We start from the raw sequence: 144,179 nt of genomic DNA on the forward strand, positions 1-144,179 counted from the left end.
AAATCATGAATGAAAGAGGAGAGATCACAACTAACACTAAAGAAATACAGACAATTATAAGAACATATTATGAGCAACTCTACGCCAACAAATTTGACAATCTGGAAAAAATAGATGCATTCCTAGAGACATATAAACTACCACAACTGAATCAGGAAGAAATAGAAAACCTGAACAGACCCATAACCAGTAAGGAGATTGAAACAGTCATCAAAAATCTCCAAACAAACAAAAGCCCAGCACCTGACGGCTTCCCAGGGGAATTCTACCAAACATTTAAAGAAGAAATAATTCCTATTCTCCTGAAACTGTTCCAAAAAATAGAAACGGAAGGAAAACTTCCAAACTCATTTTATGAGGCCAGCATCACCTTGATCCCAAAACCAGACAAGGATCCCATCAAAAAAGAGAACTACAGACCAATATCCTTGATGAACACAGATGCGAAAATTCTCACCAAAATACTAGCCAATAGGATTCAACAGTACATTAAAAGGATTATTCACCACGACCAAGTGGGATTTATTCCAGGGTTGCAAGGTTGGTTCAACATCCGCAAATCAGTCAATGTGATACAACACATCAATAAAAGAAAGGACAAAAACCATATGATACTCTCAATAGATGCTGAAAAAGCATTTGACAAAGTACAGCATCCCTTCCTGATTAAAACTTCAAAGCGTAGGGACAGAGGACACATACCTCAATATTATCAAGGCCATCTATGAAAAACCCACTGCAAATATCATTCTCAATGGAGAAAAACTGAAAGCTTTTCCACTAAGGTCAGGAACACGGCAGGGATGTCCATTATCATCATTGCTATTCAACATAGTACTAGAAGTCCTAGCCTCAGCAATCAGACAACAAAAGGAAATTAAAGGCATCCAAATCGGCAAAGAAGAAGTCAAACTATCACTCTTCACAGATGATATGATACCATATGTGGAAAACACAAAAGACTCCACTCCAAAAGTGCTAGAACTTGACAGGAATTCAGTAAAGTGTCAGGATATAAAATCAATGCACAGAAATCAGTTGCACTTCTCTACACCAACAACAAGACAGAAGAAAGAGAAATTAAGGAGTCAATCCCATTTACAATTGCACCCAAAACTATAAGATACCTAGGAATAAACCTAACCAAGAGGCTAAGAATCTATACCCAGAAAACTATAAAGTATTCATGAAAGAAACTGAGGAAGATAGAAAGAAATGGAAAAATGTTCCATGCTCCTGGATTGGAAGAATAAATATTGTGAAAATGTCTATGCTACCTAAAGCAATCTACACATTCAATGCAATTCCTATCAAAATACCATCCATTTTTTTCAAAGAAATGGAACAAATCATCCTAAAATTTATACGGAACCAGAAAAGACCTCGAATAACCAAGGGAATATTGAAAAAGAAAGCCAAAGTTGGTGGCATCACAATTCCAGACTTCAAGGTCTATTATAAAGCTGTCATCATCAAGACAGCATGATACTGGCACAAAAACGGACACATAGATTAATGGAACAGAATAGAGAGCCCAGAAATACACCCTCAACTCTATGGTCAACTAATCTTCGACAAAGCAGGAAAGGATGTCCAATGGAAAAAAAGACAGCCTCTTCAACAAGTGGTGTTGGGAAAATTGGACAGCCACATGCAGAAAAATGAAATTGGACCATTTCCTTACTCCACACACGAAAATAGACTCAAAATGGATGAAGGACCTCAATGTGAGAAAGGAGTCCAACAAAATCCTTGAGAAAAACACAGGCAGCAACCTCTTCGACCTCAACTGCAGCAACATCTTCCTAGGAACATCACCAAAGGCAAGGGAAGCAAGGGCAAAAAGGAACTATTGGGATTTCATCAAGATCAAAAGCTTTTGCACAGCAAAGAAAACAGTTAACAAAACCAAAAGACAACTGACAGAATGGGAGAAGATATTTGCAAACGGCATATCAGATAAAGGGCTAGTGTCCAAAATCTATAAAGAACTTAGCAAACTCAACACCTAAAGAACAAATAATCCAATCAAGAAATGGGCAGAAGACATGAACAGACATTTCTGCAAAGAAGACATCCAGATGGCCAACAGACACATGAAAAAGTGCTTCATATCACTCGGCATCAGGGAAATACAAATCAAAACCACAATGAGATATCACCTCACACCAGTCAGAATGGCTAAAATCAACAAGTCAGGAAATGACAGATGCTGGCATGGATGTGGAGAAAGGGGAACACTCCTACACTGTTGGTGGGAATGCAAGCTGGTGCAACCACTCTGGAAAACAGCTTGGAGGTTCCTCAAAATGTTGAAAATAGAACTGCTCTATGACCCAGCAATTGCACTACTTGGTATTTAGCCTAAAGACACAAACGTAGTGATTCAAAGGGGCACGTGCACCCGAATATTTATAGCAGCAATGTCCACAATAGCCAAACTATGGAAAGAACCTAGATGTCCATCAACAGATGAATGGATGAAGAATATGTGGTTTATATACACAATGGAATACTATGTAGCCATCAAAAGAAATAAAATCTTACCATTTGCGACGACATGGATGGAACTAGAGGGTATCATGCTGAGCAAAATAAGTCAATCAGAGAAAGACAACTATCATATGATCTCCCTGATATGAGGAAATGGAGATGCAACAGGAGTTTAAGGGGGTAGGAGAAGAATAAATGAAACAAGATGGGATTGGGAGGGAGACAAACCATAAATGACTCTTAATCTCACAAAATACTTAGGGTTGCGGGGTGGGGGGAGGGAGGTTAGGAAAAGGGGGGTGGGGTTATGGACATTGGGGAGGGTATGTGCTTTGGTGAGTGCTGTGAAGTGTGTAAACCTGGCGATTCACAGTGAAGTGTGTAAACCTGGCTATTCCCTGTACCCCTGGGAATAGAAATATATTATATGTTTATAAACAATAATTTGTTTATTATATATTTATAAACAATTATATGTTTATAAACAATAAAAAAGAAAAAAGAAAAAAGTAAAAAAAAAAAAGAAAAGACAAGAAATTTTCAAAGTCATTGCCATTAATAGCCAAATTCTTCATAGTATTATTAACTACTACCTAAAACTAACAATCAGATTCAGTTAGGCTCACGGAGAAGCCACTGTATTCTTGGTAAGTGGTCTACTTCTAATGCCGACAGAACAGATTCACATCCCTGCTTCACCATTTACCAACTGCATAGGCATAAGAATATTACTTAAACTCTCACAGCTTCAGTTGTATCAATTATAAGATGGGGATATTCTTAGTATCTACATTCGTGAAGGTATTAGACAGATAAAATTACATATGTAGCACAGTATCATGAGAAAAAAAGGTCCAAAAGGAGTATTAGCATTCTTATTTTAAAATGATTTTCTTAATTTTATCTAAAACAATTAAGTATACCCTTCATTAACTTTTAGTAACTCATGAATCATGTATAAAGTAGAATTATTTATAACTTTTTAAATTTTGTGTTTTTTATAATTAGAATAACTATGATGTATCATTCAATATTAAGTATATAATTTATTCAAATCAGGACCTCCTGAGAGTAAAGAGGAAAGTTATTAATAATTATACCAGAACTATCATGGAATAACTTGCACTTTCCAAAGAAAGCAAGTTGTGTGATCACTTTACCCACAATAAAACTGGTTTTCAATCATGAATTTTGCATAGCTAAATTGAATCCTGTAATCACATAGAAATTGGTACCTCTGAATTAGATGAGCATACCCCATCGGTACCATATCTAAAGCTGCCACTATAATGAATTCATTGAAGAGATAACAATTTATACTCTGTTCACATTCCAAAAATATAATGCTATGTCTGCCTAATTCCAGTCCTGCTAAAATTGTAGAATTCTTTAACTCAATGGGAACACTTTTCACAAATTCATATCGTATTCTTAATACCTTAAGAACCATTCTATTATCTTAGACTCATTCTTTGTTTAGTGCTAATCTAGAAGCAATATCAAATGTAACAGAGAGTGAATTGAAAACTTCTTGAAGAAAGTAACCATACAATTAGAAACCACATAAAATCGTTTTTACTAATCATTGAGAATGTGCTTCTTAATGTTCTCTAACTCTTCAAGTTTGAAATGCTAAATAAAACTGATATTTCAACCTGATAGATTTTTAAAGTAATTTTGGACAGTAAATTAACTTCGTATGAATTGTATTTCCCCAGAATAGAGATACATCGTTTATTTTTTTTAAAGTCTAAATGAAATAAAATTGAACAATGTATTTTTCTCATTTAAAAAATGCAAATAAAGATTTGTAAATTTTGGCAGAAATAAATCAACCAAGATAATTTAATTACCTATGCTAAAATATAACTGGTCCTAGGTCATTTTTGACTTTTACAGTAATCAAGTTAATTAGATTAGCCTACTGTTTTTTTCCTTTCCTTGTAATTAGCAAAGCACAGTGTTAGTGGATCCATTTTATAAAAATTATCTCTGCTTCAATAACTCATGGGTGTTTAAATAATCAAAAATTTAAATAAGAAATTTATTCAATAAATATGTATCTACAGTCTTCTAAAACTGAAAGGAACTACATACAATATGATGCATGCATCTGTCCTACAATAAAGCACAAACTTTATAATGAACATGATAAAAAGAATCACCTACCCATAGAAGAATGGCTCAGAATGGACCCATACCACAATAAAACTTTTTAAATATTTGTATTGAAAAGATAACTGTGGGAATGTATAGGTGGCTCAGTCAGTCAAGCATCTGCCTTCATCTCAGGTCATGACCCCAGTTGTCCTAGGATAGAGGCGGGTATTGGGATCCTTGCTTGGCAGGGAGACTGCTTCTCTCTCTCCCTCTGCCTGCCACTAGCCCTGCTTATGCTTTCTCTCTCTGTCAAATAAATAAACAAAAATCTTTAAAAAAAAAAAAAAAAAAAGAGAAAAGAAAAGAAAAAAGGAAAGACAAGTGTGTCTTCTCTGGCTATTAGAATTCAGTAACGCTAGAATGTATTAAATGGATATTAATCTCTAAGCATGTCAACCATAGAAATTTATATATGTGAACTGAGAATAGTTGATTTGTCTTTATTGTTAGAATAAGGACAGCTTGAAAGCATTTATAGACCATGAAAATGAACAAATATAGAGGAAAAAAGTTATGTTCTATGAGAAGGAAGGATAAAATTGATAAAGCAAGTTGTTGGATAATGCAAAATTGTTAGATCTCATATGGTGGAAGAAATGTTAGATGTAGAAAAGCACTAAAGATGAGCAAAAATACATACACATATTTATATATAAATATACATACATATATACACGTATAACATAGGAAGTGAAGATATGGTTGAGAGTTAGATTCTTGGAGTTTTATGAGGCTTGAGGAGTACACATACACAAAAAAAGAATAGAGAAGGGGTGTCTTGATAGTTCAATTTACCTTTGGCTCAAGTTATGATCCCAGGGTCCTGGGATCAAGCTCAGCAGGGAGTCTGATTCTCCTTCTGCCCCACCATGCTTTCTCTCTCATCCTCTCTGTCTCAAATAAATAAATAAAATCTTAAAAAAAAAAAGGAGTAGAATATGAAAAGTTCAACTCTTCAATGCACTAAACAAAATTGCAAACATAGCTTTGCAATGCAATGGACATTTTTGAGTTAAAAAATGTAAATAATAAACTATCATGGTTTCCTTTTTAAAATAAATGTATATTCTAGTGTATATTAGTCTTCTGCCAAATGCCATACACATTATATCATCAGAGAAGCAAAATAGCACTAAAAAAAGGCAGATTATATTATCATAGATTTTTATGTCAAATATATTTCACTGCATTTGAATTCTTTGAAAATTCATAATATATGTATAGATTATACTATAGCTCTCAGTTAACCAAACTAATTCCAATTTACTATTCTGTGCTAACAAGAGTTTACTGCGCATGAAAATGCATAACTAATCTGATTCAATGGTCTATGAAAATGTCAATTATTTTCATAACAAGCTTGAGGAATGTAGAAGTGCCTCAAGGACTTTATAATTGTAGACATATTCTGGGAAATGTACTTGTAAATTCCTAGTTCAAAATTGCTCATGTTTTTAAGATTCATACTGATTCACCTAGGAGTAAGAATGAGTGGATAGTTTTCAAGAGTTATCAAATACCTTAATACTTACAATATACCCTAAAGGCAAATATTTTCATCATAATGTTCATCAACATATTTTTTTTAATTTCCTGTCTATCATTTCCTTTCCCGTAGAACTGTTTTGGAAATAGAATTTTTCTTATACATAATCTCTGTAATGATAACATTAGTCATTGTATATGCCCTTAATAAAATATCTTAAAATTATCCAATGAATCTTTTCCCGAATGTGTTACTGATTTCCTAAATCTCTCAAAATAATCTAGAAAATCAATTACTTAATAATTTAAAATACATATATAGAACAGTATATAGAATTTGTCAAGTAGATTACTTCTTATTGCACATATTCTTATTTTAGAACTATAAAACTGTGATTTCTTTCTAGTTAATTTTGTAAAACTTTTAGAAAAATTGCAAATTCCTCTTTGGTTATCTCTGAGGAATTTAACCTACTCTTCTAAAAATGAAGTTGTAAAGATATTGAATTAGAGTGCCAATTCTTTAAATATGGGTAAGGTTTTTGGATATAGGGATATTTCTCTAGCCATGGCTACATATTGGAAAATGTTTTAAATGGGAACGTGTTTTGAAAATATATGAATTTGAGCAGCAGTACCTCCAACAGAATGTGTTCCCCTAGAGAAATATGTCAAGAACATGCTTCTTCCAAACTATTCTCTTTGATTATATGGAATAGAGTTTTCCTCCCACCAAAATATTGCCTTTCTCTAATCTAAACAATTAGAGTGATCTGCCTTTCCCCTCAAATGAATAACACAAATGCTTGAAAATAGCTTGTGTGAATTTGAATCAGGTGACTCAAGAAAATGTCTCAGCAGCTGTCCTAAACAAACTTTCCAAAAAAGTTCCATAACACTATTAATTGCATAAAAATAGTTGTCTTCTCAGGGTTCCGGTGTGGCTCAGTCCGTTAAGCCTCTGCTTCCTACCTGGGTTATGATCTCGAGATCTTGGGATGGAGCACCCATGTAGGGCTCCCTGCTCAGCGGGGAGCCTGCTTCTCCCTCTCCCTCCGCACTGACCCACCTGCCTCTCTTCCTCACTTGTCTGCTCTTTCTCTCTCTCTCTCTCTAATAAATAAATTAAATCTTAAAAAAAAATTAGTTGTCTCTTCATCTTAAACAGTCAGCAGATAATTGGTGTGGAGCCATTTAAATAGAAAACCTTTGAAACTAATATGACAGAGGTTAGGACACTAGGGATTTTTTTTTTTTAGATTTTTATTTATTTATTTGACAGAGATCACAAGTGGGCAGAGAGGAAGGCAGAGAGAGAGAGAGGGAGAAACAGGCCTCCCGCTGAGCAGAAAGCTTGATGCGAGGCTTGATCAGCACCCCAAGATCATGACCCACTAAGCCACCCAGCAGCCCCAAGATACTAGGGATTTTTAATGGTAAACACAGAACCCTGCTTCAATATAGCTACAACATCCTCCTGTCTAGCATAGGCAAGACAGATGGGTCAACTTCCTTACAGAATCGTACATCACTGTGTGCACACCTTACATTCATTTAAAAAATTGCATAAATCTAACCTGAAAATCCCTACATGTTATCATAAAATAAAGTATCATATTATGAACAGTTATTAGGTTTTAGAATCAGCAGATTTAAATCCTTTTCTGATTTTTGATAATTATGTAACTTATCTTCAGTTTCCTATTAGTAAATTTTAGTACTCATACAAAATAAGACATAAATGAATGTTTAACTTCATACATTATGTTAGTTGAAGATATTACAACAGGGTTTACATATTAGCCAATTTACATATTCCAGTTGCTTCATTTGATGAAAATTAAACAGGAAATATTTATGACAATATGCAAGTGCATTTATTTGAGTGACCAGGCCTTTAAAAATGTAACGATCTCCTCCTGTACTGTAACTTAATTTTCTCTAAATATAATTTGGTATCTTAGGAAAACTAATCAGATGGCTAGGAAATGTGTGTGTCTATGTATATTAAAACATCTTCCTTTACCAAAGTCCCTTACTTATTTTTACTTAATGGTTACCAGGCAAAATTTTTAAAATAGACTATAAAACTTCTACATACTTCAAACATTTTCTAACATTATATTTTTTTCATTTGCTCAATTGGATATCAAGTATACTTAAATCAAGTTCTAAAAGTCTATTCCTAAAAGATGACAGAAACATAAAGCATTTATCTGGAAAATTTAATCCCAGAAGAATTTGACTACACTATTCAGTAATGTATTCAATTTTTTTCATCATCTCTGTCTTCCTCTATCCTCTTAGCAATGTCCACATGTAACACGCCCCTGTGGATACACCAATATCCAGTCTTAAGACAATTCTGTTTAAGCCAAATGCAAAAGAAACCCTCATACATACCAATCCTATGCTTTTTAATTTAAGTACACTCTCTAAATCTAGAAGTTGGTAAGTTAGCTTTGACTCCCAGGCTCTTAAGTAGCTATCACAACTGACCTCACACTGCCCTGTAGGTCTAGCTCCAGCCATATCCAGTCTGGGCTTCATTCAGTGAGTTCTAGTCCCTAATTCAGCTCCCAGTTGCAGCACTCCACTCTCCTTTTATCACCTCATTCCTTCTGTGCATTACAATTTTATACCAATTTCCCACCCTGTTGACAATCTGGTAGCTCTGCCCAGTATACCAATCACTCTCCAGATACAAGGCTAATGTACCTCAATTCTTTCCCTCTAGGCTTTCTCTCTCAATGCTTTAGTTTTGTCTTGACATCCCACTTTTGCCACTGGATCTGTTTTTAACAAATGGATTCATCAGAAATTACTTTCTCTCCACATTTTACTCCCAGTGATGATAAACTAGACTTGCTTTAGCTGTGCCCTGCTTTATTTCAGATTGTCCATCCCAGTTCCAGTGATGGCTCTTTCCTCTGTGCCTTAGACTGCATGTTCCATTTCCTTTTGCCTGTCTGAAAGCTGCTGGTTTTTCTCCTTTTTATTATCTAGTGTGGCTGATGACCCGTCTGTGCCACCTTCCTTGGCTCTAGCTTCGAGAGAATTTCTATCTGATCTGCAATTTATATTTGCATTTATTTTGATTCAGGTAGATATTGTAATTGAGTCTTTCCTTAATATTTTAATTACTTTTCTAAAGAATGTATATTAAATTAAATACTCTAAAATTAATTTAATCCAATCTCATTAACTTGTGTAAAGGCAATACTGTCTTCAACACAACTAGTTTCATGGACATGCAACTGGGCAGTAGCACAGACCCCCATGAAGAAGATTCCATGTTTGTTATATATTTATTTGAGAGAGAGAGAAACCACAAGCAGGGGCAGGGGCAGAGGGAGAAGCAGACTCCTCACTGGGCAGGGAACCTGACATGAGGTTTGATCCCACGCCCCTGGGATCGTGATGCAAGCTGAAGGCACTTAACCAGCTGAGCCACACAGGCACTCCACTATCTTGAAATTCCTAATAATTTCATCTTTAAACGTGAGTTTTGGAGAAAATTCCAATGGAAAAATAGACAAAGCACATAAGCTGAGAAGTTACCTGTAATATGCATGTCCACTGTTGTCTCCCTATTCCTGCGTATTTGTGGTCCCCATAGCACAGAATTCCACTGAAATCATGTCACACGGGACTTCAGTGAGATTCAGAGTGACTGTTTTGTCTATAACCCAAAGAGACCACACTTTCATCTGAACCAGAATTTGCTTCAAATACAAGAAAAGCAAAGGCATGCTAAGGAATACAAAGGACAAAGGAATCCTTTCTTGCTTGTATTGTTATTTCTCTGTTTTAGCCAACCTCTTACACCAACAATGATCACATAGAAGGAAAGGGAAAGGTAGGGCAACCCATAGTTCCTTTTCTTTTCAGTTCTTCCTTACTTGCCAGTAAGCTGCAGGTAGATATTTTAAGTAAAATCTGCATATATCAAGAAGTAAAATGAAAACAGTTTAGTGCAGCCTTTTCACTAGTATGGCAAAATGAAATGAAAATAAAATGAAATACATAAGCAAGTACAAGGTATGATATATAAATTGTGTAATTTTAGGAATTCTGCATATGAATTCAATGTTCTAAAATTTTCATTTAAAACTAGACAACTGGACTTGCACACTCTAGAGATCAGTGGTAAAATCTATGCTAATGATTTTTGTTAACTTAGAAATTAAGTAAAAGCACCAAGATAGGTCAAGAGAAAGGCTATGGAAGAAATTGTGAAGTTTCAAATTGCATCTTTAATGAAATTTTTTCCTTCTTTTTTAGCAAATGACCATGTTTTCATTTTGCACTCGATCTTTCAAATAATGCTGCCAGCCCTGATCTTTAATAACATATTTGAATGTGCTACTCAGTCTGCAGCTGATTAATCTTATATTTTTAGTGGTCACAATATATTGATTACAAGAGTAAGTTTATTTTATTTCTTCTCTGGGGATGCCCACAGTTGACAAAAATATACTTGTTGGTTTCTATCCTCACTTTTATTTTTATCTTCCTCCCCCCTCCTCCAGTAGACTACTATATAAAGCTTAGCAGTGTTTCTCCTTGATCAATGAGATGTTTCCCTTTTCCAACAACATTTTCTATAGCAGACTCTGTCCCCCAGGGACTTAAATACATTGATGCTTCTATTCTGCTATTTTTCTTCATTTAGTATCTCATCCTTAGAGAGCACAAGAGGATAAATAGATTGTTTATCCAGGTGTGGTATGACTGTTGTTACACATACAACATGCTGACTTTCTGTACCTTTCCTATACTCACTGGGATAAAGTAAAAAATATCCCAATATTTATTTCTCTGCTGTTGCTTCCCAAGTGTTTATTGCTGTCTTTTCCTCTAGCTATATAAATAATCTCACAGACACCTATAGGTTTATAGTAAAAACTAGGTTCCAGAATGGACTCTTCTTATCTGTGGTCTCGACTTCACCTTTCTGATCCCAGGAAGACTCAGTTTAAGTTGTGTCCTTGGGATATGATTTTTAAAATGAAATTAATTTTCCCCACTATTGTCCAACTTATATTTCAGCATTTCATATGGCAATTGCTAGATGTTTTGAAAAGATTTTTTTAACATGCATTATCTGGTATCTGCAGGTTATCTGTTATTGTATTTATATTAGAAAGGCATTTGAAACATTTATTTAAAACTTAGCTTAACATGTTGTACCTTATGGATACATAAAAATAAAATTAAGAAAGGAAAGAATATTAAATAAAAAATAAAATATTCTTTGGGCGTCTGGGTGGCTCAGTTGTTAAGCATCTGCCTTTGGCTTGGGTCATGATCCTGGGGTCCTGGAATGGAGCCCCCACATCAGGCTCTCTGCTTCTCCCTCTTCTACTCTCCCTGCTTGTGTTCCCTCTCTTGCTGTGTCTCTCTGTCAAATAGATAAAATCTTTAAAAAAAAAAAGGAAAAGAAAATATTCCGAAAACATAAAAATTCTTGGCTTATTACCCAAAAGATACAATTAGTTTATGAAGTGTGTGTATTTCTCATTATATTAAATTTTTAGAGTGACCTCTACAGTAGCTAGTAGATAATGCAGTTAACCCTAAAGAGGCAGTGAAATAAATTTACATAATGTTTTAAAATTATTAATTTTAAATTTACACTTTTTTTTTAATTAGAATTTAAAATTTTAATTTTAAAATTACACTTTTGAATAAGCAAAATAGTATAACTGGTATTTCCTCAGAGTGTATGATTTTTCTCCCAAGATTTTAATAGTTGAATTTTCTATCACAGCATAAAAGACAGAGTGATGTGGCACGTTCTAAGAGCAGATTACACATAGTCAGCCTAGCTAAACTGCAATCCAACCTCTACCACTTCGAGTGCTTTAAGAATTAAGCAGAGTATTGAATTCTCTTTGCCTCAGCTTCCTCATCAGAAAACAGGATACTAGAACTGATCTCATTGGTAGCTTACAATAATTACCTGGGTTAACATTTCTGAAGTGCTTAGAACAAGTACAGGAATATAGTAATTGTTAGATATGTTTGGGTATGTAAAATTTAAGATTAATATAATTTATGATATTAATACTACTTTTTATGCCTAAATATATCATCAGAAACGGGTAAATAGAAGTAACTCCAAAAACTGGTGAGCCTACGAGTAAATGGCATTCAGATACTGTTTCTGGTTATGTTAAGATTTTATATTTGTGAAATTTTCTATAGAATTTTAGCCTAAATACACAATGGAGGTGCAATAATTGTAAATTTCATGTTCTGCAAGACCACAAAAAAGTTGAAGCCTTTAGAAAAGGTAGCTAAACCATGAGTCATAAGGCTGATACATGTTGCACATAATAATATTAAAATATAACCCAGTCCAGGCTTGACTTATTGCTGAATTGTTTGCCTAATTATGCTAATTTCTAAATAGTTTGAGATATCAAAACCAATGACTGACCCAACTGATCAATGACTATTCTGAAGCTGATTACCAAATCCACACAAAATCATATACCATATAATTGCTTTAGTTTGTTTGTTTGTTTTTAAGATTTATTTATTTATTTATTTATTTGTCAGAAAGAGAGAGAGAGAAAACAAGCAAGGGGAGTGGCAGGCAGAGGGAGAAGCAGACTCCCTGCTGAGCAAAGAGCCCAATGCTGAAAGTGATCCCCAGACCCTGGGATCATGACCTTAGCTGAAGGCAGAAGCTTAATCTATTGAGCTACCCAGGCATTCCTGGTTTTGTTTTCGTTTTTATGCACAAGTAAACCCTCCAACTAACCTTAACTACTATAGTGTAAATAAATGGGTCCATTTTTAATTAATAATTTTGCGTATTGCTAAATAGTATTACTAAGATAAATTGAATACATATATAGTTTTTGAATTTAATAGAGAAATCAGATGGGGAATTGGAAAACTTTCCTTCACTACTGAAGTCCTAACATGTAGACTCTTACTATACATTTTGAAGTCTAGCCACTCCGAATAATTTTTCAAACCTGACTATAATTTTATGTCCTAATTCTCCCCACTTTTTAAATGGGATTATTTGTAGTTTTTTTTTAATAATTGAGTTATGAGTTCCTTATATATTTTAGATATTAACACTTTATCTGATACATGGTCTGCAAATATTTTCTCCCATTTCAAAGCTGTTTCGTTTTGTTTTTGTTTTTCCATTTTACTTGGGCAAATGTTGCACATAATAATATTAAAATATTAGTGTACTAATTTTGCTGCCTGTGCCAGAATGTTAATAAGGAAACTCAAGGTCTGTGTTGGTATTATAACCAGGTGGGCCCTCCAGATAAAGCTATTTGGGAAAATATTCATGAGTCCTAAAATGTGGAACACACAAGTGTCAATAATGCTATGCAATGACACAGAAATCAGCAACAAAGAAAAGAAAGAATATTCAGAAAAGGTAAATCTTGCTTATAATATTAAAAAAAAGGTGATCTTCCACACACAAATTCCCCTTGGAAAATATTTTACTTCTTTCTTTTTTAAAACCACTTCTATAAACCTACAGAAATGTCTTAAATGCATTAACATGATACATACAACTCCTTAAAATACAGTCTCCCAAGATTATGATTTCCTTCAGCTGATTTTCCCTACTTCCTTCTACTTCACTATGGCAAATTGTTTGCATAACTGTCACCATAACTTAGTCCCTCATCCTCATTTTTGAATAGTCATCTATACGGACTCAAGGTCGGTCATGTGAGACTTTAGCAGTAACATAAACAGAAATATGAAAATTCTTATACATTGGAGATTGCCCTGTCTTGTATTTGAAACTAGCCACCACACAAAGTGTAGTTACACCAGAAAAGATCACTGAGGAACTACTTTCAAGAATTTTCATTTGCATCTGGGCTTGATTTAGATGATGAATTCATAAGATTCGATTTTTAAAGGAGGGTGAGTATATTTCCACATGAAAGAGATAGAAATTAGTGCATCCAGAGAGTATATGAGACATTTTGCTCACAAGATGGCCATCATAATTCCTCCTCTTGCTATATGCCATTGAGCATTTACTCACACTGATTCTGAGATTGGCTGTGTGACTTGCTTTGGTAAAATGGACTAGATCAAATGTGACACAAGGAGAAACAAGGAATGTTTCCTCATTGGCCCTGCCTCTCTTGTAGCATGGAAATGCAATCACCTTGTGAAATATTCAAGACATCCATAAGTCACATAAGTGAGGTCACCTAAGACTATAAACAAGCCCTTAGGAACCCAATAGCTAATTACAGCTGCTTGAGTGAGCTAGGCAAGGTCAATAGAAGAATGCCCCAGCTTAACTCAGACCAAATTGCCAAATCTAAGAATCATGAGTTAATAAATGATGCCTGTTTTAAGCCATAAAATTTGGGGTACTTTGTTAAATAGCAAAAACTAAGTTATATAATCCAAATTCTATACTTCATTTTGGCTAGTCTATAGTATAACCCAGACAACAACTGCAATTAGAGAACAGCTTTGCATCTTTATGAAAAACAATTATATATAGCATTTCTATTATTTTGAATTTATTCCTGCAAAATAATTTTAACAATAAATATTTTACAGATAACGGGAAAATACAATACTCTAAAATTACTCTTATGGGCACAATTTTTAATGCTTTGCATTTTCTTTTAATTAATGCTAATTGAAAATGCTTCATACTGAGAGAATGTACGACAATTTACAGTGAGGTCAATGAATAAAAAGACCTATAAAAAAATAAAATGCAGTGATATCTCCAATAGCTGATAAACAATCACTACAGGTTTCCACACATCTATTGGATTTTCTAAGAAAACAAGTTACCATAGCAACTCTAAAAATAATATATATTTTAGACTATTACTAGTCACTAATATTTCTTCAAATACAAATATGTGTATAAATATATCAACTCATGATTAAACCCACTGATTCATAATAACTTATGTTTTAACATCTGTAACTTTGCTGCTTTTTAAAATAAACACAATATACTAAACCTGATAGTTTTAATCCTGTCAACTGCAAAAACAAGTATCTAGAAATCCAGCTATATGATTGATCTCAGAACCCTAATATTATATAAAAACTCTACTGATTCTACTATCTCCATATGAAATATTGAAAGAAGTTCTGAAATGCAAAAATAAATAAATAAATAAATAAAAATAAAAAATTGGGATCCTTAATAAATATGTGAGAACTCTGGACCCCACTTCCCACTTCTCAACCATTAGTTAATGAAAAAGAGGCAGAAACAAGTATCAATGTGGGCAAAGAAGCAAACCCAGTACTGCAATTCCAATTTTCCTATTCTTTAATACAAAGGAGTTGAAATAATGGTGTCTCACAATCTTCAAATCTGGACTTAGTGACTGAGAAGTGCCTTCAAAATTGTTCTAAGGGAATCTTCTTGGTTAGACAAAGGGTTTTCCTACTGTTTAAAAGATGGGCTTTAACTATTAAGATGGTCTCCTAAGTATACTTCTTGTCTATAGCACTTCCCAAACAGTCCATTCTCAAATTGCCATCAGGTTTGTTTTCCAGAGACTTTTATTGTATCAGGCAAATCTCAGGCTTCAAAATTGTTCCTACTTTCCTACTTTTTATGTCTTAATATATACATGCCCTTACGACAGTGAGGAACCCAGCACCTGGTTACAAATCTATGTGATTTTTCAGGCCCAAATTTAAGCAATTACAAAAGCTTTACCTGGCAGGCATCACAGAAGAAAGCTACTTCACCTTAACCCAACCACCACCACTAACACATGCCAAATTTGGAGCACAGCCAAAGCACTGCCGTCCCAGAAGAAGTTATAGTTAAAGATTCGGCCTAAACCCTACCCTCCCCTTACTGTTCACACTCTTTGCAGTGCTGCATTCCTAGCTCAAGTGTCTCTATCCTAGATCTCTTTCAGTAAGGCCTTGAGCCAACAGCCTTTTCAGGCTTCCCCTTATGGGGAAGAGTAGAGAGAAAACTTGCAGATATTTTCCCCTACTCTGACCTAATACCCAATACTTTTCCACTTCAAACCCTTCCGTCTCATCCTTCCCCTGTGTTTAGGAGTCTTGTTGGGTCTCTGTTGACCGTGAGATGAACCCCACCCACGTCTGCACTGATCTACCTGACCTTCACCTGTGTACCATTCCATGGGAGGAAATAGAACAGAGGGAGTCCACACTTTCTCTAGTTATAGCTTCTTGCTTATATCAGCACAATAAGTGACTAAAAGCTTAATGATTTCACTTTATGCTTGTAGCTTTAGTCCTTTAACCGGCTACTCAGACACCTGACAGTTCAACTCTCTTGCGTTCAGGTCCTCTGAGCACCAGACACAGGGAGCTCAGCCTTTCAAAATTTGTTCCGATACATCTTCAGAGTAACTTTTCCATCCACAACTCTTGCCATACCTGGGATTCAGCCACACTGTACTTGCACCCGTCTCCATTTTTACCCTTTTTTTTTCTTTTTTTTAGGATTTTACTTATTTATTTGAGAGGGAAAAAGAGTACAAGCTGGGGGGAGAGGCATAGGGAGAAGCAGACTCCTCCCTGAGCAGGGACCCAACTCAAGGCTCCCTCCCCTGAGATCATAACCTTACCAGAAGGCAGATGCTTAACTGACTGAGCCACCCAGGCACACCCACTTTTATCCTTTCTTACCCAATTGTTTTAAACAATTCTTTGTCTAGAACCCTCCCTTTCTCCCTGCTACTAAATAGGGATTACATTTATACTTTCTCAGATCTTATAAGAGCTTAACCACGGGTTTATAGATACCAGGCTATATTGCTCTTTATATGTCTACATATTTCTTCGTTTAATAATGATTGAGCTCTTGGCAGTCAAAGGCTGAAACATGTTTTTGTTTATATTCCTGGTTCCTATCCCAGGTTTTTGCACATCAGAGGTGCTTGCTAAAAGCACTGAATCCCTAGTGAAGATTCCTAAATTTCATCATAAACGTAAATTAACAGTTGTGTTTAGTAATGTGTTGAATGGAAAGATGACTGAGTAGGGAGGAACACTTGATTTTTATTATTTAAAACATCTGTGTAAAGCATATGTGAATTCGAATTTACTTTTGCTCAAAGATTGTTATATAGAATTATAGTTCTGACATTCCTATGAATTAACATAATTGAAAAGCTACACAGTGAAAAATTCTTCTTCTGTTAAAGAACTTCTATAATGCAGGTAATACCCACTGGAAAATGAGCTGAGGACTGAGTTTTGCACGTTAATGCTATGAATATTGCTGAAATAAAGCATGTTCTTAAAGCTTAGTCTTTGTTTAAAAAATAACACTTTTCTTATTTTTGTAGATAAAATAATTAAAATTATCACCTTTATTCTCAACAATATAAAGCAGTTTTGACAAACTTTTGGTGTTATATAAAGCCAGGACTTATGCTAAAATAAAATGCAATCAGCTGTACTTTACTTTTTATCTTTAAATTAAAGAAACATAGACAGGGATTTTTTTTTTTTTAAGTTCCTGCACAGATGAAATACTGTTCCATTTCTCTTATCCCAAACCCTATGCATTTGGTTCTTAGTCTCAAACCTAATTTTTTTCTCTTACTTTAAGATTTTGATGTATTTTAATGTTTTTAATGTTTTCTCTCCTTACCACTCTGTTTAGTTCTATCTATTCCACTTTTCTTTTCCTCTTTTGTGCTCAATATATAGATAATCAGTTACATTTTGGAAAATGACACATGCTTATATAAGGTGGTATTTTTATGTAAAACATATTATTGGAATGGCTTTTTTTTTATGCAGCCTGATAATAAATTTCTTGTCACAATCTTAAACAGTTTTAAAGTTCTATCATATAGAGAAATATATTCTCTTCCACATTTGCCATTTCTGGTTTTTGCATGTGATTCTAACATTCTTTCACTTAGCTAATATTTACTGATCACAAAGTATAAAGCCAGGAATGTTGTTTAAAAAAAAATTAATATTCTCAAAAGTTTCAAGTTCAGGAAGTTAAAATCCATGTAGTGAATATTTGCCACACTATGATAAGTACAATTAAAAAAAGAAGGTCCTTGGCCTCCGAGTCCTCCTGAGGCCTGAAGGATGCGTTGAACTTTGTCAGTCACCAAATATGAATCCCTTAACACCTTCCAGACCCCAGATTAGTTGATAAGATAGCTAATGGCAAACAAAACCAACATGTTTCCTATAGGTTGAGAGGGAATATTTACCTGGTAAGATGGTAGATAAAAGAAGAAGAAAATCAAGACCAAGTAAAGGACAAATTCAGAGTTGTGGAGCCATGGCCAAGTATGTTATATATGGAAAATAGAAAGATCTGTTTTATTTCTGTCTGTTTTGTCTTTGTTTCTTTCTGGGATGGGGAGCTTGGAGCATGACAGGACCCCTAGGTAGAAGTAAGGGGGAAAAAATTGGAGAAGTATTTAGTAGAATGTGTTTTGTTGTTTGTTGTTGTTGTTTAATGTCTGAGTAAACTGTTTTTAAGAGTTTTTTTTTAAAGATCTTATTTATTTTTTTGAGAGAGACAATGAGAGTGAGAGAGAGAGCACAAGAAGGGGGATCAGAAGGAGAAGCAGATTCCCTGCCAAGCAGGGAGCCCATGGGGGACTCCATCTTGGGACTCCAGGATCATGACCTGAGCTGAAGGCAATCACCCAACCAACTGAGCCACCCAAGCGCCCTTAAAAGTGTTTCTATTGGGTGAAGGACATAGTTGTTTTTCCCTTACAGGCAGTCAGCGATTTGGACTACTGGTGCAAACTTGATAAGCAAAGTGAAAGAGAGATGAGCTCAAAGATGGGGCCATCTAGTCCAGGATGGGACAATTCAGGGGCTGTACAAGCACCTTGTAGTTCCTACGTGCTCCTCTGGACCAATCAACCTCAGCAGTACTATAACAGCCAAAACACTACCAAAAATAATAATAAAAAAGCTAAATAAGAGTTGAACAAATTAGTATGACTTTTGTTTTCATCTGAATGGATAAAACTGACTTTTTTCAACCGGAGTTGAAATATATTGCCTTGGAGTGAGTGAGCTCATTTCGTTTTGTGTCTATCTAATAGCTGATCCTTAATTCACTCAGAAAATATGTTTTAAGCTCTTACTGTATCATGTTCTTTGTCTTTCATGCTGAAGCTCCAGCTAAGGCTAAAATGGACATCATACATGAGGAACTAGGATAACTAAACAAAATATACAGTGTATCAGGTACTGGAAAAAAAAAAATCCGGAAAGGAAAGAGAAATTGCAGTGATGAGGGCATAAAGTTTTAGACAGAAATGGAGAGGGAAGGCATTGCTAAGGAGATAACTTTAAAACCTGACGGCAAAGAAGGAGTGAAATATGTGGATGTTGGGGAGAACTGCATTCTAGGCAGATGAAAGAGCAAAGAGCAAATGCCCTGACCCCCGAGCTGGCCTGGCAAGCACAAAGAAACCATAATAAGGACAGCATGAGAGAAACAGGATGGAGGACAAGGGGCAGATTTTCTTCTAATTTACAGTAGTCTTCTCTTATATTCAGTTTCAGTTACCTAAAACAACTGTGATCCACAAGCAGATGATCCTCCCTCCGACAAGGCATCAGAATAGTAGCCTAATGCTAGGTCACATCGTTTATCTCACTTCATCTCATCACATGAGGATTTTCTTTTCAAAGATTTATTATTTATTTATTTGTTTATTTGTGAGAGACAAAAAGAGCATGAATGGGATGGGATCAGGCAGAGGGAGAAGCAGACTCCTGGCTGATCAGGGATCCCGATGTAGGGCTGGATCCCAGGACCCTGAGATCATGACCTGAGCTGAAGGCAGCCACTTAACCAACTGAACCACCCAGGTGCCCCATCATCACATGAGCATTTTTTTTTTCAATTTATTTATTTTCAGAAAAACATTATTCATTATTTTTTCACCACACCCAGTGCTCCATGCAAGCCGTGCCCTCTATAATACCCACCACCTGGTACCCCAACCTCCCACCCCCCCGCCACTTCAAACCCCTCAGATTGTCTTCCAATTTGTACATAGCTACAATAAAGTTTAATTTATAAATCAGGCACAATAAAAGATTAACATTAATGATGAATATGAAAGTAGAGGAATTATAACAATATACTATAATAAAAGGTGTGTGAATGTGGTCTCTCTTAAAATATCTTACTGTAGTATAGTCACCTTGTGATGATTAAAAATGCTCATGTGATTGACTATGGACTCTGAAAAACAATCACATAAGCATTTTTAATCATCACAAGGTGACTATACTACAGTAAGATATTTTAAGAGAGACCACATTCACACACCTTTTATTATAGTATATTGTTATAATTCCTCTACTTTCATATTCATTATTAATGTTAATCTTTTATTGTGCCTGATTTATAAATTAAACTTTATCGTAGCTATGTACATATTGGAAGAAACATAGTATACATAGAGTTTTGGTATTATCCATTGTTTCAGGCATCCTCTGGGGATGTTGGGCCTCATTCTCATGGATGGGGATGTATTATATATGCAAATTCACTGTGGAGTTTGATGGCACCTGCCCTGACAGATAAAACTAGTAAGGATGTTGCATGCAAACTAACAAGAAACTAGGTTGGATGTAGGAAGAAGTAGGACACTATTATAATATGAATATAAGTAAAAGATGCAGGTGACTTAGACCAAAGTTAAAGCAAAGCAAGGATGCAGAAAAGGATATTTTAATCATCAAATGTAGCCAGCTTGAATAACAAAGTCCAACAATCCAATTAAGTGGCTCTATTGACAAAATTCAGAGAATTAATTATGAGTCCTATGTCACTTTCCATGAGAATGCTCTAAAAACATTTACTCTCCCTCTTCACTTAGAAACTATATAGGAGAAGTTAGGCTAAGCTGTTGGTAAAGTTAGGCTTTGCAATTGATAAAATGAGAGAAACTCTTCTCCCTTTTTAATTTAAAATAAATACCAAATACAAAATGGAAAGCTGAGTCATGAAAAGATGACTCCCAGAATGATGAGAAATGAAGGCATCCAGAACCACAGAGATTGGGTCACAGATCATAGGCTATACAGTATAGAAGGACTATGACTCTCTGCTGTATGATTCTGGCAAAGGGACGTAGCATCTCCTTTTAAATGGAAGTAATTATGACCCACTGTGTAGGGCTGGCTAGACTCACTAAACATGTTAATATATGAAAGCAGTCTGGAACATGGAAAAGGTCATTTGACTGTTAGCTAGTATTTTATCTTTCCTGAAACTAAAGAGAAAAGCCTTATTGTTTAATTCATTATTTTCTTCTGGAATTCAGTTTATATCAGACCCTAGAAGAACACTATCCTTAAAGCACAGGTCAATGTAGCAAAGGAGGAATTTAGGATTAAATTTCTTGAATTCAGAGATCTCACTGGAGCAAACTACAGTATGGAATTGCATAAATATTTCCAAAATATATAGAAATGAGAGTAACAATGAGTAAAGATAAGTATTTAGACCAGTGCCAGTAGTAAATACTCAATAAGTACTTATTTATTGTATTATGTTCCATAATTTTTGTTATTTTATATATATCTCTATTAGACACTGATTTGATATTAAAAACTCATTCTGCTCTTTCTTAGGTTCTCAAATAAATGATTTGCTATAGTTTCTTAAAAAATATTTTATTTATCTATTTGACACAGAGAGAGAGAGAGAGAAAACATGAGCAGGAGGAGAGGCAGAGGGAGAAGAAGTGGGATATCCATTGAGCAGGGAGCCCTATGCAGGACTTGATCCTAGAACCCCAGGATCATGACCCGAGCCCAGGGCAGATGCTTAACCAACTGAGCCATCCAGTAATCTCATTATACTTTTTTTTTTTCCTTAAAATTTATAACTATGGGAGTTGGCTCTATCAAATAAACGAAACTACTAATTTAATGTAGTCTTAAGACAAACCATGAGAGACTGTGGACTCTGAGAAACAAACTGAGGGTTTTGGAGGCGAAAAGGGGATAGGTTGGGTGAGCCTGGTGGTGGGTATTATGGAGGGTATATATTGCAAGGAGCACTGGGTGTGGTGCATTAACAATGAATTTTGGAACACTGAAAAAAAATTAAATAAAATAAAATAAAAAAAAAAAGAAGAAAGAAAGTGTTTTATTTGACCCATGGGAGAAAAAAAGAAAAGGTATGACTGATAAATTATTTATACTGGATTTAAAATGGAATAATGTTTTAATGTGTCTATTGATTCTGATTTAAGAAAGTAGAACTTTAATATTAGAGAAGTTGGAAGTACAGTTCTTTATTAGATGTCACAAGTTTTTGGTTCATGCTGATTTATCTTTGGCTCTATAATGACAAGGAGTTTAGAACCGAAGTAGGGAAACATCTGTTTAAATTCTATGTAGTTTCAACATGCTATGTTCCCACAAGCAGACTAAATGTACTTTTTTCTAAACATTATTTATTTTTCCCATTATCTGAGCAAGAAAGCAACATGTTGGGTACCTTTAGAAGATAGAATGTTGGATAGTTAGAAAACTACATGATACCTGTATCACTCATTATTTACTTTTATAATTAACTTTCTACGCAATATTTTCAGTTGGCTTTCAAATAAGAAGTTAACTAGAAAAAACTAACTAATAGAAAAATTATTTCTATACTTCACTCATGTGATGGAATCACTTAGGATGTGTTTATGTTAGCAATCTAAAGTATGGCTGAGCTACTGATTTATAAAAATAAATTTGCAACTAAAAAACTGCAAGAAAATCGGACACTGTTGTTCTCTGGAATAACTTTTAAGAATTTACTCTATGTTTGTTGTTTTTTATGCAAAAGAGAAGGTCCCTTTGGGCATTCAACAAAATAGATTTGATATTTATACAAACATTTATATTTCCCAAAACCTTAATCTCACTTTAAAATAATTATTCTGGTGATTACACTTTAGTATCCCTAGTTATCATAGTTAAAGATAAAAAATAGGCAAATGTTTAGAAAAAAGAAAACTACCAAATTTATACATAAAACACTTGATTTTTACATCTATTATCATTTAGAATAATTTTTTTTATTTAAACTGGTTTGTCTTACCTGAGTCATCTTCTGCCAAAAAAATTGCAGGATGTTTAAATTCCCACAAATTATTTGAAATTTGCATATTTATATTTATAATTAGAGATTCTAACTATATATATATATATTTTTTTTAAAGATTTTATTTATTTATTTGACAGATCACAAGTAGGCAAAGAGGCAGGCAGAGGGGGCGAGGGGGAAGCAAGCTCCCTCCTGATCAGAGAGCCCAATGGATGTGGGGTTTCAGTCCCAGGACCCTGGGATCATGACCTGAGACAAAGGCACAGGTTTTAACCCGCTGAACCACCCAGGCATCCCATCAAACTCTATTTATATTTTCACATATCTTCAGTTGCACTGAAAGTGTAGAAGCATATCTACATATCTACATATCTAATTAACAAATTACATCATTCACACCAGAAGTATACGCAGAACTCTCTTACAGTATGTCTTTTTTTTTTTTCTTTTTTGCTTCTAATGAAATTAGTAATTCTTGCTGTGGAGAGCAAAGGCAAAAGAAATACAGAAAAAATTAACTTTCCTTTGCAGTCCACTGATGTGTAGTCAAGATAGGGAGGGTAACCTTCCTCCAGGAACTCAACTGCTTCAATTTTTATATTTTGCTAGAGAGAAAAGAAAACTGTAGTTGACATTAGCAGGACTCTAGGATCATGTCTAAGTCTTCTTTTATGTATAAAAATACCTTTGGAAGCTTCCTTTGTCTATACCCCTCTCCCCCAAGATGTATGTTAGCAATCATCCTCCAAGCATATGACCCACTGATATATATCTGAAAGGTCTCATGACTAAGGTTTTACTAAACAATAGTAAAATGACCCCTCAAAGTCCTGGAAACAATGCTTCCAAATTCCCTAGGGACTTAAAACTTAATCCTCTCCCAACTTGAAAGTATATAGTCCATCACTCCTCGCAATCCCAGGACAGTTCTTTCTGGCCATGGGTCCAGTCCCCATGCTTTAACAAAGCCATCCTTTTTTGCACCAGAGATATCTCAAGAACTCTTTCTTGACCATTTGTTACAAAACCCCAACATTTCACATCAATTCTCTCTTCATTTTAGCCCTATCTAAATAAACATCAAAATAATTGTAGAGTGGATCAATTTATGACATGACAGTGTGAAGAAGTACTATTGACCCAGTTATCAGTGAAACTGACAAAAGTTTGAAAAAAATGCAAACACTTAAAGTCTCTGACAGTGGTTCTAAGGGTGATCAGCAAGTGAAGAAATATTGGTTCATCAGTATCTTTCTTTTCCTGTTTTTTAAAATTTAAACTCAATTAATTAACAAACAATGTATTATTGGTGTCAGAAGTATAGATAGATATATATAGATAGATAGATATACAAAAATAAAATTATATACAATGGAGAGAAAGAATGTAATTGTAAAAATGAAAATTAAAAAAGATTTTTTTTTTTTTAAGATTTTATTTATTTATTTGAGAGAGAGAGACAGTGAGAGAGAGCATGAGCGAGGAGAAGGTCAGAGAGCGAAGCAGACTCCCCATGGAGCTGGGAGCCTGATGTGGGACTCGATCCCGGGACTCCAGGATCACGCCCTGAGCCGAAGGCAGTCGTCCAACCAACTGAGCCACCCAGGCGTCCCGAAAATTAAAAAAGATTTTAAAAGAGTTGATAAAAGAAGAAACTGGTTGAAAAAGGAAAGAGAAAAAATAAAAAATAAATTAAAATTGAAAGACTAAAGAATCATGGGGGGAGAAAACATGAATTCTATGTGCTATATTCCCCTAGGATTGGAGTTTTGCAGTTTTCATTGTTTGGTAAACTTGATCTTCAGTGGGGTTCTTGCTGATCTTCTTGGGAAGGGGTCTGTTTCTTTGATTCTCAAGTGTCTTTGCCCCAGGCACAATTGTACCATCCTTGCCAGAGGGCCAGGCTAAGTAATCTGCTCAGGTTTGCTCTATGTAGCTTCTGTTCCCTGAGGGCTTTCTGTTCCTCTTTAGAGGATGCCAATGAAAATGGGCGGCCTCTGAATCTCCAGCCACAAATCTGAAAGCTTGGGCCCCATGTCCTCAGTGTGCTCTAAGGGAAAAGCAGTCAATCACTCCTATCTCCCTGGTCTCAGTCCACACTCTGCTCACCCAGCCTGTGATGGAGGGTTTCTATCTCGGGCACACAACCCTCACTTCACTTCTCCAAATCCTGCAGATTCCTCAGAATCCTGTGACGTGCTCCCATGCCACTCCTCCCAGAGGAGGAAGGGGGATCTCACCAGTTCCAACACTTGTTAGGCCCTTTTTCAGAGAGCAGTCACCCAAACATGCCATGGCTCACAGTTTATGGCAACCTTGAGCTGAGAACCCACTCATGGTATCACAGTTTGCAGCCAGCTTCCCCACACTGATGCCCAGGAGCTCTGCTGCACTCAGGCACGCCTGGTCTTTCTGTGACACTGAGGATCCTGAGATCTTACTTTCCCAGCTGGGGCTCCACCTTACTCTTAGGCGCCTGAGTGATGTCCCTCACAAAAGCAGTCTTTTAAAAGTTCCAATTTTGTGCTCCACTGCCCCATCACTTGCTGGTAGTCAGTTTAAGGAAGCTCCCTTCCTCCCCACTCCCACAGTTTATCTTCCTATATATCACTTTGGAGTCACTTCTCTGTACCTCCTACCTCACAGAAAGTGGTCAGTTTTGTATTTGTAGAGTTGCAGCTATTCTTTTCTTAGATCTTCAGTTGAGTTCACAGGCATTCAGAGTGATTTCATAGCTATCTAGCTAAATTCCTGGGACCAGACAAAACTAAGGTCTCCTACTCCTCTGTCATCCTGGACTCCCCCTGCTCCTCATTCACGAACATGTAAGACAGTGTGTGAAAAGAAAGGCATAACTCTGTGGTATTTGAACCAAGAGCTGCCCCTCTCACCAAACTCCCAAGCAGTGAGGTGAAAGAGACACTATCATAGATGGTTGCGCTCAAAATCATAGGGCTCCCTCTATCCTTGGCACCCAAATGGAGGACTTTCTTACTGGGAGGAATAAGACATCAGCATTTCTCATCCTGCTCCCAGCTTTCTGTTCCTAAAGCTAAATCCTAGGGGAGTGCAGCTGAGAAGTGGGACACTTATGGAACATAGGTTCGACTTTGTATGGATGATGGTAAGAACACAGGGTAATCATCATTACCCTGACTCCTGATAGTTGTTTCATGTCAAGAGAAACAAGTGAGAGAACTCAGGGTCCTGCTTCCCACAGCTCTATCTCTTGGCTTGTAGAGCAGGGGTGTCACTTAGGAGAGAAACCTGCCATTATTCCCATCCTTAGTTACAGATATCTGTTGCAGAGACTTTCCCTGGCGGTAAAAACAGAGCATAAAATATACAAGTGTTTAATCTCTTCCCAAGGAACTGACTTCATTTACAATAAAGAGTGAAAAACTTCAAGACTAAAAATGTTTTTAGTACCAAGGGAGGTTATGGTGAAAGACAGTTGTGGAGAGGTTCACAATATAAGCTAAATGCTTGTATTGTGAATTTTTAGATTTTTAGAATCTAAAATTGTGATTTTTAGAATATGTCTCAAGGAATAAAGCAGATAAGAGGAAGCTTCCTGGGGTCAGAGCAAAATCAAACATTGACCTCAGAAACTATTCCTTCAAGAAACCCTAGTTTGGTTGAATTAGTATGTAAGCAATTTATGCCCTAAGTCATGTTTAAAACAGTATAGCAATCAGTTGGCAATTAGTGGGTTTTAAGGCCTGGTGTGGTAAGCGAAAGAAAGAGAATTCTATTAATGCCACCTTCATCCCAAGCTGACTGTTGGCATACCCAAATGTGCAATTCCATGATGAATAACTTGAGGGTCTGAACACTATGTGTGGTGGGGGTTTGAGGGAGGAGAGGGTACAATAGAGTTCACTAAAATAATCCAGTCACTGAACAAATAATCAAGCCAATAAAAATAATAATCCCACGGGGGAGGGGGACCAGTACCCAAAGTTGCTATATTATCTAAAATGTTGAATTTCCTCCAAAATTCACAAGACATATGAAGTACAACACATACACTAAAAGAAAGAGAGAGAAAAAACAGCAGCAGCCAACAGAAATAGCATATGAGACAGACCAGATATCAGAATTATCTGAAAAATATAACATTGTAAATATGTTCACAGGACTATAAATAAATAAATAACAAAAAAACATAATCGATTAAATATATAAAGGTTTGCTGATAATGTGGCATCAAATTGAGAATACCAATAAAGAGATGATAATTATAAAAAAAAGAACCAAATGCAAATTATGCAGTTGAAAACTTACAAGAAATGAAATAAAAATTCATTAAGGGTTTAGAGAGTAAATTTAAACTGACCAAAGAAAGAACAGATGCACTTTAAAATAGATTAATAGAAATTATGCAAGCCAAGGAAAAGAGAAACACGGGACACTATTAAAAACATCAACATTCATAGAATGGTAATGAGGGAGCAAAAGGCAAGCTGGGGGCAAAGCATTGACTAACACCCAGCAACATGCCCCTGGCCCAGGGGGAATATGTGTAACATTCCTGAGGCACTCCTGGTTGCCCAAGAACAAAGGAAAAGGAAAAACAAATTTCAATAGATAGAGATCACAGTCAAGCAGGGCAAGAATCCCCATCAGCTTGCAACTATCTAATCATTTATAAGAAAAAGGAATCTTATCAATAGCCAGACCCCCAGAAGCCTATAACTCAATTTCTTGAGACTCTAAAGTCACCCTCCCTGTCACAGTATAGAAAACCTTATAAAATCAATACTTTTTACCCTTATTATGTAGTTCTTTCTGCCCATAGTTCCTGTCCCATATTTTAATCAAACCACATGTTTTGCACAGAAAACATCTTGAGAAATCTTTCTTGACCTTTTGCTCCCAAACCCCACACCAAAACACATCAATAGGACCACCAGAAGGAAAAAAGAGAGCAAGGGGGGGACCTCAAAGAAATTATCTCCAAATTTAGTGAAAATGATTATCCACACATCTAGGAAGCTCAATATACTCAAGATAGCATAAGCACAAAAAGACCCACAAACAGATACATTATAGCAAAAATTCTAAAAGTCAAAGACCTGAAAACTGTGTAATTTCCTTACAAAACTTTTTTTTTTGTCTTCAAAAGATCACAGGGATAGAAGTGAAAGTTCTGAATTCAAGTTTGAACCTGCCCTTTATTAACCAGATGAGATTTACCAATTACTCAGCATCTCTGAGTCTCCAGTCTCCTTGTGTTTTAAGCAAACAAAAAATGGTTTTAGACTGAATAATTTAATATACATGTGAAAGCCTTTTGAAAATAATAGTTATAAGAAAATATAAAATGTTTTCATAAGTGAACATATTTTGGGAACTAAAACTAAGCAATTAGATTATTCCTATTCTTCCTTAAGAATTCTTCACTCTATAGAACCCAACCTCATCGAGACAACTGGTAAAAATGAAGAAGGCCATGTTGTAAAAACTATTATTCTTTTTTTAAAAAGACACAATCTGCACACTACTACAGGCAAAGAAAATGTATTAGTGATAGTTGAATAAGCACTAGATCAATAAGCTCTAAATCAAGCCTTTGTGGATTATTGAGAATTTTAATACTACCAATGCAATTATAAAACATGCCAGAGGTTTCTAAAAAGCTGTTCTTATATTTATGTTAATCAATTTCTTTAGAAGAGAAGCTCTATGTTTTTGCATATAAAACTAGTAAAAAAATAAACACTATTCTGAATAAACATAATTTATATTGATAATACTTTGAAATTAACTTATATTATCTATGAAAGTAACTTCCTATGACCTATGTTTAATATATGTATGAAGATTTATGATAGAGGTGAAATAGTGGCAGAGACACTGATTCATAGACACAAACTAAGTTATAGTTTTTTAGAAATTGTTGGAAATCATGATTCTGTTTTGGCAAAATAACCCAAGACTTACAGAGTTGGTTTTGATGTTAATAGACACATAGTTTTAATTTTGACATTTCTTGAGAATAGTGTGATGTGTTTTTGGAATGTTAGTAAGGTCCAGAGCCAAAAGCCAAGAAGAATTCTTGATATATCTTCGGTGCAAAGAGGTAGTTTTAGTAAAACATGGGGACAGGACCCGTGGGCTAAAAGAGCTGTTGCCACTGCTGCGTGTTGCCCCAGGAGTGTGAGGAGCAGGGGATTATATATTTTAGGGTTGGGGGAAGTAAAGATAAGGGAAGATCCAAAAGGACATTCATATGCTGAAGAAGACTCACAAGATCCTGGCGACCTCCCTATTGTTAAGCTGAGGTAGTTTTGCCCTCTAGCAAGGCATTAACATTTTTTTAAGATTTTACTTATTTATTTGACATACACACAGAGAGAGAAGCACAAGCAGGGGGAGCAGCAGGCAAGAGTGAGAAGCAGAATTCCTGCTGAGCAAGAAGCCTGATGGGGGACTTGATCCCAGGACCCTCTGTTCAGGATCCAAACCATGGCAGCTTAACTGACTGAGCCACCCAGGTACCCCACAAGGCATTGAAATTAGATGGTTGGGAGCCTCTGGAGTAATGTTTTTGTCAATGGGCTACAGGTTATAAGGATATTTAATTTTATCTATATTTCTTTCTGCCTTTTTCTCCCCACATCATAATGCCAGATAACAATGTTTGCGAATAAAAGTAAAGGGGATTTAAACAAGGTTGTAGGGGGTAGAATTTTTCCTTACACAAAAAGGAATTTGAACATAGGCTCTTCCAAGCATTCCATTTATGTAGTCTCAATAATATCATGAAGATTCTACATTTTTTTCTGTCTTCTGTTCCAGTATCTTCTGTACCATGATTGTAAGTAGATTTCTCTAGATCCTAGAATGAAGACTAAAGAAATTCAGAAGCAAGAATGGGATGGGGCCAGAAGCAAGTGGAACGTTTACCTCATTTATCAGTGAGAGTAAGAAAAGTATCTATAAGCCTCTCAAGCTGACTTCCCCTTACAAGTCCTGCTGATATGTCAGGATTGGAACTCATATGGGAAACATGAAAAATTTCAAATAATGTCCTTAACAAAAATTTTCTGCCAAACACTCAAGATTTATATACTTTTTTTTCACAAATGTCCAGTGTTCTTATTTTAAGATATTTGCACTTTTGAACTCAATCAAATCACACTGCCATGTGATTTGTAGGAGAATTCTTTCCAGGCCCAGTGAAGTAGGGCTTGTCCATACTTATTTTTACCAATAAAAAGATGGACTGAACATCTGATCAGAGTTGTAAGAGACATCACACAATATGGCCTATTTCTTCTGTAATTTTTCTAGATAAATACATGGAATGCAAATTAGTTTATATAGTTAACATTAATAGGAAAAAAATTTAAATTAACTTTTTAAATATTAAATAAGCCAATGCTTAAGACTATATTCAATTCTTATGAATAGTCACTAATTGTCACCTGAGTACAGTACATCCTAAGGGAGGCACCCTCAGGGTTAACTCCATAAGGAAATATATCTAGGTGCTTTGTACAGAGAGAATATAGTCAACAGAACCACAAAGCCATCAACAACAGCTCCCTTCCCCAGGGAGGTTTGGTCAGGGTTGGCAGAGACACTCAAAGTGTGAGTAAGAAAGCGATGAAGGAAAGTCATCGAGTGCAGCGGCTGAAATGTTTACAGTGGTAATTCTGGGGCAGTCTTATGAAGTATTTCTCCCACTGTCCTCATGGTGAGGATTAAGCCTTGCTCCAACTGACAGGTTGTTCTCATTATGGCCTCCAGGCAGAGAGTAAACTGAGTAATCCTAGGACACAAATGTTACTACACTCAGAAGCATCATGATCCTAACTGAGGATCTGGCAGAAAACCTAGGATTAATACACTTTACAAATATAACCTTGTGTTCTTAAAATGCAGGCTTGTTTAGAGGCAAGGGCCTTTATTAGATGACCTCCTAAATAACTACCTACCTTGAACTATTTTGATATACTAGATTTGCTATAATCTGTACCTTCAAATTACCTCATATTCTCAATGCTTAGTTCTAAGTAACTTAAGAATATCTGAAGTAATGGGGTTCTAAGTTACTAAAGTGGGAGAGTGAGATTCTTCAAGAATGAATCTCACAGACAAAGGAGAGCTAGTAAAGTGATAGAGTTATAAAGCAAGGATAGAGAAAAGGCTTATAGGAGTGAGAGGGGTCCCAACAGGTTTGCCACTAAGGACTTTTAGGTTTGGTCTTTTATTGAAGGCTTACCAGAGAGCTTAATTAAATCATTTGAACATCTCTACTGATAGCACCATTGAGTAAAGATTAGTGATAACACCTTTAATAATTTACTTCCCTTTTTTGGTATGGTAATTCTTTGTTTGTCACAACTTGTTGTTATAACAAGCCCTGACCTCTGACACGTAGGACAGGATGGTCTGATTCCTCTCCTTATCTCTGGTTTCCTTACCCCTCCAAATTTTGGGGATTTCTGTGAGCCTGCTCCCTTAGCTCCCTACCTATTTCTCCCTCTCTAGTCCTGCCTGTCCCTTACTCATTATTGTGGAAGTTTTACTTTATTCCTTGGAAATATATACTCCTTGGTAAATTCTATTAAATTATTCCTCAGGGAATTGGATTAATTTATTTACTGAAGTTGATAAATACTAAGATTAAAGTATCTTTGTTGTAATATTTTTTAAGTTGTAAACATTTAAAATAAATCTAAATATTTGTAAGAATACTGAAAAAAAAGAAAACAAAAGATTGAAAGGAATAGTAAAAACAGAAACTTTTATCACTTTTTGATGAATTGATCGGATGCCTGTAATATGCTCAAATGGACTACATGTATTTGACGTAGATACGCTGTGTAAACTAAAAGATAGCTAACTAAAAGATAGCTATATAAAGCTTGAATAAAAATGGTCTACCCAGAGGCATCTGGATCCCTCAGTCGATTAAGCATCTGCCTTTGGCTCAGATCATGATTCCAATGTCCTGGAACCTGGGAGGTTGGAGTGGGGGTCGCAGGGGTCCCTGCTCAGCGAGGAGCCTGCTTCTCCCTCTATCTCTGCCTGACATTCCACCTGCTTGTGCTGTCTCTCTTTCTGTCAAATAAATAAATAAAATCTTTTTTTTTTTTTTTTTTAAGTCTACCTAGGGTAATAAGTATCATTAGAGAACTCCTATGTATCTGGAAAAAATTGCCAGCCTTGTTTTTTCTAATACAAGTAGAAAAGTCTTCCTCTCAAGTCCTTCAAAAGTAATAAATTTGAAATAATATATATAAATCTGTATCTCCTTTGTTTCACAAAAAAAGAAGTACCTCTGAATTCAGTAAAACTTCAAGGACATTTATCAATGTAATGGTTTAACTCATTATGGGTCTCTTTTGTTTCTCATTTACATTTGAAGGTCCAACATCTTGAACTCTTCTGCCAGCTCTCACTAAATTAGATAATTTTGTTTATGGAAGCATGATGATGATCATAAAATTAATTATTATAACAAGTGTCTAACATCAGACTGACATTTCATGAGATGCTTTTGATTTGTATCAATACTATATTTGCCTTAGGAAATAGGATATTTTTGATAGTGATGATGAGATGCAAATTTTATTAAGTATTTTATTCTGAAAAATTCTTTGCTCCCCATTCATCCTAAAATGTGTCTAGGGAACAATATGTTGAAGAGTAAGAATATAATATATGGGTTTGAGGAAGAGAGAAAGATCATACAGGTCTCATTTGCAACAAAAGAAAATAATATATGAAAGTGTGACTAAATCAATAACTAATTGTAATATATTCATTTTATAACCAGTAACTATAATACTTTACAACAGCATCGAGTCACCTGTGTACCATTATAAATTAGTTAGAACCATAAATCCACCAACCTCATGGTTCTTATCGATTTTACTTACTGATAGATTTGTAGCCTGACTATAATCTATTGAGTCATTGTCATTGATCAAGTAAAACAGCTTACATGATGTAAGTGTTGCTTTATTACTTAAAATTTTAAAAAAGAAAGAAATTTTTGTTGCCCTATTAGGAAAAGCAATAGAACAAAATGGTATAAAAATTATAAATACATTTAGGGGAGCCTGGGTAGCTCAGTTGGTTAAGTTTTAACTCTTGATTTTAGTTCAAGTCATGATCTCAGGGTCATGAAACAGAACCCCTTGTAGGGCACTGTACTCAGCAAGGAGTCTGCTTGAGACTCTCTCTCCCTCTGCTTCTTTTAAAATAAATAAATGAGGTAACCAGATAAAGAACATTAAGGAGGACACTTACTGTAATAAGCACTGGATGTTATATGTGACTAATGAATTGTTGAATACTACATCAAAAACTAATGATGTACTATATGTTATGCTAACTGAACATAATTAAAAAATTAAATAAATATTTAGAAAATTAAATAAATCTTTTAAAAATAACAATTAACTTAAAATACATCATATATATCTTAATACTATTACTGCTAATGAAGATCTCTAGAAGCTTGGTTATTCTTCTAAAATCACTGTCATTTGAGTGTAGAGTTTTAAGACATGAGTTTAAACTGTCTGAAAATAAAAGTAAAATTTAATGTATCTATATATTATACTAATTTAGTAGTTTATTTTTTTAATTTTATTTTCCCATGACTATAATTAGCATTCCTTTTAGCCACAGGCCAAGCTGGTGATCTCAGTGATAAATGTTTTTACATCACACATTTCATTTTCATCCCTTATCCTTGGTATCATAGATCTAATCATCTCTTCAAAATAAGTCAACTAAGAAACAGTTTTCTATTTTAACAAATATGGAATAAAATTGCCAAGTTATTTATTTCAGAGCTGAAGTTTGCAGTTACGTATTATACAGAAAAAAAAAAAAAAACACATATTATTACAGCACAAATAAGCACTGAAAAGCTGCTCACACATACCCAGACACAAAAATTCTGCTGGGCTGAGTTTCTGTGCATAAGGAGAACATATACAGAAGTTGAGCTCACTGTTATGTGAGGATCAAACTAGAAAGGCCTTTGAATGGCCATCCCAAGGTGTTCAGGCCTCATTTTTTCAGGCAATGGGAAACAATAGAATTTTTAAAGCACTGTAGTGAAAGAGTAATCTATTTTTAAAAGCTACACCACCAGGGTAGTAGTAGATATTAAAGAGGATAGAGGCTAGAGACAAAGACTAAAAATGTTGTGCCTGAATGTATTCAGTGAGAGTTTGAAATGATGAACTAAAACATGAGAGTGTGGGGAGAAAATCAACAAGTCAGGAAATGACAGATGCTGGCGAGGATGCGGAGAAAGGGGAACCCTCCTACACTGTTGGTGGGAATGCAAGCTGGTGCAACCACTCTGGAAAACAGCATGGAGGTTCCTCAAAATGTTGAAAATAGAACTGCCCTATGACCCAGCAATTGCACTACTGGGTATTTACCCTAAAGATACAAACGTAGTGATCCAAAGGGACACGTGCACCCGAATATTTATAGCAGCAATGTCCACAATAGCCAAACTATGGAAAGAACCTAGATGTCCATCAACAGATGAATGGATCAAGAAGATGTGATATTTATACACAATGGAATACTATGCAGCCATCAAAAGAAACGAAATCTTGCCATTTGTGACAACATGGATGGAACTAGAGCGTATCATGCTTAGCGAAATAAGTCAAGCGGAGAAAGACAACTATCATATGATCTCCCTGGTATGAGGAAGTAGTGATGCAACATGGGGGCTTAAGTGGGTAGGAGAAGAATCCATGAAACAAGATGGGATAGGGAGGGAGACAAACCATAAGTGACTCTTAATCTCACGAAACAAACTGTGGCTTGCTGGAGGGAGGGGGGTTGGGAGAAGGGGGGTAGGGTTATGGACATTGGGGAGGGTATGTGCTTTTGGGTAAATTGGAAGGGGTGGTGAACCATGAGAGACTATGGACTCTGAAAAACAATCTGAGGGGTTTGAAGTGGAGGAGGGGTGGGAGGTTGGGGTACCAGGTGGTGGGTATTATAGAGGGCACAGCTTGCATGGAGCACTGGGTGTGGTGAAAAAATAATGAATACTGTATTTCTGAAAATAAATAAATTGGAAAAAAAAGAAATATAGGGAAGAGATTTCATGGGAGAAAGTAAATGAATGTGTATGGTGATACAAGGAAGAAGCTGTTAGTCAGAAATTGGGCTGCCACATTTTTGGTTCTTGGTCATACATAATCTCTGTTGTTGACATTCCTTTAGAGCAAGCAGGGATTGAGGGGAAGAGCCAGGTGACAACCCCTCAATGAATCAAAGTGATTTGGAAATTAGTAGCTGTTAGAGGGTAGAAAAATAGTAGCATAATGAGACAATTTTGTTTCCTATTGGAGGGATTTTTAAACAAAGGAGAAATAAAACTGATTGGAAAATGCTCAAAAAGGGCCAGAAGAACCTTTTTATTACGTTTTTTTTTCATGATATAAGGATATAGTGCAGAATCTTCCATTTCTAAAGTGTGGTAAGAGTATCAAATAAGATAGGGGGAGAGTATAAAAAATCTAGGAAGCCTTTATGTATGTTAGGATATTTTTGGCAATTGAATATATTTGTTAAATGTCTAAGTGAAATAATTACATGCTAATTCAGAAGATGGGTGATAGTCTATAGTCTAACTTGTAAGCATTCCATTTAGGTTACAGATATTAATCCCTTTTCAGTTTTAAACTATATATATACATATGTATATATAAACAGAAATATATATACTATATATATATACACATATATGAACAGAATATATATATATATCTTTTTAACTTTTAATTTTAAAAAAACTTTAATTTTTAACTTTTTCCATAATGTTCATATGCACTTTATTAAATAAAACTTTTAAATTTTTTTTAAATTTTTATTTTTTATAAACATATAATAAATTTTTATACCCAGAGGTACAGGTCTGTGAATCGCCAGGTTTACACACTTCACACACCCACCTTAGCACATACCCTCCCCAATGTCCATAACCCCACCCCCCTTTTCCTAACCTCCCTCCCCCCACCCCGCAACCCTAAGTATTTTGTGAGATTAAGAGTCATTTATGGTTTGTCTCCCTCCCAATCCCATCTTGTTTCATTTATTCTTCTCCTACCCCCTTAAACCCCCATTGCATTTCCATTTCCTCATATAGGGAGATCATATGATAGTTGTCTTTCTCTGATTGACTTATTTCGCTCAGCATGATACCCTCTAGTTCCATCCATGTCATCGCAAATGGTAAGATTTCATTTCTTTTGATGGCTACATAGTATTCCATTGTGTATATAAACCACATATTCTTCATCCATTCATCTGTTGATGGACATCTTGGTTCTTTCCATACTTTGGCTATTGTAGACATTGCTGCTATAAACATTCAGGTGCACGTGCCCCTTTGGATCACTATGTTTGTATCTCTAGGGTAAATACCCAGTAGTGCAATTGCTGGGTCATAGGATAGCTCTATTTTCAACATTTTGAGGAACCTCCATGCTGTTTTCCAGAGTAGTTGCACCAGTTTGCATTCCCACCAGCAGTGTAGGAGGGTTCCCCTTTCTCTACATCCTCGCCAGCATCTGTCATTTCCTGACTTGTTAATTTTCGCCATTCTGACTGGTGTGAGGTGATATCTCATTGTGGTTTTGATTTGTATTTCCCTGATGCCAAGTGATATGGAACACTTTTTCATGTGTCTGTTGGCCATCTGGATGTCTTCTTTGCAGAAACGTCTGTTCATGTCTTCTGCCCATTTCTTGATTGGATTTTTTGTTCTTTGGATGTTGAGTTTGCTAAGTTCTTTATAGATTTTGGACACTAGCCCTTTATCTGATAAGTCATTTGCAAATATCTTCTCCCATTCTGTCAGTTGTCTTTTGGTTTTGTTAACTGTTTTCTTTGCTGTGCAAAAGCTTTTGATCTTGATGAAATCCCAATAGTTCCTTTTTGCCCTTGCTTCCCTTGCCTTTGGTGATGTTCCTAGGAAGATGTTGCTGCAGTTGAGGTCGAAGAGGTTGCTGCCTATGTTCTCCTCAAGGAATTAGATAGATTCCTTTCTCACATTGAGGTTCTTCATGCATTTTGAGTCTATTTTCGTGTGCGGTGTAAGGAAATTGTCCAATTTCATTTTTCTGCATGTGGCTGTCCAATTTTCCCAACACCACTTGTTGAAGAGGCTGTCTTTTTTTCCATTGGACATCCTTTCCTGCTTTGTCGAAGATTAGTTGACCATAGAGTTGAGGGTGTATTTCTGGGCTCTCTATTCTGTTCCATTAATCTATGTGTCCGTTTTTGTGCCAGTACCATGCTGTCTTGATGATGACAGCTTTGTAATAGACATTGAGGTCTGGAATTGTGATGCCACCAACTTTCTTTTTCAATATTCCCTTGGCTATTCAAGGTCTTTTCTGGTTCCATATAAATTTTAGGATTATTTGTTCCATTTTTTTGAAAAAATTGGATGGTATTTTGATAGGAATTACATTGAATGTGTAGATTGTTTTAGGTAGTATAGACATTTTCACAATATTTATTCTTCCAATCCAGGAGCATGGAACATTTTTCCATTTCTTTGTGTCTCCCTCAATTTCTTTCATGAATACTTTATAGTTTTCTGGGTATAGATTCTTTGCCTTTGTGGTTAGGTTTATTCCTAGGTATCTTATAGTTTTGGGTGCAATTGTAAATGGGATTGACTCCTTAATTTCTCTTTCTTCTGTCTTGTTGTTGGTGTAGAGAAATGCAACTGATTTCTGTGCATTGATTTTATATCCTGACACTTTACTGAATTCCTATACAAGTTCTAGCAGTTTTGGAGTGCAGTCTTTTGGGTTTTCCACATATAGTATCATAACATCTGTGAAGAGTGATAGTTTGACTTCTTCTTTGCTGATTTGGATGCCTTTAATTTCCTTTTGTTGTCTGATTGCTGAGGCTAGGACTTGTAGTACTATGTTGAATAGCAATGGTGATAAAGGACATCCCAGCAGTGTTCCTGACCTAGCAGAAAAGCTTTCAGCTTTTCTCCATTGAGAATGATATTTGCGGTGGGTTTTTCATAGATGGCCTTGATAATATTGAGGTATGTACCCTCTATCCCTACACTTTGAAGAGTTTTGATCAGGACGGGATGCTGTACTTTGTCAAATGCTTTTTCAGCATCTATTGAGAGGATCATATGGTTCTTGTTCTTTCTTTTATTGATGTGTTGTATCACATTGACTGATTTGCAGATGTTGAACCAACCTTGCAGCCCTGGAATAAATCCCACTTGGTCGTGGTGAATAATCCTTTTAATGTACTGTTGAATCCTATTGGCTAGTATTTTGGTGAGAATTTTCGCATCTGTGTTCATCAAGGATATTGGTCTGTAGTTCTCTTTTTTGATGGGATCCTTGTCTGGTTTAGGGATCAAGGTGATGCTGGCCTCATAAAATGAGTTTGGAAGTTTTCCTTCCGTTTCTATTTTTTGGAACAGTTTCAGGAGAATAGGAATTAGTTCTTCTTTAAACGTTTGGTAGAATTCCCCTGGGAAGCCATCTGGCCCTGGGCTTTTGTTTGTTTGGAGATTCTTGATGACTGTTTCAATCTCCTTACTGGTTATGGGTCTGTTCAGGCTTTCTATTTCTTCCTGGTTCAGTTGTGGTAGTTTATATGTCTCTAGGAATGCATCCATTTCTTCCAGATTGTCAAATTTGTTGGCCTAGAGTTGCTCATAGTATGTTCTTATAATTGTCTGTATTTCTTTGGTTTTAATTGTGATCTCTCCTCTTTCATTCATGATTTTATTTATTTGGGTCCTTTCTCTTTTCTTTTTGATAAGTCTGGCCAGGGGTTTATCAGTCTTATTAATTCTTTCAAAGAACCAGCTCCTAGTTTCATTGATTTGTTCTATTATCTTTTTGGTTTCTATTTCATTGATTTCTTTTCTGATCATTATGATTTCTTTTCTCCTGCTGGGTTTAGGGTTTCTTTCTTGTTCTTTCTCCAGCTCCTTTAGTTATAGGGTTAGGTTGTATACCTGAGACCTTTCTTGTTTCTTGAGAAAGGCTTGTACCACTATATATTTTCCTCTCAGGACTGCCTTTGCTGTGTCCCACAGATTTTGAAACATTGTGTTTTCATTATCATTTGTTTCCATGAATTTTTTAATTTCCTGGTTGAGTCATTCATTCTTTAAAAGGATGCTGTTTAGGCTCCATGTATCAGGGTTCTTTCCAAATTTCCTCCTGTGATTGAGTTCTAGCTTCAGAGCACTGTGGTCTGAAAATATGCAGGGAATGATCCTAATCTTTTGATAATGGTTGAGACCTGATTTAGGACCGAGGATGTGATCTATTCTGGAGAATGTTTCATGTGCACTAAAGAAAAATGTGTATTCTGTTGCTTTGGGATGAAATGTTCTGAATATATCTGTGATGTCCATCTGATCCAGTGTGTCACTTAAGTCCTTTATTTCCTTGTTGATCTTTTTCTTGGATGATCTGTCCATTTCAGTGAGGGGAGTGATAAAGTCCCCTACTATTATTGTATTATTGTTGATATGTTTCTTTGATTTTATTATTAATTGGCTTATATAGTTGGCTGCTCCCACATTAGGGCCATAGATATTTAAAACTGTTAGATTTTCTTGTTGGACAGATCCTTTGAGTATGATATAGTGCCCTTCCTCATCTCTTATTATAGTCTTTTGGCTTAAAATCTAATTGATCTGATATAAGGATTCCGACCCCTGCTTTCTTCTGATGTCCATTAGCATGGTAAATTGTTTTCCACCCCCTACTTTAAATCTGGAAATGTCTTCAGGTCTAAAATGAGTTTCTTGTAGGAAACATATAGATTTTTTTTTTTTAATCCATTGTGATACCCTGTGTCTTTTGATTGGGGGATTTAGCCCATTAACATTGAGGGTAACTATTGAGAGATATGAATTTAGTGCCATTGTATTGCCTGTAAGGTGACGGTTACTGTATATTGTCTCTGTTCCTTTCTGATCTACCACTTGTAGGCTCTCTCTTTGCTTAGAGGACCCCTTTCAGTATTTCCTGTAGAGCTGGTTTGATGTTTGCAAATTCTTTCCGTTTTTGTTTTTCCTGGAAGCTTTTTATCTCTCCTTCTATTTTCAATGAAAGCCTAGCTGGATATAGTATTCTTGGCTGCATGTTTTTCTCGTTTAGTGCTCTGAATATATCATGCCAGCTCCTTCTGGCCTGCCAGGTCTCTGTGGATAAGTCTGCTGCCAATCTAATATTTTTACCATTGTATGTTACAGACTTCTTTTCCCCCGCTGCTTTCAGGATTTTCTCTTTGTCACTAAGACTTGTAAATTTTACGATTAGGTGACTGGGTGTGGACCTATTCTTATTGATTTTGAGGGGATTTTCTGCACCTCCTGGATTTTGATGCTTGTTCCCTTTGCCATATTAGGGAAATTCTCTCCAATAATTCTCTCCAATATACCTTCTGCTCCCCTCTCTCTTCCTTCTTCTTCTGGAATCCCAATTATTCTAATGTTTCATCTTATGGTGTCACTTATTTCTCGAATTCTCCCCTCGTGGTCCAGTAGCTGTTTGTCCCTCTTTTGCTCAGCTTCTTTATTCTCTGTCATTTAGTCTTCTATATCACTAATTCTTTCTTGTGCCTCACTTATTCTAGCAGTGAGAGCCTCCATTTTTTATTGCACCTTATTAATAGCTTTTTTTATTTCAACTTGGTTAGATTTTAGTTCTTTTATTTCTCCAGAAAGGGCTTTTATATTTCCCGAGAGGGTTTCTCTAATAACTTCCATGCCTTTTTCAAGACTGGCTAGAACCTTGAGAATCCTCATTCTGAACTCAAGATCTGACATATTACCAATGTCTGTATTGATTAGGTCCCTAGCCTTCAGTGCTGCCTCTTGTTCTTTTTTCCTGGTGAATTTTTCCGCCTTGTCATTTTGTCCAGATAAGAGTATATGAAGGAGCAAGTAAAATACTAAAAGAGTGGCAAAGACCGAGGAAAATAGGCTTTAACTAAATCAGAAGAGATCCTAAATCGTGCAGGGGGTGGTGGGGGAGAAAGGGGATAGAAAGAGGTTTAAAAAAAAAAAAAAGAACAATTAAAAAAAGAAAACGAATAAAGAAAAAAAAAATATATATATATATATTACATAAGCTAGTTAAAAAATGTGAAAAAAGAAAAGGGTAAAAGTTAAAAAAAATTAGAAGAAGAAGAAAAAAAATTGAAAAAGAAAAAAAATTAAATTAACTGCAAGACTAAAGAATCATGGGGAGCTGGGCGCCTGGCTGGCTCAGTGGGTTAAGCCTCTGCCTTCGGCTCAGGTCATGATCTCAGGGTCCTGGGATCGAGCCTCACATCGGGCTCTCTGCTCGGCGGGGAGCCTTCTTCCTCCTCTCTCTCTCTCTGCCTGCCTCTCTGCCTACTTGTGATCTCTCTCTGTCAAATAAATAAATAAAATCTTTGAAAAAAAAAAAAAAAAAAGAATCATGGGGAGAAAGCCATGAGTTCTGTGCTTTGCTTTCTCTTCCTCTGGAATTTCGCTGCTCTCCTTGGTATTGAACCTGCACTCCTTTTTACGTGAACTTGGTCCTGGCTGGATTTCTTGTTGATCTTCTGGGGGAGAGCCCTGTTGTAGTGATTCTCAAGTGTCTTTGCCCCAGGTGGAATTGCACTGCCCTTACCAAAGGCCAGGCTGAGTAATCCACTTGGGTTCACTTTCAGGAGCTTTAGTTCCCTGAATGCTTTCTGTAGAGTTTGGGAGGACGAGAATGAAAATGGCGGCCTCCCAGTCTCTGGCCTGGAGGAGCCAAGAGCTCAGGGCCCCACTCCTCAGTGCACCCTCAGAGAATAGCGCCCAATTACTCCCCTTTCCCTGGCCTCCAGTCACGCTCCACGCTCACCAAGCCTGAGACCAGTTCAAGGTAACCCTAAGCTGAGAGCTCACTCCTCAGCTCTGTCTCTGTAGCCGGCTTCCCCATTCTAATACCTGCAAGCTCTGCGACATTCAGTCACCTCCATCCTTCTGTGACCCTGCGGGACCTGAGAACACGCTGACCCCGCATGGGCTTCACCGTGGTTTAGCCTCTGGAGCGATGTCCCTCAGCGGAACAGACTTTTAAAAGTACTGATTTTGTGCTCTGTTGCTCCGCCGCTTGCTGGGAGCTGGCCCCTCCCCCCACGGTTTATCTTCCTGTCACTTTGGATTCACTTCTCCACCAGTCCTACCTTTCAGAAAGTGGTTGATTTTCTGTTTCTAGAATTGCTGTTCTTCTTCTCTTCGAGCTCCCATTGGATTTGTGGGTGTTTGCAATCTTTAGATAAGCTATCTAGCTGATCTCCTGCTTCCTAAAGTAGTCTCCGCCTGCTACTTCTCCACCATCTTGACTCCAAAACTTTTAAATATTAAATTAATTAATTTTTGTTTATGATTTCAACTGCCTTTTAGGAAATTTATTAAAGTATAAAATGCATACAGGAAAATAATAGTCTTTTTAATAACTGGTATTGGGAAAAATGGAAGCCACTATGGAAAAACATGAACCTCATATCTTACACAAAAGTTAAATTATAGTGGATCATTTACCTAAATGTAAAATGCAAAGCTATAAAATTTCAAGGAGAATATATAGGAGAAAATTGGTGTAGCCTTCTGCTTGGTTATGGGTTTTTAGAAAAATATATAAAGCATAACCTATGGAAAAAAAGCGCTATATATTGGACTTCATTAAAATTATAAATGTTTGTTCCATGAAAACACTGTTAAGAGAACCAAAATAAGCCATAGACTGGGAGAAATATTTGAAAACCCCATACCTGAAGAAAAGTAATTCTATCCAGAATATACAAGGAACTCTTTCAATCAGCAATAAGCAAACAACCTAGCTAGAAATTCGGCAAAAAATCTGAATACATAACTCATTCAAAAAACTGTACAAAACAAACAAACAAACAATTGTACAGGTAGTTAATGAGCATATGAAAAGATGCTCAACATCATATCTCATTAGGGAAATTTAAATTAAAACAGCAATGGCATACTACTACATATCTATTATGATAGCTAAAAGGCAAAAAATTGACAAAACTAATTGCTGGCAAGAATTCGAAGCAACAAGACACTTCAGAAGATAGTTTGGCATGGCTTATAAGTCTATATATAAACTTATCATGTGAGCCAAAAATTTTGTTAGGTCAGCGGCCCTGAGAATGCAGGAGGAACAATAAAACGGCCACCAGGCCGCCATCTTCCCCTACCCAGGATTTTCCCACCAGAATGACCTCTGTCAAGGACACGTAACCTTAAATAAATGGAAACCTATGTGAGAAACAGAAACCAGTCACTTTGGGACTTTCCAACCCCCAACTTCTGACCTTACCAAATATGGTTATGAGCCCTTGCCCTGCCTTGGCCCCAAAAAGGCTCACTCAACTCCTTCCTGGGCGCTACTTCCCCGACTCTCCTCTCCTGAGTCATGGAACCTCACCCAGGGTCGCTTTTAATAAACCTTGTCTTGTGCCTATCTCGCCTGGTGTCATGTGTATTTTGCCTGTAAAACCTTACAAATTTCACTTGTAGGTAACTGCCTAACTGATTTGAAAATTAATCCACACTTAAACCTGCATGAGAACACAGCTTTATTCATAGTAACCCAAATCTGTAAGCCACCATGATATCCTTCAATAGGTTAATTGATTAACAAATTTGGTGTATCCATACAGTGGACTACTATTTATGAGGCTGACGTGCTACCTACTGCACTAACGAGGCACCTCAGTGGACTACTATTTAGCAATAAAAAAGAATTAGCTAACAATCTATGCAACATCATTAATAAATCTTAAATTCATATCACTAGGAGAAAGATGCCAGTTTGAAAGGCTACATATTGTTTGATTCCAATTATATGACAATACTACAAAAAAAAATTAGAGATACAGGGGCACATGGGTGGCTCAGTGGGTTAAGCCTCTGCCTTCAGCTCAGATCATGATCTCAGGGTCCTGGGATCAAGCCCCACACAAGGCTCTCTGCTCAGCGGGGAGCCTGCTTCCCCCTCTCTCTCTGCCTTCCTCTCTACCTACTTGTGATCTCTTTTCCTCCATCAAATAAGTAAGTAAAATCTTTTAAAAATTTTTAAAAAAATTAGAGAGACAATAAAATGACCAGTGGTAGGCAAGGGTTTAGAGTGAGAGTGTGGATACATAAATCAAAGAGAATTTCTTAGGATGATGAAAATATTTTGTATGATTCACTATAGTGGTGGAAATGTTACAGTACACATTTATAAAAACCCACAGGACTTCATAGAACAAAGAGTGAACCAACACTTTTAATCATTTGGGAGTTCAGTGAATCCTAGGTCCACCACAGGAACTCACCTCATGCTTCATTTAAGTCAGTATCCCTACATCACGAAGAATAAAAACTATTATTTCTATCTGGTGATCTGGTATCAGGACTTGCCTTAAGATTTCTTGTAGAGTACATCTGCTGGTGATGATTCTTTCAGGTTTTGTATGTCTGAAAAAGTCTTTATTTTACCTTTGTTTTTGAAGGATATTTTTGCTGTTTAGAATTTGTGACTGATAGTTTTGTTTTTCAGTACTTTAAATAACTGTCTTCTGACTTGCATTGTTTTTGATGATAAATCTGTTGCCATCTTTATCTTTATATAATATGCCTTTGTTCTCTAGCTGCTTTATGATTTTTCTTTATCAGTGTTTTTATTTTATTTTATTTATTTATTTGAAAGAGAGACAGAGCACAAGCAGGGGGAGGGACAGAGGGAGAAGCAGACTTCCCGCTGAGCAAGGAGCTGCCCATGGGACTCTATGCCAGGAGGTTGATGCTTAACTGACTGAGTCACCCAGGCACACTTATCAGTGGTTTATTTTATTTTATTTATTTATTTTTTATTTTTAAAATTTATTTTATTTTTTAAAAATATTTTATTTATTTGACAGACAGAGATCACAAGTAGGAGATCACAAGTAGACAGAGAGGCAGGCAGAGAGAAAGGAAGGGAAGCAAGCTCCCTGCCGAGCAGAGAGCCTGATGCGGGACTCGATCCCAGGACCCTGAGAACATAACCAGAGCTGAAGGCAGAGGCTCAACCCACTGAGCCACCCAGGCACTCTCCTGTTGTGTTTTCTTCTAAGACTTTTATAGTCTTGGCTTTTACATTTAGTCAAAACAATACCTAACTTTACTAAGAACTCAACACAGATAAGCACTAGGTACAGACAAGACTCCTTTTAGAAGGAACCTGAAACTCTCAGATGCAACTTGCAGAAGTGTTCCTTTTCTCCTGTATCATACTATATTTAAGTTTTGGATTAACAGGTCAGTTTTAAACAAGGTATGTGAAAAGCCTTCTCAAAGAAATTCATTATGGTTTAGAGGTGTCTCTGCTTTACTCTCTCTTGATACATAGATAAGTAATTTGGCCATCCATAATCCATAAATTCATAATGTATATTTTATTGATAATAAAAATGCAGATTAAATACATCCTGCTATATATTCTATATAGTCTAATATATTCTATATATATTCTACATATTCTATATATATAGTCTAATATATACAGTTAAACTATTTCTTAAAGGCTTCTGGCCAAAGTCACTGACATTTTACAAGGCAGTCTGGTCAAGGCCATTCATTTTCTTGTACATCCAAGTAAGGAAGAAGTGAGTCAGAGGGCCACTATGATCCCTTTCTTTCTGAGGAAAATACAGATTTTTGATTTGGGCTATAAAATACTGTCACCTAGAGGAATAATTTAACAATAATATTGACAATTTGAACATACATGTAAATTTGTATACATACCTTACAATCCCACAATTTCATTCTATAAACAAGTAAATTCTCACACATGTACAGAAGGAGATATACACAAAAGTATTAGAGCAGGGCTGTTTGTAATAGAATATTATATAAACTACTGAACAAAAAAAAGAACAAAGTAAAAAGCTTAATAAAACTTAACTATTCATTGAGAGGAATAGAGTTAAAGGCATTTGAGCATATACCTACAACTTAATACTATATAGTGGTAAAAGTGAATGAACCACAGCTACATATATAAACATGAATAAATCTCAGAAACATGATATTATGCAAATAGCAAGTTGAAGGAAAATCCATAGTGTATCTAGTCATATTAAAAAATGCAGTTTTTTCAGAATCCATAGGGATCCATACATATATAAAAAATCACAAAGAATTGTATGTGAATTATAAACAAATCTGTAGTTTTAGCTATGCCTGGGTGGGAGAGAAATAAATGTCTTCAGAACGGCTAAAACATATTTGAAAATTGTATTATTAAAAAGAATAATGGGCACATTTTCCCAGATTATAAATAAGCTATACTCACATTTTAAATGTTTTTACCATACATTTTATATAAACTAAAAGAATAAAAAATTGTCTGTGAGGAGGCATAATAGTCAAAAATGTAATGTATGTACATTACAAAATGTAATGTTTCCCATTAAACTATAATAAATTATTTGAAAAACAAAAATCCTATAATTGACTAGCTCAAATCATAAAGGAGTTAGTTTATAATTCAATGAGAACAAAAGAATGGAGGAATTCACAAAAGCAAACAAATAAAGGATATCTGATAAATAGAATACACACAATCACAGTTATAAAAATAAGGAATATTTTTATCTACCTGGATGCATTAAGGAAATCAAAAGTAACAGGAAAGGCCTGTGTTGAACACTTGCCTATGCATTAGTCTACACAGTATAGAGAAAAGAAGGAAAGAAAGAAGTGAGGAAGGGAGGGAGGGAGGGAAGGAAAATAGGCTGGATGAAACAGAAGTAATTCTTCTAGTTTGGTTATGGATTTCATCAATTCCTTAATGAAGCTCCTTTTTCTGGAGGAGATTATGCTGAGTGAAATAAGTCAAGCAGAGAGTCAAGTATCATATGGTTTTACTTACTTGTGGAGCATAAGGAATAACAAGGAGGACATTGGGAGATGGAGAGGAGAAGTGATTTGGGGGAAATTGGAGGGGGAGACAAACCATGAGAGATTGTGGACTCTAAGAAACAAACTGAGGGTTTTGGAGGGAAAAGGGGTAGAGATTTGGGTGAGCCTGGTGGTGGGTATTATTGAGGGCACGTATCGCATAGAGTACTGGGTGTGGTACATAAACAATGAATCTTGGAACACTGAAAAATTTTTAAAAAATTAGGCTCTTTTTTAATTTGATAACATCCTTGACACGTCTCAATATTACATTAACTAAATAGGAAATTTCTGTAGTTTTTCTCAATCTACTGTGCAGAACAAATCATTCTCACCTAATTTTTAAATATCTTTACAAATTTCCAATTTAAGGAATCTTTTTCACAGTGCTTAGAAGAGATGCGAACTAGTCAATTAGGACTAAAACCTGGTCAAGGTACTGGTGCCAACAGTGGGCAGTCCAAGTAACCAGGGAAGCACTGAGGCTTAAAGCAGCATTTCACACACTGAAATGAGTGTCCCTTCAGCTGCAAACAGATACTCCTATCTTTAAAAATGTCTGTGGCCATCTGTATTTAGGAAACTTGAGTTAAACCAATTTAGTTAGGTTTCAGTTTCCAGAATTCTCAAAACCTTTTATATGTTAACTACCCTTATGAATTAGTGAGCATGACGTACCTCACCAAGAGCATGTGTGCTTCTCAAACCTATTGTATAATGGAAAGTGTTTCTATTAACCCCGTTGTAACCTCAGAATTTTGTCTTAAATCTTACTTCTAACTGGATGTAGACATGGATTAACTTACCAAATATTTTAAAAATTAATGAAATTACAAAATAATTGACCTTTATAGACACCAAGATATTTATGTAAAATGTTTTATTTCAGCTTGCACTGAAAGTAAAAACAACAGCTTACCCTTAGCTAACATTTTTAACAAAATGAAGCATTTTATCTCTTTCAAACATCTGAATGTTACCATTATTTCTTTAGTCCAAGTTTAACTTGAGCTTGTACAGAAATAAGAGAAGGTATGAAGAACTTTTCACCAACTAGAATAATAAAAGAGACATACTGAGAAACAGAGTTCTCTGTTAGTGAAACTTTTTTAAACAACAGCTGAATGGTTCCCTCTAAGATATAAAGAGTATTCTTGCATTGGGTAATCCTTAACGTACATTCAATAGCAGGTGACAAGAGGTCATAAAGAAATTGGATATCTACTTTCTTAATAAGGGTCTAAGTCAGGAAATAATCACAAGCCATTCAACCAGATGATTATTAAGTCTTTTCTCAGCTTGAATGTCTCTGCAAAAATTTACCTCAATGTTTGCATTATATAGTAATGACATAAAACTTACATAGCCACAGGCCTTAGGTTGCTTTAAATGTATTCAAATTCTAGACATAACTGTTTTACTGTCACACAGAAAGATCTCAAACAAGACTAAAGCATTCATTCTGAAGTTGCCTAAGTATAAGAAATGCTTAGGTCCTCATAATAGATTCAGGAGTCTTTTTACATAATCTGTGAGGAATGTGTTTAAATTTCTGGAAAGATAATTGACTACCTCCATCATAGCAGCATATCTCATTTGGATAAGCCAAGCTATAGAGAGTAGCATTGTTTAAAATCACTGTGGAGTGAAAAAGCTATTGCAGTGAAACACAGTGCTATTAGTTTTGAGAACTAACATTGAATATTGGTACAGTCATGTGGATAAATGAGGCAGACATGAAAAAGCACAATTAAGGAAATAATAAGAAAGGTAATAACTAATGATTTATGGTAAGTGAGTGTAATATAATGAATTTTAGCATTATGAGTAAATAAATGAAGTTGAAAGTAACAGAAATCTTTGGGATTCTTCCATTTATAAAATAGATTTTTTTAAATAAATAAGGTCACTTGTGTAGAAGCAATCTCTTGCATTAACATATCCTTATGTATCCTTACTTAGAAGAAGAAGATTTGCTAACATATCCATACAGGGGTTTATAGTAGCAAGAAATAGGAAAAGTGAAGTAGAATTGTAGCTGTCATACATACAGATTTTACCATCATCTCGATGATTACAGAAATAGTTTTCTTTTTCCTTACATCTATTTAGTCTGAGCTCAGTGGCCCAAGAACTACTAGAATATCCTGACTTTTCTTTCTAAGGATGTAATAATAAATTGTGGATAAAAGAAACAAAGTAATGTGGATAAAGAGGAAGCGGGGAAACCAAGATTCAAGTCACACACGGGGCTCACATAGGAATTGAGAGGAAAATAATCACATGCAATAAATGCCTGTTGGAGAAAAAAGAGCAATGGACCAGGGTCAGGAAGCTAGCCATGGGTAAAACTTTAATGTTAATCTCTTTAAGACTGACTTTTCCTAATTTTAAAATAAGAATGAGAGGGATTGCACAAATAAATTTTAAAATGTTTTTTTAATTTTTTTTTTAATTATAGTGGTCTTTATGTGTGAGTGCGTATGTGTGTGTATATGCTCTCTCTTCCTGAAATATTCCAAGAACTAAATATATTTAGGGTATGAAGAGCGCTGCATCCAATTCTAATGCATACAGGGTGTTTTTTCCCACACCAAGTATTTCTCTGACACCAGCATAATTCAACTCAATTCTGACACTATCTGCCTAAGGATAGCTTTAGATCCCACATGTTAAGGGCTCAGTTCTGCAAGGTCGCACCCTCCTCCCACACCACAACATACACACACGCTTCAGACACCAATCACAAATTGAGATTGTCACCTGTGTTTCTGACCTACCCACTGTAGATAGGAGGTTCCAGAAACTCCCTTCTTGGGTTCAACTGATTTCCTAGGGCAGCTCCCAGAATTCAGAGAAACATTTTGCTCACTAAATTACCAGTTTATTATTGAAGAATATAACTCAGTAGGAGCCAGATGGAAGAGAAGCATAGGGCAAAGTATGGGACAAGGACTCAGAGCTTCCATGCTGTCTCCTGTTGAGCCATTCTCCCAGCATCCCCTTGTGTTTACCAGTTTGGAAGCTCTCAGAACCCTCTCCTTTTGCGTTTTTATGGAGGCTTGGAGGCTCAGTTACCTAGGCATGAATTCAAATTCCAGCTCTTCTTACCTCCCTGGGAATCAGGGGGGTGGGACTAAAAGTTCCAACTCTAATTACCATCGGTTCCCCTCACAACCAGCCCAATCCTTAGGTGTAGTCTAAAAGTCTCTGTATTAACATAACAAAAAACATCATTGTCATTCTCTTCACTAATGAAATTCCAAAGTTTTTCGGAGCTCTGTGCCACAAATGGAGATATTTGTGGAGTATTCTTATTATAAATCACATTATTACAGGTATACTAAATCCATTTGGTATTAGGTAGAATGTAAATAAATTAAAGACATTTCAGCCTTTATCTTTATTTTATTTTTTTTAAGATTTTATTTATTTTTTTGACAGAGAGAGAGAGAGAGATCACAAGAGATCTCTTGCAGAGAGGCAAGCAGAGAGAGGAGGAAGCAGGCTCCCTGCCAAGCAGAGAGCCCAATGCGGGGCTAGATCCCAGGACCCTGGGATCAGGACCAGAACCGAAGGCAGAGGCTTAACCCACTGAGCTACCCAGTGCCCCACATTTCAGCCTTTAAAGGCCCCATGCTACAAGGCTCATTCAATCTGTGTTAGATGATTTAGGCGATGGACAATGAATGATTTATATACACTTGTTAAAATTTCAAATATTTTTCAAAATTATTGAACTCTTTAAACACCTAAAATAGAAGAGAGACCTATTTTTCTGTAGGGGGGAAAAAAAAAAGTTCTAGACATGATCCTAAGAATAGTCTTTCCCGTCTAGGTGGCTCCAGACATACCTAGTTAAGCATTTTTCTCCCAAGAGAAAGGATGTAGCTAATACTTCATGGAAATAATGTTTCCTTAGGCTCAACTTCAAGGACCTTCTCTTTCATCCTAGTAGAAAACCAGAGAAATAGGGTGAAGTCTCAGGTTCCATTCCCCCTAGAAAAATGGATTACCAACAAATAGTCCAGGTATAAGATAAGAGGAATGAATTTTTACATTCCCTTCTACTCAGTAGCACATCACTCCCCATTACAGTATGGTTCTTGTCTTACTGGTATTTGTCCCCAAATGTTTTTGCATCAGAAACATGGGGAATCTCCACGCATTGGTTCATTATCTTCCAAAATCCAATCAAAGGAGACTTTAATTTATATAAGCTATTTTTGAGGGATTATGTTTGGACACATGGCATAGCTACACACATATTTATTGTACTATACTGACCAGTCCCTTGTTAACTCTGAATCACACATATTCAATCAAAATAGGTTGGCCAGCTGAAGCTCAAAGTTAGTATAGCAATACTCCTATTTGCGAAAGGAAATAAAAACTCTCTAAGGATAAAATCCTATATATACTACTATCTAATTTAATTTCCTTCATTCTGAAAAACGTTAAATCTTCACTATCTGGACTATTAAATCTGAAATTTAAGAAATATACCCCATATATAACCCATAAAGAGATTTTAATGTGTTGTGTGTGTGTAACTACAAATGTTTTAAAAGATTGGCCAGTGAGTGTGTGATCCTTTAACATAATGCCATCTCTCCCCCATCATAACTTAAAGTTTGTTGTGACAGTTTATTTTTAGGGTAAGTGAGATTGGTGCACTATAGCTCAATCTTTGCTAAATGATCGCCCTAAATCTTTGATTTCCAGATCTACTTAGTTTACTGACCCCACTCTAATTGTCATAGACATATAAAAGTAACATGGACTTCTTTTTTGGAGTATCATTTACTAAAACAAACTTGCTGACCACATTATTCTCTTCCTGTTACATTTTATTATATCTAAGTTTCAATAGTATACTTTAAATTCCTATTAATTAAGCTTGATACAACCTTTTTTCTGATACAATTGTCTCACCTGAACATTATTATCAAACACAGTCTGCTATATAGGGAGATCTAATACTCAATAGTAAAAAGCAGGAACATGGAAATCAAATAATCTAACTTGTCCATTTTACCCTCTTAGCTGAGTTAGTGTGCAGATTAAACCCATGTTAAGTGTTTAAAATACTGGCATACTGAAAGTGCTCGACAAATATTGCTGTTGTTTTATTACATACTTATTTACTTATTATTTACTTATTTAGGACCGACTCTATTAGAGATAGTGTAGTGTTCAAATAGTTCAGTTTAATTGTGTTCTATATTGTTGCTTGATGTCAAAACCCCAGATAATAATAAAATACTAGTTTTACTTTTATTTGACTTCCTAATCATTTCCATATCATATATTTATTGGTTCATTGTATGTCCTCTTCCAGTATAACACACATTCCACAAGAGCACAGACTTCATGATCAATGCAGTATCCCCAACCTCTGATAGAGTTTCTGTATATACTGGAATCTTGATAAGTATTTCATTAAATAAGAAATAACTGTTTTCCTTAGCAAACTTGCATGTAATATGGGTGATCAGGCCAAGGAAAAACTCAGGACACTGCTAGGTAACAAGGAAGAAATTTGGGCCTCCCTATAATCTGATAATGTTCCAATTCAACCTGATGGAGAGATACATAAATGGATATAGATGTTTGCTAAAATTCAACCAAGGTTTAATTTTGGGTAGTATAAATAAAAGTTAGATTTTTTTGTTTGTTTAGTGATACTTTTTATGGTTTCTACAACAGGCAAAAATTACCCATGTCAATAAGAAAAAAATATATATTCTAATGAGTTAAAAGATAGAAAATCATTATTTAGTTATTTAACAGAATCTAAATTTTTAAAAAGAAAGAAAGAAAACACTGAATACTATAAAATGTGTTGCTACATTTTTTGTTTTTCAGATATCTGGAATTTAGATAATATTTGGTATCTAAGATATTGAGAACACTCGGTAGTCCACGTGTCTCATACTACAGATCCTCCAGTGGAAAAAAAAATACCCATGTGGCAACATATCGTTGCATACCTGATGGTATTCTTTTCACAAAGACACTGAATTCTTTTCTAGAGTATATGTGGAACATGATTTGTTAAAATTAGACATGACCGGGCAACACCTGCCTTTCCCTCCGGGCCCACATTCTTCGCACAAATGACAGTTACATGAGTGAAAGGAAACCAATATGAGGAAAGGGACAGAAAATGAGAAAAAAGAATCCCTCTCTAAAACTTAGAATATAAGAAGCCAATTTTCACAAAGATTTCTTTCAACATTGGGAAATCCTGTGAACTGAAACAAGTCATGACTATTTAAACTCTTCTCACACACAAAGAAGAAATCATCCCAAAATGGTGGATGCAAAATATCCTGCCTTTAACCCATGTATATCATGTCTCCCTTTCTTTAAAAGGAAGGAATAGGAAATTGGAAGAAATTCAAATCTGCAATCCCTTGTTCTTTACATTTCTGTTAAACCATTGAAATAAACTTGTGTATTTTGTGTTTACTTAAATATTAACCAGTTTCCACTAAGCACCATGAAGGGAGAATATATAACTTAAAATATATTTAATAATTATTTGTTAATAAACTTCCTTAATTCACAAGAATAACATGAGTTTAATGACTAGTAAGTTTATAGAGCTCCATATACATATTATATAAATGAGTGTGTGTGTGTAAATGAAGATCTTCATAAATCAGCCTTCAAGATGGCCTATGATGATGGACTATCTTACCATTCTTTCATTTGTCCTTTTTTGTACTGATAATCCAAGTATAACCCTTCTAGAATTCTGTAGACCATATACCATACTTCTAAGCTTATGGTATAATGGACATGAGCAAGCTTACTGATTTCATATGTTATTCATGGTTATGTTACTGCAAGATGAAGAAAAATGTGTATCTTATATGTGCTGGATATAAATCTCTCTTGTTCTTTATCTCTATCTGCTTTCAACTAATCAAAACAGAGATGTACCACAAATCTGTGAAAGCTTTTTCTCTTTAATCAATCTAGAATCCTTTGCCACAGTGTTTTCATATTATAATAAGATTTTTATGCTTTATTTTTAATTTTTTGTTACTACTGTCATTCCCTTCTTTTAGATTTTATTCAAATAAATATCATGAGCAAAATATTCTCTTTCTTATTTTATGTTCACTGTTATGATCTATCTTAACTTTGTAAGGAAACTTTCAATACCTTAATATAGACAATACTGCAATGAATATCATTGTTTATTTTTGTACAAAAGTAATAAAAGAAATTCTATTCAAGAGGGCTTACATAAAAGCAGCAGGAGAACTTCAAAAGTATTATAAATCTTAAGCATAAAATTTTAAACTTATAATCTCCTCCATAGGACAATCTAGGCCAGAATAACATGATATGGATATACCTACTTCACATGACTAATTAACTTCAGGCAACTAAATAACTTGGATATAACTAGTAACATGGATACTATTCAGTGAAAATACATCAGGCTAAATTCTTTATCTGATAAAACAATGACATACTTTATTATTTGGAAATGTTATCTAATTACAGGTAACATTGACACATGAATGTCAAAGCTCAAAGAAGTACGATTTCAAATGACTTTCTAAGCACTTTAAATTTACTAATTTCAGTTATTTTTCTACATGTTTACCAGTGCAACTTTTTTAATGCCTTATGTTAAAAATATACTACATTGCCAAGATGTGTATAGGCATAATGATTTTCAGAGATAGCCATGTGAAAACCAATAAAATTAAATTGATGGTTTCATAATAAAAATTAAGAAAAAAATGAACCCTAAAGAGATACTTTGTTAAAATATTCTAACTAATTAGACATAACTATGATTATATAGAAGCATTACTATAATAACATTAATAACAAAATTATTTTATACTATTGACAAATAAGTCAATATACTTACTGCAAGTCAGTTTAATATATTTTCTCAATCACATATTTTAATTTAAAATAGAAAAATGAATGAATTTGGTATTTTGATATGTTTATTAATAAAAATATAATGTAACATGATTAATAACTGATTCAGTTAAATGTAGGCATTGTTACGATTTTTTACAAGACTATACACCAAACATAATTAATTCTGAAAATATATATAAACTTTGAATAACTTATTATATAAGCATTTTGTCATAACTGCTTTTGAGCAATCTATGACCAAAGGTTTTTGCAGACTAAGCATTAGATTTACACAGACCCAGCTAGCTGCACTTTTGTTCTTCAGTCTGTTTGAAGGAAGAATATTGTTTAGAGTAATATGAAAATATAATATCAGACTACATCCTTAGAAAAATATTGATTTTCTTTTTTACAAAAACAAATAGTATTGACTTCTGGTTTTAGTTCTGACATGTAAAGACCTGGAAGTTCTCACTCCCCTCTTACAGCCAAGCAAAAGCTGAACAAATAAAAAATCAATGTCTTTAATTAGACTCATCTGAGAATTGAAGTCTTAGGATAAAGCCCAATCCAAAATCTGTACAGGCAGGAAAATACAAAGCAGCACAGGCTACAGCAACTTATCAGAAGTCACTAGAACCATAAACTGTTGGGGAGTCGGCTTGAGATTTTCTCTCTCCTTCTCCCTCTGCCCCTCACCTTCCCCCACATACCTGTGACTCTCTCTCTCATACAATAAATAAATAAATCTTTTATTTTTAAAAAAGAACATTCACTACTCTAAACCACATTTTGGGGATATAAAACTCATCTGAAAAATCTGAAAGAAAAGAAATCACAGAGAGTGTTCTCAGACGACAGTGAAATTAAATTAGACTTCAGAAACAGAAAGATAGCCAGAATTCACCCAAATATTTGGAATGAAATAAAACACCACTATCAATCAAAGAACTCTTGTGGGAAAATTTTTAAACATTCTTAATTGAAAACAAAAGTTTATCATAACTTATAGGATGCAGCAAAAGCAGTGTTTAGAGGGAAATTTATAATAAAAATTCAAGAATATATATATAAAAAAATCTTTAAAAAAATAAAAAAATAAAAATTCAAGAATAAATAAAAAATAAAGATATCAAATCAGTATTTTAGCTTCTGCCTTAGGGTACTACAGCAATTGAAGCTTAAAGAAATAACAAAATCATAAAATTAAATTAAGAATGGAAATCAAAGTAATTGAAAACAAGAAACAATAGCAAAAAATCAACAAAACCAAAAGCTGATTCTTTGAAAGTACATATAAAATTGACAAACCTCTAGCCAGGCTAACCAAAATAAAAAAGAGAGAAGATACAAATTACCAATTTTACAAATGAAAGATTAGTGATCACTACTGACTCATGGATATCAAAATGATAATAAAGAAATATTATAAACAACTCTGACAAATTTGATGCTTTGACAATTCTTGAAAGAAACAAACTGCAAAAACTCATAAAAGGATGTGTAAATAATCTGAATAAGCCTGAAATATTAATGAAATAAAATCTACAATTAATACCCTTTAAAAATAAAAGGCCCATATGGATTCACTGGTGGATACTATCAGATATTTAAGTTCAATTCTCTACAATCTCTTCTAGCAAATAGAAGCAGAAGGAAAATCTCTTTTTTTTTCTTTCTTTTTTTTAAAGATTTTATTTATTTATTTGACAGATAGAGATCACAAACAGGCAGAGAGGCAGGCAGAGAGAGAGAGAGAGAGGAGGAAGTAGGCTCCCCGTGGAGCAGAGAGACAGATGCGGGGCTTGATCCCAGGACCCTGGGATCATGACCTGAGCCGAAGGCAGAGGCTTTAACCCACTGAGCCACTCAGGCACCCCAGAAGGAACATTTCTTAATTCAATTACCCAAATACCAAAACCGGATAAAGATAATACATACAAGAAAGAAAATGTACAGACCTGTATCTCTCATGTACTAAATACAAAATATTTATATAATAAATATTAAATACTGATGCTAATACTAAACAAAATTTAGCAAATCAAATCCAATAATACAGAAAGAGTTATATGCTATGAACAAACAGAATTTATTCCAATTATGCACAGCTATTTCAACATTTTAAAATTAATTAAAGTAATTCACAGTATCAACAAGTTAAAGAAAAAAAAAGCAAATGATTATATCCAGAAAAAGCACTTGACAAAATCTAACATCCACTTATAATGAGGACTGAGCAAACAGGGACTGGATCTTCAACTTGATGAAGGACTCCTAGAAAAATCTTACCTGTTAACAGTATACTTAGTAGTGAAAAACTGGATGCTTTCTTCTAATATTAGGAAGACAAGACAAAAGATAACTCCTTTCAGTATTACTTTTACACAGTTTAATGAAAATTCTGGCTGGTGAAATAAAACAAGACAATAGAATATAAGGTATATAGGTTGGGAAGGAAGAAATAAAATTGTGTTTGTTCACAGATTATATCTTTGTTTATTTAAAAAAATCCCAAAGAATCAATAACAACAACAAACATCTGGTACTAAGAAATAATGATATCAATATTGGTGGATGAAAGATTAATATGCCAAAGTCAATTTCTTTCTTATATACCAGTAGTGAACACTTGGAATTTGAAAGTAATATGAGTACTTTCAGTGCTTCAGCACCACAATATCTGTCAGAGGTCCACTGAGACCTCCTTGTCAACTGTATGTCCCAGGGGATTCAAGGGGAGACTTTGGAGAGCTCCTGGAGTATGAGAAAATTATGACTACTGTCCTCTATCCCTTGATCAGTGGCTCTCCATTAGGGGAGATTCGCCTCCCAGGGAACATTTAGCAATGTCTGGAGACATTTCTGCTTATCACAACTGGTTCAAAGAGTGCTACTGTTATCTAGTGGTGAGAGAACAGTTATTCTGCTAAACATCTTACAATGCATAAGACAGTCTCTAGGACCCCCAGCAAAGAATTATCTGGCCCAAAATAATGACAAAAAGTTCTGTTCTTTAGAATAGATAGATAGATATAGATACACATGCCCAATTCACACTTAAATTAGATGGTTTCAACAAAAGTGAGAGAAGAAAGATTTGGGGTTACCTGAGAAATAATTATAGATCCAATCACACTGGAATAAATGAAAATGAATATAAAGTTTAAATTTAAAAATTATATATATATCTATATATAATTTTAATATAATAGATATATTTGTGTAATACTCACCAGAGAAAATGAGGGCATTTTGTTTATCTTTACAAAAGAAAAGTAAGCAAATAATTTTTAGAAAAATTTAACCAAAACTGAAATCATGATGTTTATATATCAATTTAAGTAAATGTTAGACAGATGTATTCACATAGTTTATCCCTTGGTGATTGGAACTTGAATGTGTCTTCCAAGAGGAAGAAAAAGTACATTTTCAGGGTTCCCTTTGTCATTTATCAAGAAAACTACTATTGCCCCTGCTTTGTGGATTTAAAAATTTTTTTTAGAATATTGGAGTGCCTGGGTGGCTCAGTCAATTGAGTGTCTGCCTTTGGCTCAGGTCATGATCCTGAGGTCCTGGAATTGCATCCTGTGTCATGCTTTCTGCTCTGCAGGGAGCTTGCTTCTCCCTCTCCCTCTGCTGCTCCCCCTGCATGCTCTTTCTCTCTCTGTCAAATAATTAAATTTGAAAAATCTTACATTTTTTTTAGAATTTTTATAAAAAGTGGTAGCCAGAGAGCTATTTTCTAAGAAAAACCACCTTTCATTTTTAAAATGTTTAATCAAAGAGTTGTAGGGTTACTTATAAATTAAATAAACATGGAATGTGTTGAGGCTCTTACTCTCTACTTATCTCTCTCTCTCTCTTTTTTTCTCTCTCTCTCTTTTTTTTTTTTCCCAATCTCCATATTTAGAGAGGGTTACGTGGCTGGCATTCCAGATATAGTAGTGATCTCAACTTTGATAAATCTGTTACTAAATTTCAAAATGGGATTCAAAAAGCAGGAAGAGAGTCAAACTTTAACAATATGACCTGTCTAAAGTGAAAATAAGGAGCATTTGAATTGCTTATTCAAAATGTCGTGGAATACCGGGTGATATATAAAATTGTTAAATCACTATATTGTACACCTGAAAGTAACATAACACTGTATGTTAACTCTACTGGAATTAAAAACAAACAAACAACAACAAAAAACACTTAATTTTAAAAATATAGAAAAAAAGGAAATTTGGTTGCCTTGTTTTCTTATTTTATGTAGAGATTTATAAAGAAGAAGCTAATATCTTGCTTGGAAAAGATCTTTAAGACATTCTATAAGTGATTAAATGTTTAAAATGATGTGATCACTTTTCAGAGTATACATTTTTAATTGAGGAGCAAAATTAGATTTCACATTTGTAATGCTAGGAAGAAACTAAAAGTTACTATGCAATTGTCAGAAACAATAAATCCAACTTTTTGTGCTCAAAATAAAATACTTTGAAAAATAGGTCATGACACTGTTTTCAAGAAGCATAAGAAGCAGAAACAGTGATAATTAAACAAACGAGACATATTACACGAAACTTCGTTGATTAAATTGTTCTTCAGTCATATATTTTCCCTTTGTTTTCTAAAATTCAAGAACATAGTTTGGCTGATTTTATTTCAATACAGATAGACTGTGATATTGAAGTCTGTATATGTCTTATTTTAAAAACTTAGGAGTCTCTGAATGCCTTAAGTTTCAGCAGGTTTTAGGTTCATTTTTAACTTAGAGTGTTTGAAAATTTAACACACAATTATCAAATTATAATTATGTTTAATAGAATACATTACTTAAGCCTAATACAATAGATTTCAGTAAGTATTTTAAAAATGAAATCAGGATACAAATTATATTTTCTTAAACTGAACATTAGGAGAAGGAAAGGAAAAGTGAATTGGGGGAAATCATAGGGGGAGATGAACCATGAGAGACTGTGGATTCTGAGAAACAAACTGAGGGTTTTGGAAGGGAGGGAGTGGGAAATGGGTGAGCCTGGTGGTGGATATTAAGGAGGGCAGGTATTGCATGGAGCACTGGGTGTGGTACATAAACAACAAATCTTGGAACACTGAAAAAATAAAATAAAATAAAATAAAATATATATATGTATATATATATGATCTTCAGCTTTATGAGTATAAATAAAATAATGCCAAATTTTTTTTTTTAAAGATCTTATTTATTTGTCAGAGACAGAGAGGGAGAGAGAGGGAGCACAGGCAGACAGAATGGCAGGCAGAGGCAGAGGGAGAAGCAGACTTCCTGCCGAGCAAGGAGCCCCATGTGGGACTCAATCCCAGGACGCCAGGATCATGACCTGAGCCAAAGGCAGCTGCTTAACCAACTGAGCCACCCAGGCGTCCCCAAATTATTTTTTTTTTACAGTCCCTCCTTCCCACTCCAAGCTTCTCATTTAATTGAATTTAAGAAGACTTAATGTTTACTTACATTTTTCACATGAGTTTAAACCTTGGCCTTCTTTTACTAGCTGTATGAAATCGATGCCTTTGGTTAAATCAACTTTCTAAGGCCATTATTTCTCATCAATCAAATTAAAATAAGAACATTACCCATAGCTTAGGACTGACTAAATGAAACATGGTACATAACGTAAAGCTTTTTGCAAGTCAGCATGGGTCCTAACAACATGTTGATAACACCTGAATTTACTGTGCTCTGCTGATACCCATGGCCCCTGTTGGAAGCTCCTTAAATTAATGTCGTGTTGAGAAACCTGGCCAGGGCCTGAGGCTGATCCTCCCGTGACTGAGGTTCAGATCAGCTCTGGATCAAATCTTACTATGGAAACTGCTTACAGCCTCTGCTGCAGTCATTTAATGGCTTGCCATGTTAGGACTAAAGGAAGGTCCATTAGCATTTTACTCAGCTATCTTCCCATATTCGTCTATACTCCAGAAATCTGGTCAAGTTAAACTCCTTCTCTTCCCCTGCTGAACCATGGTGCAAAGGCAATATTTTGGTGCTGACGCTCCTACTGAACTGGGGGAGAGATATTGGTAGAGGACTCAAAATGTCATATCTTCCAACGGCCCAAAACATGAATAAGGAAAAAGCATTTGCTTTTGTTCCCCTCAAATTACTTAAGATTATGCCTTTTGTCCTTTTTATTTCTTCTTTTCATAATCCTTTCTAAGTAAAAGGGGTAAGTTTCTCTTCCTGACTTTAGCCTCATAGCTAAAGGTTAATGGCAAGAAAGCATGAAGGAGAAAGAGTAAAACACTTACCCATACAGATGCCTGATTTCAGAAATTCTTTTTCTGTCACCATTACCATTAATATTATAATTAATATTCACTTACTTAAAACATCTATGATTATGATTTAGAACTGTGTTTAAGTCCCCAAGAATAATCTCACGTAGTTAGTTTCATCTTATAACCTTACTATTCTAAGAGGCAGCACCAACGAATAGTATACTGAGTATTTGCATATAAAATGTACACACACACACACAAACAAAACATACATATAATATTCATTCTTTCAGAAAGATTGTGAGTTTCTGAATGTATGGAGTAAAGGTGGTTTTTGGAAATACTAAAATTAATCCTCACAGATGAATTGAAACCATCACATTGTAAATACTACCACATCCCATGATTAAAGAAATCACTGGAGGAAATTAAAGAATTTGTAGAATTTTCTTTTTTTGAAAATTGCTAATTTGTTAATAATGAACTACATTCCTGGTTATATCATTAATAAAAGTTAAGAGAATGCTTTTTATCTTTACTGCATTTATTTCTTATTACCAATATATTTCTAGAATATATTTTGTGACTGATTTTGAGGGAAATATCAGTTAATTTGCTTTATGTTATGTTTCAGTCAAGTGAATTCTATTTACTTGCCATTTTATTCTCCCTCATAAATAACCATTCTGGTAGAAATGAGAAGTTTTCAAAATGTGATTTTTTTTAGAGGAGCTTAAGTTACTATCCTTTAATGTGACAGATTGACTACATAGTCTTGGTGATATCCATCCCATGTTTCTGGTACAATTGGGTTGGTTCTGTTTAGAGTGATTTTTCTGTTCCCAGCATAGGCAGTACAGACAGTTCAGCCCAATGCACCACACTCCAGCAAGTAAACTTACTCCAGAGTCTCCACTGGTTTGGGTGAAGCTTTGTCTATTCTGTTTGACTATGACTGTCCAGGACACTTCCTTTCCTTTGCTCTCACAAATTTCTTTTTTAATATTTTATTCATTTATTTGAGAAAGAGAGAAAGGGTTGGGGGAGCACAGAGGGAGAGGATGAAGCAGAGTGCCCGTTGAGCAGGCAGCCTGAGGTAGGTGGGATCCCAGGACCCCAGGATTTCCACCCAAGCCCAGCTTAAGCAACTAAGTCACCCAGGTGTCTGGCTCTCACAAGTTTTCATCTCTAATATGCATCTTGAATGGAAGCTCCATCTTGACAACTGCTTCCGGGGATACCAACTGTAACCCACATAGTTCAAAGAGAAAACTGTAGTATAAGAATTAACATGCAATTAAAAGGTACCTGTTTTGTTTTGTTGTTTATAGATTACAGTTAATGAATATTTGACAGGAAGTATTTGAGGTGATTTTTTTTTGCACTTCTGAGAGAATTTTTGTCATCTGTAAAACTATCCAATTGTTGGTTCCTGAGTAAAAGCTGAAACTGGCTCCCACCATACACAGAGGACAAGGAGACAGGCAAGAAAAAAGCAAGCCACTCCAGACTGGTCAATGGCAGTATGAATACTTATGAAACTTGTCTTGGGCAGCTACGAGGTGAATAGATCTCTGCTCCTGCCCTCCAGAATCTTAAAGTTCTTAGCTGGGTTCAGTCAAATACACCGTGCAGATGATCTCATCAATGCACTGCTCTCTTAAGCCTGAGTCCTTGAAAATCATTCCCACTATAGAACAGTCAGCAGGTAAGATCCTAGGACAGAGGGAGAGGGTAGGTGCCTCTATTTGCCTGGAGGGAGCTCATGGATCAAACAGAGGTTGCATTCTCTCAATAACCTCCTAAAACACTGCACCCTTCATGACTAGTGCATGTAGTCTTATACACGCCCCTTCTTCCCCAGTGTGCCCTGAGCAGTAAGCAAAGGGTTTTATCAGCATGGAGGTGGCTCATTTGGCTGCTCTCTGGCTGCCGCAGAGGTTAATGGAATAGCAACAATATAAGCACAGATAAGAGAAAACACAGATTAAGATGATGAGTCCCAAAACAACTAACAATATTTTCTACCAAAAGCCCCATGATATGAACTGCTGATTTACTAAGTCCTTTATGCTAGGAATCAGAGCAGTTAGGGCATTCACTTGTGTCCTTACATGTTTTAATAAAGATGGTATGTTAATAGATTCATCAAGTTTGAAAACACAACATTTTCTTTGGACAAAGGCACAGATTGCCTCCTTGTGAGGCTGTTAAATTGTCCAAGACCACAGCTTTTCTCATTAGAGATATTTCAGGGTTTAGTCCAGACAGATTTTGCCAGCTGTCATTTAAGTCTTGCTGGATGAATGCAATAAGGGCATCTATGTTTGCAGTAACATCCCCTAGGCCAGTGGAGAGAACAAAGAAGGTAACCAAATGATTGTATTGGTAGAAAAAAGAATATGCTTATCTGGCCTTACAGAGAGGGAGATTGGAGATTGTGGTTACTGTGGGGCAGATTCTTGCCTGTGCTCAGAACAAAATCCAGGGTGCAATGGCACATCACTCAGGTGGAAGACCTGCCCAAAGATTTGTACCATACAACACTGGATTCCTTTAGGGGCCACCCAATAAATGCCTGGGTAGGGGTACCAGTCAGTGACAAATCGGATGCTACCCTTTAATGTGACAGAATGACTACACTGTTCCAGCAATATCCATCCCATATTCCTGGTACCATTGAACTGGTTCTGCTTAGGGTATTTTTTCTGTTTTCAATATGGGATTGCCTGGGTTCTCAAATGTCTATAACCAAAAATAAGCCACATGAATCCATCCCACATCAGGGTATAGCCAACCATGGTTCTAATGGTGCGACTTTTAGGATCTTTCCAGTCAGCATTTTGACAAGCCGCCTGTATAGTTTGATTGACAGAGAAAGAATACCAGTATTGGTAATAGTGTATATGCCTCAGGCCAGGTTTCTGGATCACTGTTGGCAATATCAGATAAATTAAGATTACTAGTCCTAGCTTGTTCTTCCTTAACATACATTTAGTGCTTTCAGTTCCCTCCCTGGAATTGTGATACCCATCATGGTAATTTTGATGAGCCAGACAAGGGCAGCTGTTCACATTGATTCTTTTTCTAGGTGTATAATTGGGTCCATTATAGAAAGATATTTCCATCAGCTGCTCATCCCATTACTAAGTATTATAGGAGCAGCAGAAATCTAAAAAATCCAAATATTTGAAAAGACAGATATTTAGTAGGAAATTTATATGGGAAACTCCTCCCTTCTGCATGATTACACTTGTAGCCTGATCCTTTTATGTTAATGTGATTGCAGCTTTAGGAATTTTCCCTGGTTGTACATACCACACATATTGGCTGGAGGAGGCAGCACTGGCGGGCAAGACAAGATGACTGGGGGCAGGATATATCAAACCAGGTATGCCTCTTCATTCAAAGGTGTATGTTCATTTCAAGTAGAGTGTTTCAACAGGTCCAGCTTGCAAAAGGACAACAGAATCCAGGGCAGACTGAGTAGTTCCTCTTCACTCAGAGGTGCAAAGTAAATCACCCATTTCAGCAGGATGGCCCAATCCAAATTCCAGTAGATAACATGCTTCCCAGGCATGATGGGGCTCGGTGTTCTCAGCAGCATAGCCCCTGTATCCATAGTCAGAGTCAGGACAATGACTGTATCTCATGACTTCTATACCTTTTTGGGATTGGATGTCTTGATAGGGGTCTCCAGTCTGACATATGGGGCGTCAGGCCCTACTGGTTGATCATTCAAATGAGGTAATACTCTATTCTTTTCTACCAATCCTGCTGCTTGCAGTTTATAAGGCAGATGGAACCTCCATTCAATGTCATGTTCTTTTGCCCAGTCCTGCATATAATGACCTTTGAAATGTGACCCCTAACACTGTCTATCCAATGAGGGTATGTGAACATGGTATTTAACTTCTCTAATACCCTACTAGTGCCAGCTTGGTTAATGTGGAGACTGGGGAAACCTTGGATTAGGCCAGGCACAATGTCCGCACAAGCAAGGCACACTTAGAAGTCTCTCCTGATGGGCGGGGGCCAATGTAATCAATTTGCAATCCTTTGCTGGTTGAGAACTTCAGTGGATGTTCCCAGACTCCTTTGGCAGTTGCCTTGGGTGTTATTTAGAGCACACAGGACATGCTATTACTACATTAAGAAAGTCACAGCTTTTCAAGGGCAATCCAAAATTCCTGACAATATGCCATCCCATCCAGACTCAATGATGGCCACTTGTCCTATGTACTCAATCTGTTCTATCTGCTGAAGGGGCAGCTACATCAATAAGTTCATGGGGCACAATTTTCTCATCATGAACATGCCCTGAATTGGATGGTGTCCTGCTAGCTGGGGTTGTTACTGTGCTTTTGTTTTTCTTTGTGTTGGGGTCAGACAGCATGAGGTGCTTCGTCCTTTTCTCTGTTATCACTGCAATACGCAATATCCTCCTCTTCACTCTCCCCACTTGTGCAGTAATTCTACCTGTTAGCATCCCAATTAGGCTTTGTCATAATCAATCAGATCTTAATCCTTTCTTTGACCCACTGTACTGTACACAGTTACTTAAACAAGCACATTAGACCAGCTGGTGTTTTGGGGGTGTCCGCATATTCTCACAGTAATCCATAAGAATTTAACATACAGGTCATCCTTTCTTACATAAGGTTGATGGCCAACTTGAGATTTCCTTAATGAACACCTTTTTCCCAAGACCTATTTCTTTGATCTCCTGGCTGACTTGCTAATTGTTGGGAGTTCCCCACATGAAATCTAAAACTGGCCCTTTTAAACAGAGGGAAGGATATACTAAAGAAAGATGTAGACCACACTATATACTAAAGAAAGATGTAGACCACACTAGATCGGTAGGTGGCAGTTTTAATAACCAAGTGAATTTGCATATGAGGCTTGTCTTAGGTGGCCACAAGATGAGTAGATCTCTGCCTCCACTTGTCAAAATCATATGAGTTTATATAGAGACCATAAAAATGCTCAGTTACATATACAGTCCAGATATTCTCAGCCTCCAAGCTGCATCTTTTTTCTCTCTCTTTATTTTATTTTATTTTTTTAAGTTTTTTTTTATTAACATATAATGTATTATTAGCCCCAGGGATACAGGTCTGTGAATTGCCAGGTTTACACACTTCACAACACTCACCATAGCACATACCCTCCCCAATGTCCATAACCCAACCACCCTCTCCTTACCCCCCTTCCTCTGGCAATCCTCAGTTTGTTTTGGGACATTAAGAGTCTCTTTTGGTTTGTCTCCCTCCTGATCCCATCTTGTTTCATTTATTCCTTTCCTACCCCTCATACCCCCCATGTTGCCTCTCCTTCCTCATATCAGGGAGATCATATGATAATTGTCTTTCTCTGAGTGACTTATTTCCCTAAGCATAATACCCTCTAGCTCCAGCCACCTCATCGCAAATGGCAAGATTTCATTTCTTTTGATGGCTACATAGTATTCCATTGTGTATATATATATATATATATATATATATATATATATATATGACATCTTCTTTATCCATTCATCTGTTGGTGGAAATCTAGGTTCTTTCCATAGTTTGGCTATTATGGTCATTGTTGTCAAAGCTGCATCCTTGAAGAGCCTCCTGGTGTGAGAAGAGTGGGCAGAATATACATTCCAAGGACAAGGAGGAGGTGAAGAGCCTCTGATTGCCTGGGTCTAGCTTACAGAAAAACTGAGGTCATATCCTCTCAATGACTCCTCCAACGTGCAGAGTATGACTGTAAAGACTAGGTGAGACAATGATTACAAAATGCTTAGCACAATGCCTAGCAAACAGGAAACACTTCAGACCAGATATTCTTGTGGAGTATTTATTACTTCATCTCTAGTTTTCCCCTTTTCTACTGATATCTCCCTCATTCAGGCTGTAATATCTATTGTGCTAATAGATTAGTCCTAAAGGACATGGTATAATTTTACCAAAACAAAGGCATTAAATTATCTTACTTTACCATGAATTATCAAAAGCCAAGACCAAGATGTAAAGCAGAAAGTTTTGGAAAAATGCTTACCATACCAGTGTTTCTCACCTGGAAGAATGTAAATTCTTATACTGAGAATGGATAGGGAAAGAAGTTGGAAGACAAGCAAAGTATTAGAGGTCTATTAAAGCCTTTGGGGAGCTGAGATTGAAGGGAACCAGTGTCTTTCTCCTGTCCGGACCATTGGGAGGCAGCAATTTCACTAGTTGCTATTCTATCACAATGCCACTAAAATAAAGCTGCTCATGTACAGGCTGAAGCAGGAGCAGGGAGAAGCTATCTTAGTGAACATCCTAAGAGCACAGAGGTTTTCGGTTTTTTTGTTTATTTGTTTGTTTGTTTGTTTGTTTTGGTTTGTTTGTTTGTTTGTTTTGACAAAAGAGAGAGAGAGAGAGAGAGAGAGCAAAAGCAGAGGGAGTAGGAAAGGGAGAAGCAGACTCCCCACGGAACAGGGAGCCAAGCCTTGCTTAATGCAAGACTCAATACCAGCATTTTGGAATCACAACCTGAGCCGAAGGCAGACATGTAACAGACTGAGCCACCTAGGCTCCCCTGGAGCACAGAGTTTTAGAGAGCAGTCAAATATTTCTGATCTCTCAAGAAATGAATAGATATAAGTTGAAAGAAATAAAGTACTTATACACTGAAAGGATCTCAAAATTATGAAAAGGAAAAGAACCAAGAGTGGCACATCTAGGCCATATATTCAGGGCTGGTTGAGAACAGAGACATTCCAATGCATGTTAGCTGGATTTGTAAGTTTGGCTAATAATTAAACTCTTAACCAACATAATGACATAAAGGCATCTTAGAACAGTAAATCTTAAAGATAATCTGGTTATAGGTACTAAAGAACTGACATAGTATAAATATAAATATAAAAATATAAGTATAAAATTCAAAGTTTACCTGGAATTGAACAAAATTAGGTGTTTTTCCTAAAAACGTAACAATTTTATGTATCTGAAATTTGATGCTTGCAATTGTGAATCTAGGTCACTAAATAATAATTATTATTTTGATTATTGATTAATAGTCATGTCAGAAATCCAACAAATTTTTTTTAAAGGTGGTAAAGTCCAGATTTTTTAGAATAATCTTATTTAGATATCACAACATGGTTATTTCCTTCATATTGAAAAATTAGTGATCTCATTAGTCTGTCTGCTCCTGATGAACTGTGGCATGATAGAAGATTTACTTAAAAGCAGAGAACAGGATCCTGCAGCATGAAAGCAATCTAACATCAAATTTAGCATTGCAATTAAGTAACAAAGCATTGATTGGTCCCTAGAGTAACATATACCCATAGATTATGTGTCAGGATTGAAAAATTGGCAAACCTAAGAAGGTTTATACCACAATATAGCCACAGCTCCTGATATGCCAGAATTAGTTAACTTAAAAAGATCTGTGGTCGAAGTTAGTTTATTTAAATTATTTCATGTTTCTCTTTGTGCAAGTCATTCAATAACAAGAAAAATCTATTTGCAATGACGTGGATGGAACTAGAGGTATTGTACTGAGTGAAGTAAGTCAATCAGAGAAAGACAATTATCATATGATCTCCCTGATATGAGGAAGTTGAGAGGAAATGTGGGGGATTTGAGGGGTAGGAAAGGAATAAATGAAACAAGATGGGATAGGGAAGGAGACAAACCATAAGTGACTAATCTTCGACAAAGCAGGAAAGAATGTCCAATGGAAAAAAGACAGCCTCTTCAATAAATGGTGTTGGGAAAATTGGACAGCCACATGCAGAAAAATGAAATTGGACCATTTCCTTACACCACACACGAAAATAGACTCAAAATGGATGAAGGACCTCAATGTGAGAAAGGAATCCATCAATATCCTTGAGGAGAACACAGGCAGCAACCTCTTCGACCTCAGCCGCAGCAACATCTTCCTAGGAACATCGCCAAAGGCAAGGGAAACAAGGGTAAAAATGAACTATTGGGATTTCATCAAGATCAAAAGCTTTTGCACAGCCAAGGAAACAGTTAACAAAATCAAAAGACAAAAAAAAAAAATCAAAAGACAACTGACAGAATGGGAGAAGATATTTGCAAACAACATATCAGATAAAGGACTAGTGTCCAAAATCTATAAAGAACTTAGCAAACGCAACACCCAAAGAACAAATGATCCAATCAAGAAATGGGCAGAGGACATGAACAGACATTTCTGCAAAGAAGACATCCAGATGGCCAACAGACACATGAAAAAGTACTCCATATCACTCAGCATCAGGGAAATACAAATCAAAACCACAATGAGATATCAACTCACACCAGTCAGAATGGCTAAAATCAACAAGTCAGGAAATGACAGACGCTGGCGAGGATGCGGTGAAAGGGGAACCCTCCTACACTGTTGGTGGGAATGCAAGCTGGTGCAACCACTCTGGAAAACAGCATGGAGGTTCCTCAAAATGTTGAAAATAGAACTGCCCTATGACCCAGCAATTGCACTACTGGGTATTTACCCTAAAGATACAAACGTAGTGATCCAATGGGGCACGTGCACCCGAATGTTTATAGCAGCAATGTCCACAATAGCCAAACTATGGAAAGAACCTAGATGTCCATCAACAGATGAATGGATAAAGAAAATGTGGTATATATACACAATGGAATACTATGCAGCCATCAAAAGAAATGAAATCTTGCCATTTGCGACAACATGGATGGAACTAGAGGGTATCATGCTCAGCGAAATAAGTCAAGCGGAGAAAGACAACTATCATATGATCTCCCTGATATGAGGAAGTGGTGATGCAACATGGGGGCTTAAGTGGGTAGGAGAAGAATCCATGAAACAAGATGGGATTGGGAGGGAGACAAACCATAAGTGACTCTTAATCTCACAAAACAAACTGAGGGTTGCTGGGGGGAGGGGGGTTAGGAGAAGGGGGGTGGGGTTATGGACATTGGGGAGGGTATGTGCTTTGGTGAGTGCTGTGAAGTATGTAAACCTGGCGATTCACAGACCTGTACCCCTGGGGATAAAAATATATGTTTATAAAAAATTTAAAAATTAAAAAAAAGAAAAAATCTGACATAATATATGAACTATTAAAATGAATAAATTCTATATTTAATTATCTCATTTGCCTAAGGATAATATATAAGTACTACTTTTGATTTTTGTGTTAACAATTTGTAGACTAGAAAAACATATCACCAATAGTAAATTTTGAAGCAGAAGTGTCTTCCAGAGAATATATAGTAAATTACATACATTTAAAGGGTTGATTCTGTTGAGACTTGAATCCCACCAGCTATGCTGTTTCAAGGACTGAATAACTAGCACACATTAAATGACAGCACAAAAACTATTTCCCAGTTGCCCCTCACAGACTACAGTTTTGTTTTGTTTTGTTTTGTTTTTTTCTAATAAGAAATTACCCTCAACAGTGTATGTCTGTAGCCAGCTGTCACTTGACCTTTATTTTGTGACACAGTAGGGAGTCTGGCTTATGTGTAACAGAGATGAGATCTCTTCAAACCCTTCCTGATATCTCCCTATGTCTCTCTATTCCTGGTTACCTGTTGTGCTGACTGATTTACTATTCACATTCTCATTTCATATCAATATCTCATCATAAATACTAATATCACTCATAGGCTACATCTCACAGGACAAAAATTACTATATCTGTGCAATCAGCTTTCCACATGAGATTTCAGCCAATCCATGATCTTAAAAACATAGAGCAGGATTTTCTTACTATATTTCGTGTGACTGTCCAGTATAGATTAATCTTTCCTTGATATGTTTCCATATCACCCTAAAATACTGAATTCACACATAGAGAAAATTTAATTTTATAATTCATTAAAGCATAAGCACTTTAGTTACTTTTATTCACTTTTTAGATGATTTGAAGGAACAAAAAAATCAAGTGCCTTAAACAATAAAGGGTATTTCCTGGCTTTGATAACTAAAAAGATTAGATGTACATCAGGTTTGAAAGTTTGATCTGAGATCCATCTTAAATTTTCTGTGATAATGCCTATTCTGAATTTAGCAGGGTAACAAGATAGGTGGCATTAGCCTAATGACTTAGAACAATAAGGACGCAACTCTGAAGATGAGGGTGGGGTTAACCACCTGACCACTAGCTAATGTAATAGAGAAGAGTAAAATGTTGGGGTCTGCCCAACATCTATTCATAGCTCCCAAAACTATGAAGGTTTATGAAGGTATTAAGACATACAGAATTTATAGAAAGGTATATTAGCCTGAGCAACTACAAAACCAATCCATTTTCTCCCCAAAAGGAGACAGTCTAAGGTTTTGAATAGCTATGCCTTTATGCCCAAGTCCAGACCCCCCAGGGATATTCTATTCTTTTTTGTCAGGCCCTCCTCATGAGCATCTTTATGGTCTAGTGCTATGATAAATGGTTAGATGAAGGTTTGTCTTCTTACACTTGCATTATGCCATGACAATAATTGCACGACTAATCTCTCAACTTTGAAAACAAGAATAATTGTGGAGAATATATAATATCTATTCACCAAAGCACACATTATAACTAGACAGTAGTACCACGATTCTACTCTGTCAGTTTAGTGAATTCTTTGGTCAGTCTTGCAGCTTCCAGTTTTGCTTGCTGGAAGAATAGCTTTTGTTTACTCTCCTCCATATCCATAGCTGGTATACACATAGGCACAGTGGCTTTCTGGGAAGTGGATCAATTTAACAACATTCATGTTAAAAGAGTTTTTTAATCCAAGGAACAGAAATAATCATCCAGCTTGCTTGAAGATATTTTAGCAATATAGTCTCCTTTGGTTATATGAAATAAATTTCTCCCTTTCTTTACTCCTTCTTTTATCTGTGCACTTTGTCATGTGACTTTGCGCATCTTTCCATGTGAGTCAGTGTACATATACTCATGCCTCACTAATTTGGTACAGTCATATGACTTGATTGACCAATGGAATGCTGGTAGACACAATTAAAATAGAGAATGAAATGTCCCTATTTGACCACCATCATGAGATCATACCCTAGGAAGTCCATTGATCACAGAAAAATAATTAAGACAGAAATGCATGACTTGGGGACAATCCTGCTGAAACTAACTTATAACTACCTTATATAAACCAAACCACAGAGATTTGAGTGAGAAATAAAGGCTTTTTATCATATGCTACAGAGTTTGGAAGTATTTTCTTACAAAGGATTAATGAGAATATAGATAGCAGTTGATAAAATTGGTACTCAGATGTGGGGTACTGTCACGCAAGAAATATTAAACATATAGTATTGTTTGTCAGGCCAGAAAAGGAGAAAGTAATGGTTATAGAAAATTGAAACTTAGATTTAAAAAACTTAAAAGATTATTAAATGTATTTTTGGATTCATTTCGCTATATTTTGATGAGGATTTTTACATCTATACTCATGAAAGATATTGGCTTGTAGTTCTCTTTCTTTGTGGTATTTTTATCTAGATTTAAGTATCAGGATGATACTGCTTCAAAGAATGAATTTGGAAGTTTTCCTTCCATTTCTATTTTTGGACTAGTTTAAGAAGAATAGGTATTATCTCTATTTTAAATGTTTGATAGAATTCACCTGTAAAGTCATCTGGTCCTGGACTTTTGGTTTGGGGAATGATTCAGTTTCAGGGAATGATTCATGAACTGATTCCATTTCATTGCTGGTAATTGGTCTGTTCAAATTTTCTATTTCTTCCTGTTTTATTTTTGGTAGGCTATATGTTTCTAGGAACTTACACCTTTCATTTAAATTGTTCAACTTATTGGCATATAGGCTTTCATAATATTGTTACAATTATCTGTATTTCTCTAGTGTTGGTTATTATTTCTCCTCTTTGGTTAGTGATTTTGTTGATTTAAGTCCTCTCTCTTTCTCTCTCTCTTTCTTTCCCTTTCTTGATGAGTTTTCCTAGGAGTTTATACATGATTAAGTCACATTTATTCCCAGGATGGAAGGGTGACTCAATATTTGCAAAACAATTAATGTGATACATTATATAAAGTAGAGAAAGAGTAAGAACCACATGATCATTTCAACAGATTCAGAAAAAGAATTTAACAAAGTACAATTTCCATTCATGATAAAACTCTCGGCAGAATAGATCTAGAGGGAATATACTTTAACATAATAAAGACCTTATATGAAAAACCCACAGCCAATATCATACTCAATGAGGAAAAACTGAGAGCTTTTCTCCAGTTTGAACTGAAAGCTGTTCATAGAGAAGAAATAAAACTCTATTTATAGGTGACAGGATTCTATATGTAGAAAATTCTAAAGGCTCCACCAAAAAACTACTAGAACTGATATATGAATTCAGTAAAGTTGTAGGATACAAAATCAATGTACAGAAATCTGTTGTTTCCTATACACTAATGAAGTGGCAAAAGGTGAAATAAGGAAAACAATCCTATTTATAATTACACTAAAAGATACCTAAGAACCTAGCCATACAGATAAAAGAACTGGACTCTGAAAACTATGAAATGCTGATGAAATAAATTAAAGACAAAGCAAAGAAATGGAAAGACATTCCATCCTCATGGAATAGAAGAACAAATATTGTTAAAATGTCTATACTATCCAAATCAATCTACACATTTAATGCAATCAAACTACCACCAGCATTTTTCACAGAACTAGAACATTCCTAAAATCTTATAGGACCACAAAGGACGTTGAATAGCCAAAACAATCTTGAAAAAGAAAAACAAAACTAAGTCCACAATTATAGGTCAACTAATCTTTGAGAAAACAGGAAAGAATATCCAACGGGGAAAAAGACAGTCTTTTAAACAATATAGCATTTGGAAAACTGTACAGCAACATGCAAAAGAATGAAACTGGACCACTTTCTTACACGATACAAAATATAAAATGAAATGGGTGAATGACCTACATGTGAGAGGAAACCATCAAAATCTGAGGAGAACATGGGCAGTAACTTCTTGACATTGGTTGTAGCAACTTCTTGCTAGGTACATCTCCTGAGGCAAGAGAAACAAATGCAAAAATAAACTATTGGTACTACATTAAAATAAAATTCTTCTGCATGGTGAAGGAAACAACAAAACTAAAAGGCAACTTACAGAATGGGAGAAGATATTTGCAAAGGACTTATCTCATAAAGGGTTAGTTATCCATGATCTATAAAGAACTTATCAAACTCAACACCTGGTTAAAAAATGGGTAGAAGAGTAGGGAATTTGGGTAAATTGGAAGGGGAGGTGAACCATGAGAGACTATGGACTCTGAAAAACAATCTGAGGGGTTTGAAGAGGCAGGGGGGGTGGGAGGTTGGGGTACCAGGTGGTGGGTATTATAGAGGACACGGCTTGCATGGAGCACTGGGTGTGGTGAAAAAATAATGAATAATGTTTTTCTGAAAATAAATAAATTGGAAAAAAAACCATAAAAAAAATGGGTAGAAGACATGAATGACACTTTTCCAAGGAAGACATCCAGATGGCTAACAGACACATGAAAAGATGCTCCTAATCACTCATCATCAGGGAAATACAAATCAAAACTACAATGAGATATCATCTTATATATGTCAGAATGGTTAAGATTAACAACATAGGAAATATCAGGTGTTGGTGAGGATGGGGAGAAAGAGGAAGTCTCTTACAAGGTTGATGGGAATGTACCTGGTACAGCCACTCTGGAAAACAGTATCAAGATTCCACAAAAAAGTTAAAAATAGAACTACCTATGATCCAGCCATTGTGCTACTAGATATTTATCCAAAGAATACAAACATAGTGATTCAAAGAGGCACATTCACCCCAACGTTTGCAGCAACAATGTCCACAATAGCCAAATTATGGAAACAGTCCAAATGTCCATCAACTGATGAGTGGATAAAGAAGTTGTAGTATATGTACATGTAATAGAATATTACTCAGCCATAAGAAAGAATGAAATCTGGCCCTTTGCAATGACATAGATGGAGCTAGCGTGTCTTGTGCTAAGTGAAATAAGTAAGTCAGAAAAAGAAAATACCATATGATTTCACACATATGTGGAATTTAAAAGACAAAACATATGAACATGGGGGAAAATAGAGAGGCAAACCACAAAACAGACTTTTGGTTATAGAGAGAACAAACTGAGGGTTGCTGAAGAGGAGGAGGGTGGGTGGATGGATGGACTAGATGAATGATGGGTATTAAGAAGGGCACTCGTGGGGGCACCTGGGTGGCTCAGTGGGTTAAGCCGCTGCCTTCGGCTCAGGTCATGATCTCAGGGTCCTGGGATCGAGTCCCGCATCGGGCTCCCTGCTCAGCAGGGAGCCTGCTTCCCTCTCTCTGCCTGCCTCTCTGTCTACTGTGATCTCTCTCTGTCAAATAAATAAATAAAATCTTTAAAAAAAAAAAAAAAAAAGAAGGGCACTCGTTGTGATGAGTATTGGGTGTTATATATAGTGACAAATCACTAAACTCTACACCTGAACTAATATTACACTCTATGTTAACTAATTAGAATTTAAATAAAAATTAAAATAAAACGTAGTGTTTTATAGAGATCTATCATATGTGGTGTGAGACATAGGAAATAATATGGTTTGTTACCTTTTTTAAAAAATTGGCAACGTGATTTTAAGTTCTTGTCATTTTGTGATCTCTATAAACAGACTAATAGATTATGTGGATTATAAAGATCATGTCTGTTGGGTGAAGATGACAAAGAATCTGATCTGTTAGTATTTTCTATGTTAGTATTTTCTGTTTGTGTATTTTTCTATTTTGAGCTTAAATCAAGAATTTGTAACCATTGGGGAAAAAAGGAATTTGTACCCATTGGAAAAGAGTAGTTCTTTGATATTAACCATTGAGTTCTGTAATTCTGTGGTTATTCCTGAACCATGGATAACATTTGAAAATTAAAATTACAAATTTTTTCTGTGTCTGTAGCTCTGGTTATATGTCTGTAATTTAGAAAACCCTTTTACATTTCACTGTGTGAATTTGTACTATTTCTTATATCCAATGGTGCTTATAAATTAGATTATAAAATCTCTCTAAAAAAAAAAAAGAGAGAACACTTAGGTGGCTCAGTCTATTAAGTGTCTGACCCTTGATTTTTGCTCAAGTCAGATCTCACGGTTATGATATTGAGCCACTCAGGGGCTATCCCTCTGTCCCTCCCCACACTTAAGACTGCTCTCTCTCTCTCAAATAAATAAATAAAATATTTTGTTTTAAGGATTTTATTTATTTATTTGAGAGAGAGAGAGAAAACACACACACACACACACACACACACAGGTTGGGGGAAGGGATGAAGGAGAGGTAGAAACAGAGCCCCTCCTGAGTAGGGAGACCACTGCAGGACTCCATCCCAGGACTCTGAGATCATGACCTGAGCCAAAAAGCAGATGTTTAACTGTCTGAGCCATCCAAACAGCTCATAAATAAAATCTTTAAAATAAAAGGAGGAGAGAGAAGAACAGTTATATTACAAAGTGGTAGTAATTAGAACAGTATGGCACTGGCATAAACATGGGCACATATCAATGGAATAGAACAGAAAACCCAGAAATAAAGCCACAAGTATATGGTCAACTATTCTTCAACAAAGGAGGAATGAATATGCAATTTGAAAAAGTCTCAAGAAATGGTGTTGGGAAAATTGGACCAACCACATGCAAAAGAATGAAACTGGACTGCTTTATTATACCATAAACAAAAATAAATTCAAAATGAAATAAAGGCCTCAATATGACACCTGAAGCCATAAAAATGCTTGACAAGAGTAGAAGCAATAATCTCTCTGACATAAGCTGTAGCAGCATTTTTCTAGATATGTCTCTTGACTCAAGGGGATAGAGGGGAGGTTGCCAGGGAGATGGGTGAAATAAGGGATGAGGATTAAAGAGTGCACTTATCATGATAAAAAAATAAAATAAAATCATAAAAAAAAACTAAAAAAACTGAACAAATTGAGACTTCTGTTATATAATGGCCAAACATTTGTAGCAACTATCAGGTGCAACAAATTGGAAAACAAGAAATATACCTAATGGTCTTGTGGCCTTGAAGAAGAGCATTACCAGGAAGAATGTTGAAAGCTAACTCCTATTGCTACATTTGATTAAATAAATAAAAAAATAAATAGGAGCAAGCACTGTGGGAAAATGGCCAGTTTGCAAACAGAATTGAGAGAAAATGTTGAAATCTCAGAAAGTCTAGAACCTAGCAGGTTGGAAAATAAAGCATTTTCCAACAGCAATAAAAGATTCAATTTAATATAAATACTGGGGCTATGTATGTCCAATAAATGCAACTAGAGGTATAGCTCAAATCAAAGGTGGTGTGCCATCCCTTCTGGGAGAATTCAAGTGATGCTTCTTGGATCTGGTCCTCCAGAGCCGACTATGAGTTAAAGCTCAGGGTAAGTGATTTATCAAGGAATTATTTTCAGGAAGTGTAGAAAGTAGGATGAGGAAATGGATGAAACCAAGCAGGATACAATTTTAAGTCTCAGATTTATCTTGATATCATACTCTATGCATAATTCAGTCTTTCGAAGTTGGTCTCATTTCAAGGCAAGGAATTGGGCTTTTGTATGCCACTGAAATATGAAAAACTCTGTTACACATAGTTTTAGATTAGGTTGAGTAATACATTTACTTCAAAATTTGGTACCAAGGAGTTATCAGTTCCATCCCATGATACCCAAACTAAAGCTAGTGTCCATGTTGATTTATTGTCTCTGCATCTACTATTAACAAGTTTCAATGTTCTGATAATCTCCTACAGTCATTTTAACCATTACTGAAAAATTTAAGAGAAATTAAAATATTTGGAATAGAAGTAGATTGTTCTTCCCATGTCTCAAATCATAAATTCTGCTATCTATTATCTTCATGCTCTTGCTTCCATGTATCTTGTTTGGAGCAGGAACAAGCTGGTCCATACCTACTCAACCTGAGTTGTGAGCTTGCAGCCATTTGGTGATTGTAGTCCTTAAGCAGAAAGTGCTCTCTTAGTGATGTTAGAAAAACTGCTTTGTGAGGCTAAATATCTTTCCTCATTTAGAAAGTCTAAATTCACTAAAGACTAAATCAAGTTGTCCCAAACCCCAATTTTCTAATTTTTTCTGAGAATCTTGCTCAATATTATATGACCCCACAAAATCCACAGATTATAGATAAATAATTCTATCAAGTCATTGTGGCTTCAGTAAAGTAGTAACATGATCAAAGGGGAGAATTTTTTTTAAGATTTTATTTATTTATTTGAGAGAAAGAAAGAGAGAGAGAGAGAGCGAGCATAAATGGAGGGGAGGTGTAGAGGGAGAGGGAGAAGCAAACTCCCCACTGGGCAGGGAGCCCGTTGCAGCACCTTGAGATCTTGACTTGAACTGAAGGTAGATGCTTAACTGACTGAGCCACTCAGTTGCCCTCAAAGGAAAGAATATTAAAAGATAAAGCCAGATAAATGTGTTTTGCAGGGAGAATGATGAAAAGTAGTTTTGTCAAATAAGTGAAAACTGTCCAGTGAAATTTGAATTTTAGTTAAATGAAAACTTTTTAGTATTAGTGTATCCCAAATATTATATAGAACATATGTATATATTCATACATATATATTTAAATTCTTGTTTATCTGAACTCAGATTAAACTGAGAGTTTATTATCCTTGTCATTTTGTTTTGTTTTTGTTAATTTAACAACCCTGGGGAAGCAGGGGTTATGGTGATGAAAGGACATATTGTGTTGAGTATTATAGCCATACCAAGGTCTTAGTCTTTTACTTTAAGTGAGATGAAAACAATGAATGACTTTAATCTAAGAAAGACATAATCCATTTTAAATTTTTAAAGAATTTGTCTGCCTATAGTTAGGAATAGCCTGAAAGGGAAAAATGATAAAAGCAGTGAGAAATGTCACCAAAATTCCCCAGCAATTCAGGCAATAAGTGCCAGCAACTTGTAAGATTGTAAGAATGTTAATAATGCTAAGTGTTGTGATTCTGGATTTGTTTTGAAGGTGATATAGTAAGGCTATGCTAATGGATTAATGAAGAAGTATTAAATAAGCCAAGGATGGATACAGTGGGATTTCCCACCTCCTTTCCAACTGGAAGAAACAAGTTTCCATATGCTAAGATGAAAAAAAATTGCCAGAGAAACAAGTTTAGTAGATGAAGTGCAGAGTTCTATTCTAGACATGTTAAGTTTGAGGAATTTAATGTACATCCAAGTGGAGCACACGGTTGGATCTGAGGAGAGGTGCACAGGATGAAAATAAAAATTTGAAAATAATATGCTTCTAGATGATATTTTGATTTTTAAATCCACCAAGCTAAGTATGATCATACTCACAATTATTTTGGAGGTTATGTCTTATCCCCCTGAGTCAAAATTTATACTTGTTATGCTGAAGCATGCTGTGATCTGACACTAGTTATTGGTCAGTTGGCCATAAAAGGTAGTTGGTTTTATGAAAAATATGCATTCTCCTTGCTATGAAACTGCTCTAGTGAGATTACTATAAAGTCTTCAACAAGCAAGTCTTAGTATCCTCAGAACATTGCTATAAAAAACTTCTGGTGAATTTATAAATTATCAATGAAATAAAGAAATTCGGTGCCTGGGAAACAACAGTTCTACCAAAACTGATAGTTGTAACTAAGATCTCATTAATATGTAATATCTTTCATAAACTGAGCTTTAAGAAGACATTGATTTTACCTTAAAATGCTCCTATTCTGTTTATAAATTTGAGACAGTAACTGTTTTAGAGTAGACAAAGTATCAGTAATTCATGCTGTTACATTAACATAATTTTCACCTGTGCTTTAATGATTTGTAGTTTTATACCCTGAGAACTATGATCCTTCTGTGATAATTTTTACCTTGTCCAAAAGCCTCTAACGTTATATATTTTCATATGCCAAAGGGCAAAACAACAACAACAATAACAAAATAAGACTATAATTATATCATTAAAACTCAAAGTTACAATTTTAACCAACTTCAGGGGCTTAACAAATCAATAATACCCAAGTAAATCCATGAGGACAGTATGCCCTTGGTCACAAATATGTGAACCCAAATTCCCTAAGGTTACATAGGTTACCAATCATGAAACTCTGAAACAGTCTTAAGTATAAGAAGTATTGAAAATAAGGGTTTTTTGGAGTAATTCTCAAAGTCTGCAGCATGGTAATGCTCTTTGTGAATCTGAAAAGTTACTGAGATTTATTCAGATATTATTTGTAGCACACACTTTAGGGAAGAAAACTTCTCTGTATATATACTGCTGATCATGCATGTTTTGCAAGCAGATTATAAAGCAAAATTGCAAAAACAAATAAAGGAGAGGAAGTTATTTTTTTAAATATTGATCTATGGGCCATACTAACACTCAACTATGTAAAGAGACTAGAGATAGATAAGTAGATATAGAGATGACCATGTAGATATGGGTAATATGCTGATTAAAACAATAAAGTTTGATCATAGCTATAGTATCAGATAATAAAAAAGAACCATATTTAACTTCATATGGAAAATTTATCCATGTCTTTATATTTTGAAGATGGTATATATCTTGAAGTGTGTTTCATATCCCAATTTCAGTGTATATGAAATTGGGATATGAAAATAGAATTTTAGGGATGCCTGGGTGGCTCAGTTGGTTAAGCAGCTGCCTTCGGCTCGGGTCATGATCCCAGCGTCCTAGGATCGAGTCCCGCATCGGGCTCTTGCTCAGCGGGGAGCCTGCTTCTCCCTCTGCCTCTGCCTGCCTCTCTGTCTGCCTGTGCTTGCTCTCTCCCCCTCTCTCTCTGATAAATAAATAAAATCTTTAAAAAAAAAAAGAAAATAGAATTTTAATATTTAAAAAACTCACAAGTTATTCCCACTCTACCTTGCAATAGGGAAATGATGTTTAAGATATCCTTAACAAATTATTATTCATTATTTATCATAATAATATACTATATTGAGCATATATTAAGATGTTTAAGTGCATACATTTTTAATAAGGCAAATCTGAGCTTTAGCTTCAGGTACCACATGAACATGGTTATATAAACATTAGCTTTTTTACTGAAATATAAATAATAGTATCTAACTCATACAGCATTTTGGAGGATAAATGACAAACCATATAAAGTATAGAATTTCAAACAGGTTCTAAAACATATATTTAATATTACTATGACTTTTATTAGTGTCTCTGTGAAATGATAGAGCAGTATTTAGAGTTTCCACCATTCTTCCCAAATCTCTCAAATTAAATTAGAAAACCAATTTACAAAGGATGATATCAAATAACTGGAAATATTTGTAGCTAATGTTATCAACTTACAGTTTTATACCCTACTCTAAGGAACTTATGTATATTAATGCATTTAGTTACTACATACTATCATTATGTCCATTTTATCTGCAAGAAAACTGAGGCACAAAGATGTCACCAAACTCTAAAAAAAAATAGTAAATGACAGAGCTAGAAATTGAACCAGCAGCTATTAGGCTCCAGGACATCTGCTCTTTACTCTTATCATATGCTGCCTCTGTAGCTATAAACAGGTGACAGGTAGATTAAATAGATTACAAAAAATAAATAAACTAGAGAATGAGATGAAATAGATGAGAGAACTGGGGTGGGAGAGACTTGGCCAAGAAACATGAGTGTGCAACTCATGTAATCTGGAGTAGAGTGGTAACAGACCTAAGTAAAGCCTTTACCAACAGAGGAGAGATTGATAAGTAAGATTGGGGGCAAGGAGGTAGTCAGAGAAAAGATGTATAACTAGTGTTCAAAACTGTGTAGTGGGGCAGATCTCATGGTTTTCAATGCTCCACCTGGCATGGGTCTCTTTAATAGAGTATAATGAAATTATTAGTGTTACCACAATAAGATACCAATAAATATTTGAATCATGTAATACCTTCTCTTAAGTCTGATTCCGTTAATTCAACATTTTAACATTCAGTGCCCATTGTAACCAGATATTACTGCATATATTTGAAATACAGTGATAACCTAGGCAGAGAGGTTGATTTTTTAAAGTACTTTATAGTTTGTACAATGCCTGGGTGGCTCAGTTGGTTAAGCAGCTGCCTTCGGCTCAGGTCATGATCCCAGAGTCCTGGGATCGAGTCCCGCATCGGGCTCCTTGCTCGGCAGGGAGCCTGCTTCTCCCTCTGCCTCTGCCTGCCTCTTTGTCTGCCTGTGCTCACTCGCTCTCTCTTCCTCCCTCTCTCTCTGGCAAATAAATAAATAAAATCTTTAAAAAAAAAAAAAGAAAAAGAAAAAGCCTATTCCTCTACCCTTGAGCCCCCTTGGTAGATACCAAATAAGTACTTAGAGGCATTCATCAAATAAGAAGGACATATATCTAATCACTTGGAAAATGAATTTAAGTTGGGGGGGTAAGTAAGATATGTGGGAAAGTGTGAGAAATCAGTTTTCATGCATAAATGCCTCAACCAACCCTTCACTTCCACAAAGGCCCCACCAACTCCTGAAAGCACAAAAGAGACAGAAATTTTGCTCATACTCCCCTCAGAGATAAGAGATTATGACACAGTTAAAGATTTTCATTTCTCCCCAAAGCCTGTTCATGAAGGGCAGGCCAGTTTCCATGAGAGCAGGAGTTTATAAACCAAGAGGAAAAATATGAAAGCCATCTTACATCTCAACTCATTTATAATGCCCTGAGGATTTCTGGGGAAGGTTTTAAGCACCCACACACAAAACCTGTCTACATTAAAGAGATGTTATATATCCTCAGCTAAAACACTACTCAATTCTACCTATTTCCTCCAAGATTTGCTATGAATTAGAAAGGATTTTATAGCAGAACAAGTGTATAATCTAGATTTGGATAAATATTGAACTGTATCCCTGCTTGGTGCAGACGTAAATAGAAGTAAGTAGTAACCTAACCATGATTGGCATGAAAATTTCTGTCTGTTTCACTTTACTCATAGGGGAAGACAAAAGTTGTCACAGCCCTGGACTGACCTAATAGAGCTGGACACTAGAGAAAGGGAGATGAATGGTTAGAATACCCATTTCATGCTTGACACAACGGGAAAGCAAATTATCTCCATCATAATTGACACTGAGCAGTACTGAAGCCATGGAGAGAGGCTTTTCATCTTGATAAGAGTTTGGTCATAATCAAAGCACCACTGTGGGGAGAACAGCATGAGGGATAGTGTCCAGAACATACCATAATCATTTCCAGCATAATTCTCTAGGGCTGGTGGCTGTGCATCTGCTAACTATTTATTAAGGTATGTGAGTAAAGGACACTATAGTGACATTTTTATAATACTCATGAAGCTAAAATATAAAGCCTATAATATTTATCTGGTGCAATTTATAATTACTTTATATATATAATCCCAAGCAATTGAGAAGCTTGGCAGCAAGTAAGATCAATTTGAAAAAGACCGTTTTAGCTAAGAAATGTTTTTAATCATTGAAAGAGTGTACAACTTCATAAATTTGGGGTGCTTATCTAAATCATCTGAAGTTTTTGCAAGAAAGTGTGGCTTCCATAAATATAAAATATTCTTCCCATTATTTCACATCATCTTATTATAGTAGCTGGAAATGTATTTTTATTGTATTAGAACAAACATTTTATCTGTACCAACTCCATGAAATAATCTTGAATTGATGCCGGTATTGAATTTATAACATGTTTTTCATTCTTTGTAATTGAAAGAAATTTAAAAATTATCAGCATGTTTAAATTTTACACACCATAGAATTTGTATAGGAAAAGTCTAGAGTTCTACAGTCTTGTTAATTCTCAGAATCTAGATGTAAACATTAACTTAATTAGGGAGTTTGACAAATCTTATTATAGTTACTGTAGTGGAAAATGTTGGGGCGCCTGGGTGGCTCAGTGGGTTAGTCCTCTGCCTTCTGCTTAGGTTATGATCTCAGGGTCCTGGGGTCAAACCCCGCATCGAGCTGTCTGTTCGGCCAGGAGCCTGCTTCCCTCTCTGCCTGCCTCTCTGCCTACTTGTAATCTCTCTCTCTCTCTCTTTCAAATAAATAAATAAAATCTTAAAAAAAGAAAAGAAAATGTCTTAAACATATGATAAGTGGGCGCTATATAAAATGACAAAATATCTAATATAAGAAATAGTTTCAGGAGCATCTGGGTGGCTCAGTGCATTAAGCCTCTGCCTTTGGCTCAGGTCATGGTCTCAGGGTCCTGGGATAGAGCCTGAATCTGTCTCTCTGCTCAGCAGGAAGCCTGCCTCCCTCTCTCTCTGCCTGCCTCTCTGCCTACTTGTGATCTCTCTCTTTCTCTGTCAAATAAATACATGAAATCTTTAAAAAAAATACTTTCATAATCTGAAAAGAATGACCCATTCTGATTTAAGCACAAATATATTCATTTATTCATCTGCGCATTCAAGTTACATACATAGATTTTATTTAACAGATATAGATCGAACAGATAAAATGTTTAAATGTGTCCTGGATAAATAATAGACAGTAATTGTTCTTCTGAACTCGGCGGGGAAGAGAGAGAAACACACCCCTCTAGTTGACATTCTATGTGTTATCATTTCATATTAGCCAACAGTCACGAAGCAAGAAAAATTTGACTTCAAGCCCTGATTCAGACATTTCCTAATTGTGTGGCTCTAGTTAAGTGACTCAAACTTTCTAAATTTTAGTTTTCTCTTATATTAAAGAAGTTTCCTCTGCTTTTATTATTTTAAATTACCTTATTTATTTATTTAATTTATTTGACAGAGAGCAATCACAAGTAGGCAGAGAGGCAGGCAGAGGGGGAAGCAGGCTTCCAGCCGAGCAGACAGCCCAATGCGGGGCTTGACCCCAGGATCCTGAGATCATGACCTAAGCAGAAGGCAGAGGACTAACCCACTGAGCCACCCAGGTGCCCCTTTCCTCTGCTTTTAAGTAGTTATAATAATATTACTTCAGGCTTAGGGATGTCTGGGTGGCTTAGTTGGTTAAGCATCTGCCTTCAACCCAGGTCATGATCCCAGAGTCCTGGGACTGAGTCCTGCATCTGGCTTGTAGCTCAGCAGGGAACCTGCTTCTTCTTCTGCCTGTTGTGCTTTCTCTCTCTCTTTCTGACAAATAAATTTTTAAAAATCTTTAAAAAAATTACTTCAGGATTATAAAGATTAGATGAAATAATTTATATAAACTATAACAATACTAGCCTAATAGTTGTTTTTATTTATTTATACATACTGAGAACTCAGTAGTACAGTGACCAATTCGAATGTAGTGATTATTCTGCTCAACTATACCACTATTGACGCGGAACTGAATCATTTAATTGGAATACTGAATCACAGAATTAAAATAAACACATTTGCTGCTACTTCATTGATTTGTTTCCCATACCACAAAAAAAAGACTGATAAACATTATTAAACGTTAAAATTAAAATAGCTGCTAAATGGAAAATTAACATATTTTGTACACGAAACATTGGACACTGGAAAAAAAAAAACAATGCCTCCATCAGAAAGGATGAATACCCAACTTTTGTAGCAACATGGACGGGACTGGAAGAGATTATGCTGAGCGAAATAAGTCAAGCAGAGAGAGTCAATTATCATATGGTTTCACTTATTTGTGGAGCATAACAAATAGCATGGAGGACAAGGGGCGTTAGAGAAGAGTAGGGAATTTGGGTAAATTGGAAGGGGAGGTGAACCATGAGAGACTATGGACTCTGAAAAACAGTCTGAGGGGTTTGAAGTGGCAGGGGGGTGGGAGGTTGGGGTACCAGGTGGTGGGTATTATAGAGGGCACGGCTTGCATGGAGCACTGGGTGTGGTGAAAAAATAATGAATACTGTTTTTCTGAAAATAAATAAATTGGAAAACAAAACAAAAAACAAGCCCAGTCCCTACACAAGATAGCACAAGATATCTATGACTGATGCAGTTCATTAGAGCTTATGGCTTTGGAATCCTTTTGCATCACACTCCTTTTCATATACACTGGTCTTATAATATTGCAGTGTTCATTATAATTGAAGGAAGTTATAATTTCTTGGGTTGTTCCATAATTGAAAGAAAAATTACATATAAAGCCACCAAACAGTTTCTTCAACTTTTTGTTGTAAGATTGATGTTTAAACTAGTCCCATTTATGTGCCAGATATTTGATTTCCTTTTTTTATTGACATAGGTGGATATATTTGGGTTTGTTTCTGTTTCTTCATATGTATTCTCTTACACATAGTGATGTATAGCCTAACATTAAAAACATGCTCTATTTCATGTCATGAAACTATTATTCTGAAAGTTAAAAATATTTATTCTTTCATACTATTTTTCATTGAAACCTCGATTTTCTTTTTAATCTTGTGAGTTTTTTTTGGTCATAATCATTTTTTTTTAATCTTGTGAGATAACTCACATGATTTTTTTTTTAATCTTTGAGATAACTAAAATAAAGACCCCTAAAAGGGGAGCAAAGAGGGACAAAGAAAGAATAATGAGAATAGTAGTAATCCCCTTGATGATGAAGAAATGCAGCAGAAGGTAAACAGTTGGATACTTGTTGGACAGCCTTTGTTTTCTCTTAAGAGATGGGGTCTGAAAGTACTTAGAAGTTGACCCCCATCATTACAGAAAACACACATTTTGCAAAGAGCAAGGATTCCTGAAGCACCATGCAGCATAGAATTAAGTCTTGAAAATATTAATTTTTATTTGGTTACAAGTCACTGAAACCAAGAAACTTGGTGAAAGATGACACATTTCGCTCACTATTCCAACAAAATATTGTACAAACTAAGCTTCAAACCCCTGCATTCAGATCTTCATTCAAAATTTATATTACCAGAAACCACACTGACAGAGGTTGTGGCAGGAGTTCTCTGCTGGGTCATTCTTCTCATCTTGTTGTAACTTGGGGGTGGGTCACCTTAATATGGATGTGTGGCACCATGAATGTTTGTCAAGGGAAGAAAAGGGAAATGTTAAATGCCCAGAAGCTATCTTAAATGGCAATTACTATACAACTGGCAATGTTTAATCAATTGATCAATTATACCATTTTCAGACCAAGAGCAAGAATAAGAAAAGATGGTATAGAAAGAAAAATAACTTCCTCTTTGTAACTCAGATTCTATGTATTCCCACAATGTATGCACATGAAATTTTACTCAAGTACTGTTAGTCATAGTTAAATATTTGGTACATATATTAGGGTACTGGTTAAGCTGTTTTAAATGGATGATATATACTAGTCACTTCAATTAAATAGTTTATTTCTGATGTAATAGTATTATTTATTTTATTTTAAAAAAGTTTTTTTGGAGAGAAAGAAGCAGAGCCCAACATGGGGTTCAATCTCATGACCCTGAGGTCATGATCGGAGTTAAAATCAAGAGTTGGATGCTTAACCCACTGAGCCACGCAGGCACCCCATTATAGTGATATTTCTAATGTTAGAGTACAGCAGTAAATGACCCAGACATATTAGGGCAGCATTGTCATCCTCAGTGTATGACTTCCATGTCCAGATCCAAACAAGCTACTCTTTTTTTTTTTTTTTTTTTTTTAAATCACCTGACAACCAAGGAGAAGAGAGAAAGGGATTAAGAAGCACATGCTTATTCCTTTTAAGGAGACCTGATGATGGCTGAAAGCACTTCTGTTCATTTCTCCTGGTCAAAACGTAGTAAAAAGTCCACACCTAAAGCAGGAGAAGCTGAAAAGCTGTCTAATTTGGTCAACATTGTGGCTTGTTTATAACTATTATTATGGAAAAATGGAAGACAAGGTGTTGATGATAACATACAATCTGTCACAAAGCTTTTAAGAAGCTCAGAAGTGAGGCCAGCAAAATCATTTAAGAATTGAAAATGCAGGGCGCCTGGGTGGCTCAGTGGGTTAAGCCACTGCCTTAGGCTCAGGTCATGATTCCGGGATCCTGGGATCGAGTCCCGCATCGGGATCTCTGCTCAGCAGGGAGACTACTTCCCTCTCTCTCTCTCTCTCTCTCTCTGCCTGCCTCTCTGTCTACTTGTGATCTCTGTCTGTCAAATAAATAAGTAAAAAATCTAAAAAAAAAAAAAAAAAGAATTGAAAATGCAACAAAAACATAACAAGGCCAGAAGTATGAAAACTTACAATTCTCAAATAACCAAAGTGGCATGGAATTTTCCAAAAACAGAGCCCCAAGTTACAACAGAGATTTCAAGTATTTGTTGAAACCCAAATACCTAGAGTAAACCTAAAAATGTCTCAAATTTCTTTTGACTCTGAAAAATAATTTAAAAAAATCATAGCATATGATTTTGACCTATTTTGAAGTTTACAGCCTAAGTATATGAATGTAACAGTTACAATGCAGATCAAGCTTTTTTAAGAACTTACTTTTTTAAATTTTAGTTTTAAATGATATTTCCTAAATCTTATTATTACAGGGCTGATTTTATTTTTGTTGAAAACTGCTTTTGATAGTATTTTTTTCATTAACGAGAACTCAAGATAACGTGTTTATCAGGCCTTTATGCCCGTATAGCTCCTCCCCATCTAGTGGCAACTTCTTGAATTACACGGAGTGTCCTTTAGAAGCTATATTCAAATCAAACATCATACAAAATACAACTCTCCTTTTTTTTTTTTTTGAAGATTTTATTTATTTGACAGACAGAGATCACAAGTAGACAGAGAGGCAGGCAGAGAGAGAGATTGGAGGAAGCAGGCTCCCCACCAAGCAGAGAGCCTGATGCGGGACTTGATTCCAGGCCTGGATCATGACTTGAGCCAATGGCAGAGGCTTAACCCACTGAGCCACCCAGGCGCCCTGCAACCCTTCTTGAGTTATATTTATTTGTTATAGAATCATATAGGACACCTCTAGAAATAGAAATTCCATATGTTTCATTGATTAAATGTCAGTAGATAATTTGCTTTTGAAATTACCTACTGGTATGTGTATGCATATGATAACAGTCCATGTTAAAGAAAATATGACTACACAGTTCAGTGATATATTAAAAAACAAATATTCTATACTGGATACAGAGTGTTATCTCTAAGACACCTACACTATTCCATCAGATGTGACTAAAATCACTACAATCAACAAAGATTAGCTCTAAAGGACAAAAACAAAGGACAAAAAAAAAATTCCTTAAGTTTTAAGGAAAACTTAATTGGTTGGCTGAAACAGCCAAGCCACTTACATACTTGACTACTGATGTCATTATAAATAAATATATATTGATGATATTTTATGAATATACTCATGATATTCATTTTTTATGGGTTAAAATCAAGTTCCATCATTATGTATTTACTGTTCAAATTGTTCCAGCTTTGATCATGAGGAGCTCCTAGTGATTGTCTCCTTTCTATCAACAGGTACCCATTTTTACTAAGATTTTCCATACTTTCTGGCCAACATATTCTAAGATCACATTATAGTATCCCTGTCTGAGACCTGGAATCAACTAGTTCTTAAAAAGTCATAGTTCCTTTTTTGGAGAGTGGTGCTTAAAACCAAAATCCGCGAGCTAGGTATGCTCATTACTGGGATGTTTATTGCTTCTGTCCTTTCAGTGGACATGGCCAGGAAATGTAGGCATGTACACTCATCCATGCATCAGCACACATCTATACTTCTTTATCTATCTGTCTTCCTATCTATCTACCTACCTATCCATCTATTCATGAGAAACATAATTACTAACTAGATTACAGCATTTATGTTCATTTCTTTTTGTATTTAGGTTTCCAGTCAAGCTACTATTTTCCAAAGTAAATAGTTATTTATTTTCTTCCCCACCTACTGCAATATGGCTTTGTTTTTATTTTTTAATTTAATTAGGTTTATTTTTTAGTATTCATATTCTGTTTTTATTCCCCCCATATCCTGATTGGTTTTGTTTATTTGGAAAGATAGAGAGAATTATGAAATACATTACTATGGTTCTAAGATTCAAAGCTGTAGAAAATGATATACTCAGAGAAATGCTACTTCCTCCTCATTGCTATTACCTTGATCCTATCACCTTTTTTAAAAAATATTTTTCATACAACTTCTAATAGCATGTGCATATAGAAATCACCTGAAATGTCCATTGCTTTAAAGAAAATTTATAATTGAATTCTTACATAAAATATATTATACACATATGTACACTTACAGAGATAGAGCTCCTATACATTTATTTCATCTCAAATTCATCACAGTTTGTACTTTTGTGTTTTCAAATGAGCAGGCTGGTCACAATAGTTGATAACAGAAAGTCTGAGTCTGTTTTACTTAAACAATCTAGGGCTTGGTAAAAACAAACCCAAAGCTACAGTAGAAGTGTATCTTAAATGTTTCATAAGACATATTTATCCTTACAATATTTTGTTGCTTATCTGAAATTCAAATTTAACTAGGTGTTCTGGATTTTATGGGATAGCCCTATCTGAGCAGGATAGAACTGAATCAGATCATAAGGTGACATTTCACGTACACCTAAAGGTACAGAGTAAGAGTCAAAGGTTCTACACAACCAGGGATCTTGATCACATTCTAATGAATATATGCATGGAAGTTGTTTTCTTTTATTGCTATAAACTCATAAATATCTTAAAATTTCAACATAGTTTCTGGCAAAGACTATGATGATCCAAGAAGCAAGATGAAGCCTCCCTGAATGGCTCCTATCACCGCTCATATGCTTTTTAATAAGACTGGGCTCAAAGATCAGGAACAATTACGTGAGGCAGTGCAGAAGCTGCTTTCATTACCTACAGAATCACAACTGTAATTCTAGATGTTTTTGTACTTCCATGATAGGAATCAGGTTTGGAATTAGGGGGAAAGAAAAGCAGTGCTTAGCACTGGTGAACAGGAGTATTTCTGATCCCAGTCCCTTTCCTCTGTAGAGAAAGGGGTAGAATCAGAAAAACCTTGCTTGGTTGGCTATTTAAACTGAAATTTAGAAAAAGAATGAGCAGAATCCAGGCACGTGTTCTTAAAAGAGTTTTTCTTTGATTTTTGTTTTCCATTTGGAATTTTTTCAGTGATTGTTTTAGTATTCATATCAGAATCATATACAGAGAAAAAAATAGAATTATCTACCGTTTGAGAAAGGGAGAGAATAGCTGCAGCAATGGTATTACAATAGTGGTATGAGTAAAAGTCCTAGATTAGGATGATTTTCAGAGGGCCACAAAAGTTACTATCTTTTGTATTCATTCCTCAATTATATTTTGCCACTGGAGCTTGTGTTACAGTACAAATGGAAAAATATTACTAAGTGCATGCATTTCTTATCCTAGTTTATGAAAGATCTTCAGTGTTTTCAAATCCTGGATAAGGAAAAGTAAATTATTTAACCAAATTGTGTTGGGAAATGGCAAAGAAAAAAGGAACATAATTATGTTTAATGTATTCTCCAAGGTAAAGCATAGTAATTTGTTTCAGTACTTGTAGTACATAAGGGTATCTCTAATAGGTTTTCTTACAGATATTTATCTGCCAATCTCTAACTCATTAACATTGGTTATTAATATTTGATTTGGAAGCAAAAGCTTGAATCTGTAATACAATTTAAACTGGATATTAGCCAGTATTTATACATTTTACAAAGTATCAGCTATATGTAAAAGGACAGTACATACAGCACTATGCAAGTTGAACCAGGCTAAAGGGTCTGTCTTACTAACAATGGGGAAAACTATAGTGCATAATCCCATAATCTTTAAAAATGCTCATCAAAACATTAAAATTTTTCTCAAGAAATAGTAAAAATGTTATTTATGTTGTACACTGTAAAACAGTGAAAACATTAAGAATTAATGTGTTTTTATTTCCCTGTAAAAACATGTCAGGAATTTGAACATTACAGTTGCCTTCTTTTCATTTTGATATGGAGCAAGTATCTTTTCTATGCCTTGGAAAACTGCCTTCCCCCATCTAAGTTTTCATAAACTTCCAGAATTTCTCCTTTCTACTTTTAATGTCATGAAATATCTCCAAAATTCCTTTAAAGGTGAAGTTTTTGGCCAGGGTCAGTTCCTCTGAGACAGTTTGATCTTTTTCATCACAAACATTTCCCTCACACTCATCACTGATCATCACACTGATGATTTTGCCTCACTAAATTCTTCTAGAGGCTTCCTCAAGCTTTTCTAGAATTTCATTTACACAAGATTTTAACTCTATTTCCAGTGTCACTATTTTTGTGTTTTTACTGCATTTTTATCTTTTGATTTTCTATCTCTGTAAATTGTCATCTGAGTTTATCAAGGAAAACAAAGAGACCATGTGACTAGTTTTGCCTTCTGTGTGTGAACTGAAAAACACACACACTAGTGACCAATCACTGACAGACCCTGAAAGAAGTGATGTCATTGGTCGCTGATTCTGATGTGCACCAGTTATTTCCATAAAGACTTGTAAACTGAAGAGATAGGAGTGAAGTTTGTACTTTATTTGATGACTTGCAGTTAATATACTGTAGCAACTGAAATTTGAATCATGTTTTCAAGGGGCTGGAGTTAGTTAACTCAAGTGAGCTGAATGAAATTTGTTCATCTCAAACCTGGAAAGCTAGGAGCCTGAGGCTGGTGGTCAAATTTAGCTGGCAGTGAATGCTACCCTCATTGACAGATCAGGCTTTTTTTTTTTTTTTTTTTTTTTTCACCACACCCAGTGCTCCATGCAAGCCGTGCCCTCTATAATACCCACCACCTGGCACCCCCAGCTTCCCACCTGCCCCGCCACTTCAAGCCCCTCAGATTGTTTTTCAGAGTCCATAGTCTCTCATGATTCACCTCCCCTTCCAATTTCCCCCAACTCCCTTCTCCTCTCTAACTCCCCATGTCCTCCATGCTATTTGTTATGCTCCACAAATAAGTGAAACCATATGATAATTGACTCTCTCTGCTTGACTTATTTCACTCAGCATAATCTCTTCCAGTCCCATCCATGTTGCTTTTGTTTGAGTAAACAACAAAAGGCTATCTTAGAAAGGACTTGGCTTTGCCATAAGCCTCAAAAGCACCCCCAAACACACACCACTACCCAAACGACAAAATATAAGTAAAAATAGCATGCTTATCATGTAAACACATTTTCAAGACCAGTGCCCTTGTTGCTCTGACCATATAGGCACACATAATCTTCTCATTTACAGAAATTCCAGTATATCTGATGTTATTAGTGATGAAGCCCAATATAGGAAAAGTTACTTTAAAAAGAACAGCATTCAACCAGAACTTTGAGTTCATTAGTCCTCAGCAATCATCAGCCAAACAGTGCTTCTACTTTCTCTCCACAAAACTGTAGGTCGATGAGTCGGCCAGCTCATGCCCCTTATTATTGTCATTATCCATAATTACTGAACTTGGCACAATATCTAATTCCATCATAACATATTTCACTTTGGTCCTATCGAAATAACACCCGTTCCTCCAAATCAGAATTCTTTCTTATCTTTCTAAGTTCTTATGCTCTGCCACATGGGTTCTCTGTTCTAAAGTACTAAGGGATTTGCCAAATTGTGTGTGAATATTATGTTCACATTATATACAACCACAGTTATGTGCACTTCTTCTATCAGTTCATTCTCTTTCCATGAAGAAAAGAACAAATAACTTAAAAAATGAAAAAATATGTATACATATTTATAGGTAAAATAATTTCTTAATATTTTATTATATATAAATATATATTTAATATATTATTATATAAATTATATATAAATATGTAATATTATTATATTCTGAAAACTTGTAACGAATTTACAAAGCCTGAAAGAAAGTCCTTAGCAAAAAACACAAGTTTTAATGGAGGAAAGCTAAAAGACACCTTTTCCCAAAACCATGGGTCCTTTCATTTTTGTTGTTGTTTTTTTTCATAAAAACAAGAAAGCATGTTTTGTCTTGAGGCAGATACTAAAACTTTGTGGTTATGATCTATAGGAAAAAAAACCCTAAAAAACATATTCTCAGTAGTCAGGAGCTAATGTTAAATTCCTTTATCTGACATTAACGGAGTTCAAAGATTGTTGTAAATGTCAGTAATCAAACCTACAAAGGATGTCTCTGAGGATGGGATTAGGAAGCAAACACATCCTGAAGCCAACTGTTAACCTCAAATTATCTTTCTGTACTCCAGCAAAACATCAAGGAGATTAGAATCAAGGAAAAACCACACTAATTGATACTTACTAATAAAGGTCAGCCACAAGAAGTAATTAGACCTCTATGAAAGCCCAGGGGGCTTGATCCTCTGCTTGTGTTGTAGTTTCTTCAGCTAGAAGTTTTTAGAAGACTCTGCCTCACTGTGAGTGAGGGGCATCCACAGGCTGTTAAAACATGAAAGTGTTGAAGATTAGCAAAGACAGGCATTAGGTTATGGAACTGGGAGAGAAACAAATAGGACATAAGAGGAAAGAATCAGCAAGTGCAGCAGAGTGTCACTTTGAAGCTAAGAGCAAGTGAGGAGTCTCAATGTCACAGTCAGATGGGAACAGGCAAAATTTTAGAATCAAATGAGTCATCTCGAGTGAAGAATTTTCAGTTAAAATGCTGAGGCATGTAATCACGGGATTTGTAAGAGAACCATCTGACCAAAGTTTGGGTATTAAACCACAAGACTGAGCTAGCGTTAGATGTCCAGAGCATGTATTTTCCCACAGCACGTCTCTTCTAAAGACCTACAATTCATACTTTTCACCTTTCTTTCTTTTCCCTCAAATTAAAAGCATGTTATAAAATACAGCATATAAAATAAAATTGTGCTCTGATCACCAAATGCTTTGGAACACTCTGTCCTTGGGCAGTACAGTATTTGCTTTCCAAAGACAATGCCTCCAGAGTTCAGAGGCTCTGTGGTGGACATTTGGTTATGAAAATTATTCAGTTTCCTAACATTCTTGGGTATTTAGAATTTAATAAGGCCTACATAGTTTACTCTACTTGGCCGTAGTGAAATTTCTATTTCACTCAAGTAATATAGATCATTACCCATCTTTCAATCCTTCATTCAAAGATTATTATTGATGACCTACAACGTGGCAAGAGCTTTATTTTCTGTTTATTAAAAATAAAAATATAAATTAGAAAGAGTCCTACTTTTGTTTTAAGATTTTATTTATTTATTTAACAGACAGATCACAAGTAGGCAGAGAGGCAGGCAGAGAGAGAGGAAGGGAAACAGTCTCCCTGCTGAGCAGAGAGCCCGATGCAGGGCTTGATCCCGGGACCCCGGGATCATGATCCTGGGATCATGACCTGACCTGAGCCAAAGGCTGAAGCTTTAACCTACTGAGCCACCCAGGTGCCCCAAAAGAGTTCCTACTATTTTTTTTTTAAATTTTATTTATTTATTTGACAGAGAGAGATCACAAGTAGGCAGAGAGGAAGGCAGAGAGAGAGGGAAGCAGGCTCTCTGCTGAGCAGAGGGCCCGATGTGGGACTCGATCCCAGGACCCTGGGATCATGACCGGAGCTGAAGGCAGAGGCTTTAACCCACTGAGCCACCCAGGTGCCCCAAGAGTTCCTGCTTTTAAGAGCTTACATTCCAGGGAATCTTAGAAGATGTGGGGAGATGAAAGCTGAAGATTCTAAATCTACTTTTGAGTATATTAAGGTATAGACTCAAACATTTATTGTCTTTCTAGAGAGGTAACTCCAGTAGTGGTTGGTAAATACCCTCAGCTTCATATGGGCAAAAACTTTTTTCAAATCATGTCAATTAGCACATAATATTATTAAATATGGGGGTAAAAGATGATGATGTTCAGAATATTGTAGATTGTACAAAATTATCTGGGGTAGATAACTGCTCTTCACAATTGCAGTATATGGTAATGATATTATGTAATATCAGGGTTGGCATCATTTTTCATATTTATTTTTTGTATTCTATTATGTGTATATATATATGACTATATTTACATGTATAGATGCACGATAAGTATTTCTTGACTCTTGTTTCATGTAATAGCAGGAGTAGGGGTCTATTATCGGATTTTTCTTACCCTCTACCTGACAGTGCTATATTCAGAGAGGTGCATCTTCGAAAGGTAACATCAGAACTACTGTCTATGATTTGACACCACTTATTTTATTAGCCCATAGAAAATTATCATATCTAATAGCCATGTGGGATATAAGCATGAAGGGAAAGACACCATTTTGTGGAGAGGTTAAGATTTTACAGAGTAAAATTTTACTGTGTTATTGCTTGGTAATGACAGTTACCCTATCCAAAAGAGTTTTTGCAATGAGAGACATGTGCATAAGATTGACATGCATTAAATACTGAAACAGGTAGACAAAAGTTATCCAAGCATCTATCAATGTTCTGATTAAATCAAAGATAATGTCAGTGTACTGTTATTATGGTAATCTCCTTTTCTAAAAGATTTTATTTATTTGTGAAAGAGAGAATGAAAAGGGTTTTCTCCCTCCCTTTCCCCCTCCTTCCCCCTTCTCTTTGCTTAGCCAACACCCCCTTCTCCCACTCCCTTAAACATTCCTCCCATGTTGTAAAAAGTGATAAGATACTACAAGGAATGTTGAAAGGTCAGTCTACATGCAAATAAGGGATTGTAGTCTGGCCAATGCCGATGGTCAGTCTACATGCTAATAAGGGATTGTAGTCTGGCCAATGCCGATGGTCAGTCTACATGCTAATGAAGGATTGAAATCTAGCCAATACTGTCTGTTTCCCTTTTGTTAATGACCAATGAAAGTAACTTCCCACTATGTAAATGAAGGATGCTGAGCGAACCAATCAGGGGTATTCCCGCGCGCCAAGTATGCCTTTACATTCAAACCAGCCAATGAAAACTTTGTAACCATGCTTCCACTTCTGTACGTATGCTTTCGCTTCCCCAAACCCCATAAAAAGGCCCTGAACTAAGGGCTGGCGCGCGAGTCCTCCTAAGACTTGACCGCCCGCAGGTACCTGTGTCTACTCAATAAACCTCGTGCTGTTTGCATCTGACCAGTGGACTCGGCTCAGTTTTTGGGTCCGGGGGTCTCCTCCTGAGAAGGGGTCCATTCCGGGGTGCTTGGAGCCCCGGGGGGATCTTTCATTTGGGGGCTCATCCCGGGATACGAGACCCCCCACCCAAGGACCACCGACCCACTGTCAGGAGGTAAGCTGGCCAGCACTTTATTCGTTGTGTCTGTTCGTTGAGTCTGTCGCTGCATCTGAACCTGTTACTTGTGAATTTGCGCATGCGTTTGGTTTGGGGTTCGATCGGATCCATTTGTATTTGGCGAGGGCCAGAAGGAGCTGACGGGCTCGGACTTCTCCCTCGCAGCCCTGGAAGACGTTCCAGAGGCGTTTGTAGTCCCGCTGGGCGGGACATTTGGGTCCTTCGGGACATTTGGGCCCCGGGGCAGCGGGGCATTTGGAGCTCAGCCTGTATCAGAGAGATACGTGGCCTTGGTTGGAGAGGGGGAATCCGGACCCCCGGGATCTCCGCTTGAGTTTTTGCTTTCGGTTTTGTACCGAAATCGCGCAGCGTCCTTCTTGTTAACTGTTTTGTGTGTCTTACTTATTGTCCTTGGTGTTTTCTTTGACTCTAAAATGGGGCAAACACTTTCCACCCCCTTAAGTCTCACTTTAGGTCACTGGAGAGATTCTGAGTTTCTCCTAATAGATGTGGGGGTTTCTCCCTCACTCACTTCCCATGTTAATGGCTATAACTGGAACCAACTGGGGTTGGTCTAACTCGAGACAGAGACCATAAGGAATATTCCCAAGCAGCTGCCGAAACTCTCTTTGTTTCGGGGAAGTTTCCCTGTGTTCTCTGGCCCGACTTGGACTGCTTAACCCCTCCCCCCTTGCTGGTGGGAAAGCATGGAGTCTGCTCCTCTGTTGGGGCTTATGAGCTCCAAAACCGGGAATCCTTTCTCTGCCTCCTGGCAGCACTTTGTTTTCCTCTGTTTCCCCCTTATCGTGTTTCTGCACCAACGTGCGTGCAGCCTGCATGACTAGCCTCTAGATCATGCACCATGGCTCCTCTCTCCACTGTCAAGGAGCAAAAAGAGCACCCCCTGGACCTAAAACCCCCACTCCAGATCTTCCCATGCATGTCTCAGGTAAACATTCAAAGTGGAGTGGGCCCAGGTGGAATGTAAATCACTATTGGAACTAAGTTAAGTTTGTTGGTTTAATTAAGATAAGACCTGTCTTTTAAGTTAACAGTAGTAAATGTGAAACTTGGAAGTTTACTGAAGGTCAAATAAGCTTGTGTTACTTGTTAAAATATGTTAGCAAAGACATGACTAAACTGATGGTTAATTGTCTGTCTCAAAGTTTTAATGGGTAATTGCTGAAGTAGCTTTCAAAGTCTTTGGTAACCTGAAAGTTTTAAAGTTTTGCTTGGATGACAAACGGAATTGAATTGTGGACATCTATATCTTAACCAAACAGGATAAAATGCTAAGTCATTAATTACTGGATGTAGATTTGTGCTTTTGACTTCTTAACTGCAAAGAAACTAAGAGTATTTAAATCTGCTGGTAAACTTGTTTTCCACTTAACTGATTCATAAATTTGCCACCTGAATAATTCTGTTGTAACAGTTCACAAATGGCTAGTAACTAAAGGCGTTTCTAACAATACAAAATTCTGCTTAGTGTAACTAAGACTGATGGAAATAAAGGGAAACTGTATGTAGGAAAGTAGGAGATATGTAAGAAAGATTTAAGGAATGGGAATACATTTTGTTGAAGTTAAGGGAAGATAATTTTGTCCTAAATGAGATGGTTGTTTGGAAGGAAATGGCTTGGGATAAAACCTGAATGCAAAGGAAAGTTGTAGAAGGTTTGTGAAGGGAAATCTTCAGAAAAGGAATTTTAGATATGGTCAGGACAGACTAAAAAGGAAGAAAAGCAGCCTCCAAGGTGATTTAATACTCTCTTGACCTGCCTCCACATAGATTATACTTCCAAGTATAAGGGCCATTTGGCCTTGAGAGATTAAGGAAGCAGCCCAACCTTGAGAGACTGCGAAAACACCCGGTTGCCATCCTCCATTGCCTGTAACCATAGAAATTCACTCTAATCTGTAAAGAGTAAAAAGGGAGATTGATCACCTCCCATTAGCCAGAGATACCCAAAAGGGAGGGTATCCAACCTGTTTGAATCTGAAGAGTGCCTGACCGTGTAAATCTGTCTGTACGGCTTCACTGCTTCGGCTGCGGAGTCTGAGTGGGCTGCACCCTGAGTCTCGCAGGGCGTCATACGGCAGAACGGTCATCTACTCCACGGAGTAGCCTGGTCTGGGGTTTATTTGGACAGGCCTTAGCTAAAACGCTCCCAAGTTCCTGTGAGGGATGCGAGCAGGACAGCAGGGGAAAGATCCCCCTCCCTTGTCTGCGACATCATTCATGATGGGAGAAAAACCCAGAAAACTCCTATCTTAAGACTGCACACTTAGAAATAAAATTAAAAAGGGAAAGACACTGGTATAAAAAAAAAAAAAAGCTGGTTTTCTTTGTTTAAAAGGACAAAGTTTTCTTAGATTAATTGATCAGATAAGAAAATGTAAATGGTTTTCTCTTTGCCAGCCCAGAAAACCCAGTCTCTATGTTTTGTTTTATCACGTGTTTAACATCCCTAATTATATTTAGGCATGTGCTTTAAAACTTTCTAAGATTTTAGCAATTGTTGACAAGATTTAAACCAATGATAAACCTTGGGTTACATTTGGGAAAATGCTATAATTATTCTAGAGATTCTATACATTTCCTAAAGTTTTAAATGTTTTAAAAGATCATCGCTTGATATTATAATTATGAAAATGCTATGTGTCACAAAAATAACCTGATTTCCTTGCCAGCTAAATTGTAAACTCTTGTCTCATCAGCTCTAACCATATCCATTCTGAGTTTTTGTCATTTATAATTGTTTTAATTCTCTGGTAAAATGAGTTTTATCTTCAAGGAGATTCATATAAAGGACTTTCAAGACAAATAGATATTTGATATAATTGAAAACCCTAAAACTAAAATGGGTAAGAATTTCCAAAACTAACTAAAGGTGCATTCACCAGATTTAGTAACATGGGACTAAATGGACTACAAGATTATAGTGTTATGTCTCTTAATGTTTTGTCTTGTTTTAGACATTGCAGCTTCTCTAATGTTTGCTCTTCCAGACTTGGGATACTTTTTCTTAAGTTATCTATAACTCACAGAGATGTAAAAGTGCTCAAGGCATTCAACTTTTCTCTCTATCTGAACCCTCTGAAACCAAAAGGTCTCAGTAAGTATTCTTTCTTCCATGGCAATCAGTCATTTGCATAAGTTCAATAAGAATCTGTTCTCCTTGTAACAGGACAGCATTGGAAACCGGTTATTTTACCAAGGCTTTGATTGGAATGTCATATTTGAAAAGACTCGGATATGACCAGACAGTTTAAAGGAACTAAGGTTGACTTTATGAAACGTGGAGCCATAAAGCCCCTTGGGACTATTGGCCTGATACCTTGTTTACAGAGTTCCCAGCAGCCTCACCAGGTGAGTAAAGAATGTCACTCCTTGGTAGGTGCAGAATCTCATGAAAAGGCATATGCCCAAATCGACAGGTATTGCAGGCATGCCTGATGGCAAGTACGTGGCCTGGCTTCTGGCCTGAAGAGGCTACTAGAAGTTCAACCTAGAGATTCCTTATAAGAAGTTCCAGCAAAGCAGATTCTAAAAGATCTGTATGATCACACTCACTGTTCTTGCTGAGCTTATGTAAATAATTAGGCCAAGTTTGTTGAAACTGGACTTGTTTCACAAGTGAATTAGTCCTGATTTGGCTATCTCTGGAAATGAGGGTTATTTTAGAGAGAAATTCTGTTTTAGTAACACACCTTTATGGATGTTAAGTTCTAGATTTAATTGTCTTTAAATGTTTGTTTACCTAAGCCAAACAATTTGAGGTAAACTTCAGAGAAGTTGTACAATAGCTCCTTTAGTCGATCTTATTTTGTGGGGATATTAGCAGACCCCACGGCACATGATTAAACAACTGGAAAATGGGATCGATTCCCCTATAATTGTATAACTTAACTAACACCTTGTTTGTGGCTGGGATAATAAAATTGCCTAAAGGCCAGCCTATTGCACTCCATAGGATTAACTATGGACTTATAGAGATAATGGATGACCCCACTTTCTTTATGATTAGATCGGATGATGCATGGGGGCCTCCCCTTATCTCTTGACAAGTTTTCTCACTTGCCAGTGATCCTCCATAATCAGGATATTGTTAAGGCTGGACCACTCAAAGGTCTTACTGGTTTCATCCCTTAGTCATATTTATCCTAGAGGCCACCTCTGTTGAGGTGCAATTGCAAACAGATGCTTTAGCGAAACCTAAAACAGCCCCTAACTAATGAGTTCACATCAGGTCCAGATTTTTCTTAGAATTCAAAGGCCACCAAAGAATGATGAAGGCCGACTAATTAAATACTGGGCTATACTTACAGATATGCCGGATGAATGACAGTTTACTGATGACAATAGTTTTCATAAAAAAAAAAAAAATAAGAAAAGCTAGGTATACTGTAGTGTTCACTAGCACTTTGCAATTGCCAAAGCCTAAGAATAAACATTAACATTGACTCCAAATATGCCTTCCTGGTACTACATGCCCATGGAGCTATTTGGAAGGAAAGGGGATTGCTATCAAGCCATAACTCCCCAATCAAATATGGGCCTAAGTTACAAACCCTCCTTATCGCTATACTGAAGATGGCATATATCAGATCTGTGATGCATATCTGTGGCTTACACCCACGATTGGACGGCTCAGTCAGAAGGCAGTTTTATGCTGGGAACAAAGAAATCATACGAGTGATATTTGGGCAAATAACACACGATATCTGGGACGGCTATCATTAGAAATGTGTTACCAAGTAATAGTACTCCAGGCTATTGACTGGACAAGGTGACCTGGCATTAGATGGCCAGCTCCAAACAGAACCCACTGGATATGTGAAACAAACCTGTGGCCCTGGCTTCCTCCAGGGTGGATAGGTCGCTGTACCTTGGGATTTGCCTGGATTCATGGGTGCATTACTAAAACCATTACAACTCCAGCTAATCTCCCCAACTTAAAACAAAGATGGATGCGATCTATTTTTAAATGGTATGATCACTTAGCATCCATTTTTGTTCCATCTTTGGGACTAGAGGATGTCATGTGGCATATGTGCAATTATCAAGACAGAACGTTGTGTGTACATCCCAGACTATCACAAAAATGTCACAGGATTAATAAAGGATATGAATGCCCAGATTAAGGCTCTACAAGATCCTTCTCTCTCTCTCAGCAATTGGTTAGCTTACTGGTTTGGAGGAGGACTGCGGCCAAATCTCCTTTTTGGGCTTTCATTCTTATTGCCTTATTAGCCTTAATATGTTGCTTTGTTCAATGTTTCTCTACTTGGTGCTGAGACTCCATTGCTGCAATGACTTCACCACGACAGATGATCCTTACCACGCTCAAGGATACTTCTTCACTGTCAGCGCTGGATTCAGCTGCCTCCACCTTTCGTAACTCCCCTATACATTCCTCCACTGATCAATGTTGACCTGAGTAGGTAGGGTCAGCTCTACGCCCCTATTCAGCAGGAAGAAGTTATAGAAGATGAGACCTTCCACCTTCAACCACCTTAAAGATTTAAGGGTCAAAATTGTTCAGGGGGGAATGATGAGGGAGCTGGAGGCTGGCTGAGGAGGGAGCAGGGGCTGGCGCCTTGCACCCCCTCTCCACCCACTCCCCTTGGTAATATGTATGACATTTCACAGGCACCCCTGACTGCCCTGAAAGAAGAACAAATGTTTATATTGCAGAGATCACAGTCTTGTAAGGCAGAAGTCTCCCTTTGTTTGCAAATGTCCTTGAGATTTGCAACAAAGAAGTTACCTTACAAAACAGAAGAGGCTTAGACCTACTGTTCCTAAAAGAGGGTGGCCTTTGTGCTGCTCTCAGAGAAGAATGCTGTTTTTTTTGCCGACCAGACTGGAGTAGTAACAGAAACTCTAGACAAATTGAAGGAAAGGCTAGATAAGCGTAAAAGAGACTTTGAATCTCAACAGTCTTGGTATGAAGGAGTTTGGAATCGTTCACCCTGGTTTACTTCCCTAATAACCTCCTTAATAGGACCTTTAATGCTCTTAATGTTAATTCTAACATTTGGGCCATGCATCATTAACAGAATAACCCAATTCGTAAAGGATAGATTGTCGCTTGTCCAAACCATGGTATTAACCCAACAATATCATGCAATAGGGCAACGGGAGATTAGCCCCTAGTAAAGTAAAAGATTTTACTCGGGCCAAAAAGAAAATGGGGGAATGAAAAGGGTTTTCTCCCTCCCTTTCCCCCTCCTTCCCCCTTCTCTTTGCTTAGCCAACACCCCCTTCTCCCACTCCCTTAAACATTCCTCCCATGTTGTAAAAAGTGATAAGATACTACAAGGAATGTTGAAAGGTCAGTCTACATGCAAATAAGGGATTGTAGTCTGGCCAATGCCGATGGTCAGTCTACATGCTAATAAGGGATTGTAGTCTGGCCAATGCCGATGGTCAGTCTACATGCTAATGAAGGATTGAAATCTAGCCAATACTGTCTGTTTCCCTTTTGTTAATGACCAATGAAAGTAACTTCCCACTATGTAAATGAAGGATGCTGAGCGAACCAATCAGGGGTATTCCCGCGCGCCAAGTATGCCTTTACATTCAAACCAGCCAATGAAAACTTTGTAACCATGCTTCCACTTCTGTACGTATGCTTTCGCTTCCCCAAACCCCATAAAAAGGCCCTGAACTAAGGGCTGGCGCGCGAGTCCTCCTAAGACTTGACCGCCCGCAGGTACCTGTGTCTACTCAATAAACCTCGTGCTGTTTGCATCTGACCAGTGGACTCGGCTCAGTTTTTGGGTCCGGGGGTCTCCTCCTGAGAAGGGGTCCGTTCCGGGGTGCTTGGAGCCCCGGGGGGATCTTTCAAGAACATGAGTGGGGGAAGGTATAACCATCTGTGAGAACAACGTATTGCTTAAAATATAACCTATGAGAAATTTATACTAGTTACTAAGCATGCTTAGATACAGTCTTTTTTTTTTAATTTTATTTTTTTTAAATTTTTTCCAATTTATTTATTTTCAGAAAAACAGTATTCATTATTTTTTCACCACACCCAGTCTTAAGAAAAACATGTACTGGCAACACCTCTGGGGGGGAGAACGATATGCATCCTTGAAGGCCAGCAGCTGGGAACACCTGGTTCCCTCAGGATGGAATGTGGCCTGCTTCATTTTTCTGTTATCTCCTCTTCCCTGGAGAGCACCCGCAGTTAGTCAGACAATCCTTTAGTTTGGAATTGCTCACTATAGGTCATGTATTATGTAACCTGACATGTTTTGCCTTTCTTCTTACGTATCTCAAGACTCATGGTCAATGTGTAATCTACTTCACCTTTGTTGATTGTTACTTACTTTCTAATAAATATGAGACTGAGAAGTTGTGAGTGGCGACAGTCCTTTCTACTGCTCTCCCCCACACCCCCACCTCCCCCTCCACTCCTATTCTCTTGCAGCTGACTTGTTTGTGCCTCATTCTTCTTCCATGTGCCCCTTAGGAGGCGGCAGAAGGGACAGAGGGAGAAGCAGAGTCTCCGTTGTGCAAGACTGATGTTGGGTTTGATCCCAGAGCCCTGGAATCATGACCTGAGCTGACCTAGCCACCCTGCTGCCCTCCTAATCTCCTTTCATGGAAGAGAAAGCCTGCTTTGTTATTAAAGCAATTGTTGGGTAACAACATTTGACTGGAATTTTGAAATCTTGTTTGCTTTGAATTTATTCTGTCAGGTTATCTTCTATTATAGTCAGTGATAATGTTTTAAAAATAATGATACAAAGTTTTTAAAAATATTTATGTTTTAAAAAGTTGATTTAGTCAAAACTAAACAGTCTGAAAGGAACTACTTACATGTGGTTAAAGTTGTAAGATGATATGAAAAGAGACTGAAATTGGGGCTCCTGGGTGGCTCAGTGCATTAAAGCCTCTGCCTTCTGCTCTGGTTGTGATCACAGGGTCCTGGGATTGAGCCCTGAATCAGCCTCTCTGCTCCACAGGGAGCTGGCCTCCCAGTCTCTCTCTGCCTGCCTTTCTGCCTACCTGTGATCTCTGTCTGTCAAATAAATAAATAAAAATCTTAAAAAAAAAAAAAAAGAAAGAAAGAAAAAGAAAAAAGACTGAAATTTAGAAAACACTAAATAAAGTCCAAGGAAATAAATAAATACTGGCTCATTATTGGCTTGAAGCATAATGGAGATGTCAAGACTAGAATTTCCCTTGATGTTAGGATCAAGGTCTTCATAATGGTGTATAAAGACCACAAAGAGATTGTCTTAAAAGGAATTTCTAAGTCCCCTTCCCCAATCTCTGCAGCTCATGTGGCTTGCCCAAACAACAAGTTTATTGTCTTCACCTTTCTTAAGATTTTCTTATCTTGATTGCCTGTCTGTTCTGACCTGTGACCATTGTGATTGTCAACTGATTTTTATCCTTCGATTCTGACTCTGAGACCAATACACTCTAAATTGCTTCTGAACTCCAGCTTTACTGTAATTTTTCTACATCTTTGTAATGGCTTGAGTTAATTTTCTCCCAAGGCGAATACAGGTCTTGTATTTTCAAACATACTACATTCTCCCTAGGTGGAGCTCATCACTCTACCTTTATAAAGTTGGAACCAAGGGGACAATTCTAACTGTTATGTTGTATAGCTCTACTCAGAAATCAATTTACCCTGACAATAATGAAATCTAAATATCACCAGTAAAGACAGCTTTCAAAGCCATGTACCTAATTGTTTTCTAGAATTCTGTTTTCTTTTCTAATAAGAGAACAAGCAACATTATATAAAATTCAGGCCACAGAAAATGTGGCTTGATTCCAGCTTTAACTATAATAATAAGAATGATTTAGGTGTTCCTGACAGTGATGTATAATGTCACCTATACTTCAAATAATTAAATGAGTATATAAATATAAATTTAAAAAAAGAATGATTCAGGCATTTCAGTAAAATAATGAAACATTTGTAAAGAAATTATGGGAAAATTTACAGCTTGGACACTGAGGATTGAAGGTACCTACCCTATCACAAAGCATATTTTCTATATTACCATGACTTAATTATTCCACAGCATTCACTAGCATAATTTTACTATTCTATAAGACTGTTATCCAGGCAAATATACTTATTCTTTATTAGAGGAACTTCATGAAAGACCTATAAGTGCTTCAATGTAAACCATCAATAATTTTTATCATTAAGCTTCTTGGAACCCTTAGCCCAAAAAGCATTGCTTTGTTGTTACTACCAATTCTAGTCTGATATATCCTGATTCTTACCCAGTCCTAATCAATCCCCCTCACTCTTCACATTGAAATACTACCTTAAATCAAACTTCAAATACTTAGTAAAATAGAATCTTGCCTACCCTCTTGGGACATTTGCAAAGTTCTTTTGAGGTGGTTTTCTCCCTTACAGTGGTAAGCAATGAACTCAAAATATTTTTTTTTCCAAAATCTGTCTTATGAACACTTACAAGCTCTTTTATGTATTCACATACCTACAAAGAATCCTTTTAGCTATAAACTTCTCTAAGTTATGATCATACCAATGATTAAGAGGATATAATTTGCATATAAATATGAAATCTGTATATATGTGTGTGTGTGTGTGTGTGTGTGTGTGTGTGTATATGTGTGTGTATATAGATAGCTAGATTTGTCCAACCTGGTGGCATCCATGGTTACTTTCATTGGTTTTTTTTCATCATCCTTTGGAAGGTAGAAATCAAAATTTTAACATCCAGGCACTGAAACTGAATTTTCTAAAATTTTTAAAATTCCTTCTGAAAATATGTGGTCTTTTTAAAGTAACATTTGGTTATTTTCTATGGGAAACAAATGGAGCAGAGTGAATTTTTGGAATTGATTAAATGTGATTATAAGTAGTATTTCTTTTTTTTTTTTTCCATCAGATTCCAATAAGAATCTTAAATGACTGAATTTTAATTCCAGGGATAAGGGATACAGAAGATCATGTAAAAGATTCTCTGGTCCCCATTTTCAATTTATTCAATTAGTTTCTAAATATTTGTGATTCTCCCTCCTTGTTTTCCCTATCAAATGCAATGCTAGTTGCAATGACAATGGCTCAAGTTTACATAAAAGGAAGAGGAGACAGCATGATGACACTACAAAAATTATTATTATTTGAAAATAATTCACTCATCTTAATTGCCACAAAGCCAGAGCAGAAACCTTCCACCCCATTTCAGTTCTGAAGCCAAAATATCCTGCTGCTTCTTTCTCCACTCTTATTATCCTGATGTTCATTTAAACCAATTTCATTTTTGCAACAGTGTGTTTGATAATTATGTGAAGAGGTAAGAAAGCCAATGCATGAAAATTGAGGACCCTGCATTTAAATACATTACCTTGCATTCCTTGTAGTTGCATACAAGAGTAATAAGTTTGGTAATAGTTCATATTTGTGGTATTTGTTTTCAAGATTGGACATAATATATTACCGGAGAGGTAGAAAGAAAAGACTAATAAAGAGTAAGGATCAATTTGTCAGAGAAAATGAGGAATGTGAAGAATCTCAGGTTATGTCAAGAGACGTGTCCTGAATCTTCTATCAGCAGCTCTTTATGAGTTAACCATTTACTTTTGACCTTTCCTGAAAAGAGAAATGCAATCTTTGCTTAAAGAAATGTGGAGATGGGGATCCTCCTGGCTGACCAACATGCACAGCTGGGCAAGCACAGCCTGACCTTATCCACCTGAGAGCTGTTTTAAATGTGATTTCATAGAATGGGCATCATTGGTTTTGGAACACATAACACAGGGATCAAACACAGCATCCAGCCACATAAAGGCACTGACCCTGCTGACGGTCCATGGGACTATTCTTGAGTGCTCCGAGTTTAGCAATGCAGAAGTGTTCCAGGTCGTGCAGGTGCAACTTGGTCAGTCTCATCATCACCCTGTTGTGTATGCCCCAGTTCGACTTGCAGGAGATGTCCCTTTCTTCAGTCTTGAAAGATGTTCTTGACAACCTGGACAGCCACCTGAAGAAATCTGAATACTTCTGTTTCCTCTGGTTCCTGCACAGGGAAAACATTAGTGTTATCTACTGGGACCACACTAAAAAGCTCCCCTCCTCATCAGCCAACTGGTTTGGGGGCTATGCTATCAGATTTTATTTACTGGAGTTCTTGCTCTGGATCAGTTCCTTCCTGCCAGGCCTTTGATGGCTGGATCAATTGCTTCTTCTTCTAGCTCCAGTTAATTGGAAGGAGAGTAGCAAACTCGGCCACAAAACCTTCACCTATTGTGCTGCCTCAAGCAGCCCATCCAGGACAGGGCCATCCCCAGAGAGAAGACCAAGGAGGTACTGCTAGAACTGAAGGTCATACTGGAGACCCACCCCAGGATGGTGGCCCACTACCCCATGGAGATGTTTCATCTCCCTGATGACATCTTTCTGAATTCCTGCTTCCAGAAGAACAACTGCTGCAGGAAAATTATTATTTACAGGCCCATTGACAAGGAAGTGCCACAGCTGGACTACAGGCTGGCCTGGGTGACCATCATGAAGTTGGTGAGGGGTAGGCCCCATTGGGACAAGGCCTGGAACTCTGCCTGGAAGAACGTAGAAAATGTATCCATTGTTTTTGAAGTTCTGTGCCATCTGAGAAAAGCTGGACCCCACTGGGATGTTCCTGAATGTTATCTGGATGTGTTCTACTGAAGCAGAAACCAAAAATAAATTAAGCCTACCCACTCTTCCCCCAAGCCCCACTCCAATTAGATTGAAGGCTTGATGTCCCACTGGCTTGATGGGTAATATTACCTCTTTCTATGGGCCTTCTGCCACAACTCTCACAGCTGCTCTTATCCACAGCAGTGGGCCTGGATCTGGACAACTCTCCCTGTTCTCCTACTTCCTTTCTCCTCACAATAACCCCATGCAAGAGCACCCAAACCCTATTTATAACTCCATGTGGCAGCTCCTTTTTCTGAACCTATAATCACTACATTTTGTTTTCCCAAGAAATAGAGAAACCCCAAAATGTTATGTTTCTTTAAGAGGCCAGGGATTTGGTCATTCACAGGTTCACCTTGCCAGTTAGATGTCTCTAGCCCTGGGGCACCATAAATGGGTTTGGGGCACAGTAGTCATTTATAAAGTGCTCTGCCTCCTTTCACCCTTGAGAGTTTTTCAAATGCTCCAGTGAGTACACATCTGCCCTGGGGCCACCCTTTTCCAGCTTCTACCTATTGACTTGACCTCTTATAGCCTGACGTTCAAATATGTCTATTTCAGGGGATGTTTGAGGAGAAGGACCCTCCTTGCTTTCTTTTAAATAAAGACCAAGAATTGAAAAAAATAACTTTTATTATCAAAAATTTCAAAATAAAGAAAATCAAACATAAAACAGTCTTGCATGGCAAAAAATGTAAAGGAAAAATTACAGAGGAAAATTATTTTTCTAGATTCTTTTAAAAAGAAATAAGTAGGCATACATCAAGTGATTATACTTTCCTTTAAGTATGCTAATATTACACAGTAAAAAGAGCCAATGTGAAAAACCACATGTATATATACGATATAAATAGAAAACATATTTCTGCTAATATGTTAATATTTTTTCTATAGTTAATTTTTTAATTAGTTAATATTTTTCTATAGTTTATTTTTACATCTGTTTCTACTATCTTAGTCTATTTTAGATTGTAAGTTCTAAGAGGTCAAGATCTTTGAATTCTCCTAGTCAGTTCGATGTGCACTAGAATTTTGAAAATCTGTGACAAAAGTATGAGCTAAGATATTCATTTTCAACTAGAGATATTTAACCCACAATCTGCTTTTTTAGAAGGCTGTTCACTCAAATACATGTATTTGTGTTTATTTGTAAATACCTCGCATGTATGCTTCACTCTGAGTTAAGCATTTGAAATTGCAAATTTACTTCTTTACCTCTTGTAACTGTTAAAATTAAAAGACATTTATTAGCATGATCAATAGTCCAACACAAGAGAAAAGAGTTTTTATTAGAACAAGTGTTTTTTTGTTTGTTTGTTTTAGTTTTTGTTGTTGGAGTGATATACAAGTCATATTTGAAATGCTTAAAACTACTCCTCCCTGCCGACACAGGCAGCATCATTGCATGGCACTATCATCCTATTCTTTATCCTATTAAGGGAAAAAATGGTTCACAGGTGACAAAAATAACAAAATAAACCTTGTCAGCTATCTCTGCAGAAGATAAAAATCAGGGAATAATTGCCTCTTAAGTACTTTTTTCTCATAATCTTGATGTATCTCCCAGAATTGTGTGTAGTATCAATATTTTCCCTCTTCACGAAAGTTGAGGGACAGATGATTTCACCACTCCTTCTCTCCTTGCTTGCAAATATTTGGAGGAGGAAATATAACTCATTTTGACAGTCTTTTGGATGGCAGGCTTTCTATTTTCAAAGAAAATATTGGAGTTACCAAACCTGAGACTATGGATTTGGGTTTCAACTTACCAATTAGAAGATCATTCATTTCTCCATTACACTGTAGCAGCCAGATAACAGATCTCAGAAGACTGTGCAGTAATGCTGAAAGAAGGAATGTACTATACTTTCAGTCTGAAAAGGCCAACAAAAATTGAGACTATATATTCAGTGATATATAAAGTTATTCCTGGTGAAACAAGGTCCTTTCCACTAAAAAAATCACAGTTCTTTCTTTTGACACTTCCAAAATTGTTACTTTCCTTTTAAGAAATCATGAAAGGGGAAAAAAATAAATTAGTCCTCATGTCCTGGAACAGAGGTGATAAGTCAAATAAAAATACTTCTCCTAGGATCACACAAATGTTTTCAGTTACATAAATCAGTATCATTCTATCAATGTCTCATTTGAAAAGTATCAGAAGAACTCTTTTGCTAATGTCAAAGGAGTGACTTAGAACAAAATTTTTACAGTGGATTTTCTGTCAAACATCAACACTATGCAAGGTGACACAGTGATTTGTCCAGGCACAACACATGGGAAATTAATTTACACCCTGGGAAAGAGCCCAAGTTTTCAGTCCACCACTGGTACATAGAGCACCCTGGAATTATTTCAACACCTCCCACCTTGGAGCAAATAAATGTTCCCAGAGTGATATGGCTTTGCAAGGATGAGCTACAACTAAGCCTTCTCTAGTTCTCTCATCCAGGTGCCTTTGTGTTATTAATAAACAGTATAACCATATGTGATAGCCTTGGGTCCAACAAGCAGCTTTGCATCATCTGTGCTGATGGAACTATTGTTGTATGTGTTTGATCTAGGACCATTGTATCAGAGAGTTGTGTTAATTAGATATGGAATATATGGACTATATTTCTATATAGACCAAGCTTTTTTTTTTTAAAGATTTTATTTATTTATTTGACAGAGAGAAATCACAAGTAGACGGAGAGGCAGGCAGAGAGAGAGAGAGAGAAGCAGGCTCCCTGCTGAGCAGAGAGCCCGATGCGGGACTCGATCCCAGGACCCTGAGATCATGACCTGAGCTGAAGGCAGCAGCTTAACCCACTGAGCCACCCAGGCTCCCTATATAGACCAAGCTTTAAGTATCACAGTAACTTATGTCACTCTCCTTATGAAGAATTTCATTACTATACATCTAGATGTAAATCATTACTACAATACTTTTATTAAAATTATATCAATATCTGCTTATGATTTATATTGACTTATAAGATTAATATGAGCCCCCAGTAGTAGTATTAGTTACTAAGACAAAAATCAATAGGGTCTACAAAAATAGAAAAAATAAAATAGTAAATGATGTCAATCAGGTATGCTCACTGATAAAATGATATTGGTCTATATTTTAATATAATAAACTATTAATTTATCTTGCTTCAATAACCAGATAAGTGATCCATTCACAATATCAGACCTTATGAAGATAACCAGCTGCTGTGTGACATCAACACAAATGGTATTTATCAAGAAGACAATCCTAGACCTGCATAGTGTGGTGTCATTCAGAACATGGTGTCAATTCTCTGAATTATTTGGGTGGCAAAACCCTCTTTTCTTATATACCTGTAATCAAGGGACCTCTGTCACTTGCACTCAATCTCAGCTGATGTTTTGAAAAAAAATTCAAGAGCTCTATAATTTATTTGTCCATATACTCCTTCTTCCTACTTTATGGCAGCTAGGACATGACTATATCCTCAGATAAAACTCCAGGAATTTATGCATTGAAGAAATAATACATAATACAAATATGATAGTCAAAGAATGACTCAATATGGTGACTAAGGCAAGAGAGTTTGACAACACTGACTGCCCACCCAGACAAGCAACCAAAACACTATTTCCTTGGCTGTTTGTGCAAAGTAGATTCTGAGATTCTGGTTGTTTTCTGAGCTGAATTCTCTTGCTTTTCCAGTGATTTCTGAGCTATTTGATATCCCTTGAATAAATTCATTTTTTGCTGAGATCAAACAGAATTGGTTTCCATTGTTTTCAACCAGGAATTCTGAGTGATACAGGCACATAGAAGGAATTATATCAGTGAGTGACTTTTATTCCCTGGGATATTTTTATTCACAGTGCTGCTCTAATAACTATATAGTTTTATAAAAATGTCTTGAATAGTCATAATGAAATTTTCAGGTTGGGAGAATTTGCTAATGGTCAATATTTGCTGAAATCCCAAGAGAGTTCTCCAAGGTTCTGCCTCTTCAATCTTAGAAGTCTAACTAAATTTCTATTCTCAATTCTGAAGTGATAGTTATACCGGAGTATAGCATGTTTAAAATTAAAGCATTTTCCAATGTATTATTCAGTGTATTTTTATTCAAAAGTTAATTTTGATTTTTATGAATGTAATATAACTTACACAAACATGATTTGGGCAAATAATACATTTTACAACCAACCACCAAATTCCATTATTTACTATTCATTTATAACACGTGGCTTAAGTACAATAATAACGCATGTGTTTTTACAGGCTAAATGTGAATTCAGATCAACATAAATTATTATTTTGAAGGGTGCGTTACTAGAAATGATGTCCAAAATTCTACTTTGTTAAAACAAGGTTTCACATTATCTATGTGAGTAATGTTAACTCAATATTATGCAAAAGAAAGTGGGACATAATTAAAATCTTTAGAGAATGTATATTGCTTGGCAATCTAACTCATAGAATAAAATATCTGTGGGTCATTAAGTAAGAAGAGCAGAGAGCACAGACTTGTTTTAAACATATACATCTATATTTTTTATTGGAATTGACTTATCCCAGAACAGAGACCTCTCTATAAAACATGACCACACTTAAGTTTTTCTTTTTTTTTAAAAAAGATTTTATTTATTTACTTGACAGATAGAGATCACAAGTAGGCAGAGAGGCAGGCAGAGAGAGAGAGGAGGAAGCAGGCTCCCTGCTAGAGCAGAAAGCCTGATGTGGGGCTCAATCCCAGGACTCTGGGATCATGACCTGAGCTGAAGGCAGAGGCTTTAACCCACTGAGCCACCCAGGCGCCCCCACACCCAAGTTTTTCTAAACATTACTCAATGCTCACCATTATAAAGGTATTGACTATATTCCCTATGCTGTACTCTTCATCTCTGTGACTTACTTACTTTATAACTGGAAGTTTGTATCTCTAATCCCCTTCACCTTTTTTACTATATATTATTGACTATTTTACTTTTTTTAAAATTCATTTATTTATTTGGGAGAGGGAGAGAGAGATTGGGGAGGGGCAGAGGAAGAGGGAGAAACTTAAGCAGAATCCACCCTGAGCATGGAGTGTGATCAAGTCAGGAGACTTGATTTCCTGACCCTGAGATCTTAACCTGAGCTGAAACCCAGAGTTGGACACTTAACCGACTGTGCCACCCCCGGGGTCCCTTTGACTATTTTCATTATTTTATAATGGCTCGATAGGAAAGCAAGGCTGTTTGAGAGTAATCATGTAGATGTACTTGTTTAGTATATGTGAAATAAGTGTGGTTAGATACTTATAGTATAATAACTGTCCAAAACTACAATTGCCTCCTATATAGGTCCATTTAAAATACTATTAATAAAATGGTAGACCTGCATGATATTTTCTAGAATGTCAAGATATCCAAGATCTTTTCTATGTGTTTTTTTTTTTTAAAGATTTTATTTATTTATTTGACAGAGAGAGATCACAAGTAGGCAGAAAGGCAGGCAGAGAGAGAGGAGGAAGCAGGCTCCCTGCTGAGCAGAGAGCCCGATGCGGGCCTCGATCCCAGGACCCTGAGATCATGACCTGAGCCGAAGGCAGCGGCTTAACCCACTGAGCCACCCAGGCGCCCCTTTTCTATGTGTTTTGTGCCTACTATACCAAAGAGCAAGATATTAGCATAGTCTTAAAGCTATGTGTTTGATGTAGATATACATTGCATTAGGTTCTCCTTCTTGACCAGAATCAAAAATAATACATTTGCCAGATCAACAGGACAAATCAAGTTCCAGGAGCTATGTTGGTCTGTCCTAGTAAAGACACGCCCTCCTCACAGAGGCTGATTACACTAACGTTGGTTCAACTTATGGTAGTCCATCAACAGTGACCATGGTCTCTGTGGTTTTCTCAAGAGTCATAATAGTGAATTAAAATTTTTATGAGGGATACCTTCTTTAAATAATTGAGAATAGCACCTACATCCCTTAAATTTTGAGCGTGTTGTATATTTTTCTGTTTCTACCTAGGTTCCAATATGGTTTCTTATTTACTATCTTGTCCAGAAGCAACAGACTCACATGCTTTTTCTCAGACTTTCCTTCTATAATAGCTCTATACTTTTCTTACAAGACAGAGGACCAATACAAGTAGCCTGCCAGAAAATAATTATATGCAGTCTAATTTTGTACTCTGGAACCCAGCAAGTGACCACAATATGATCTGTGTGTTGTAAGGCCCACTATGATATGAACTGGGGCTAGGTTGTCATTAATCACCTAGACTTTTTAAGACCTCACTTTAACAAGGGGCTATGATGGCATTCTCTGTTATCAATGTCAACTAATATCCAGTATACAAAGACCTTAAAAAGATATTGGTACCCTGTCTTCCTTATATATTTCTGGTTTTTTCTTTAAATATATATTTTCCTATAAATATATTTCCTTTAAATATATTTAGGTCCATTTGGCAAAGTGTTGAATGAATAACTACTGAATATGCTTATATTTAAGGCATTTCAGCCTACTACCTCAATGGTGATGGCTTTTCTTTTACTCAATAGGCTTTATGTCTAAGAACTGACTCAGTTATGGAAACTAAAAGATTGTGATATTCTATTTTGATATCTGACATCAACCTTCTCTTTGTCTTGGTCACTTGGGTTACTTAAGTCAAGCAACATACTTCATGACTGCTCATCTATCCTCTCCTTAGGAACTCTTCGCTAATGTCAAGGCCTTTCTTACCTTCTAGCCATCATGCAATTATGTTCATCTTGCCACTAAATTAAATGCTGACATGTGTTATCTGCTATTCTATAAACTCATAACCCAGAATGACAATGGAGAATCCCATTCCATAACAGCACTTCTTATCCTCAACCCTGGCCTACAGAAAAAAATACACCACTGATTTCCTCAACAATGCAGGTGTTACCCTCCATTCACACATTCTTTATCATTTTAGACAGGACCATATTCTCTGTGCCTTCCTAGGGATATAGTCAAATGGTATAGTCTTTGGTGTTATATAATAAGTCTATTCTATCAAGTTTAATTTCCTGAACATTTTGAGCCCTTCCTCAGAACACTACCAAGGCAGTTCTGAAATCCAGCTCTTTAACCATAAGTCATCTTTTTTTTTTTTTCCAATCTAAGCTTTCAGTTATTCAACTTCAACAGCTAACAACATATAAATAGACAACATGTTCCTTTGCCAGAGTTATCAGAGAATTTTTAAAAATTTGTTTCTTATCCAGCTATATATTCTTTCCTCTCTGGTCCAGTATCTATAGGACATATTCCCAAATACATTATGTTGGTTATTGCCAGTATGCTAGTCAGATGTAGCAGCTCTTTCACTGAATGATAATTTTCTTTCAGCAGCAGTGATACACTCCACTCTTTAGACTTTACAAAGATTTAACCTAGTTATCACCCTAGAAACAATGCAAACAATCTGAGGTACATATAAGGAACACAAACATCATCATTCATGTGATGAATCATCATCATTCAACATTCACATTACATGTGAAGCCTTTGCTTAATTTCAATCAATGAGAAGATTTTCCTTAATGAGCAAAAATTTATGATCCCATGCCTTAAGCAGCACTAAAAGCTTCCATTTACCTCTCTTGTATATTTCCTGGGTAGTATTGGTCCCAGTGGAATTAGATATACATGGAACAGACTTGAATCCAGCTCACAGCTTGGAGCTGAGCTAGTCAAACTTAGATCAGATGAGTTGTAAGTAACTCACAGATCAATGTGTATAAAATTAAGCGGTTACTATTCAAATCTCTGAGTTTGGGACTGGCTTGTCATGCAGCAATATTGTTACAATGTCTGACTGTTACACTTCAGAATCACTTCAGAAACTGAGCCATTAAATTAGCATACATCATTTCATATTTTCTCCCAAGAGTCTTGTTATGTTCTTATTTTAATATTTGCCAAACAAATGTGTCTATAAATCTTGAACACAGCATATGTAGTTGTTGTTTATAAGAAGTACTATTCCCATAAAAATTAATTTTCAACCAGCATATATTACAACAGCATGAGAGAGTACAGCAGTCATTTTTCCTAACTTGTTTTAGATTCTGACCAAATAACTAACCAACCAAAAAAATAACTAACTAGATGGATGAGTGATTAAGTAACTGGATGAAATGTAAAAAACTTCAGTTTTCTTATAGACTTGTTTTTAAGTGTTGATCTACAACTCTTTAGTCCGTTCATTTTAGCAGACTGTGTAACTCACTGAGATACAATTTTCCAACTCTATTACAGGAATAATCATACCAACTTCCACAGAACTAGTGTGACATTATAATGAGATATATATGCATTTGCGTATCACATTACATATCACATGCATATATGTAATATCAGTGCAGGATTTTCCTCTCTTCTCTTACCCCTCCTATCACTATGTTTAAAGAAGAATAATACTAAACACTATTAATTGTATTATGACTATCTTCATAACTTTTGTTCCATTACGAAGAGAGAGAACATACCTAGTCATTTTGATATCCCTATCTTAATTTTTGTTAGAATTTTCTAGATATATTTTTAGTATAATAAATCTGGCTTATCTTATATGTATGAATAATTTGGAAAATCAAGTGTCTCAAGAAAGTTACACAGAAACCATCCATGCATTTGAATGCCAACATGACAAATATTCTAGAAATGTCCACGTGGATGTTTATTTTGAAGTTTTGAGGGTTTGATTGGTACTTTATGTTGTTAAATATTAATTTATTTTGAATGTTTTAAAAGACATTTTGAATAAACAATGGATATAAAATTGAAATGGAAACTCTAGCCAGGAGTCTAAAAGAACATTTTAAAAAGTGATTATCCATTAATTTAACTTTTGTTAAGTATTGAAAATAGGATACAATTTTTGAAAATAAGTAAAATTGCTGGTGTAGACAGTTGTTGGTTATTCCTTGACATATGTTTCTCTCCTCTCTCACCACTGACATTCGAATTTCCTATGGACAAGCTCACTTTTTCATACTCTGCCACTAGGTTTGAAAGATTGTCCTGACCCTCAGCTCCAGAAAGTGGAGGGAATGAGGATCTGGAGTGGCTTTAGCCTGTCAGAAGATTATGCTACTAATGCAACTAAGGAAATCCTTACTGGTGGAGAAAATTTTCTTCTTTTTAGGAAGTCACTGGAATGTAGACTCTCACTACATGGGAAAGAGTATATGACCTGGAGTATTCCTTTGTGAACCAGGACAAACCTGCATGAAAATGGAATGAACCCAGAGAAAACAGAGCCAAGAAATTGAGAAGGAGGGACTGAACCTTAGTCACATGTCTTAAGTCTGGATCTAGTCTTATCTGAACTCAGAAGTTTCACTGGACTTTTAAATTTTCTAAACCAATAAATCTGAGGCTTGTTTTCTGTATCTTACCACACAAAGCATATTGAATTTTTTTTTAAGAAGCAATTCATTCATTTCTTAAATAATTAAGTAAACTTTTTCTGGTCATTTTTAGAAACTCAGCATAACATATAAATCTCAGTGTCTGGTATCTTTTCTGTATGTGAATTCTGCTTCAGCTGTTTAATTGTTGATCATGGATAAGTATCTCAGTTGAGGTGCTATAAAAAAACATACAGACTGAGTGGCTTGCAAAGAAGAAAAAAATTATTTTTCATAGTTGTAGAAGCTGGAAGGAGAGAACAGGGTACTAGCATAGTTAGGTTCTGGTGAAGATCTTCTTCTCTATTGCAGACTGCTGACTTCTGGTTGTATCCTTACATGGTAGAAAGAAAGAAAGCTAGTTCTCTGGCTTCTTATTACAAAGGCACTGATCATATTCATGAGAGCTCTGCCCTCATGATATGATTACCTTCCAAAGCCTCTACCTCTAATACCTCTAATACCTTTACATTAGGAATTAGATTTCAAGATAATGAATTTTGGGGGGACGAAAACTTTCAGTACATAACAGTTCGTATATGAATATATAGTATATATGTAGTCTAAGACTTAAGACTATATGTAGTCTTAAGTTTTCTTATATACATCATAGAGATAATAGTATCTCCATCACAGGGTAGGGTTAAGTAAGCTAGTATATGTAAAGCACTAATAGGATATGGCATATAGCCTATCCAATAAATGATAGGTCTTATGCTATCATTGCTTTTAATTAATTATAAAAGTGTTATGTCATATACATTGATAATCTTTTGATTGCATTTCTATACAACATGAGCATAAGATATTCCTTTTAAATAAGATAAAATGTTAAAATATTGATCCAAATATTCAAAAATTTCAACTATAAAAATTCAGTGAACCACCAAAGGAATTTAATAAATTTTTCTTAGCTAGGGTTGCGCACATAAAAGTCTCAGTATAAGGAAAAAGTGAATTTCTGGAAAGTTATTAGTGATTTTATATATTCCATTGATTTACATATTAGTAAAAGGAGGGCCAAAGTATATTGAAACAATTTTAAAATATCACAGGCTAAAGCAAACAAAAGTTATGTTCTTGAATTTTCAACAAGTTTTTACTGGCCACACAACTCTCTATAAGGTGACTTAGCAAATTTGTTTTGCTCTCATAGCTCAAGAATTTCAATGAAAGTCCAACACACTATTTACAGTGAGGAAAAAGAAAAATTGAGGAAAAGTCACTTCCATTTTCATTATATATTTCATAATTAAGCATATGATCCTACCTAATAGCAAGGTACCTAAGAAATTAAGTCTTCTTTATACCACAAGAAAGAAAGGAGAGCAGGATAGTTTCAATCACTAATTAACATCTATAAATTAAAAAGTAAAAATAAAAATAGTTATAATCTCTAATGAAAATGCAATGTTTTATGTATTATAATAAAAATCTCATAATTTTAAAATTATAAATTAAATATGATCAATATAAATATGAATATATAATACTATATCTGAAAGTTCCATTATTTGTCATGAAGAAGGTGTGAGCTTAGCTGTCTAAGCTATAATCAGTATTACTTAGAAATTTGCTATCATCTTCCACCCTTAATTTGATTAACTGTTTCATAATCCCTTTCACAATTCTCTTATTTCATTTTCTTTCTTAAGATTTTATTTATTTATTTTTCTCTCAGAAAGAGAGACAGAGACAGAGACTGAAAAAGCGCAAGCAGAGGGAGCACAGGCAGAGGGAGAAGCAGGTCCTCTGCCAAGCAGGGAGCCCAGTGTGGGACTGGGTTTCAGGACTCCAGGATCATGACCTAAGCTGAAGGCAGATGCTTTACCAAATGAACTACCCCGGCGTCCCAGAAATTTTTTTTTATTTCCTATAAGAGTTTTCCTTCAAAATCGTGGAGCCACAATATCTGATGAAATTGATTTGATTATTTTATTAGACTCTCTCTGGGAAGGCATCAACGCTATAGATTAAATCAGTAAATTTTAGGACACAATAAAAGTTGTGTAGTTTATTATCATAACTGGAAAGAACAAGAAGTGATAGGCCTGGAACAAACGTGGTCATGCTCTGAATTCCTTGAAATCTAAGTCTTTACAGGAACAAGTACTTCTATCTGTTGGTCTCAAATATACATTTAGCCAACAACCACAATCAAGGAAGTATTCCTTCTGACCTTGGCTCCAACCTCTATTCTGGTCTGGAGCAGAGTTGATGAGGGCTGAACACTCTTAGCTTGAGGTTTCCATTACCAACTTCATATTCATCATTTACTCAGAAATCCTTTAAAAACATTTCTTTGAGTCCCAAAATGGGACAGAGTAACTGAAAATTCTATTAACTTCGATTATAGGCAACAGATTTAAAGATTTTTAAATCTGTTGTGAATTCACATATTCAACAATAATGAGACTACACATGTTATAATATTGTAGGACCTATAATGTAATTTCAGTTCAAAGAATAAAAAGTGCACTAGAATAATGTCTTTAATTTTCTTTTTAACATCCATAGTCTGAAAATATATATTGCATCATAGTTTTCTAGAAGAGACAATTACGACACAATCAATTCCTTTCTATTTATTTATTCTTTTAAAAAGAATGAATACACAGTTTAAATTTATCCTCAGTCAAAGGTAGGACAGAGTCAATGTTTGACTAATGAAATCTCCCTTCATCAATTGACAACATGACTACAAAAAACTAAAGCAAGAATGAGAACATTGACTCTGTATAGTTATTGTTACCTGAAAAGGGCAGGAAGATATATAATACAGAATACAGATTTTTATATTGAAAGGAATAAAATGCTAGAATTTGTTCAGAAAGATGGAGACTTGAATTGACATGAATGAGTAATTCCCCCCTCTGTAACATAAAACAGTAGCCAGAGGAGGAAAGCTCATAAAACAGGAATGCTTTTTATGATAATAAAAAAATTATTGCAAATGACAGAAAACTCAACTTTATAAAAGTTTTTGATGAAAATACCAGTGTTAGCAAAACTGTGGAAGAAACAGAACTCCCATGTATTGCTCCTAAAAGTATAGATTGTTAGAACCATTAGAGAAAATTGTCGCAACTACTAATGCTGAATCTGTACCTATCTTTTGACCTGGTAATTACATGCCTAGGTATGCTCCCAACAGAAGTGCATACATATGTTCACTGAAAAACAAGTTCCAATATGTTCAGATCATTACTATAAATAATAGCCTCCAACAGAAGCTACCCAAATGCTTATCAGTGGAAAAGTAGAATAAACTGTGGTATATTCATACAATGGAATACAGAATATCAACAAGAATAAACAAACCATAACCATACATGACAATATAATGTAGCTCACAAACAAAATACTGAGCCAAAGAATCCAGACCAAAAATTCATATATATTCCATTTATATAAATAATTGCTAATCTACATTGTTAGACTATAGTGGTTACTCTTGGATGTTACTGATAAACTTAGTAAGGAGCATAAAAAAAGAATGTAAGAAAAGAAATAAATAAGAAAAGAAATAAATGTATTTCTTGATCTAGACAAGTTATACAAATTTGTTCAGATTCTGAACAATTTTTGTGAAAATTCATTGTTTATGATATTTCAAAAATTAACTTTAAAATCCTTTACAAAAGAGTGTTGGTTTACCACCTGATCCCTGTACATGGAGGTCAAGCAGAGACCAAAGAAGGGACAGACTATTCCAGTAGTAGGTGACAGGTTTAACGAACAAGGGAACTGACTTTTGAGTTCTGTCTTTGGCAGCCACAAGATGAATAGATCTCCACACCTGCCCATCAGTATCTTTTTTTTTTCTTTTTAAGATTTTATTTATTTATTTGACAGACAGAGATCACAAGTAGGCAGAGGCAGGCAGAGAGAGGAAGAGAAGCAAACTCACTGCTGAGCAGAGAGCCCGACAACGGCTCAATCCCATGACCCTGAGATCATGACCTGAGCCGAAGGCAAAGGATTTAACCCACTGAGCCACCCAGGTGCCCCTGCCCATCAGAATCTTGAAAGTTTATCCAGAGGACTTAACCTGGTTTGGTGCACGTACTATTCAGATGGTCTCACCAATATGTTATTCTCTCAAGGCTGAGTCCTTTAAAACAGCTCTTACTGTGGAAATGGTGGGCAGAATATATATTCCCACGGCATGGGAGGGGTCAAGAAGAGCTTCTGAGGGGCGCCTGGGTGCCTCAGTGGGTTAAGCCGCTGCCTTCGGCTCAGGTCATGATCTCAGGGTCCAGGGATCGAGTCCCGCATCAGGCTCTCTGCTCAGCGGGGAGCCTGCTTCCCTCTCTCTCTCTGCCTGCCTCTCCATCTACTTGTGATTTTTCTCTGTCAAATAAATACATAAAATCTTAAAAAAAAAAAAAAAAGAAGAGCTTCTGAATGTGTTGTCTGGATTGGCTCACAGGTCAACCAGTGGTCACATGCTATTGAGGACCTTTCTCAACAAAGAGGCATTTATTGTCCCACATAATCAAAAACTTCAGATGTAACACAGGCTTCAGACAACCTCTTTCAGGTACACAAATTGTGCCCATTTTTCATCTCTTCTTCTCTGTGTTGATTTGTGGGGCTATTCATGATGTGAAGAGGACTTCCAGCCATTCTAGATCTCTCCTTTCAAATGAAAACTCAGTGGCAAAATAAGTTTCTCATTTCTCTAAAATGTCTGTGTCTAAACAGACTGTACTCTACTCTGTGACAATTCTTTGAGCCAATCAATTGAGCTTTCCTGGGGGCCTGTGTGACACAGTTCCTTCAGCAGCCTACTCAAGTCATGATCTCAGAGTTGTGAGATCCAGGCCATTGTGGGCCTCTCTGCATGCCATAGAGTCTGCTTAAGATTCTCTATCACAGGGATGAAGTGAGCCATCTGGATGGCTCAGTGGGTTAAGCCTCCACCTTTGGCTCAGGTCATGATCTCAGGGTCCTGGGATTGAGCCCTGCATTGGGCTTCTTGCTCAGTGGGGAGCCTACTTCTCCCTCTCTCTCTGCCTGACTTTCTGCCTGCTTGTGATCACACACTCTCTCTCTTGCTCTCTCTCTGTCAAATAAATAAATAATAAATAAATAAATCTTAAAAAAAAAAAAAATTCTCTTTCTCTCCCTTTGTCCCTCCCCCTCCTAAAAGTAAGTAAATAAATAAATACCAGATCTATCCGAAATAGAATGTGCTGATGACTATTGTTTCAATCAAATACTACCTGAAATTTGATGTGGGGTCATTTTCTTCCAAATTACTTGGACTGAAAAGTGGGAAAGAGATTTTCTATCTATAAAAACAAATGAACCATCATCTCTGGTTTCTTGACAGAAATAGAGTGAATAGATGCTATGTATCAGAGGTCAAGCTAACTCTCAAACAATAGAGAGTAGGTTTTGTTTGACCTTGAGGAACCTGGAGGACCATGAATAGCTGCTCTGGTGGGCTGAGTTGTTTCTAGTTCCTGTGGTGGCTGATGTAAGCTAGCAAGGATGATTATTGCCTCTGATGTCACTGTGTTCGAAAGCATAAGCAAGCAAAGAAACCAGTGAGGGAAAACACACATACACACACACACACACACACACACACACATACAGGAGGAAACAAAGAAGAGCCATCCCACAAGAAGTGGAACTAATGGAAGTGTCAAATGAGGTAAATAAAGTAATAGAGTCTGTCAAGGATATCGAATGCCAAACAATTTGCAAAGAAACAAAATAAAAAATGGATTTTTAATTTAAAATTTTCAATTGTTAAACTAAAAACAAAACAAAACAAACAAAAAAAAACCCACTACGGTTGAAAATTAACTTGACCAGGAAGAGCTACTGAAAGAAATACAAAATATAGAAAGAGTATAAATAATGAAAATCAATAATGAAAAGATGAGTTATTGAGGGCATAGACAAGAGAATTCTCATCTTTAAAAGGAGTCTTGCAATTAAAAAAAAGGAAGTGATAGAAGAGAATATTTAGACAAATCAAGAAATTTTCTTTTATTTAAAGAAAGATTTGTGCCTGAAGATTGACAAGATTCCCTAGGTCCCAGGAAGGATTTATTAAAAAGGTCATTTACTTAGATATATCCTAGTGAAAATTCTGAATTCCAAAAGTAAATATAAAATCTTATAAGCTTCTAGAAGAGCAAGGGACTTTTAAAGGAAAGAGAATCTGACTAAATCTGACTGATTTATAACATTAAAACATGGCAGTCAATGAAATGCAATTTACTGAGACCAGAGCAGTTATACTCAACTTACCATTCACCTGTCAGTGAAAAGGAATGACATATTCAGATATAAATGGATTCAGGATATATACAACCCATGTGTTCTGAGGAAAATAATTATGAAAATACAACAACCAAATGACAATTAAATCAGAACTAAGATATTATAAAAGATGAGGATCATACTGATCATACTGAGGAAAAAGTGGTAAGTAATGACTTGCAATTTACATAATCGACTCTAAATGGATAATGTTATGATGATTGGGAAATTGTAATTGTGCCGTAAAATAAAGCTTCTTAAAGAAATGAGACAAATTGTGAAGGGAAACCCTAAAACTAAATCAACAAAATCCAGGACCTTGAAGCTATAAAAAAATGGAAAAGAATAAAAGCATTTTAACTGTCACATCTAGAAAAAGGATATGCGACAGAAACTGTTCAAAACTACCCAATATCCATTTTACTTCTCTTCCTTGGTAATAGAAATTCAATGTTACTCATGGTATGATGGATCCAATAAAACATGACATTTTTTGCCATATCTTGCAGATGGAAGAGCTCTGTGACCAAGTGCTAAGCAATAGATACATGTGGAGGTTTGGTATCATGGCTAAATGGCTATTAAATGGTTGCTGACTGAACTGGAATGGAGGAAGGTCCATTTTGTCTTCCCTCTTTCTCTTCCTTGATTCCTGGGACATGAATTTAGTGGCGACAAGTACTTGGAAAACAAACAAAAAAAACTAGAGAGTCAAATTAAAAATAAACAACCATGAGCACACATGTCGTGTGTATGTGTATAAAAGGAGAAAGTATCAGCACCAACATGAAAGAGGAACTTATATAAATTATGAAAGACTAATGCATATCATTAGCAAGAAAAATAAAATGAAATCTAGGAGATATGGGTTATTTACCTACAAACTACGAAAGATCAAAATTGGCAGGAAGTAGAAATCATAAACATACTGTAGAAGAAACTATACAAGTGATTTAATGTTGAAAGACCAGATCAATGTATTGTTTTATAACTGGGTTTTATTGCAGCATTTTTAGTAGTTAAAAAAATAAAGGAAACATCCTAAATATCCTCTTATAGAAGAGTGGTTAGATAAACTATGGTACTTTCATATTATGAAATATTATGCAACTCTTAAAATGATTTAGATCTTTTTGATGAGTTCAAATTTAAATGATGTATTATGTGAGCAAAGCAGTTTGTATTATTAATTAGGGAAATATTAATTAATTTTATTTATTTTGTTTAATAATACCAAATAGCAAAATGCATTAATAATAGCAATACTGGCATTCACGAGTCACTGAATCCAAAAGAGTCACAAAAGATTTAGGGAATAAATAGAGGCACAAAGGAAACATACTTAAGAGACAATTGTATTTGTTTTCTATTCTGCAATACAAGTTATCACAAAGTTAATGACCTAAAACCACAGAGATGTTTTACTTTATAGTTTTGGAGATCATAATTTTAAAGTCAAGGTATTATCAGAGCTATATTCATTTTAGAACCTTCAGAAAAGAATTTATTTCCTTGTCTTTTTAGCATATAAAGGCAATCTATATTTTTAGACCAATGGCCCCTTTCACATCTTGAAACCACATCACACCAAGCTCTTGTTCAGACATCATATCTCATTTTTCTGTCTTTGATCTTTCTGTCTACTCTTGTTATTACATCAAGTACACCCAGGTAATCCAGAATAATCTCCACATCTCAAAATCTTTAACTTAAGCAAATTTGCAAAGTTTCTTTTACAATAGAAGTCATGTATTTAAAGGATCTCCATATTAGGATCTGGACCTGTTTAGAGGGCCATTCTTTAGCCTACCAGATCTATCAATAACTTCATTGCATTAATACAATAATATTCAGTAGCCTAAAGTTATTAGTAAATATACTTTTTTTTATTAACCTGGGAAAATCTATATAATTTGAATATTATATGCTCAAACTTTTTCTCTAAAAAACTAAAAATAGGGGCACCTGGGTGGCCAAGTGGGTTAAAGCCTCTGCCTTCAGCTTAGGTCATGATCCCAGGGTCCTGGGATCAAGCCCCGCATTGGGCTCTTTGCTCGGCGGGGAGCCTGCTTCCCCCTCTTTCTCTGCCTGCCTCTCTACCTACTTGTGATCTCTGTCTGCCAAACAAATAAATAAAATTTTTAAAAAATTAAAAATAAAAAGATTCTTCTAACAGAAACATTTAAAAAATATAGTCATATAAATGTTTCAAAAAACAAAGAGAAAACAACTTCAGCATATTTTCTGATTAATTGCACATAATAAAGGGAAATAACTGGTAAACTAGCAAATGCAAATTAAGTGTAAAATTTCTATCCTTCACTGAAATGATGCTATAACACTGAAAGCCACCTTAATCATGTTAATTATATGTCTAAGTGTATTTTGATTGAATATATAGAGAGCATATAACTTTAAATGCATCTAAGACTTTAATTTTAAGGAAAAGAAAAGACAATCTTTACTTAACACATCAAGTAAAATTTGTAATTGGTATTATTTGTTAGATTTACATTAGTAGTTTAATAAATATTTTATCACAAAATTCAAAACCATAATCAAACTGCTCAAAACTGAGGTAAATTTAATGATGCTTTAGTAAAATGAGAGGAAGATCCTTTCATCAAACACCTTGCTGATAATTCTTCTGTTGATACCTTCCATCATGAAATGCAATACATAAACTCTGACAACTTCACTATTAGAAAGAGACGGTGGTTAGTCAAGTGAATGTCTTCACTTTACAAAACATCAGACTAAAACATAGAATTCATTGATTTATTCAAGACATACCGCTAATTAGTATGAGAGAAAAAATCTCAAATTATAGTGAAGGACTCATAATACAGATATTTTCTTTTTGAACATGTCATAAAATCCCATTGGAACACATTAGTGTTACATATGTGTCTGTGGAGTTAGTTTATAGAATTATTTTATTCTATATTAAACAAGAGATTTTGCTTTTATGTAATAGTTGATTATGTCATGAAAAAATGCCAAAGTTTATATGTTAAATAGCATTAAATTTTACAACAGCCATTTATAATTTCATAGAAAATTATTTATACATGACAATACATTTAAACAACATATATAGCCCCAAAATGGTTCAATGTGTGATGCTGTTGCTAAATATTGCAATTGTTTTGATAATTGTCATGTATTTAGAAAACTATTACCTACAAACAATGGATATGTAACATATCATAATTGTTTTATTAATTCTTTATGCTTAATGAAATGTCATTTTATAGATTGAGAAAGTTGTTTCATTGATTTGTTATAAATGATCACTATGGCAAAATAAGAATGTAAATTTTTGCAATGAAATAAATGCTTTTGTAGTAATGGAAAACCAACTAGAAGATAATCACTGTATATAGAATATTCTCATGATGGGTGACTTTTAGGTAATCCTTTGGGGAGTATCAAAATACATATGTTCAACACATATAACTGAGAGATAGACTCAGTGGTTAATTTTAAATTAGACTATATAAAGTTTGGTTGTGATACTTTTGTACAAACAAAAGCATCTGATCCTTTCAAAAAATGTTTTAATCCCTCATGAATATGTTATCTGCCAATATTTGAATTGATCGTGTACTGGTATAATTTTATAGACTATATTGTTTGATATAGTCCAAAATGTCTGACATCAAAAAGATCCTCTAGTAGAAATAAATTTAATACAAATGAAATCATTATTAATAAATTTGTAAATCACTAGTTCAGTTTATGTTATCATAAGGCACAATTAAGAAGAAAACCAATTTTCTCTTGTTCATATGATTTAGAATTGTTCTGAAAAAGATATTGTTGCATTCCATTTTCTTCTGAAATTTGAATCATTTTCCTTGACCCAATTCCTTTAAACCTAGATGAATATGTTAGAACAATTATTTAACACCTCACTACTGAATACTAAGCTGGAATGAGAAACAACAAAAAATGGAATTAGTCTGTGCAGAAGAGAAAGAATAAGGAAGAGAAGGGGGTTGTAGCATGGAAGAGGAAGAATAAGAAGAAAATTGGGGTAAAATTCACCATGAAACCGATCGTAGGTTGGGAGAAATTTATTAAATGATATTTTTACTTTTCAACTAATAATGTCAGCATTGTGTCAAGAAAAACATGCAATTTCTCTCAACTCATTTGTACATAACATACTGCTTTTTAGCAGATCTTGATAATTATTTATATAATTTAAAATATATTATTTATTCATTTGTAATTCAGTGTTGAATGAATGAAATGTTGAAAAATTTCATTCAGATATAATGCATAATAAATTGAATGAACTAACAATTGATAAAGTAATATATAGTTGTCAAGGACAAAATGCCTATATTGGAATATATTTGTCAAAACCTGTTCCTGCAATAAATTCAGATGTGTTGTACTTCTTAGAAACACTCATAATCTGGAGGTAAATTTAATGATGCTTTAGTAAAATGAGAGGAAGATCCTTTCATCAAACACCTTGCTGATATCAAACACCTGTCCTACTTTATGGGCCCCTCTCTTTACTCAATGATTCCTTATTACTGTGACCCCAAAACTATAAATTTCTGTATGTCTAAAATGAATTTAATAATAGTTACTATTTCAGGGGAGTTATGTTTATTTATTTTTTATTTTTTTAAAGATTTTATTTATTTATTTGACAGACAGAGATCCCAAGTAGACAGAGAGGCAGGCAGAGAGAGCAGAGAGAGAGTGGGGGAAGCAGGCTCCCTGCCGAGCAGAGAGCCCAATGCGGGGACTCAATCCCAGGATCCTGGGAAGGCAAAGGCTTTAACCCACTGAGCCACCCAGGCGCCCTGGGGGAGTTTTTTTTTTTTTTTTTTTTTGTTTTGTTTTTTAATGATTTTTTTTCTAATTTCAGTGTAACAGTATTCATTGTTTTTTCACCATACCCAGTGCTCCATGCAATACATGCCCTCCTTAATTCCCACCACCTGGCTCCCCAACCTCCCACCCCTTGCCACTTCAAAACCCTCAGGTTGCTTTTCAGATTCCACAGTCTCTCATGGTTCACCTCCCATTCCAATTTCCCTCAACTCCCTTCTCCTCTCCATCTCCCCATGTCCTCCATGTTATTTGATATGCCCCACAAATAATTGAAACCATATGATAATTGACTCTCTCTGCTTGACTTATTTCACTCAGCATACTCTCTTCCAGTCCCGTCCATGCTGCTACAAAAGTTGGGTATTCATCCTTTCTGATGGAGGCATAATACTCCATAGTGTATAGGGACCACATCTTCCTTATCCATTCGTCCATTGAAGGGCATCTTGGTTCTTTCCACTGTTTGGTGACCGGGGCCATTGCTGCTATAAACATTGGGGTACAGATGGCCCTTCTTTTCACTACATCTGTATCTTTGGAGTAAATACCCAGTAGTGCAATTGCAGGGTCATAGGGAAGCTCTATTTTTAATTTCTTGAGGAATCTCCACACTGTTCTCCAAAGTTGCTGCACCAACTTGCATTCCCACCAACAGTATAAGAGGGTTCCCTCTTTCTCCACATCCTTTCCAATACACGTTGTTTCCTGTCTGTTATTTTTGGCCATTCTAACTGGTGTTAGGTGGTACCTCAATGTGGTTTTAATTTGAATTTCCCTAATGGCTAGTGATGATGAACATTTTTTCATGTGTCTGATAGCCATTTGTAAGTCTTCATTGGAGAGGTGCCTGTTCATATCTTCTGCCCATTTTTTTATATGATTGTCTGTTTTGTGTATGTTGAGTTTGAGGAGTTCTTTATAGATGTTGGATATCAACATTTTGTCTGTACTGTCATTTGCAAATATCTTCTCCCATTCTATGGGTTGTCTCTTTGTTTTGTTGACTGTTTCCTTTGCTGTGCAGAAGCTTTTGATCTTGATGAAGTCCCAAAAGTTCATCTTCGCTTTTGTTTCCTTTGCCTTTGGAGACACATCTTGAAAGAAGTTGCTGTGGCTGATATTAAAGAGGTTACTGCCTATGTTCTCCTCTAGGATTCTGATGGATTCCTGTCTCATGTTGAGGTCTTTTATCCATTTTGAGTTTATCTTTGTGTACGGTGTAAGAGAATGGTCGAGTTTCATTCTTCTACATATAGCTGTCCAATTTTCCCAGCATCATTTATTGAATAGACTGTCCTTTTTCCACTGTGTATTTTTTCCTGCATTGTCAAAGATTATTTGACCATGGAGTTTAGGGTCCATATCTGGGCTCTCTACTCTGTTCCACTGGTCTATGTGTCTGTTTTTATGCCAGTACCATGCTGTCTTTGTGATCACAGCTTTGTAGTAAAGCTTGAAATAAGGTAACCTGATGCCGCCAGTTATATTTTTGTTTTTCAACATTTCCTTAGCAATTTGGGGTCTCTTCTGATTCCATACAAATTTTAGGATTATTTGCTCCAACTCTTTGAAAAATACTGGTGGAATTTTGATCGGAATGGCATTAAAAGTATAGATTGCTCTAGGCAGTATAGACATTTTAACAATGTTTATTCTTCTGATCCAAGAGCATGGAATGGTCTTCCATCTTTTTGTATCTTCTTCAATTTCTTTCATGAGTGTTCTGTAGTTCCTTGAGTACAGATCCTTTACCTCTTTGGTTAGGTTTATTCCCAGGTATCTTATGGTTCTTGGTGCTATAGTAAATGGAATCGATTCTCTAATTTCCCTTTCTGTATTTTCATTGTTAGTGTATAAGAAAGCCACTGATTTCTGCACATTGACTTTGTATCCTGCCACGTTACTGAATTGCTGTATGAGTTCTAGTAGTTTGGGGTTAGTAGTCTTTTGGGTTTTCTCTCTCATCTGCGAAGAGAGAGAGTTTGACTTCTTCATTGCCAATTTGGATACCTGTTATTTCTCCTTGTTGTCTGATTGCTGTTGCTAGGACTTCTAATACTATATTGAACAAGAGTAGTGAGAGTGGGCATCCTTGTCGTGTTCCTGATCTCAACGGGAAGGCTGTGAGCTTTTTCCCATTGAGGATGATATTTGCTGTGTGTTTTTCATAGATAGATTTTATGAAGTTCAGGAGTGTTCCCACTCTCCCTATACTTTGAAGCATTTTAATCAGGAACGGATGCTGGATTTTGTCAAATGCTTTTTCTGCATCAATTGAGAGGACCATGTGGTTCTTCTCTCTTCTCTTATTGATGTGTTCTATCACACTGATTGATTTGTGAATGTTGAACCATCCTGGTAACCCAGGGGTGAATCCCACCTGGTAATGGTGGATAATCTTTTTAATGTGCTGTTGGATCCTGTTTGCTAGGATCTTGTTGAGAATCTTAGCATCCATATTCATCAGATATATTGGTCTGAAATTATCCTTTTTGGTGTGGTCTTTGCCTGGTTTGGGGATTAGGGTAATGCTGGCTTCATAAAAGGAGTCTAGAAGTTTTCCTTCTCTTCAATTTTTTGAAACAGCTTCAGGAGAATAGGTGTTATTTCTTCTTTGAAAGTTTGGTAGAATTCCCCAGGGAATCCATAAGGTCCGGGCTTTTGTTTTTGGGAGGTTTTTGATCACTGCTTCAATCTCGTTACTAGATATCGGTCTATTCAGGTTGTCAATTTCTTCCTGGTTCAATTTTGGGAGGTTATAGTTTTTGAGGAATGCATCCATTTCATCTAGGTTGCTTAACCTATTGGCATATAACTGTTGATAATAACTTCTGATGATTGTTTCTACTTCCTTAGTGTTAGTTGTGATCTATCCCTTTTCATTCATAATTTTATTAATTTGAGCTTTCTCTCTTTTCTTTTGGATTAGTGTGGCCAATAGTTTATCAATCTTATTCATTCTTTGAAAAAAACAGTTTCTAGTGTCATTGATATGTTCTACTGTATCTCTAGTTTCTACCTCATTGATCTGCTCTAATCTTGATTATTTCCCTTCTTATATGTGGAGTTGGTTTGATTTGTTGTTGATTCTCCAGTTCTATAAGGTGTAGAGACAGCTGGTGTATTCTGGATTTTTCTATTTTTTGAGGGAGGCTTGGATGGCTATGTATTTCCCCCTTAGGACTGCCTTTGCTGTATCCCATAGGTTTTGGACCAAAGTGTCTTCATTCTCATTGGTTTCCATAAATTGTTTAAGTTCTTTGATCTCCCGGTTGATCCAAGCATTCTTAAGCAAGGTGGTCTTTAGCTTCCAGGTGTTTGAGTTCCTTCCAAACTTTTCCTTGTGATTAAGCTCCAGTTTCAAAGCATTGTGATCTGAGAATATGCAGGGAATAATCTCAGTCTTTTGGTATCAGTTGAGTCCTGATTTGTGACCCAGTATGTGGTCTCCTCTGGAGAAGGTTCCATGTGCACTTGAGAAGAATGAGTATTCTGTTGTTTTATGGAGGAATGTTCTGTATATATCTATGAGATCCATCTGGTCCAATGTGTCTTTCAATGCTCTTGTTTATTGATTTTCTGCTTGGGTGATCTGTCTATTACTGAGAGAGGTGTGTTAAGATCTCCTACTATTAATGTATTCATATCAATATGACTCTTTATCTTGATTAATAGTATACTTATGTAATTGGCTGTTCCCATATTGGGGGCATAGATATTTATAATTGTTAGATCACCTTGGTGGATAGTCCCTTTAAGAATTATGTAGTGTCCTTCTGTATCTCTGACTATAGTCTTTAGTTTAAAATCTAATTTATCTGATATGAGAATCACTACCCCAGCCTTCTTTTGAGGCCCATTGGCATGAAAGATGCATCTTCATCCCTTCACTTTCAGTCTGGGTATATCCTTAGGTTCAAAATGGGTCTCTTGTAGACACCATATGGATGGGTTCTGTTGTTTTATCCAATCTGCAACCCTGTGTTGTTTTATGGGCACATTTAGGCCATTCACATTGAGAATGATTTTTTTTTTTAAGATTTTATTTATTTATTTGACAGACAGAGATCACAAGTAGGCAGAGATGCAGGCAGAGAGAGAGGAGGAAGCAGGCTCCCCACCGAGCAGAGAGCCCAATGCGGGGCTCGATCCCAGAACCCTGGGATCATGACCCAAGCTGAAGGCAGAGGCTTTAACCCACTGAGCCACCCAGGAGCCCTGAGAGTGATTATTGATAGATACATTTTTATTGACATCATGTTACCTTTGAAGTCTTTCTTTCTGTAGACTGTCTCTATATTTCTGTTCAATGATATTCTTAGGATTTTTCCTCTTTTATAGAAACTCCCCCCCCTTAATATTTCTTGCAGTGTTGGCTTGGTGGTCGCATACTCTTTTAAGTCTTGCCAGTCTTGGAAACTCTTTATCTCTCCTTCCATTTTGAATGTCAGTCTTGCTGGATAAAGTATTCTTGGCTGCATGTTCTTCTCATTTAGTGCCCTGAATATATCTTTTTTTTTTCAATTTATTTATTTTCAGAAAAACATTATTCATTATTTTTTCACCACACCCAGTGCTCCATGCAAGCCGTGCCCTCTATAATACCCACCACCTGAATATATCTTGCCAGCCCTTTCTAGCTTGCCAGGTTTCTGTGGACAGGTCTGACGTTTTTATGATGGGCTTTCCTCTGTATGTAAGGAGCTTCTTTGTCCTAGTTGTCTTCAAGAGAGCCTGCCTACAATTATAATTCTTCATTATTACTATTAGGTGTCTCGAGCACTTTTGAGAATCTATAATCTTGAGGGGAGTCCATTCTGCCTCTAGTACATGAATGCTGGGTTCCATTCACGAGATTGGGAAACTTTTCACGGAGTACTTATTCCACTATATCTTCTAGACTTCTTTCTTTCTCCTCCCCTTCAGGGATTCCAATAATCCTGACGTTGAAATGTTTCATGGCATCATTTATTTCCCTGATTCTGTTTTTGTGGCTTCTAAGCTGTTTGTTCCAGGCTTCCTCCTGATCTGTTCTCTCTATGTTTGTCCTCCAGATCACTAATTCTATCTTCTGTCTCTGTTACCCTAGCTTTTAGAGAATTTAGATTAGATTGGAACTCATTGAGAGCATTGTGAACATCATCCTTGGTGGCTTTCAGATCTGCCCTAACATTGTGAACATCATCCCTGGTGGCTTTTAGTTCTGCCTTAATCAATTCCATTTGGTCATCCATGGCTTTCTCCAACCTAGCTATTGCCTGGATAATTGTTAGCCTGAATTCCCTTTCCGACATATTGTCTATCTTGATAACCATTAGCTCTGTTGCAGAAGGCCCATCCTCTGAATTCTTCTTCTGTTGGGCATTCCTTCTTCTAGTCATTTTGGTGAGAGACGGATGTAGCTGGACGTATCGACCATGGTGCAGTCAAGGTGCACCCTGGAACGCTTCTGAGCAATCAGGAGTCCCCACCCAAATGAGAGAAAAAAGAAAAGAAAAAAAGAGAGGGAAAGAGACAGGAAAAAAAAGGAAGATAAAACAGAAGGCTCAGCCCAAATGGACCCCAAGGTAAGATATAAAGTATACAAACAAAAACAGACAAACAAAAAGACTGATAAAAATATATGACAGGAGAAAAAGAAATACATATATATATAAAAGCAAAAAAAAAAAAAAAAAAAAAGAACCCCAAGTATAAGATTTATATACTATCAGGACAAACAAAAATACACAAAAACACTGGAGGAAGAAAAAGATGAGAGAGTGGTTATAAATTTTCAGTGTGGGTGAGGAAGGTTATTTTGATTCTTCCTGGATGTATCTTGATATCTTTGTTAAAGGATTCAACTTTCCTAAGATAAAAGGGTTTACCTATAGGGTAGCATTGATTGGCGAAAGGGGATTACCTTGAAGTAATGAATATTTTTTTCATATAGAACATATTCTATATGAATATTAAAAAACAAAAATAAAAAAATAATAAACTAAACAACTAAAATTTAAAAAAAGATAAAAAATAGAAAAGCAAAAGAAAAACACGGGTATATGTATCAAAAAGTTCAGGTTAAAAGGTTATTATGGAATTTGATGTACTGGACATCTCACTGTGATAGTAAATAGGTTAAACAATTATCTATATAAAAAAATGAACCAGAATAGTTGGAACGAATTAAAAATAAAGTTTTATCTATGAAGTAGTGGTGGTTCTTCTCTTGTCATCTTTTTTTTTTTTTCTTTTCTTTTTTTTCCTGGTTGGTTTTCTGGGGAAGGGGCCTGCCATGTGGGTTTTCAGGCAATGTTACCTGAGTTAAGTCCTCCCGCCCCCCTCAAGGGGGTGGGCTCTGAGGAAACCGGTTTTTCAGGCTTTTGTTCTCTGGACGTTTTTATGTTTGTTTGTTTGTTTGTTTGTTTCTCTCGCCTTGACAGCTTTTGATGGTTTTTAGAGGTTTAGAGGAAAGCAACTGCACCCAGACCTCCCTCTCAGAGAGTAGCCTCAGTCTGTTCCCCTCTGAGTGCTGCACATCACATAAGTTCCCCCTTAGCTGCTGGCAGAGCACGTTCTGAGTCGCGGTCCCTGGGGACACAGGAACTCCTGCTTGTACCCAAAACCACCAAAGTGGCGGCTGTCTGGGCAACTCCAGACTGCCAGAGAGGTTTCAAGCAGTGATTGCACACTGAGATTTTCCAGCTGGCCCGGGCTGGGAGTGCTTGGTCTTTGCCCTGGGGGAGTTTTAAAGATTAAGTAAGTCATGTGTATGAAGAATTTAGCATCATCTATGATAGATATGGTTTATTTATCAATTTTTTTCTATTTAATATCTAAGAATAAATTCAGCTGTTTGTATATTTTTCAAGGTTAGTAGATATTTGAAATTTCATTACTCAGTGTAATGATGTGAAAAATATACCCAATTAAAACAATGAATAAACATATGTAAACCCATAGATAGATGATTGATGGACAGATGGAGTTGGGCTTTGTCCAAATGGGTTATGCTGTTTCTTCTGAAACATAGAGATGCCCTATCAAACAGAGAAATAGCACTAGCAACTCAGCATCCATTAATGTAATATAATGCTTCTTAAAATTTACAGTGAAATGTTTATCTTGATTTATTGTCCTATTGTAACTTTTTAAGTGAAAAACTTTTCATTTTCCTATAACTATTTTATAATGAACTGAAAATAAAATAGGAATAAGCATATAGAAAATTCTTTATATTTAAATCAAGAGCACAAATGTTATAAAAAGATGCTTATATTCAAATTTATTTTCTAAGGGAATCCCCTTAAATTCAAGTATATTTCTATGAATCTGTTGTTAGCCCTCTCATAATAATACCTTCCAAAGCAATAATGTTTGAATAATTTTAATAATTGGCATTGATTTCCTTTTAGAAAGCCATGTTAAAATGACTTATTTCAAGTAGAGTTCTCAGACTTGGGACAATTTGGGGGTGGGAGGAGGGGAGTGGATTACAAATTCTAGAGTTGAAGGTGGCTGAAGTCTTGGCAGTAAGGTTCCTTTTCCAGTGTCATCAGAACATATTCTTTCCTCTGCATCTGTGCCCAGTTGCACTGGACTTGTACCTGTCAGCAATATGTTGATGAGGTTTGTGCATTTTTCAGTCTGAAAAGCTCTAAACCCTACTGGAGATATACTCAATTGCTGATATACTACAATAAATTCATTTTTTGACTTAACTATTTCCAAGAAAGAATCATGATTGACACAGTTTATAACAGTATATCTCTATTTCAAAATTGTAGCATTCTATCAGTAGGGTTAGTTCATCAACAAATTAAAAGACAAATGTGTTATAAAACCTGTGCCAGGGGTGCCTGGATGGCTCAGTGTGTTAAGCCTCTGCCTTTGGCTCAGGTCATGATCTCAGGGTCCTGGGATCGAGGCCCGCATCGGGCTTTCTGCTCAGCAGGGAACCTGCTTCACCCTCTCTCTCTGCCTCTCTGCCTACTTGTGGTCTCTGTCTGTCAAATAAATAAATAAAATCTTAAAAAAAAAAAAAAAACCTGTGCCAAAATAAGACTGCCTTATATGATAAATGATAACTGAAGGTATGTGCAATAAAAACTTAAGTAGCATATAAATAGACTTGTTACCAAAATTTAATGTCAATGCAGTCCAGGGACGATCTCTTACAGATGTACCAGCAGTCCGTAAGTTATATCTATAAAGATACACTATAGATATATCACCGTATATTCATAGTGATAAAAAATTGCAAGCAAGGTAAATGTCCCTTAATAAGAGAATGGTTAAGTAAATGATTTTGTATCTCAGACATGTAATTTATGAAGCTATTAGAAGGAATGACAATTCAAGTTGATTTGAAATGATTCCATCAATTATTGTTGCATGAAAATAGAAAGACACAGATTAAAATGTATAATATAATTTTAGTTTTTAAAATCAAAACATGACCAAAACATATTCCATGTATATATAATATAGATAAACATGTGTATAAGGTTACATGAGCCAAAAGAAGAGAAGAAAAGAATAAACACTTGGTTCTTGGCATGAGTTAGAGCTTGTTCAGGGGAAATGATTAGATTAATGGCAGGCGCCGTTGTGCTTGGAGTAGATAAAGGATGTCAGGAGAGACAAAGTTTTCAGAGATACAGAAAACACAGAAACAAGAGAACATTATTATCAAAACATAAAGCAGCATGTATGACATGACTCCTGTTACGTCATTTACATGCATGAAAATGAAAGATTTTCTTTATAGCATAAACATATGTAGGTAAATATCATGAGTGACTCTAAAGTGGAGAGGATGTGCCTCAAAGGAATGGGCCTTGGTAGGGGAGGATGACCACGGAATTACTGTTCATTGTTGTTTTTTTGTTGCTCATTTGTTTTGTGTGAGAATGAGAGAGTTGTATTCTCCCAGAGCCGAAACCCGTGTTCTTCTATGTTCTAAGAATGTAGGACCAGATTCTTTAGGAATCCAAAAAGCCTTAGGAGACTTTTACCTGGGCCGGGAATAAAATAGCTATTTACATTCCAACTTCATGCAAATTTCCAGAAAATTCTCTTGTCAGAGAATGCTGAATGGTGGTCCAACTGGAGATGACCACCTAAAGACTATCCATGGCACTAGGAAATGAAGAGAAAGGGTTTGTTTGCTTGTTTGTTCTTTGAGAGTGTCATTTTGGATTTTCTCTATTAAATGTCAAATTCCTCAAATTCACAAGCAAAGCAGGCATAAATTTACGAAATGTCTTGATTTAACTTTCAAAATAGCTTTTTTAATTTTTAAAACACATTTATTTATTTCAGAGAGAGAGATAGCACAGAGGTAAAAGCAGACATCCTGCTGAGCAGAGAGCCCGATATGGAACCTGATCGCAGAACACTGAGATCCTGACCCAAGACAAGGCAGACATTTAACCGACAGAGCCACCCAGATGCCCAATAGTTGTTTTTTTTGGTTTTTTTTTTTAACTGAGAAATAATTGGCATATAACAGTATATTAGTTTCAGGTATAGAACATTATGATTTGATATTTGAAAGTATGTGAAATGATCACCAAAAAAGTCTAGTGAACATCCATCACCACACACAATTACAATTTTTTTCTTATGATGAGGACTTTTAAAATCTACTCTATTAGCAATATTTGTTTAGCAACTGTTTTTATCGTTTTTGTTGCTGTTGTTGTTAGACTTTAGTGCCATTTGACAATTTAAAATAGATACATCTATTACTTAATAAAGATACATCTAAATAGATACATCTAATAAATAGATACATCTATTTACTTAATAAAGTAAATTAATACAAAATAAAATATAAAAGGAAGATCAAATGCTTTTCATGTGGATCCTCTGTCTTATTTTAATGTCTCTTCTCTATTTAATCAGCTACTTAGAAACATAAACCAAAAAGAAGTTATAGAAAAAAATCAGGCTTATGATAGTAAAAATATTTTAATTTTTACCTTTTTAACTACACTGAAAATGTAATGTAACACACACAACTTTTTTGGGGAAGGGGGCAGAAAACATGTAGTAAGCCCAGCAACTGCTTTTACACTTCAAAATATTTTTCTAGCTATGCAAACTACACTTTTGGCATCATTTCCGTTTATTTTTAACAATTTATGCTTTGCCATTCAATGGCCTCACTTGCCAGGACATCTTCCTTCAAGCTTCCCTGGATCTTCCAAATACATATTTAGTCACTTTTTTTTTTTTTTTTTTGTAAACCCCTATAGAACATCTTTTACCCTTATACTTAGAATTCAACATATTGTCATAGACAGCAATTTAGTCTTTCTTTGTTGAATACTCTCCCTTTGTCCCTGTAGATTCACCCTCTTCTACCTTGAGCTCTGCCCTGAAGACTACTCTGTCAATGAGCTATGTAATGGATAGGGTAGCAGATAGGGTCAGAAAAGAAGAGAGGTATTTTTCCTCTCCTCTATGGGGGGTCATTTTTAGCTGGCTGTATTCCTTGACCTTAGGTCACTGCTCCTCTCCAGATTGTCTCCTTCATTGGACTTTATCCTTCCTTAATTGTTCCTTCTCTTCCTCACTGTAGTCCTGGGTTATTCATCCTGAGGTTTTCCTATATTAGCCCCACTACTTTCTTTAAAGTAGCTTTATGAATTAAATATCAATTTATCCTAATTTGAGTATGTTATCTCTTCTTCCAAGGCAAAGTGCTTTCAATGTAGTATATGCTTAATAAATACGAAATCAGTTGTTTCAGATACCATCCTGAGATGAACATATTACTGAGACTTCTATGCACTATGTATAATTTTTTTTTCCAATTTATTTATTTTCAGAAAAACAGTATTCATTATTTATTCACCACACCCAGTGCTCCATGCAAGCCGTGCCCTCTATAATACCCACCATCTGGTACCCCAACCTCCCATCCCCCCGCCACTTCAAACCCCTCAGATTGTTTTTCAGAGTGCATAGTCTCTCGTGGTTCACCTCCCTATCCAATTTACCCAAAAGCACATACCCTAATCTTAACAGAACCACAGATTTAATCTTCATTTAACCTACTATGGAAGTATGTTGAATTTATTTTGACACTACAGTGCCTCCAAACTGAAAAAATAAGCCAAAGAGTTCTTGAAAGAGTTCTCCTTTTCACAATATATAATACAGAATACAAACTATTGAAGGATTTTTTCTTAATACATCATTTTAATTACTTAAAATTAAGTGTAAGGTATAATAATCCTTAATAATATAATAAATGGCAATTATTCTGAAATAAAGTCTATAGAAGTAAGATGAATCAATGAGGAAAATGGTTTTTATTTTTTATAAAATGTTGAAATTCTGAATCCAAAAATCATTACCTGGCATTTTCACTTTAATACATTTTCCTCTTACATTTTCTACTGATGTTTCTGAAAGACACTTCTGATAATACAAGTCCCTCTAGTGGCATCCAAAGTGAAATTTGTAATAGAAGTAAAAAGTCATTTTTCTTAGTGCTTAAAGAATACATTGAGAAATTTAAAAAATTATTGATAAAATTGATATTTAGAAGTTAAGGTGCCATCAGTCATTTATTTGTTGCAATATTGACTCATTCTGATATATGATATATGCACATAATGTTATGTGTCTAATTAGTGACAGAACATGGGGTTCAAACATAGGTTTATCTAAGGCTTTTACTAAACATTCCCCTTAAAATAAAATGGTTTAAAAATGGAGAGAAATACTGACATATAACCAGAAAATTTTGACAGTTAATTCTAAACTGACAAGTAGAAGGGCAATACTAAGCAGTGAGAATGTGAATGGGTCAAAAAGAGGTTTTTAAACTTCTGGAATTCTGATGTAATTAAATTGACTCTTTTTCACTCTGACCCATTTTTTTCCTTTTTAACCAGATGATAATGTCTTACTGAAAAGTAAATTGTTAAGTATCTTGTTTTATTTATAAATGAAATTTTAAATTTGATCACTTAGCTTATTGTATTAATATTTATTCACTCTCTGGTTTCTGTTGAAATTATGTGAGATACTTCATAGGAAGCAATATCACTCCACATTAAGATTGAAAATAAAAGACACAAAATTTAAATAATAGGACATTTATTACTATAATCTTGATTTTTAGTTTAAGAAGCCAATATAAAGAGGCATAGCTGCATAGATTGGGAACACTTATTTTGGAATTTTTCCCCCAATTTTCCCAGAGAAAACTATAAAATATCAAAATATTGACAATTTTACTTTATTTCTATATTAATTAAGGTATAATCTCTGAGATGTGATCATGGTATTAGTATTCATATTTCTAGCTCTGGTTAATATTTTAATTATTATATGTTTATAAAAGCAAATTTAATATCTGCCCATCACTAACCTCAAACTGGCATTTTTTTTAAGCAATAAAAAAATTCTAATATTTCTGTGTTATTATTTAATATAATCTACACTTGTGATGCTAGTTCTTTTTCCATGCTTGGGACTAACTCTCAGACAAAAGTCAGAGTTAGCACCTATTCACAAAAACATTCTCATTTGACTGGAAGAAATCTGATATAGATTGCCCCTGGATAGGACAGATGCTTAAAGCTGACTTTCCCCTTGAGGACACTTTCATAGACACAGAGAATGTAGGGCATAGAGATCCTATATTACTGGTGATCTTTCCCTAAAGTGTCTTTGATGTGATGTTCATCCTCTCTGGCTGTTAGCAGATAATTCCACCTTCTTCTCTGGACTTCCAGCATTACAAATCCAACCTCTCCGCAGTCATCTCCCAGACCATCCTTGTGGTCATTTTGTTTCTGTGGGAAATGCTCACGTTTAGCTTGCTATACTTGGAAGTGCAGAAATTCTCAAACCTCAGCTTTTATTCAGCTGAGCCAAGATGCTTTAGCAGAACTTTCAACCTTTAGATGCCAGGCTATTGCTTTCAATAAAATTCAATCTCTCTATTTTTGAAACCCACACTGATTCCCTTGAAAGGGAAGGAAAGCATACATTTGACAGAATATAGTGATGGCAACCTCCTGTCTCTTACTTTTTTTTCCCTATATTCCCCAAACTGTATGTGTTAAAAGTCACCATTTGTATTGACCAAAAACTGTGTAATCTGGAAAAATAAAAACTATCAGCCTCCAGTTTAAACAAGCCCACACTGGAGAAGGAGTGCTTAAACTTGAGATGAATTTCAAAGATTTTGAAAATCATTCCCAGGTTTTTATTCACTTATGTATATTTTGAGAGGAGTCTGTTCAAATGTTTATTCATATTTTATTATTAGATTGTCTCCTTATAACTGAGTTCTTCATATATCATGGATTAAATTTCTTTGTCATATATACGACTATAAATATTTTCTTTCAGTTGATGGCTTACCTTTTTATTTTTTATTTTTTTTAAAGATTTTATTTATTTATTTGACAGAGAGAGATCACAAGTAGGCAGAGAGGCAGGAGGAGAGAGAGAGAGGAGGAAGCAGGCTCCCCGCTGAGCAGAGAGCCCGATGCGGGACTCGATCCCAGGACCCTGAGATCATGACCTGAGCCGAAGGCAGCGGCTTAACCCACTGAGCCACCCAGGCGCCCGATGGCTTACCTTTTTAATCCTTAATGATGGTTTTCAAACAAAAAGGATTTATATTATATTTTAAGAAAGACTTTATTTATTTATTTGAAAGGAGAGTGAGAGACATTGGGATCATGATCTGAGCTAAAGGCAGACACTTAATCAACTGAGCCACCCAGGCGCCTTAGAACAAGTCTTTTTTTTTTTTTTTTTTAAATGATGTGATTTGTTTAGCAAATATTTATTTATTTTCTTTTTTAAAAATTATGTTCAGTTAGCCAGTATATAGTAGTACATCATTAGTTACAGAAGCTTTTTTTGGATGATGTCCCATTTATCAGATTTTTTCTCTTTCATGTTTAGTGTTTATTGTGTCTGCCATAAAATTCTTCATGTTTTCAAATCTTGTCCCTAGACATCAAATCTTTGGCATGTCAAATAGAAGCTTTATAGGTTTATTTTTTATTTTCATTCCTATGATCTATTAAGAATTAAGTTTTGTATATAAAGTCAAGGACAAGATTTATTTATTTTCATATGAATATTCAGCTGTTTTAGTACTAAGTTCTGAAAAAAAAGTATCTTTCCCCATTGAGTTACCTTAGTAACTGTCAAAATTAAATTGCTTATATATGTATGGGTCTACTTCTGGATCATTTACCTTATTTCACTAATCCCTATTCACTACTTATGAAAATATCATAGTCTCTTGGCTTGCAGTTATGTCTTAAAGTCACTCTTTTAGAAATGGTCACTGTCCCTGCCCTTGGCTTCTGTGGCACAGTTTTGCCCAATGAGAAAGGCAGCGTTGGTGGTATAGTGGTGAGCATAGCTGCCTTCCCAATGAGAAAGGCAGACCATATAC

The 144,179-nt window shown here is 35.9% G+C and overlaps 1 pseudogene; it reads left to right on the top strand.

The window, feature by feature from the left end:
* Positions 1 to 13,498: 13,498 nt before the first annotated feature.
* LOC122910035 lies at positions 13,499 to 109,262 on the top strand (annotated as a pseudogene).
* The last annotated feature ends 34,917 nt before the right edge of the window (positions 109,263 to 144,179 follow it).

Source organism: Neovison vison, chromosome 6 (assembly GCF_020171115.1).
Source record: "Neovison vison isolate M4711 chromosome 6, ASM_NN_V1, whole genome shotgun sequence".
Classification (NCBI taxonomy): Eukaryota; Metazoa; Chordata; class Mammalia; order Carnivora; family Mustelidae; genus Neogale; species Neogale vison.